Here is a 108,096-nt window from a genome sequence, read left to right as displayed (position 1 = left end):
ATTCTAGGATAAAAGTTATATAATCTGATACATGTACAGTAAAACAAACCACCTTATTTTAGTATTTAAAATCGCTATAATAATATTCTTTTAACTTTTCTACATGATGTTTGTTTTGCCAGGACAGTTTATAAAAATATTGTTTGATATCAATACATATTTACACTTCTTAAAACATAATCATCTTGGTAAATGTTTAACATTGATGGAAAATTAATAGCTAGTTTCCTCAAGTTAGTATCTCCAAAATAAGATCAGTATATGGAATTTTTAAAGAAGTATTCCTTGAAAATCTAGGCTGTTTAAAGCAAGAGCAATAATTAGAAAGTTTAAATCTTTGCTTAACTGTCAAATAGGGAGGGGGGCAGGAATAGCAGCATTGGCCACAATCCCCCCCTATTTTGTAAAATCACAGTAGGAAAGAATTCCTCCATGGCATTGCTAGAAACCATTTTACGGTCAAATTGCAAGTAGTTCATCTGAAATTTAAAATAGATTTAGTTTAGTCAATTAACCTAGAAAAAGGGCCTATTTCTTTATAAAGCAGGTGGGTTCCAATTTCTTCCTGCTGCTCAAATAAAATTGTAATTAGTTTCTCCTGATTCCTAAAGTAGAGATGCAAATTTCACAAGCATAAAAATTATTTTTATGGGTTTTGTTTTAAATTGTGTTCACTTTGGAACTGATTTTTTAGATCTAGCTGTTTTTACTGCACACTCTTGTAGTGGAAAGCATCCAGTTCAGAATGAAATTCAGTCAAATTTGGACTGCTCCGTGCCAAACTTAAGTTTATATGCTACAAAGATAGTTAACAAAATAATGGTTATTCCTAAATATTTTCAATAGTTTTATGACAGGTGAAAAAAACAGTACAGTAGATCAGAATATGCACAAAAAAATTCCATGTACCTTAGATTTGGATTTCTGGAGTATGCTAATTTATTCTTAATTAACATTCAAGGGGTTTCTAGCTCAGCAATACTTCACACACAAATCACTAATAAATTGATAACTTTCAGATGGAATCATTACTTCCTTCTTAACCTTTAGTACAATGTTACCATAAAATACATAGAATTAAATTTTCCCTAAATCTATAAGAAGATGTACAGGAATGAATATGTGGTGGTACAGAGAATGGAGGCAAAAATAACTCTTTAGAAGAATAGGGAAAGTGATAATTCCTACTTTGACCAAAAATAAGTTATAGCAATATACTTCCATTTAGACCATGTTATTATTAAAGGATTTTTCTAATGAAGTGACATCTGAGGGAAAAAACAGTCAACAGCAGAGTGTTGTTGACATTCAAAAGTCATTTTTTAAGTTTTTTTATTTTAATTTCTATTTGTAGCACATTAGGATTTTGGGGTTTTAGGTAGAAAACTACAGTACTATGGTAATATCAAGTTTTAAGGCTGAATTAATAAACAGAAGACAGATTCACAAAGTCATTCTGAAGACTTATTTGGTTTCTATAACACATACATAGATAGATCTTACTGTGCTACATATATTTTGATTACCAGGTATAATGAATACTCTAAACCAAGAGATTTTGTTTAATGACTAGTAACTTAAAAAGGAGACTATTTTTAACCTAAAACTGAAGTGAGAGAACTATTCACAGTCTTCTAAAAGGGTTATAAAATAATGTCCACTTTTAAAAAGTAAATTTGGCAATCCACTTTTGAGCATGGAATTCAGTTATGAGCTAGGGCTTCCAATAAAAATCTAGTCACAAATTAACAAATATAGGGCTGTCAACCAAGGCATGTTCTGTCCATTGAGAACATTTAAGGGGCCCTGATTAACTACTATGGAATTCAGGACTCATACAGCCCACAGAAAAGTATTAAAGTTTTTTTTTTAAATCCATGAGAACCATATCTTTTATTTATACTGTAGGATGAAAAGATGTCCGTTTTAGCCAATCCTACCATTCTGCTGTTTTGCATTTGAAACACAGCCCAAGTATTCTGAGTAAGTGAAGTGTACAAATTGTATAAGCTTTTATATAACCAATGGCATAACTGGGGTTGCAGTGGGCTGGAGAAACTTTTAATTGGATCTCTTTAATATCCTTTAACTCTGAGGGGCTTAATTCCAAAAGGTGATGGCCTCCACACAATCCTTTTCAATTAAATATGATCATGTTTATTATCAGAAAGTGTACCTTGCCAATGCATGACATTCATCTTTCTCAGTTTTGCATACAAATTCAACTTTTGACACCTGTTTCAATAATGTACACTTTTCCCAATTTAAAAAAGGAACTTCTGTCCTACTGTATACAAAATTTCTTTCCCAAATATTGTTAAATATTAAAATAAGGTGATTTTGATTCACAGTCAGGAATACTATTTAGGTCAACACCTTAATGCAAATCAGTTTTTAGTAATGACATTCTGAGAAGCAAAATTGTTGCTAACTTTGCAGCTATAGGAACACATCTTTCAATTTTTTTTTAAATGGAAACTTCACTGCCCATTTCTAAACTATTTTCCCATTAATTTGTCCAATGGTCTGCAAAGATTACTTTTAAGGAAGCAAAAGAAATCTAGAAAGAAAAACATACACCACTTGAATCCCACCTGCATCAGGTGGCCTTTTTGCTCCCTTGATCAGGACGTTCTCAAATGCACCCTAAATAAGGTTCAATTCCCCAACATCCTAGTTATGGGGTTCTGGCTTCTATCTTTAGGCTACTAGAGGACCAAATGCGAAATAGGAGACTCCACGTGAAACCAATCCGAGGAGCCTTTAGCACAGACTCGCAGCCTCACAAGCTCAGGGCGTTCGCTCTAACTCCACGGGAGTGGTGATTTCAAACCCGGCCAGGAGAGGGAGGGATCAGGAACGTAATGAGACGGGCTCGAGTGACAGCGTCCTCTCTCCAGCCCAACATTCCCGGGTGGCGCTCCCTCCTGGTGTCAGTGCAGCGCGGCACCGGCCAGGTATATTCACGCCTCACTCCCCCGGGTGTGGACACATCGCCCGCTTCAAGAACGGGGTCAGACTAACCCCTCACGCACCAGTCCCATCCCAAAGCACCCTCCCGGGGGAGGGAGGGCGCGGGAAGTGGGTGGGAGGCTTCCCCAGGTGTTTTGGCGGGTTTCTGGATATGTGCGCTTCGCGTCCTCCCCGCTTCCCCGCAGCCTGGGCAATGCCCACCGCACCGTCTCCTGGAGCAGCTGAGCCGCCCGCGACGCCGCTCACCTCCGTCCCCGTAGGTCTTCACGCCGTACCTGTCCTGCAGCCCGTTACTCCAGGTACCCTCGTAGCGAGCCGGGGTGCACAGGCTCTGCCGGACCCCGTAGCGCCCCTTGAAACCATGTGATCACTCCCCCCCCCCCCCCCCCCCGTACATCCACTTGCCCTTCGTTTCCACCCCCAGCCCGTGCCGCTTGCCCTGAGCCCAGTAGCCCTGGTAGGTGTTGCCACTAGGCCAGGTGTAGCCTCCGACCACCTCGAAGCCGTGGGACCAGGAGCCCGAGTACAAGCCCTGGCTCTTGGGCCCCGTGCAGATGCCATGCCCATGCGCCTTGCCCTCCTCCCAGCTGCCGCAGTTAGGTGCCGCCATCGTCGAAGTCGAACCTTCCGCCCGTCATTCGGGGGGGCAGCCCCGGCGCGCTCCCCGCGGGGGCACGGACACGGGCAGAGCTAGGCACCGCAGGGTGTAGCTCAGGGGTGGGGGCCCGGCGGGCGAGCTCACGACTGCGCTTCGGGCAGCTAGCGCAGCCGCTTGGCTCCAGTCCGATGCCGCCCCCGTCTTCCCCTCCTCTTTCGCTGCCGCCACCGCCGCCCTTCTCCTTCTTCTCCTCCGCCGCCGCCCAGGCCAGCGCCGCGCGCGAGAGGACAGCCCAGGCTCCCAAGCGGACCGTCAGCTGCTCCCGCCCGCCCACGTGACCCGGGCGCCGCCCCGCGCCCGCCCCCCCCCCCCGTCCCCTCCCCAGGCGCAGAGGCCCGGCCCCGCGGCGATCCCGCCCCACTGGCCCTGCCCCCAGCCCCAGGGAGCCGCCGCTTCCCTGGCGGGCGGGCGCGCGCGCGTGTTAGAGCAGTGGGATGCGGGTGGGAGGGCAATTGTACCCGGGGACGCGCGATAATCACGCCTGTAGATGAAGGCGCGGCTCCATGTGTGGGGGCAGCTCGCGGCACCGAAGCCTCCCGTGTTTGGGGTTTTTCAATTGTGCTTAAGCTCCTTGTAAGTGCGGCCAAGTGTGTGATGAGGGAAAACTCATTGTATGTGTTTGTCTGCATGGGGTTTGTAGTTGCATTTTTTCCAGCATTCCAACTTGTGTACTGTTGCATTTGTCATGCTCAGCTGTCATTGTGAATTAATGTCCTCCAAATATATGTATGCATGTGATATAAATCTGAGGAAGCCTAGATATAATTGTGCAGAATGTTTTTTTACACCTGCCCATTTCAAAGCACATGTGTTTGCGTTTCTTTAATGAAGATACTGAGGGAGAGCAGTGCAGTTTGAAAAAGCACAGGATAAATTGGTTAGTTTTTATTTGTAATAAAGAAGAAGAGGTTTTAAAGCTGTCTTTGGAGGGGCACAGGATGCTTTCTTTTCCATTAGAGCCTGCTTACCTTAATGCCTCATTTGTTGTTCTTCACAACCTTAGAAATCCTTGATCCTGGAGCTGTGTATCCAACAGGCAGAAGACTCAGTCTGTATGTATTGTATATGTGCCTGAAATGTACACTTGACACATCTCCACTGGTATGCTCCATTTAAGAAAGTAAATAGAAGTTTTCAAGGATGAAAGGTAAGTAAAACAGTGCTCTAAACTAACAAAGAAGCTGTGACCTACAAAACCAGGGACAGGTGTCAGCTGATCCACTTTCCAGCTACAACACTGCCTTGTTGAATTCACTTTAGATACCTCTTCTAAACTTTGTGTGTGTATGTGTTTGAGGTGTGAGTGTGTGTAGGGGGTAGGGCTGGAACTCCAGGGCCTCATGTATATGAGGCAATGCTTTACCAATGAGCTGTCCCTCTAGCCCCCAAACTTTTAAAATGGTTTCATTATTTTCTGAATAGAAATAAATAGATTTGCTTTTTTAATGTTAGATAATAACTGGGTATACTGTGAGAGCAGTGCCCAGCCAAGAATTAGGGATTTGGTACTAGACAAGTTGAAGCAGTCAGTATTGCCTCTTTTAAGGAGACACCGAACTCAACCTCACCCTTAAAATACTCAGATTCACAGCCAAGGGTCTTAGATTGGCCTCTCAGGAAAACTGCCTTGCAGGCAACTCTTGTTATTCCTTAGACTGAGAGGCTTTTGGCGGAGGACCAGAACACAGTGTGCCAAATACCTCTCACTAGGTATTTGATAAGCAGATAAAAAATGTAAGGACAGGTGTTGGGAAGGCAGCAGGGCAAAAGTAGACTTTCCTGCACAGAAAAGGAACTGAAATTGACCTTGATTGTGTCTCTCTTAGGACTGGAGCTGATCTTCCCTGCTTATCTGTCTGAAAGACTGAAAGAAAAATCTCAGTTTACACTGAGCCAAATCACCAAAGAGAATTAGAAACCCTCATCCATGGCGCTGCCTGCAGATTTGCCAGGAATAGTGCTTACCCTAGTGGCCTGAAATAATTAGGCATCTCGCTCAGCATCTTGTCCTGGACTGGGGATTGATTTAGGCCACTGGGAAAAAGAGGGCCCAGAGCTTTGCAGCTGAGCCATAATTTTATTTCCTGTTATGGCATACACCAGAATTGGGAGCTGGACACATTCCCATCTATTCTGAGGTTCTGTTTGATAGGAGAAACAGTGTGGTTGCTCAAGCTAATATATCTTTTTCCTCCCGTTTTTGAATGGGCTTTCTTCACAGTAGCTTTTGCCCTTTTGCTTTTTTGCCTGTTTAATTTTGGCTCCACTCATGTGTGTTAGTGGGTTCTCTTTAGCTCTCACAGAAATGAGAATTCTTCTGGCATACATGGCATAGAGTAGGTTTCTGGCTTCTGAATGGATAACTCATCCATTTGTGGTAGAAGGGCAAAGGATGGCATTGCACACGCATCTGGGTAGAGCATGGAGATTTCAGTAGGATAATGGACCTGGTCATTCATTGGTTTCTTCCCATGGAAGGAACCTTAATTAAAAATGAGAACCTTCCACTGCATGTGTGCTATTAAATTTCAATTCTAACCTGACTCTGCCATTGAGTTTCTTCATGAAAGAAAGTTTTGGTATCCTGAACAATTTTTGGCAAAGTAACCATATAAGCCATGCTTCCATTAACCTACTACCACCACAGGTGAAGTTTCTCCTGTCACACAGGTGTATTTGTTAACCCTAGTGTTCAGGTTCCATATCTTTGCTTGTAGAAGATTGGCAATGAGAACTAGCAAGAGGAAGCATTGAGAATGACTGCGTAGCAGTAGAATAACGCTGCAGTTCAGTACTCAGGGTTAGTAATGTCCTTATTTTCCCTCTCATGCTGAACCTTTTACCTGGAAAAGGGGGAGTTGAATTTAGCTTTAAGGAGGGATTAGTAAAAAGAGAATGTGAATGTTGGTGTGACAGGTGGGATGGGGGAGGTCATTAAAGCCCAGGGGCCAACAACCACTCTAAAAGTTTGTTTTCCTCCATGCTTAAAACCTAGCTGTTATGTTTTTACTCTAAAAACTTTTATAACAAATGGTGAGCCACTTAGAGTATAAATATGTGCAGTTAACAAAATGTTGAGAAAGGTGTTTTGCTTAGAATTTAATGATGTTTTATTTTTTAAATGAAGGTATATTGAAAAATTAGATTTTAATTTATGTATTAGAACTAATTATTGATAATTTTAATAAAAAATTACAAAGCAGCTAATCTGTAGGTGTTTATTACCTTAAGGAAATGAATTAAAGTATAAAACACAGTTGAAATCACTTGATGTATTCAAAATTAATACTACTAGCTTGATTTATAAAATCAAATAAAAATATGTTGATTATTTGTAATCATCTAAGCATTTATAAAAATTCAAGAAATTTTTAATGAATTTAAAATTTAATGTTTAATAAATACAATAATTAAGAAATATGGCCATAAACTTTGCAGGCAGAATGAGATCAGAAGAACAAACAGTATTCTAAAATTAGTGATCTTCAGATTTTTTTTGTGGTGTTGGGGTTTGAACCCAGGGCCTTATGCATATGAGGCAAGCACTACTACCAACTGAGCTATATCCCCAGGTCCAGCTTTAGGTCTTTAATCCCTTCTTAAAGGCAACTGTTTGTCAGATATTATACTAAGTTCTTCACATGTATTAATTCATGTAAGTCTCATATTGGGTGCAGTGGTTCACACCTATTATCCCAGCATTTTGGGAAGCTGAGGCAGGAGGATCAGAGGTTCAAAGCCATCTTCAGCAACTTTGGAAAACCCTGTCTCAAAAAATAAGCCAGGTGTCATGGCACATGCTTGTAATCCCAGCAGCTTGGGAGAATCTGGAGTTCAAAGCCTCACGCAGCAATGGAGAGGTGCTAAGCAACTCAGTGAGACCCCTCTCTCTAAATAAAATACAAACTAGGGCTGGGGGTGTGACTTGGTGGTTGAGTACCTCTCTGTTCAATTCCTGGTACCAAAATAAATAAATAAATAAATAAATAAATAAATAAATAAATAAATAAATAAATAAATAAATAAAAAGGGGCTGAAGATGATGTAGCTCAGTAGTAGAACACACTTGGGTTCAATCTCCACTCCAAAAAGTATCTCATAATAACTAAGAGAAAATAAGAAGACAAAAGGGTTAGGACATTTGTGTGCCTTGGATTATTCAAAGTGTAAATGATCAAACCTGAACCAGGAGCCTATGTACCCTGCAGGTGGTTCTTTGTTAGTCTTTTATTCTATTGGATGGAGGCTGAGAGCATGTTGCAAGCCTTAAGAGCAGGGAGGAGGAGCCTGGGTGGGAAGTGAGAAGGGGTGGCAAGGATGACTTTTATTTCTTAGGTTTTTCCAATAGCTGACTGGGCAAATGTCAATACTCCTGTCTAGAATTTTAAAAACAAAATGAAGATAGAAGAGGAATTACAGGGGTTGGAGAAGATGTATTTTTTTTAGTAGAGGATGATTCCAAAATATTCACCAGGGCTGGGGTTATAGCTCAGTGGTAGAGTGCTTGCCTAGCATATGTAAGCCCTGGGTTTGATTCCCCAGTACTGAAGAAAAAAAAAAGAAGAAGAAAGAAAACCCGGAAATATACACTTGAAGAGATGTTAGGTAGGCAACTGAATACTAGAGATCAAAAACTAAATAATAATAATAAGATACTAAATAAATAACTCTCATTTTTCCCTTCTCAGTAGCACCTCCTTTTGCCACTTGAACTATGCACTCATGCCATTGGTGCCCTACTCTGATCAGCATCTTCTTTAGGCCATTCTCCAATGTTCTTCTATGACTCATTCTTTGTCCACTTGCCTTGCCTTGTCCTGGACAGCTTCATCTTGACTTCAGAACCACTGCCTTTTGCAGCTTCATGACCTTCAGCTTTAAAGTTCACTTCCCAGACCCAGCCTGGATGTTACTTTGACCCAGACATAGGGCAGTTCTGAGAATTGGAAGGTTATAATTCCACCCTTTGACAGCCTTCTCTTCTCTTTCCCACTGAACAAACACCATCGACTCTTATCAAAGCCTCCACTGTTTTTATGTCCTTCCTCCTCTCCTGGCTCTTCCCTTCCTTACTCTGCTTGGAGGCTCTTATGAGTCACTTCTGCCACACCATCCCTGGCACTCAGTTTCCTTTTCATAGTGGCCTTCTGGTGCATCTGTCTGCCCAGTCCCTAACCTTTAATTTTTTCCTTTTTAGTTATACATGACAGTAAAGTAGGACTGAGGCTGTAGCTCAGTGACAGAGCTCTTGCCTCACATGATAGAAGAGTAATTTTGACATATTTGTAAAAACATGAAGTGTGTCTTATTCTAATTAAGATCCCAGTCTTGTGGATGTACGTGATGTGGAGATTCACTGTGGTGTATTCATATATGTACATACGTAAGTCATGTTAGATTCATTTTCCATCTCCTGCTCCTTGGAAGCCCTTCGGAGGTAAGTACATCATTTACCAGTTGCCACTGCAAACTGTGGTTGCAAGCATTGAGCACCTCCATCCTCCGTGGGAGATCTTTTCCTAGATGTTTAGTTTCCTAAACTTACAGATGTTTAACACTGTCCTGGAGACCCCCTCAGCCCCAGGCCTCTTACTGAGCATGAGACCTTATCTTTTCCTTACAGAGGAGGAAACATATAGGGAACACCCTTGCTTGCTTTCTTTTCAAAACTTAATGTCTATGTTGATCAACTTTTCATCACTGTGTGACAGATTACCTGAGAAAATCATCTTCTATGTTTGGGGCTCACAGTTTCACAGGTTTCAGTACATGATTGCTTGGCCCTATTGTTTTTCTTCCCTTCTAGCCAGCAAGTGTGCTTTTGTGTCCTCCATATTAAAATAGCTCTAATTTCTTGGTCCCACTTGGTCCTTGTGTCCTTTGTCTAGTCTTGAAGCTGCAGACCTTCTTTACATTCCAGTGTTTACTTCTCCCCCTCTGATTCTTCCACCACTTGATTTGCATTATGTTATCTCTAGTCTAGTGAAGCTTCTCTAGCCTTTGGGGACCTCCTATTTGACAGATGCGGTGATGTCTCATCCTTTCCCATCCTGCTGGTGGCAGCTATGAATTTCATACTTGAGAGCGCTTATCTCTCAGGCTTCTGTGAAATCTTTGTCTCTTGCTTCTCTCCCTCTTCCTCTCCCACCACTTCAGGTGTTTCATTCCTATTTTTCTTTTTTGTATCCCTTTCTAGCTTTCTTAATTCTAGGCTACATACAGTGTTACAGCCAGGATGGTTCATGATACCAGAATTTTATGTGATTGCTGGATACTTGTTGCCTGGCACAACAAGGCAATCCTGCTTTAGAGGCCAAGAGTCTAATTTAGAAATGGTCTAATTCCTATATAAAACACCAGCTGAGCCTTACTTAAATCTCAAGGGTAGTACTTTGGTTTCTTCCCATGACTAGTCCCCTGTGGCTCTCTGCCTATTCTCCCTAGTAGGGAAAGCTCCACGTAGACCTACATAGTATCCGTGTCTTATGATGAAATTTACAGAGGGTTTCAGGAAAGTTCCAATAATTAAAAAAGTATTGACAGATTAAAGGGATACTTAATAAAGATTAGTGAACTTGAGGATACAGTTTGGGCTGAAAATCTACTTTGAAGACCTAGTACCTGAAAAAAATCATAAAATGTATAAGTATGTGTGTATGTGTACACATGTGTGTATATATGATACATATTTTAGGTTTGGAGACACAGAAGTAAGGCATAGTCCTTGCTCTTTCTTTCTATCTCTACAGAGACAGGAGATTAAAAAGAAAAAAATAATAGAATTACAAGGGACTGCTATGGTTGAATGATTTTGGGGGAATCATGGGCATATTGCTTAGCCTTTAGATATAATGAAGGCGTATCCTTCCAGACATCACTATGCGATGATCTTGAGCTGAGACACCCGAGGGAGGGAAGGAATGAGGGGACCCCATATAAAAGTGTGAGAATAGAAGAGACCCTCTGGAAAAGGTGTGCCTGGTATCTGAGGGACAATACGATGAGTTCATCTCCCTCATGCTGCATTTAAAAATCACAGTGCTTTGTTCTGAAGATATGGCTGAAAGGCAAGTCGGTATTTGAAATAGCACAAATGGGGGATGGCAAGGGAATAGATAGCATATTTGGGAATGTCAGTATTAAGATATTAAAAGTTGTGAAAATTAATCTGATAACCTTTTCATAAGGCAGCTGAATAAAGAGGGAAGACACAATATTGTTGAAAGTATGGCTATGGAGTAAATCAGCTAAGTGACTCATAGTGAAGGAAAGGGAAAAAATTAACTATTAGGCAGTTAAAGAAATATAAATTATAATTGAGGAATGATGGGGTTCTTAGAGCTCTGGAACTGGAATTGAAACAATAGCCAACAGTAGTGAAGGCTTTCTTGTAACTACATGATGGGGGGGGGTGTTCTGTTTGTGCCGAGTGTTGCAGCCTCAGTCTGTATAGCACCTCAGCATGCACATCTCAAAGCCCTTGTGGGATTCTTTGGATACTGATTGCATTCCATGTTCAGCCTACATTCCTCTTCCTTTCCTTCATCATGCTGTAGCATTTTTGTCACCGCTTGCATTTCACTTATTACTTGCACATGGCAAGCACTTTTTAAAGCCTGCTGAGACATTAGAACCCTCCATGGGGAGGTCATGGAGGTACTAGATCTCCCTTCCAGAGAACCTGGAGTGAAGATGGAGCCTGACAAACAGCGTCCAGCTGCTGTGACTTCAGCTGTGCAGCAGTGCTCACATGAGGTCATGCTCTGCCCAGGACATACCCGCCCAAGTTTAAGAGGCAAATACTGCATCCTGTGTCTCGTAAGTGCCAAAAAAAGAAGGAAGCAGAGCACCTGGTAAAGTTCTTGGGTTCTGGAAGCAACATGTGGCACCCTTCAAAACGGCTCCAGCCTTTATTGCTGGGTGACAGAAGAAAAGCTACCAACTTTGAGAAGGCTTAGAGAAGGACAGGGTTTGCTTAGAGGTTCAAGCTGTGATGCAAGTATCCCTGCTTCTTAGGTCCTGTATGATCAAGCAGGTACTATGGTGTTGGAGGTTTGAGTGGTGAGAAAGACATGTGAAGATATGGCAAGCCCCAGTGGAAGAACTACAACATAGGTCTATGAGAACCTAAAGCAAGACAGTATTAACTGCAATAGAGAATTAAGTGTCTTTCTTTCTTGTTTTTTTTTTTTTTTTGTGGTGTTGAGGATTGAACCCAGGGCCTCACGCCTGTGAGGCAAGCACTCTACAAACAGTTATATCCCCAGCCCCGCGGGAAAAAAAATACTTCTTGGTAAGTTACTTGGCTTTGGAAGAAAAGAAATATTTGACAATGAGACCAAGTGCTATTTGTCCAATATTTCCCATTATAAACTGGATATGTTGAACCTGCCAAGACAAAGTTGAACAGATCTGAAGCAATCTAAGTTAGACATGGTACATCCAGGACCAGACTGGGCAGGACCAGAGGGCACAAGAATTCCAAGAACAGGTTGCCTAGTCCTCCGTGTCCTCCACCAGGGTTGCATTCCAGCTCTCTGGGCAGATTGGGATTCTATACAACCAGCTAAAGAAAGAGGAAAGACCATATATAGTTTCTGGATAGAAGCTTGGGGTATGAATTAGCTGGAAATGAGTTGGGATTGCATTACACCCACACTCAGGGAAAGCCTGTAGACAGGGAAAATCTTTCCAATGGGTACAGCTGTGAGCTGTGAACCATGACATATATTTTATGTGAAAGGAAAAATGGCCCAGTGTCTGAATATATGTATATTTCTGAGCAATGACCAACAGCCTGGTCATCATGTCAGGGACCTCTAAGGAAGAGAACTGGAAGAATGGAGACATAAAGGTCCAGGTAGAGGCATGTGGATGAAAGTATAGAAGTAGACAGAATGTGAAGGGTTCTGTTCTGAAGGCTAATGGCCTTCATGGAGGAGGCACTGAAAACCCAAGAAGACTACAGGGTTGTGCTACTTGATTTTAGTCAACTTCTTCATCAGCCATCCCACATCTGGAACCAGGGACACATAAATTTAGCAGCATCAGTGGCAAAGGTTCTGGTTAAACATGGGCAACAAGGACTCCCACCTATCAATGCCAGTTTAGTGGCTGCTGCCTCTGACTATCTAAACCGCCAGCAGCAGAGACTATTCTATGAGGATACTAGTTACCTACTTGGTGGCAGGTTGACTGTATTGGGCTCCTTCCAGCCTGGAGGAGCAAGTGGTTCATCCTTACTAGGGATAGACAACTACTCTGGGTATAGATTGGCTTTTCTGTCCAGAGCCTCAGCCTCTGCCACCACAATCCAGGAGCTAATGGAGTGCCAGATCCATAGACATGGAATATCATACAACAAATGTCTGACCAGGTGACTCACTTCATAGTGAAGAATGTGCTGGAGTGGGCTCTGATCATGAGACCCACCCTTTATCCTATCACATACCACATTACCCCATATGTGTATTATCTATGAAGAGCTAACCTCATGGAATGGTAGAATGATCTCCTTAGAGGTACAGCAAAGTTGCAGTTTTCTGGTATAATCTGCAAAGATGCAGTTGCGTCTTTTGGGGTGCAATATATGCACTAAATAAGACTGCTCTATGACATTATCTCTAATAGGAAGAATATGTACACTAGGGAACTAAGAGATGGAAGCATCAGTACCTAGTTGGTCTTATCTAGTGACTTACTCAGGCTTTTTTATCTTTTCTGTGCCCGAAAAGGCAACATCTTCAAGAGTCCCATCTCCACCTGGCCACCTAGACTTCTGATAACCCATAGTGCTCATACAGGGCCAGGGCCCCAGAAGAAGCCTCACCAAACCCTGCCTGCAGCCAAGCAGAGGCAACTGGGCTCTTCTGGGGTCCCTAGAGGAGAATCTAGAGTAAAAAGCAGGAATTCTTTTGAACCACAACCTATGTCTGCTGCCTGGCAGACTTCAGTGACTTATGCCCAGAGACCATCAGATGAAAAGAATAATCACCATACTGACAAGGATGATTTTTATATGATGGGGACAGAAGGGAGTATGTGCAGATCCCAACTAATGCACTAGAGTGCTTCTTGGCTCTCTGCTGGTTCCTTGTTACTATGGATACACATGTGAGAAGGGTGTGACGTACAAAGGGTTCATTCTTTCCTGAAATGAAGGTTTGGGTCACACCACCAGAGAAACCACCAGAACCTGCTGATGTCATACTTGGGGGTGAGAGGAATTTAGAATGGAGATGAGGGAGAAGATGAGAACCATTTGTAGCCTGAAAATCAACTACAGCAACAGGGGCTGCTATTGGCCTGTTAATTTCCCTTTTCAAAGCTTCTTTTCAGGAAGAGAGGCTCACGGGAGCTGCTTCCAAATATGTGGAGATGATCTTTGCAATGGTTTGGGGACCATGTGGTGGTCATGGATATGCACCATTTAGAGATCCTCCTCCAAGAGAATTTGCTGCAAGGAGTGAGGTTGATGAACAGTCTCAAGCTGCTGCAGGTTTGGATCCCCCACAGTATTCTTGGCAAGGCCACAGGCTACCCAAGCTGTTTTCAGCCAATAACTCGGCACAGTGGGATAACAGAAGTTGGGTCACTCCTTCTCAGCTCATGCCTCCTCTGATGGGTAATACTTTCTGATCTCCCTATTGAACTAGCTGAAACTTTCTTAGGGCTATTGCAGTCTGAGGCTCCTTGGCACAATTCTTCCTTCTCTCTTTCCCTTTCACCAGTTTCAGACCTGTATTATGACCCAGAGGCTTTCCCTATCTATCCATGTTTTCTATGGGTTCTGCCCTTCACATGTGTTCCCCCTGGTAAATCTCTTATCTTCCTAAATCTGTCCTGGTATTTGTTTCTTGGAGGTCTAAATTGATATGCCAATTAAAGATCTTAACTGATCTTTAAGAAACAGAAACACATAAGGGTCCTAGTCAGGAAGAGATGAAAAGTCTAATCCAGGACTTCATAGAATTTGAATTGAAATTTAGATTTCATGGTCTTTGAAGAAGAATGAGGAAATTTCCTATGTACCAATATGGAAAAATCCCCAAGATCTACTGGGTAGAAAAAAGCAAGGTACAAAACAAGGTATGTGTCATGCAATATTTTGCTGTATTGGTATGTGGTATTTAAACCTGTAAAGATACAAAGAAAAAGGGGATGGGAGTGGAAAACTTCACTAAAGAGTAATTTGCTTTGCTTTTATTTTGCACCTTGAAATTATACTGCTTATTGCTAATTAAATTGAAATCCGAAAAAATAAATTGAAATATAAATCTTTAGCTTCTGAGCATTTTATTATATTTCATGATTTAAAAATGATCCTGTATATGTGATTGATTAGCACTGTCAGTTAGCTGATGATGCAATAACAGGTGTGAAGCAATGCAGAGACAGACCCAGTGAATTTTAGGACCTTCCAAAACTTACTGTCCCAAATGAAAAAAGAATCCTTGCCTTCATGGGACTGAGATAATACGGGGCAGAGAAATAGGAAACAGGTAATGTTCCTTAATAAGCCAGTTCATCTGGGTGTGGGGTGCATACTTGTAACCCCAGTGACTCAGGAGGCTGAAGCAAAAGGATCAAAAACTGGAGGCTAGCCTCAGCAAGTTAGTAAGGTCCTAAGCAATTTAGTGAGACCTTGTCTCAATAAATAAATAAATAAATAAAAGGGCTGGTGATGTGGCTCAGTGGTTAAGCATCCCTGGGTTCAATGTAAGGGTTGATGGCAGGAAGCAAGGCCAGGTGTCTCTGGGTCATGCCAGCTTCTCTCCTCTCGAGCATTGCTCTCAGAGGGGAGCCCCTCTGCCCTTCCCTCACAAAAGCCCCTGTGCCCACATTAGGCCAGCCAATCCCTGCGTCTGGGTCCTGGAAGGAAAGATGGCCACTTTCAGAACTGGGGACACGTCTCTTCCCTGCCCATGGTGCTCTACCTGTTTGGAAGAGAGGTGTTGCCCTGGGAGGTGGCTCTGAGCAGGCCCTAATGTTGGTCCTGTGCTCTTTACCAACTTTCCTGGTCACAGAGCGACTAAGCTGCTAGGGGCCCTGATGCCAGAGAGACATGTGGGAAGACTGTGAATGAGGGGTCAGATGAGCCAACTCTAACCCCTGCCTGCCATTCACTCCCCAGCACACAAGGGGCAGGAGATGGATCACTATTGACATTGGTTGTCAGGAAAAGGGCGAATGCAATGATGGAGGAGAGACAACTTTGCAAATGGCAACTCTTCCAAACATTAGCATCTATTAGAGTCTGTCCTTGCATTTTCCCAGGTTCTTCCTTGAAGTGGGACTTGAGTAATTCTCTGTGGACTGAGTCCTTACTTTATGCAACACCCCTCTGGGTTCCTTGGCCCAGAGCACCTGGGTTCCCAATGCAGCTGGAGTGCAGACAGTCCAAAGCAGTGGGTGTTTCTCTGCAGACTTGACCCTTTCTTTGGATCTGCCATTTGCCTAGTTGTATGTCCTGGGCCACAAGTTTTTTGGCTTCCTGAAGCTCAAGAAATATACAGCAATTTCTGTCCTCCCTCAAGATTTAATTGGGACAATTATTCCCAAGGCCAGATTCAGGAAGGATCTGGCAAAACAGGAAGGGGATTTCCCCAAAAGAGCCAGGCCTGGAGCCACCTGCCAACCATCCATTCTGTCATGGCTCAGCATGGACCCCAGATATGGGTCGAAATTCCCGAAAGTGTCACTGGAGCATGTTCCAGATATCCCTGCTCACTCCAAGGAGAGGCGAGATGAGGGTCATTCTCAGCCCTCACAGGGAGCACGAAGAGCAAGGGAGGGCAACTTGGAGAGGAGGCCAGATCCATAGCTCAAGAGAGAAGAAGCCCCAGCCACTGAGAGACAGAAAAGTCAAGAAATGGGGGGTGGATGTGGGGAGAAAAAAATGGCATGAGGTGTAAAGACAAGCAGAGACTGGGGGAGTTGGGAGACTGAGCAAGGGATCAAGGCAAGAGAAGGATAATATACTGATACGTGTGAGACAGAGAGATGGAGAGATGGGAACTCTGTGAGTCATTTGTCCCATGGGGAGTGAGCATGAGTGTGAATGTTCCTATAAACCAAAGGCTGAGCTCGGCACAGCTGTGCTCACCTGTAACCCCAGTGACTTGGGAGGTGGAGGCAGGAGGATCAAGAATTCCAGTCCGGCTTCCAGCCTGTGTCAAAATGAGAAAATAAAAGGGCAGGGGATGTAGCTTAGTGGCAAAGTGTCCCTGGGTTCCATTTCTTAGAAAAGACAAAACAAAACAAAGAGACAACGGAGTTAGAAAGCCATGATGATGATTCCTTTTGCCTGCCTCTCAGTGCAGGCTGGGAGCACAAGTTCTGGGAAGCAGGCCTGGACTGCACAGGGCAGAGCCAGGTGGTGTGAGGAGTTAGATGTGGCATGTTGAACACTCCAAAATGTCAGACTCCCTGGTCAAGAGAAGCCCCTGGGACATGGGGCTGCATCGGACCAATGCAGTGAAAGATGGAGAGGGTGCTGGAAGGAAAACAGAGGTGGAAAGTGGAAGAGCGTGTAGTTTGGCACAGGGAGAGGCCTCTGCAGGGTCAATTGCAGAGGTCCCTACCCCTCTGCTTGCAGGATGTTTTGCAGGGAATGGGACAATGGAGATTGAACCCATGGGTGCTTTACAATCAGACTGCATCCTTAATTCTTTTTTTTTTTTTTGAGACAGGATGTCAGTAAGGGTTGCACTAAAATGCTGAGGCTGGCCTCAAACATGTGATCCTCCTGCCTTAGCCTCCCCAGTGCCTGATTACAAGATAGAGTCAGAGTGCCTGGTTCTGCTTGCAAGCTTTTTCAAGGTTGCTGGAAAGGGGTTGGGATCTGCTGCCAGTGAACCTGCAGCCCCTTTGGACAAGCTGAGGCTTCTTCTAGGCTTAGGGCTTAGCTTCTGTGGGGCACGGTTTCACCCCCTGATTGACTACTTGTCCTAGCCAAACTGACGTCAGTCACCAGGATCAGGGAAGATGTTTAGAGTTGGTGGTGATTGGCAGAGTGGGCCAGGTGGGAGAAGATGACAGCTAAATACAAGTCCTGTTGTCCTGCTGCCAAGGAGGCCTGGAGGATACCCCAGCAGCTGTCCCTGAGTGCTCCTGACCCAGGACAGAGGATCCAACACTCTTACTTTCCAGGTTCAGAAACGGAGGCCACAGAGAGATCCAGCCCCACTCTCATCCTTGTCTTCATTTGGCAGGAGAAGGTAGTTATGGTTGGCCTGGAGCCACACTCAGAGCATGCTTGTCCCCAGAGACTTTGTTTCTAGATGGGTGCCGGCTCCTTCACCTTGGTTCTCCATCTCCCTTGAGGATCCAAAAGAAAAGTTGGTTCTGCAGCCAAGACCAAGACATATGGTAGTGCAGTGCCCAGCACGGAGGTGCAAACACTGCGTCTCAGGGCCCGGGGTGACTTGTGCACAGTCACACAGCCAGTGAGAGCTACAGCTGGGACAGAACCTCTGCGTGTGTCACTCCGAATCTGCCAGTTTTCTTGGTTGGTTGCTTTCTTTTGTTTCTTCATTTTTTTTGAGGGACAAAGGAAATTTTAAAAGTAATGCACACTTTCTATAGGGATTACAAAACCACACACAAGAAAATAGAATCCAGATTCCTACTAACCAGGGAAAGCCATTGGTGACTTTATATTCTTTTTATTGGTCTGGGTACTCAAGAGTGCACTACCATTGAGCCACATCCCCAGACCTTTTCATGTTGAGACAGGACTGTGCCAAGTTGCCCATATTGACCTTGGATTGGTGTTCCTCCTGCCTCTGGAATAGCTGTCATAACAGGCATGTGGCAATGCACCCAGCTTAACTTTTTTTTTTTTTTGTACTGCGGATGGAACCCAGGGGCACTTGACCACTGAGCCACATCCCCAGCCCTATTTTGTATTTTATTTAGAGACAGGGTGTCACTGAGTTGCTTAGGGCCTGGCTATTGCTGAGGCTGGCTTTGAACTTGTGATCCTCCTGCCTCAGCCTCTAGAGCTGCTGGGATGACAGGCATGTGTCACTGCACCTGGCTAAAATCTTCCATCTTGCAGGACTGAAACTCTCTACCCATTGCACAGCAGCTCTGCATTCTCCCTCTCTGCCAGTCCCAGCAGCCATCCTGTTCTCTGATTCTATGAATCTGACTATTTCACGTTCCTCATGTGAGTGGGATCCTGCAGGATTTGTACTGTGTGTGTGGCTTGTGACACTATGTCCTCAAGGTTCACCCATGTTGGAGCATGTGACAGGATTTCCATCTATTTTAAAGTTGAATAAAATAATGTTGCATTGTGAATGTGTGTATGAGAGAGAGAGAGAGAGAGAGGGAGGGAGAGAGAGAGAGAGAGAGAGAGAGAGAGAGAGAGAGAGAGAGAGAGAGAGAGAGAGAGATTGATTCTGTTTCCACATCTAGGGTGTCAATATGTTTGGAGAAATCTCCAGAAGCAGGCTTGCTGGATCACCTGGTCATTGTATTTTTGTTTATGGAACCTCCATGCTGTTTCTGGGTGACTGCATCCTTGGATGTTCCCAGCCACAGCTCACCAGCCCTCCCTTTTCTCCCCGTCCTCCCCAGCACTGGCCATCTTTTGCTCATTTTGAAGGTGGCCCTTGGAACAGGGGCAGGGTGGAATCTGATGGTGGTTTTCAATTATATTTCTCTTCCCATAGACCTGCAGGCCATTCGTTTCTTTTCTTTTGGACACCCCCTTTCGTAACCTGGTGTTCCCATATGCCATCCACCACAAACATTTCTCCACATATTCTTTGCTCTGTGGCCGGGCGCAGTGGTGCATGCTGGTGATCCCTGCAGCACCTCGGGAGGCTGAGGCAGGAGGACTGCAAGTTTGAGACCAGCCTCAGCACCTTAGAGAGACTCTTTGTCTAAACAAAATATTTTAAAAAGGTGGAGCTGTATATGGCTTAGTGCTTAAGCACCCCTGGGTACCAAAACACAAAACAAAACAAAAAACTAATACTGGTTCTATACAACCCTTTCCAGGAAATAGAAGAGGAAAGAACATTTCCCAATTCATTTTTGAAACTAAAATCCTGATTCTAAGATCAGACATACACAGAACAAAAAAATTAAAAAATAAAGAACAAAAATGCTGCCAGACACAGTGGTGCACACCTGTAATCCCAGCGGCTCAGGAGCCTGAGGCAGGAGGATTGCAGGTTTGAAGCCAGCCTCAGCAACTCAGTGAGGCTATAAGCAACCTAGTGAGACCCTGTCTCTAAATAACATTTAAAAAGGGCTTGGGATGAGGCTCAGTGGCTGAGTGCTCCTGGGTTTGATTCTCAGTACAAAAAAAAAAAAAAAAAAAAAACCACATATTTTTTCTTTGCCCCTTCCTTCACCCTGAAGGCAGGGATGTGAACTTCACGGCCTAGAAGCCCTGCAATGCCTCTGTCAGTTTTGTCACATGGGCAGTGGTGTCAGGCTGCCAGGGTAGAGGTGGGAATCAATCCAAGGCAGTCTCTGGAGCACTCAAGCTGGGAGGATCAACCTTGGTGGCAGACAATCCGAGGTTCAAGTCCAGATTTTGCCACTTGCAGGCTGCCCGGCTTTGGGCCACTGAGTCTGCCTGTGACCCCTGGTTTCTCCATCTATAAGACAGAGACAGTGGTGCCCTCCGGTTCCTGGCCCCTGTGTGTGGCCTTGCTTTAGCTGGTGCATGCCACAACCTCGCCCACGGGGAGGCCCCGTGGAAGTCAGCTGTTCTCACTGTGGGAATGTCACGGCCTGGCCAGTGCCCACAGCTCTCTCGCCTCCTTTTCTTCACTCCTGCTGTTGTCATGAATGCGGTCTTTGAGGCCTGGTGTTCTCGAGATCTCCATGAACAGAGGCAGGAGGAGGACAGTTGCTGTGGACAAGGTGTTTCTGCCTGTCTCCCCAATCTGGGTGTTGAAACCTTCACTTCCAGTGTCATGAGGACAGTGTCACCCTCCAAAGAAGGCCCCCACACTAAGGAGCTGGCTTCCTCTCTGACATTGTCCATGCAAGGACACAATAAGAAGGCCATCTCCAGACCAGGAGGCAGGTTCTCAGCACACTGGGGCTGTCAGCTCCATGATCCTGGAGTCCCCAGCTTCCAGAACTGGAAGACATCAGTCCATTGATGGGAGAGAGCCATGGGCAGAAATGGAGGTGTGCGGCACACAGGGACCACCAGCTCCTCCTTCTCCTTGTGGGTCAGCCTTGCCTCCAGCAGCCCTTGACCCTGGGGTAGAGGCTCATCTAGGCTGTCATCCAGCTGGGACGTGGTGGGGCCTCTGGCCAGAGAAGGGCTAGGCTGAGCTACACTGCTCTAGAGAGCCATGCTGTGGGTCTGGGTCCCATCCATCAACACCCCGGGGAATGCAAGCATTGGGGTGTGGCACCTGTAGGGAGAGTTACAGGAAAGGAAGAGGCCGGGGCCCCTGAGGCTGGGATCGAGCAGAACTGAGTTGGCCTCGCCCCATTTTAGAACCAGTTGCTGAACTTAGCTTTATAATGATAGAGGCAACATCTCGTAAGGGATTACTGCCAGCTCTGCTCCCACATTATAGATGACAAAACTGAGCTCAGAGATGGCAAAACACTTCCCTAAGGTCACACAGCTAGTCAGTATCCACAAAGCTGCAGACAACCATCACAGTACTTCCAGGCAACAGGGTCATCCTCTTTGAGCTCACCTCTCTGAAGATTTTTCTGTTGTAACTGTGCCAAGGTCAGTCTTTGAAACTGGCCCTCCTCTGGCTTGCAATAAGAACTTAAACATGGAAGAGTGCTTGGAATATGTTGAATCTAATTCTTCCCATTGTACAGTTAGAGACACTGAGGCCAGGAGAGGAGAAAGGATACGTGTACATTGACCATCACTTCCATGTCACCAGGTAGGGTGCAAAGCTGAGTACTGGTCTAGCTTCTATGGAGATCACAGGTAGAACTAAAAGGTACATGGGATATAGGTCAGGTAAGAGGATGAACTTCCCTGCAAGTCTCTACGATCATACAACCTTAGCATGTCCCCGCAGAAAGGAACCAGAGGAAGATTCCAAGCCATAGGTTTGAAAACAAGTTGCAGTCACTGCATAACTTGAACCCTATGCAGGGAACCCCACTCCAGCATCATTATCAAATAGCCTGTCATGCACAGAAACTTAGAGCTATGGCTCTGAGTCCATGTCCCACAGGAAGCACTGATTAGCCCCTTTGGGTATCCTTCCTAAGTGCACTATGCCCTTTAGTTGATCCCCTTGGGTCTCCCCGCTGCTGACCTGCCAGCTCTCTGAGAAAAACTCTCCCGCTGTCTTTAGCGTCTCCCTCTAGTCCCTGCATCTCCGCATCCATTGCCAGAGTCTGCATGGACCATGGGTGGCTGGCCAGCGGGCAGGGGACAGGGAGGGCGCAGGCAGAGCCATGGCCAGGGTTTTGGCAGCTGTGGCCATCTGGAGACACAGATGGCTCCCCCTGCAGTCTGGTAATGTGCCCGGGGAACTGCCCTTTGTCTTTAGGCAATAAGGTACACTAAGGCGGGGCATGTCAGTCCACACAGCCGCCACCTCTGGGGCCAGCGGACTCCTGCAGTCCCTGCACGTGGTGCTGGGAATTGTGACATGAACAGTGTAAGCAGGAGGCTGTTCATTCCTCATCAAGTTCATTCAATGGCTTTCCCTCCACCCCCCCCCCAGGGCATCAAACCTAGGACCCCACCTAGGGGACCATTTTGCATCACTCCTTCTTGAGGCCCAAGAGTTCCTGGGCCCCTTTCTGTGGGTCACATTCCAAGCAGAGAAGGAGACTAAATTGGACAAACTGAGCACCTAGTATGTGCTGGGTTTTAGATCAGGTGCTTCTCTTCTATGTTTCTCTTTCATCCTCAAACCCATGAGGCAGGTGTGATGTGATGGTCCCCTTTTACAGATGAATGACCCAAAGCCTACAGGGGTTGGACAGTATTGTCTAAGGGCACTTGGAGCACACAGCTGTCCCCAAGCCTTCCCCCACCTCCACCGCCCCCACCAAGCGGGAAGACCCAGCCAGCTGCCAGGAGGAAAGGGGAGTAGGAGGAACAGGCTGGGAAGATGCAGAGAGCTGCCCCCAGCCCCGAAACGGCCAGCTTGGCCTCCTGCCCGGAGGGGGATGGCTCTGGAGGGACCTTGTTGGGAACAGAGAGAAATTCATTAGCAGATGTGCATGTCCCCAAGTGATTAACGATCGATACTCTGGGCTCCATCAGCCAGAGGTTTGTGTTTATTATTCGACTTGGCCCAAGGCCCCCCAGTCCCACCTCTCCACACTTCTTTCCCCTCCTTCTGAGATCCTCAGGCCCACTCCATCTGCCTCCTCCCAGGCCTCTCTTCAATCCACACAGCCTAGGCCAGTTCCCAGGACAGACACACTGGGGATGGAAGTGGTGGGGAAGGACAAGTGGCAGGGTGCCAGGATTACCTCCTGAACAGCAGGCTCATTTGCTAACCTGAGCTTTGTTCACTTCAGGGACAAAAGAGGACTTCATTTTCACTTTGGGAGAGGCCAGAAGGAAAGAGAGTGTGGTACTACAGCAGGAAAGATAAAGGATGGATAATAAGAGGAACTTCCAGTTGCCATCGAACTTTGATTCCTGGCCTGGGGTACACGTCCTTCTTGGCTGTGGGAAAAGGGCTGACATGGAAATGACACAGGCTGGGCCTGTAGCCAATGGGACCTTCCCCATAGAAGATGCCACTTAAAAGTGTCATTAAACCCTCAGGACTCTTAAAGTGAAGAACAAGGGAACTAGGAACACCCTTTAAAGTGATATGGAGAGTTCCCAAGAGATGGCCGTGTCTTTCTCGCTTCCCCTGCCTTGGAATGGAGACAGGTGGCTCCTGTGACGTCCCCCTCCCACCAGTTTCTTCTCTGTCTTCCAGCCCTACCCACCCTGGGGCCTTGAGCCAACAAGTCCACATTAATTCAGGGGCTTCTCTGGCTCAATCTGCCTTGGTTGGATTCTACCCGTTGAGTGGTTTTGGGGGAAGAAAAAATAAGCAGTAGGGACCATGGTCTTCCACCTCCAATCGGCGACTTCAACCTTGGGCTGGGAACATTCCTGGGTTCCATTCTCTCCAGACGAGTAGATTGGAAATTAGGTGCATTGCTACTCCCACCATCTTGGAAGCCAACAGAGAAATGTCACCCCAGCCTCTCCTCACCTAGCTCTGATGTTACTTCCCCATCCATGGGGCTTCAGGCTCTTCAGTCCAGGAGACTGCAGTGTGCACTTAGCTAGCTGCCTCAGTGGTGAGTCCCACATTCTGAAAGTCTTTTTTGATGTCTGATCTGAAGCCTTCTTGCTGCAACCAGCTCATTTTTTTCTCCTCATTCTGTCCACAGAAGTGTCAGAGGGAGAATTCTTGTTGAAGGTCACCTGTGAATGGAACTGAGAAGACTGGGAAGCATAGGCTGGACTAGGAAGCCTAAAGAAACTCAAGAGTCAGACTGGTGCTGTCGCTCAGTGGTAAAGCACTTGCCTAGCACGTGTGATGCAGTGAGTTCTGTCTTCAGGACCACATAACAATAAATAAAATAAAAGGATCGTGTCCATCTACAACTAAAAATAAAAGTTTAAAAAAATGAAGAACAGAGTCTGCTAGTGTGGGAGCCTCTCCTTAGGTTAGTGACTTTGAACAATGCTACACCTACGGTCTTCAGCATTGGCTCCCGGTTCAGCATGCTGTCCCTCAACAGTCTCTCCTGCTACCATTAGTCCTGCCTGTTAGTCAATTATTCAGCCAAGGGCTGTGTGCTCCTCCCAACCTCCTAACCCGTGGCACTACTGGGGGTAGGGTTGGCACTGTCAAGGAGGGGACCCATGCGGCCAGGCTGTACCCTTCAGGGGCTCCTAGCCTTGTGGTCCTTGCTGGCCTCACCTTTTCCTCCACCCAGGCTGGGGGTGGGGGCGAGAGGTGCTTCCAGTGCAGCAGAATTGGGTCATTAAAATCACTCCTCTACCCCTGACAGATGACCTCCAAGGTCCATTCCAGTCCTGTGATTCCAGGATCCCTGCTGGGGGGATCCAGTTAACCCTTGTGATGCTTGGCTGGCGACATGGGCTATAGAGTGGGAAGGGGTGGGGTGGACGAGGCCTGAGGAAGGCCACTCTCAGCACACACTAGCACACACTGTCCCCTTTGTCCCGTCCCTCCTCTTCTGCACCAGGCCCTGCCAGGGTGCTGTCCTGGGAATTCAAGTGCCAGTGGAAGGAAGGACAGCACTATCAGTTGTTGTGGGTCAAGGCCAGCTTTGGCCATGTGTGGGTTGGACCAGGCCTTTGGATAAGGCTCAGGCAGAGGGTGTCCCCAAAGCTTTGAAGAACAGAGATAGGAGGAGGTGGGGGCTTTGGAAGGAAAAGAGAAAGCAAGACCCCTGGCCAGTAAACAGGCCATCCAGGGGCCTGGCATCTTGGACCATGTGTCGCCACCCAAGAAGTGCGGGTGCCAGGTGGCTTTCTCCTGGTGGAACATTTGACCAGTTCTCCAAGGGCATGACATTGGGCAAGTTTTGGACTCTTCTCAGGATGCTGATGGAGCTATCCATGTGCCAATTGTCAGAGGTGAGGTGGGCCCCAGAGACGGCCATAAATAGGCATCTTATTGGCCACTTAGAACCTTCTGAGTGTCTCCTTTGGCTCCCATCATGCCTACATCAAGAACAAATGATGTGCCATCATTGAAAGGAGTTTTCTACATAAAAATCCAGATTTATAACTTTGAAAATAAACTCTAACAATCCAGTAATTCTGGGTTCACACTCACAAGGCCATAGACAGCTGGGGCTGAGTGGCAGCTGTCCCTGGAGCCAGGGCACATACTCTCAGCTTCTCCATGGCTTTCACCTGCCTGAGTTTGCTCTTCCTGGGGCGAATGGGGAAATCAAGGCCCACAGAGAAAGGAGGGCCCTCCCTGGAGATTCCCCAAGGGTGAGGGACAACATTCCCCCTTCACCTTCCTCCCCAGAGCTTGGCCAGAGGCTACAAGGTCCCTCTGCCACCACCATCCCCCTCTGCTCTGGAGGACCGGCAGCCTCTGTGGCCAGGCTTTGCTGGCTGCCTTCCTGCACAACCCCCTCAGCCGTCCGGGACCCAGCCCAGGCCCAGGCCACCTGTGGGTGGAAGCAGAGGCGCTGCTGTGCCTCCACAGCCCGACCTCCTCTCTCACAGCTTGGAACAAGAATGTCATGAAGTGCAGGGGGTGCTGCTGCCAGGCCTGGGGAGCCTGACCACAGAGCTGGGGCTTCCTTCTGCAAACAGCCCTGACTGGCCCAGCTGGGCTGGCCCTGTGTCTGTGAGCCCAAGGGGCACTGCGGCCACCCATCCTGGCCCCCCAGGCCTCTCTTGCTGCCTCTGATTTCCTTGGCCCCTTCTTTCCTGTGGCCACCCCAGTCCTGTTTCTCTGTCTCTCTTCCCTCTGCTGCTCCTCCTTCTCTCTCTCAGCCAGGCTTGCTTTCTGCCTCTTTCTGTCTTGGTTTGGCCGTCCTCTCTGGCATGGCCCTTGCTCTTCTCAGGGTCCTGCCTGCTTTCTGGGTCTGTCTACTGCAACGCCATCTTGCTGACCCACAGGGGTGCCTGCCCGGCGTCTGTCTCTTGGTCTCCATCTCTGAGCTGCACCGTTTCTCTCCAGCTCTGCTGTCCCTCTCCTGCACTGTGGGCCTCTGAGTCACCCGTCTCTCCCTCATTCCAGCTCTCTGGCCTCCCTCAGTCTGTGCTCCTGAGGTCCCACAAGGAGGGCTTCTGGGAGGTTGGCTGTGCTGGATCAACATGGCCCCAGCAGCAGGATAGGAGGGATTCTGTTGATGGAGCTTTCCTCTGGGGCTGAGGAGGGGTAGTGTGAGCCAGCACCCAGGGGCCCAAGGAGAGGGCAGTGTCCTTTCCATGCCTGTGTCCCTTGCCCTAGCCAGCTCAGGGCATGTCCCCAGCTGAAGAAAAGGAACTGCCTCCAAGGGGCTGCTCCCACCATTGCTTCCTCACCACTGATGCCCCCCAGAATAGACACAGTGCACAGACTCCACTAGCACCTTAGGTCCAGCACCAACAGGATGGAGTTCAGGGGTGTGTGGCTCCTGGCCTGGCCTGCCTTGGCCTCGATGGCAGGGGCTCTGGGGAAAGGAAACCACCCAGGGGCCCCTGAAGCAGACCATGGGCTACAAAGAACTCATGGCAGCTGACCCTCCTCTCCCAGATGACACCTGATCTTCACCACTCTTCTAGATTGAAAGGCTCTGCTCCTGAGGAGGAAAAGTGTGTGACTTCCCCTCTCACCTATCTCTGAGGCCTGATCCTACTGTGGGTCAGCAGGTGCCTAAGCCACACTGAAATTCTTCCTGATGAGGTTCAGGTGAACAGGGTGTGTGTGTGTGTGTGTGTGTGTGTGTGTGTGTGTGTGTGTGTGTGTGATGGGGGTGAGTCCATGTGCCTAGACAGTGTGGAAAAGCAATGGTCAGTGTGTGGGTGTGCAGCAGGGACACAGGGAACTCCTAGGAGAGACGATGGGTCCTGTGCACAGGGACTGAAGGGACAAGGCCTAGAATGGCAGGAACACCTGTGGATGCAGATGCAGAGAGAGGAAGAGGATGGAGAAGAAGATGCCCAGTGACATAAGGCCAGGAAGTTTCCTGAAGAAGAATCAGGGAGATTTGTGGGGGGAGTCTTCTACACAGCAAAACACTGTAGGAGTCATGTGGGTGGGAGGGAGTCTTCAGAGACACACAGTGGAGCCTACTATTTGCACGACCAGTGTGTCCCAGTTTGCCAGAGACTGTCCAGATTGGAGAACTGAAACCCCTCAGGTCCCAGTGACCTAGGATGACTGAGTTGCCCAAATCCCTGCCCACCCTGCCCACCAGGCAGTGCACCCTAATGACAGCTCCTTTCCACCTCCACACAGCCCTGGGCCACGGTTCACAGTAGGCAGGCCCCGTTTGACAGAAAAGACCATGTGAGGACCTGGCTCTAACGTCATGTGGAGAGTGGCCAGTGTGAAGTCAAGGTCTGCTGTCTGTCTGCCTTGGACTTTTTATCATAGTCTTGGAGACCTTCAGGGACAAACTTAGGAACCTCCCTCCTCCCCCCCCACACACATCCCAACCTCAGCAGTTTCCAAGTCCTTCCATGAGGCACTGTCATCTGGACCCACTGCCCACGTTCCCCTGGGCTGCGGCTGGGAAGGGGGTTGGGCTGGGACAAGGGGAGCCTGGGTCCCCTTCAGCCTGAGGCCTACAGGGCTTCACTGTGGACTCCACCTGTTGATTTTTTGGCTTCTCCCCCAGCTGCGGCAGGACCCATTTCTGGGGAAGGGGTAAGTGTAGGAGGCGGAAACTGGGGGGAGTGCTGAGGGGGGTGTCTCCAGGGTCTTGCTGGTTCCTGTGCTCCAGGTGGTGGGTTTGGGGAGGGCTGGACAACCTCTGAGAGCAAACTGAGGGCTGGCCCCTGAAATCCCATGCTGTTGGTCAGTGCCTCCGGTGTGCTGGGGTGTGAGGAAGGGGCTACAGAGCCAACAAACAGAGCCTGTGAGCACAGGAAGCCATCACGGAGCACCTGGCCTAGGCTGCTGAGGGGCCTGGAGTGGGGGCAGGCTGAGGCCAGCCTAGGAGGCCAGCTAGGGGTGGCCTGGGGCAAGGCCAGCAGAGCATGGGGACTAGGCTCTAAGCTGTTGAGAGTCTGGGGAGACCATAGCAGGTGTCCCCTGCTTGGGGACAAATCCCTTCTCCTTTGAAGCAACTCCAAGTAAGGGACAATCTTGGTGAACTTGGGATACTGGTTTCCTGTCAGGAGGCCTTGGTCCTAGGTCTACCATGGCATTCATGAGCTTTGGGGATTATCTGTTCTGCCCTCTGAGTCTTAGTGTGGCCAACTGTATAATGAGGTGATTGGAATAAACAATCCTGAACAATTCTTCCAGAGTTTATATTCCATAATACCATAACGTTGCTGAGAGCTAAGGATTGTTTTTTGGCTACGGAGGATTTCTTGAGTGTTAGTTGGATGTATTCTCTGGCTTGACTCGAAGCATCAATAGAGGGAATTATTTATCTATTTATTGACTTATGCATTTATTGGCAGAGGGGATTTAATCCAGGGATGCTCCACCACTGAGCTACATCCCCATTCCTTTTTATTTTTTCATTTTGAGATAGGGTCTCACTGTAGAGCCTTGATAAATTGATGAGACTGGCCTCAAACTTGCGATCCTCCTATCTCAGCCTCCTGAGATGCTGGGATTATAGGCATGGGACTGTACCTGCCTATAGGTATAGGACACAGGCTCTCTCCTTAAAGAATAATGTTATCTTAAAAAATACTATATATTAGGCCAGGCACAGTGGTGCATATCTGTAATCCCAGCTGCTCAGAAGACTGAGGCAGAAGGATCCCAAGTTCAAGACTGGCCTGGGCAAAGCAGTGAGACTGTGGTGGTACAGTGCTTGTCTAGCATGTATAAGGCCCTTGGTTCCATCCACAGAATGTAAAAAGAAGCCATTAGCTACACAGTAACTATTTACATGGGCTAGAAGTTTCACTGATGTGGTCTCATTGGGGAATTTTCTTCCAAATTCTATAAAATGAGTATGATTATTATTGCTATTCTAGAGACAAAGAAACTGTCACTAATGGGTGTTGAGTGACTTGCCTAGGTGTGCTGGTTGAGGAAGCGGAAACCACAATTGTACCTACCTCAACCAGACTCCAAAGGCAGCACTGTGAATCATGACTCCAAATGGCTTCCGATGAGGAAGCAGTAACTATCCACATTCGCTATGGTGGACTTTCCCACTCAATAGCTTTGTTCAGCTTTACAATAGGCCTGTGCACCTGCCAAGATGATCCCCACTTTCCAGATGCGGACACTGAGGAGCAGCGAGTGAAAAGCCCAGCTGCCCTCTCCCTATGTCTCCTGTGCATCGGGATACTGCTATATTCCCTCCACCCCACCATGCCCACGTGGCTCACACAGAAAGCCAGCAGCACTCCTAAGGTACCTGGGAAGTGCTTGTCTTGTCACCTACCCCCTAGGCTACAGGTGGCCCAGAGCATTTCATGCTTCACTCTGGACTGAGGGTCCACAGTCTTCCCTTTTCTTCCTACCCCAGGGGTTTATTGAGCACCTACTATATTCCAGGCATTGTGGTGGTGTTTCCGTGAGTTATTCCCTTAAGTTCCACAGTCACTCTGTGATGTCATTCAGACCTTAATTTTGTGGATGAGAGACCTGAGGCTCAGGAGCTTCTGTGGATCCCCTAAGTCTCCTGGCCTCCTTCTCTCCCAGGCCCTAGGGCAGGAGCTAAAGAGCCCTTGGGGGCCTGTTCTTATAGCTCTGTCCCCTTCAGAGGACTTATTCCAGGAAGTGACTGGCCACAGTCAGATCTTCCTTTCAGCTCCTGGAAGTGAGTCCGGGGTGAGCGGTCTCACAGTGACCTCTGTCCCTGTCTCTATCACCCACAGCTCCCGTTCCCCACTTTCCTGGAGCTGGGCTCAGGTCTCGGGTGGAGGGCTCTTTGGGACACTGATCTTCAAGTGCTCATGTGCCACCAGGGCCTAACCTCATAGGTACTGTTCTAAGCTCTTGACCCAAATTACCTGATTTCCTATTCTGTGTAACGCAGCAAAGCAGATGCTGTTATTATCATCATTCCCATTTTCCAGATGAGGAAGCTGAGAGGCAGCCAGGTTCTCTGGATTGCCAGAGGCCACACAGCCAGCAAGTGGTAGAAGCAGGATTCACACAGCGAGGGAGCCTGCTGCGCACAGGCCCTGGGCCTCGTCCAGTCACATTTGTACTCATAGTTAAAGGTCCTTAAGAGCCATCCTCAAGGAGTGTGCCCTTGACTGGAGGCAAGAGGAAGTGATTGAGGGGCTTACCTAGGAGGGACATAGTCTACTTTGCTTGTGACATCAATCCACCTGGCTACAGGGAGAAGGGGGCCTTGGAGGTACCAATGAGAAGCAGGAATGCTGGTGGGAAGACTGGGGCCGCTGCAGTCTCTGGGAGGAAGCCTGGTTCAAGGCAGTGATGATGTCGGTGGACATACAGGGCAGAGATGGAGACATTGTGGCCATGACAGCAAGGTCCCTGGTGTTCCTCACACTGCCCTAGAGGAAAGGAGCATCCACCCTCAAGAACAGGAACCCTCTGCTCAATTATGTGCCTAGAGGGACATGCTTTTCCAGTTGGCACTAGGCACCTTGTGGGCCAGCTTGGTGCTTTGACTGGACAGCCAACTGAGACAGAGGACAGTCGCCTAGGAGGGCCTAGGGAAGGGAGGGTCCCAATGTGGACCTCCTCTCCTCCTTCCTGCTCCCCACTGTTTCCTGGTGTCCCACCAAAGTGAGTCACCAGGGATGCAACAGTGTCCCCATGTGACAATAGGGGACATGCAACAGACCTAAAGGTGTGGGGAAAGAGAAGTCTAGAAGGTTGGACAAGATACTCTCCCCAGTGGCTATGGCTGGGTATTGGTAGAGTGGAGAAAGAGAAGTAGATTTTGGCCTTATGCCCTGAGGCATTCTGTGGGCATTCTTACAAAGAATGTGTCTCATTGAAAGAAAAATAGAAATGTTTTGAAAAGGAATAAACCTCTCTCTTTGGTGGGGAGTGTGGATTTCAGTTAAGATTTCAGACAGCAAATTGAGGGGCTGGGATAATGGATGAGTGACATTTCCACCCCCTCTCATGAAAAAGGCCAAGGCCATGTCCTCAGGCTGGCTATCCCCACAGCTCAGCTTCCTAACTGACCTGAGCCCTGGGAGGTGACCAAACTCAGCTTCCCTGGGCTCCTCAATTTACCTGATCCCATCAGCCTCCTGGAGCCAAGCAGAGTGTGCACAAAAGGGATCTCGAGGTGTAGGACTTTGCTGAGGCTCTGAGAATCAGTGACAAGATGAATGGTATGATAAGATAATTGAAGCTATCCCTTATGTATGTGATACTAGGGCAGAGGAAGAGGAAATTACATGGGACCAGGAAATTACATGGGACACCTTGACCTCCTTGAAGAAACAGGCCAGTTGCTCCCTGTGCCTGCCTCAGTTTCCCCATCTAAGGAGGCCGGAAGACATGGTCTCTTTAGGCAGTGCCAGCACTAACATTCCAGGAGTGTCTGATTAAAATTGTCCCCTGTGTATTAATCTTCTTGTCAAGTTTTAATTAATGGCTGATGGAGTCAGAGCAGGCACCAGCTGCCCCTCCCCTGCTGGGAGGCAGGGGACACCCACAGGATGCTTGACCTGATTATCACCCCTATGTGGCCTTTATCCCATACCCCCACCTCTCCACCTCAGACCTCTCCTCAAAGCTCAATGTTTTTTTCTACTATGCTATATCACCTAGGGTTTGAGGGATTGTGTGTGTGTGTGTGTGTGTGTGCGCGCACTTGGTTTGTGGAAAAGGGTATAACCTTCATCTCAACTCAAGCTACTAACTAGTTCTATGATCTTTTTTTATAACTTAACTTCCCTGAGCTTTAATTTCCTCTCCCATCAAATGGGAAGAGCATTTGGCCTCAAGTAAATAAAATAAAAGGCTTACATAATAAGCTCATTAACTATCCCACAGAAGAAGTCCTCCATGAGGGTGTTTCAATAGTTGGTTTATTCAGAACCCAGGAGGCCAGTTACCTCCATCATTCTGTTCTTGACTTCTGTGCTCAAGCCTGTCTCCTCATACTCATAAGGTGGCTAATCCGCTCCCAGGATCGCACTCTCATTCAATAAGACCCCAAGAGAGGAAGAAGTCATGGATTTGCTTTGGGTCACTTTTTCAGAACAAAGTGACCTTGCCCAGTATATTCCAGCAGCTTTCTGTTAATGCCTCTCACTGTACAGAATTGTCACATGCCAAACTGAAGCCAACCACGTGACAAAGAATTTACAATTATCATGGCTGACTGAGATCAGTACTACCCATTAGAATTTCCTGGTATGCTTTTAAAAACAATACCAGTGCTCAGACTGCTCTCCTGGACCAATTTAATCTCTGGAAATAAGGCCCAATTACTACTATTTTAAAAACCTTTGCAAGTGAGTCAAATATGCAGCCAGGGGAATGAACCACTGGCTGAGACTTACCAAGATCAAGCCCCCATAGTGCAGCCTCCCACATGCTGGCTGCTCAGAAGTGGATGAACAGATTGGGGTCTGAAAGGGAAGAGGAAGTGGTGATGAATGGTTAGCTAGTCCATATCCACACAGCTCATGCTCCCATGTTATCACCAGAAGTAGGGTTGAAATTTGTGGAAATAGGTATCCTCCAGAGGTATCTCTTCCCAGGACTGGCCCTGCCTTTGGAATGGAAGACTCTGGCTACCCTAAGCAGTTATTTCTAAATTTGGCCACATGTCATATTCTCCTGACGTGCTTGTTAAAGTCATAGTCCCTGGGCTAGGGTGTGGTTCAGTGGAAGAGCACTTGCCTGGCATGCATGAGGCTCAGGGTTCCATCCCCAGAACTCCCAATGAAACAAAAAATATTAGTTCTTTCTGGCCTACCTATCATAGAGCCCCAAAACACACACACACACACACACACACACACACACAAATTGTTCAAGTGGGTCTTAGGCAGCCGACACATAGTGATGTTTTGAATTCACTGCTTCACAAATGTCCCTCATGGCCTTGAAATGGCCCTGGAACTCCATCATCAGGTCTGCTTTCCTAAGTCAGCATTTCTATTACCAACTCCCTGCCCCCAATTAACTCACCATATTCTTGATTTTTAAGGAAAGATAGTTGGAAAGATGCTGTGCCTCTCTTGCCTTTAGTTCTTTTTCTTAAAACGAGGGTAATAATGGTTGCTTCATTTGTAATTGCAAAGGGCCCATGAAACAGCGGAAAGTAGTTTGTCACCAGAACATGCAAAGGGCAGGTGAGAAAATACCTGTGTACTGGGAGACTGGAGGTCCATACTCCAGTTTTGTCTCTATGGTCACCTGGGGTCAGACCTGTCTGTTCTCCCAACCCCTAATCCCCTATGAAAATTTTACTGACTCATGAAGGGCTTGGTCTGTGGGTGGAGTCTTCTCTTTTGTGGCATTCTTAGTAACAAGAAGCCCCTCTTCTGCAGAAATCTCTTGGCACTTTAGCAAGTCGCCTTGCTGTGATGGGTAGGACAGAAGTCATCCGGGTTTCACAAGCAAGGGCAGAGGGGAAAGGCTGGACTGGGAAGTTATTCTCAGGGGAGAAAGGCTGGGGAGGTGGTGGGGTCCAGGATGAGGGCTATTTCCAAAGACCCACGTCCCACACCTCGGGATTTCTGCTAAGAGTCTGCAGGACTCTTAGCTTCATCCACTGGCATTCCCAATGACCCTGCTCCAGAGGAAGAGTTTTTTCTCCTTGTCTCCATATGATCTATTGAACACCTACTATGTGCCAAGTTTTTGAGGGGTTCACTAGGTCTATGGATCCCAGCCATAGCCCCCAGGCACTGCAACCTCCCTCAAGTCCCTGGATCTCGCATTTTCCCACTTCTCTTTGCTCCACATCTGGCTCTGGGTCAAATGTGGATCTCTTTTCAGCCTGAGAGCATCCATCTGTAAAGCCAGAGCCGGAGCCAGAGGCGGTCCAACAAAGAGCTCATCCACCAGCTGAGTCCAGGCAGGGGCTGGGAAAGACCCCAGGATGTCAGACCACCCAGGATGCCGAATGAAGAGAGGAGCTTCTGGATCTTCTGGCCAGGAGGTTGGTTCTGGCCCAAACATCCAAGGAGTGGGAGGATCCAAGATGGAGCATGAGGACCCCTGAGTCTAGTTTTCAGAGGACCAATAATGCTTTGTGTGACCTCAAACATTCCCTGCGTCTCTCTGGGCCTCAGTTTCCTCATCTGTACCATGAATAAGTTGCATTCAAATGCCAGAGTCATGGAATCTCAGGGTCGAAAGTACCTTTCGAGGTCATCTAGCTGCAGCCTCCACCCAGGGGTCAGTGGAGCTCTGCTGGCACACCTCTACTGATGGGAGGCTCCTTCCTTCCACTGGCATTCTGAGATTAGTCATTCCAAGTGGTCTTCCTGTGGCTTCCACCAACAGGTTCAAACTAGTTCTGCCTCCTGTGGCTACACATGGCCTGTGCACTGTGACAGCCCTTCAGATGGTTCCATCCCAAGTTGACTCTATTCCAAGCCAAATGGTCCCTTCTGCCCAGACTGTTCTCACAGAGCCTGCTCTGTGCTCCCTCACTGGTTGAGGCCTGTCACTGGACAAAGTCTCCCAGGTATGGTCTTGGCAAGGACTCAGAGGGCCAGAACATCACCTTGCTCCTTCCAGACACAATAGGTCTTACAGCTTGTCACCTTTTAGTTTCTAGTTGTAGTTGGACGCAATACCTTTATTTTTATTTATTTACATTTATGTGGTGCTGAGATTGGACCCAGCGCCTCGCACGTGCTAGGCGAGTGCTCTACCGCTGAGCCACAACCCTAGCCCCAGCTTGTCACCTTTTGGGGGGGTCTCTTTGGGGTTCTCTTCTAGCTTAATAGTTCCACAGAGAATGGTTTTCTGATTTCTGTCTGTTATCCCAGTGCCTGGTTTAGGTATTTGTTCAGACCTGTATTTGGAACGTAAGTAACTCCTGGTTCAAACCCTGGCACAACAACAACAATAACAACAAAAAGACACCTATGAGAGATGGAGACCTGTGGGTGCATGTGTGAGCACACGTGTACGTGTGCATATGCTTGCCCCCAGAGGCAGCCTGAACTGCACGTGTGTACTGGGCCATGGAAGGCCCCAGACTACCCAGATACATCCAGGCAGGTCCAATACCTGCATTCCTGCTATATTTGTCACACAGTGAGGACCTGGAATAGGGGCCTGGTAACACTGGTGCTCATCAGTTCCCAAGTCCTGAAGAGGCTGGTATCTATATATGCAGCCTGGGGACCCAGAGTGTCCCTTGCAATTCTATGTGAGACTTTCCCATGTTGTTTATGTCTTGAAGAGGTGGCTGTGTCCCATCTGTTGGCAGGAGTGACATGGAGATGTGTCTGAAGCTGTAGGGAATGACTGTGCCCGTCAATCAGCAGGCGTGTTCCTGGCTGGGAAGAGGAGGTAGGATGGAGGTGGAGCCCTGTCCCTTGATAGGGGTATTCCCAGCTGTCTGTATTGTGGGTGCGGAAAGCTGCCCTGGCAGGCGACTGGGGGATCCTGTCCATGCCTGCTGTGATGTGGCTCATTGATGTGTGTCTGTGTATGTGTGTCCTTGTGCCACTTAGCTGTAATCAGCCCCAGTCACAAGGGAAGTCAGCCTTGCCAGAACTCAAGGTCATAAGTAGGACACTTCAATTATTCCTATGTCATCGGTCTGGGTCCCAGTGGAGAGGACAGACACAGGCTTCAGGGCTGGCTGTAGAGAGTGTGTGCCAGAGAAGAATAGGGCAGTTGGAGGGGAGAAGAGGGAGGGCCATCTTGAGCAGAGGGAGCCAACTGAGGCTGTCCAGGCACACAGTCACAGATGGGGCATTCTCAGAGCCAAGTGACACAGTTGCTGGAGTGGCAGGTGCAAGTGTGGGTCTAGGAGTCAGATAGTCCTAGTTCTGCTGCTTCCTGGCAACTTGGCGCTTTTCTCATCTGTGAAATGGGGTGCCTGGGCAAAAGTGTGGCCTGTGGTACATGTCAAGAAATCCAAAGCTCCTTCCTGCCTGTCCCTTCCTCTGTGGCTCTCTGAGAGTGGCAGAGGGTGGCTGGCCATTGCCTTTTGGGGACCGCTACCATGCTTGTCTGCATTCTAGTCCAGAGTTTTTATTCTCTTGGCTTGGTCCCCTTGACTGGGAAGCCTCATTGACATAGAATGAAGGAAGGGACCAGAGTCTCTGTGACCCCTTTGTCATTTGGCTCACACTTGGGGATCACTGTCATTCCCCACATGTAAGATATTTCTAGAAACCCAGCCAAGAAAGGCTCTTTCTTCTTCCATCCCTTCCCCAGAGGGGAGAATTAGTGTTGGAACCAATGAGGAAAATGAGGCTGTGTTCAGTGACTTCTCTCAGGTCACACAGCTGTGGGACAGACACAGGATTCGAATCCACCTGCCCACACCCATTGTCCCTGGCCACGACACACTGACTACTTAGGATTCCCAAAACACTCCCAGTGTTTTCCTGCTACTGTTTTTTCCTCACTCCAATTCTTTAGCCTGGAATGTTTGTTCACCCAGTGCTGCCCTGAACCCCCCACTTCCACCCCTTCTCACCTCCTGGGCCTGTGCAGATCCTCCTTATTCTTCACCTCTTCTGATTCCCGGAATCTGGGGGGCTTTCTTGGCTCCCAGAGAGCTTCGCTCCTCTCTTGTGGCACTAGACGCCATGCCCACAGAACAAGATGAATCTTGAAGATCACTGAGTCAAACTGTCTGTGCTCAGAAAAGAAACCCAGGAGAGCCAGGGAAAAGATGGGGCTCATGTACACACTTGCTCTTCTCCCCAACGCTCTGACCACTGTTTCAATCTCTTCCAAAGACTGTTGAAGGTCCTCAGGCCTCTAGGACCTCCTCCCTCCTCTGCCTCTCTTCCCCCACCTCCCCTTCTCTCACCTCCTCTGCTCTCCTTTCCTTTTCCTACCCCTTCCTTTCTTCTTTCTCTCCTCATTGGAAGTTCATCTATGACCAAGGCCTTAAGGAAAGTATTTCAAGGGTTGGGGGTACTAGGGATGAAACCCAGAGTTTCTGTACATCTGAGCTATATCTCCAGTTCTTTTTACTATTTATTTATTGATTTGTTTGTTTGTTTGTTTGTTTGTTTATTTATTTATTTATTTATTTATTTATTTATTTATTTATATTTGGGGATGGGGCCTCTCTAAATTGCTGAGGCTGGCCTCAAACTTGTGATCCTCCTGCCTAAGCCTCCTGAGTTGCTAATGAGATTTTGAAGCACACCAACATTTGTCCTCCAGCCAAGATAAATTAGAACAGAGCTTCTGGGCCTAGGGCCCAGGCAATGACATTTTTATAAGCTCTCCAGGTGATTCCAATGTGAAGCCAGGATTGAGAATCTCCTCTTTGGGGAAACTTTATAAGGATAGACCCTGAAGGTATGTTCAAGTCAGCTACCATAGCTTTTGCCTTAAATGTCTGTCCTCCTATCAAGCTTTGGGGCTTGCTGATCATTTTTAAAAGTCTGGCTGATGAGTGTATGGGGTACCTCCCAGCCCTGAGAGGTCAGCTGTGCCCCCCTCTTCCCTTCCTTCCTTCCACCTGCCCCTCTTTGAAGGAGGCCGGATGATGATGCAGAAGAGGCGAGGGGGCTGAGAGCACAGCTGGGATTCCAATCACCTCCAACCACAAAAATCCATGACAAGCCATCTCTTCCCCCCTCCCCCCAAGCTAGGCTGTACAGAAGCACCCCACTTCCTGAAAGCACCCCAGAGTCCCCAAGTTGATACAGGGAAAGGGGCTCTGCATGTGGATATTAAGAAGAAGAGGAGGGAACCCCCAGCTGTCCCTTGTTTGGGGGATGTGTGGGAAGCTCTCTGTGTCCCTTGAATCTGATCAGCCCCTAAGTTCACACAGCCTCTCTGGCCAAAGAAAGGAAGGCATATGGGGCCATTAGGGAAGGTGGGTTTCTTCACTGTGGGACAATGTCACCCTTCCATCTAAAACAGGACTTCCTGAGAGCAGATCCAGCTGAACCGGTTCCCTTCCTCTTGCCAGGATGGAACTGGGTATCTATCATGGAGTGCAGGCTGTCTCTTCCAGGAACACCCCTCCACCAGCCTCCTTTCCTTACCTTGGCTAGGCAAATCCAGATGGAAAACTAGAAAGTTCCATCTGATGCTGCTGGGTCAACAAGTGTGGAGAGCAAGGAAGGCCTGAGAAATGAGGATCACCCTTTGATGTGACTCTTGGCCCAGGAAGATCTTGCAAAGCCAAGGGCTGCCTGGATTGGAGACTGGAGAAACCCCAGTTTATCCAGGGTCTGCTCAGAGCCTGGAAGGAAATGCACAGGCCAGGCCTGATCTTAGCTTTAGGAAGATTCCTGGGGCCTCAATGGGCAAGCTGTGGCCAGAGGGATGAAGCAGGGGCAACAGAAGGTGACAGGCAGATTCACATCTTTATCCTGAAAGCCGCTGGGAGGTACGGACGTGTAGGTGCTCCTGGACTTACAAAGGCCAGGTCCCAATAAACGCACTGTAAGTGGAAAAGAATCCTAAGGCAAATATGCACTCACTGTGCCTCCAGAACATTGTGGCTTAGCAACACAGCACACTGTAGAGCATCAGTTGTTTCCTCTCATGATCGTGTGACTGAGAGAGGCTTCTGCTCACTGGCCCTGCCCAGCATCATGAAGGTTATTGCATTGCATACCACCATCCCAGAAAAGATCATAATTTGAAGTGCAGTTTCTACCAAATATGTATCAGGTTTGCACCATCATAAAGCCAAAATATGCATTAGTTGAATCATCATAAGTTGGGAACTATCTGAACCTGAAGGATAGTACGTAAGTGAGATGACAAATTGGAGATATATGTCTGGGTGTGGTGGTGCCCATCTGTAATCTCAGTGACATGGAAGGCTGATGTAGGTGGATTGCAAGTTTAAACCCAGCCTCAGCAACTTAGTGAGACCTGGTCTCTAAATATAAAAAATAAAAAGGGGTCAAGGATGTGGTTCAATCCCTGGTCCCATATTATCTATCTATCTATACCTATCTATCTATCTATCTATCTATCTATCTATCTATCTATCTATCTATCTATATCTATCTATCTATCTATCTATCGATCTATCTCTATCTCTCTCTCTCTCTCTCTCTCTCTCTCTCTCTCTCTCTCTCTATATATATATATATATATATATATATATACACACACACACACACACACACATTATTTTTGCCTTCATGGTTTTCTTGGTTGGAGGCTGGCTTGGAGTATGAAGGGTTGAAGACCCGAAGATGAAGGACTATCTTCAGACTAGCAGAAAGGTCTCAGTTCATAAGGTTGGTGAGACAGCCATGAAAGAACTAGAATTTTTTTTTGTAGCAGAGATTGTACCCAGGGGTTCTTAACCACTGAACCACATCCCCAAAACTTATTTTTTTTTATTTTTAAATTTTGAGACACAGTCTCACTAAGTTGATGAAGTTGCCCTTGAACTTTAGATCCTCCTGCCTCAGACTCCTGAGCCATTGCACCTGGCTTAATGAACCAGTTTGAATGTCAAGGTGAGGAAGACTTGGCAATCTTTTGGATATTTATGGCACAGTTTCACTTGCTCACTTAACATGTTCTAATGGCTCCCAGCATTCTTAGGATGCAGGCTAAATTCCTTCCAATAGCCAGTAAGGCCTAGGTGCTCAGGTGCCTAGTGATTTCTGCAGGCTTATCTCCTATCAGGTAAGACCCTATCCCCCAATTTATAGCTTTGCCTCTCCATATCCAGAGCATGATGTGATCAAGTTTCTCAATTGCTGAACGTTCTCTTTTACTTCTGGCCTTTGTACATACTCTCAGCTCTGTGAGAGGACTTCACTGATCCACATACAGGATTTGATTAATGGCTTCCTTCCTTCAATTCCTTAATTCCTTCCTTTCCTCTTTTCTTTTTGGTAATGGGAATTGAACTCAGGGATACCCTACCACTAAGCTACATCCCAAGTCCTTTGTATTTTGTATTTTAAGACAAGAGTCTCACTAAGTTGCTGAGGCTGGTCTCAAACTTGCAATCCTCCTGACTCAGCCTCCTGAGTCACTGAGATTACATACATGAACCATTGTATCTGGCCTGATACTCCTCTTCTGGGTTCCCTCAGCCCCTGGGATTACACCCATCTCAACTTCTTGTCAACTGATCAGTGATTTTTCTGCTTACTTATTAGATGAGACTATAAACTGAAGTGGGTGCAGGGATTGTGACTTGCTCACTGCTGTCCCCCATCTCCTCAGGCAGTACCTGGTACCACCTGTTCATATATGTTGAAGGGACAAAGTAAGGCGAGGGATATCAAATATGATGTCCAGCTGTTGGGTGGTGACATTATTCCTAGAGTCCAAGGATGAATTGTGTTTTAGGAGTGTGGCTGTGGGGAAGGGGAAAGAAGAGCTTTGCTTTAGAACCAGTTGAGCTGGAGGTGTCTGAGGGTCACCCTGGAGGACACGTGCAGGAGGCTGTCCACTCTGTGGGCCAGGAGCTCAAAAGGAGCAGTTTGGACTGGAATGGTCTGCCGAGAGGTGGGAGCTAAAACTGTGGGAATGAATTTGAAACTTGGTGTTTTTGATTCCTAAGTCAACATTCAGCCAAGAACCAGTGTATTTAGAAACACTGGTGGCCAAGGACGTGACAGGAAGAGATGGAGGGAGGCGGTGCGAGGTGGCGCCCTTCCTCTGTGGGGTTCAGGGAATCCCTCCTCTGGAACTGCCCCAGCTGTCACACATCTCTGTGGAGAGAGAGGCCCCGGCTGGGGAGGTGGCTTGGGAAGGAAGGCTGGACAGAGTAGAGGTCCTGCTGGCCTCTCTATGTAGTCCCCACCCCTCCAGGTGCTCCCAGTTCTCCCTGGGGCCTTCCCCTGGCTGGAGACATGGAACCTGGTTGGCGTTGTGTTCCCCCATCTCCACGGGCTCCTAACACCCCTTTCCCTCCTGCCTCTCCCCTGCCCTAGGCCAGCCTCAGTAACGCAATGCACCTTCTCTTTCCTCAGGCGGGCCAGGGACCATGCCAAGCACTGTGCTTCCTGGCCTGGGGTGACTCAGGCTTCCCTCCCCAGATCCCCCACCCTCAGCCCTGGAGTCATGCCATATGCTGAGCAACAGAGGAGCTGAGGGCCGTGCAGACCCACAAGCTGGAGCGCCGCGGAGGCAGGCCCAGGCCCCAACTCCTGATGCCAGTCAGGTGGCATCCAGTGAGGGGTCCAAGGAGCAGGGTCAGAGCTAGAGGTACTGCGGACAAACTGTCAAGACTGGGGACTGCTCGGAGGCCTGGCAGGCTAACATCAGCACAACATGACCATGCCTCACAAACCAAGGAGTCCATAAGTACGTATTATTTTGCAAGGTCAAGCTCATTTTGCAGCAGGCCAAGTCTTCTCCTGTCCAGACACCGAGTTCTCCACTGCAGATGAAGGAGACATTTGAGATCCATGGGCTAACATCAAGTCCTGGTGCCACCTCTCCCTTGCTGGACAACTTGGAGCAAGGAAGTCACTTTGCTTGTGGAAACCTCAGTTTGCTCATCTGTACAATGGGGACAAGAATAATCCCTTCCTCCAAGGGTTGTTGGGAAGATGAGATGAAGAAGCACATGGGGAGTGCTTTGGGAACAGTCAGGGGCTGTCATAGGAGGGTGTTATATTTATCTACATAGCTTGGATGGAGAAGAAACAGGTGGCTTTTTGCTTCTCTGTCATCTGAGGGCCCATTCCCCAGTTTCTTCCACTTGATACAGTGGGATTTTTTGAGGCCTTGGCCCATGGAGGGTCAGGAGTCAGAACGCTGGGTTCCTGTGTGGCTGGAGGATTTTCTGCAAGCAGCTGGACTCTTTGGAGCCCCAAAGAAGTGTACAAGGAGGGGCAGAGAAAGGGCAATCTTGCTTCTCCACTTCCCCTCCAAAATGCTCTCCCTCCTTGTGGCTGACATGATCAAAGCAGAGGTTCACACAAAGGAGAGTCCCAAAGGCCCAGCAAGGCCCTTCCCAGATGTGGCATGGGGAGGGGGTTGCAGAACAAATGTGGCCACGAGGAGGGCTGGTGCGTGTGTGATGGAGAACAGGGCTGGGTGGGAAGGTGCTGGAGTGAGTTCCTTGGTTGCTGAGGGTTTGCTCTTTTCTCTCAGTTGCTGGGAGGCCTTGGTCTTCACCCCTCCCCTGTGCTCCCTGCAGAGCTGTGCCCACGGCCCCCACTCAGGCCCAGTAGGAAAGAAGAGCAGGCCACCTACCTGGCTGGCCACAGAGTGCATTAGCAGGCCACCCCCTGAGCAGCTGGCAACACTCCGCCTCCCGAGTGCCCCCTTGCTCTCGGTGGGATGTGCACCCATGGGGCCCCTCGATTCCTGGGCCGACAATTGGAGAAGTCTTCTGCTGCCCCTGATGGCACAAGTGTCTGACGTGTCCCATGCCTGGGTTTTGCCACCCCTTGTGTGCATAAAATGCGGCCTGTGCTAGGGAGCAGGGGTGTCGTCCTCCTGGACCAGAACAGGGACTCCTGTGTGGCAGGAGGGCTGTGCCCTGGCCTGGGCTGGCTGGAGAAGAAGGGCTCAGCTCTGCAGCTCTAAGGCCTCCTGCAAGGTAAGATGGGAACAGAAACAGTCGCTTTGTTTTAGAGAAGAGGAAGAAAGATGCTGTCTCTCCTGGGTTCACTCCAGTATCCCAGGAGCTTGTCTGCCAACTCGACCAGTAAATGTGCCTTCCAAACCATGCCCAGTCCAGCCCACCCTATGCCCCACTTCCCATCCTTGGTGGAGATCTTGGGGGAGATGCCTCTGACCATTGTTTCCAGAGACGGCTCACTCAGGTCAGGCCTAGGACAGGCTGGGGTCCTCAGCCCCCACACCCTATAGGGAGGCACATGCTGTCCCAGAGAAACAGTTCTTCCAGCCTTTGTTCTTGGCTGGGCAGGAAGCCACAAGGACACCAGGGCTGGGTGAAAGGCAAGCATTGGGTAGACAGTTTCCTTTTGATTTCCCTTGGGAAGGGTTTTGAATGAGAGGAGACCGAGGTAAGGAGCAGCTACTTGGCTCAGGATCATGGCAGAGTTAGTATGGTACCATAACATAGAAGGGACCCTAGAGTTGATTTAGTTACCCTCTTGAATTTTAGGGAATGGGTTTGTCTTGATCAGGGTTGTGTCCTCAAAAATGAGATCCATGCCTGGCACAAAGTAAGCGTTCAATAAATATTTGTTGGGTGTATGACTCTCTCTGTGTTCCAATCTGATTTTCCACTCACATCACCAAAAGCTGACAATTCTCCTGGTGCTCTGGACTGGGAGTTCTGTTATATCCCTCCCTCTGCCCTTCCTTCCTTCCTTCTTCCCCTCCTTCCCTCCCTCTTTTCTTTTCTGTTTCTTGCTCTTTCTTTCAGCACTGGAGATTGAGCCCAGGGGTGCTCTTCCACTGAGCCACATCCCCAGCACTCTTTATTTTTTATTTTGAGACAGAGCCTCAAAAAAGGTGGCTGAGGCTGTTCTCCAACTTGCAATCCTGCTGCCAAAGCCTCCCCTGTCACAGGCCTATGTTACTATGTCCGACTAGCCACATTACTCTAGCCACATTGCTTTTTAGCTAAAGGATGGCAGGACTTGGTTTCTTTTTTTACAAAATGGAGATGGTTGTTTCCATCTCTAAGTTGTTGAGAGTCATTTTCCTGAGGTACATTTGGGAGTTGTCCTGGTGCATAGTTTAAATATTGTTCTTTCCCCTTTCTTCTCTCTGAGTCTTCTGTTCCAGCAGCCTTAGACATTCCTTATTATTTCCTGTAATCCTCACAACAAGCACTATCAGACGTGGTGTTGGCAAGATCCTCATTTTATAGATGTTGAAACTGAGGCCAGATGAGAGCCATTGTGGTCACACAGAATGGGCGAGTCAGGGTCTGAACAGCATTCTGTCTGGTTCCTCGTGTTTTTCTCTGATGTAATACTTGTCCCTTCCCACAGATGATAGCTTCTGTCTGACTCTAGCCTTGGGATGTCAGGCTCCTCTCTATATTTCTAAAGGCCTTGCTTTCTTCAGCTATCTCATGGGAACAATTATCCCACATGCCCCACCCTTGTTGACAACCAGATTGGATTGACCACTGGTTGCCATCCCTCTGAGTGACTCGTGGACCATGTGCCTTGGACTGCCATCCTCCAGGCATTCTTGGGAAGGTAGCTGAAACCCCCACCCTTTTGTGCTCTTTCCAGGAAATATATCTGAAAGCAAGGGAGTGAGAGGGACATTATTAGAGGGATAACGTTGGGTCAACTGTTGTTTATTAAAACAGCAGTAAATCATTTTAAAAAACTATCAGTAACAAATGACTTTTGACACTGTACAACGGATGAGGACACCCCAGTGCACTGCGGCTCCTGAGGGAGAACTGCTGGTGTTTCTGATTGCTCTTTTGGGAATGTGTAAAGTCCCATGCAAATGGGAGCAATGACTAGCATTGTTCTTATAATTAGGATTGTTATAATTGTTCTTAATCTGGGAGGGAGGGTGTCCTGTAAAGATCAACACCAGAGGCTCAGAAGCCAAACCACTTGGGTTAAAATGCTGGCTCAGCCACTTCCTGGCTTTATAACAGCAAGCCAGTTACTTGTTAGCTTGAGAACTCAGTTTATCCACCTGATAAATGGGAATAATAGCAGTATATACTTACCAGGGTTGTGTGAGAATCAAATGAGATAAGTTAAAAGTGCTTAGCACAGTGGCTAGTTCAATGGTCCACAAACTACAACTGCTGGGCAAGTCTGATTTGCTGCCTGTGTTTATAAATAAAGTTTTATTGGAAACTGCCATTATTAATTAGCTTACCCATGATCCATGGCTGGTTTGTGCTACAAAAAGAGAGATGAGCGGTTGCAACATTAACTCCAAGCCTGCGAAGCATAAGATGTTCATTTTCTGGTCCCAGGCAGAAAGAAAGTCTGCCAACCCTTGTGCTAGTTCATAGGTGAATTACCCAGTAAATATTAGCTGCTGTTACTACACTTTATTTAATTCTTCCAACAGCTCATTCATTGTGAACATGAAGATCCAACTCCAGAGAGGGGAAGTGACTTGTCCAAGGCCACACAGCTAGGATGGTTCAGGACTGGGAGTTGAACTTTCAGCTCCAGGAACTTTCTAGAATGTGATACTGACTGCTGCAGTCTGGCTGGGCATAATAACTGAGCTGCCACAAAGCCTTATAGATTCAAACAGTAACTCTTTATTCCCCAACTCTCACCGGCACTGCACACACCACACAGGAACACACTCCCTACACTTGGCTCTGTCTAATCTCCGTGAACCCCTGGGGGGGGGACAGGGACTCACAGGAACTCCAAAGTAGTGGGCGCCTGACACAGCAAGAGCCACCCTATCGCCCACAGTAAAGGTCAAATATACAATTCAATCAACCTAGCATCATAGCAATTATATACAGCTTAACTCAAATCATCATCTCAATGGTTCGATGGTGTCACCTTTCAACCATTCCCTCTGGCAAATGCCAGGAGTCATTCTGACTGGGCTGTGGCTCTCAACAACTGACCAGGGATTCTCCCATGCTTGGAGTCCTTCGGCTTTGAGTTCTTCCCAAATTAGTACTTAGGAGAAACTGGCTTAGCTCCCTAGGCAAGGATGGCCCACTCCAAGCCCAGGAATACCTCCTCCCTCTCTCTGACCAAGGCTCTCCCCAGCCAGCAGGCACAGAACAGCTTTTTGCCCCATTTAGGCCTATCAACAGCCTGGTCTGTCTTCCTCTCCTTGGGCCCATGGCCTTGCTAGGCTGGACTGCATTGGACAACTCCCTGGTGACTGACGTTTCTGTTCCCCCCTCAGGACTCTGTGGTCTGCTTATTGGCCTTGCCCTTGTCCTTGTAATGGACTGGTCTGAAGCCATTTCCATTTCCTTGGTGTGTTCTCCTGTCCCATAGCAACTATGACATGATTATGTTGTTCTCCCTTATCCTTAATCCTCTCAAACTACCTAGTTATCTTTAATTTCCTGTCCATTTCCCATACCGGGAAGTTAAGTGGAGCTGAGTCAGGCCCGCAGTGATGGAGTAGCGTGGGAAAGCTCAGAGATTCTCACCCTGGGTCCCTGGAGCCCAGAGAGGTAGCTTGGGCCCTGGAGCCTGTTGAGGCTGGCAGGATATACCACCCCCAGGCTGGACCCTCTCTGCTCCAAACCAGAAATCATGAGCAGACAGCAGCGCTGGGTTTCTGGGGCCTTCCTCCCACTTGGGCAGTCTAGGTTCTTTTGAACTAGTAGGATCAATAACCTCCAAAGTTTCCACCTCCCCCAGCCACCTATATCAAATAATGCACTCTCAGATACCTGTCCCAGTGTTCCTAAGTCTCATGGACCCAGCAGTGATAGCCCAGGACAAATTCTACCTAGACTGTGCTCTCTCTCTCTGTGTGTGTGTGTGTGTGTGTGTGTGTGTGTGTGTGTATGTACGCATGCATATATGTGCAGTCTTGCACAAGTCCCCATGACCACAGACTTCCTTTGGCATAGAGTCTGGCATATGCTAGACACTCAGGATGTGGCATTTCCTGCCTCTCTTTGGTGACCATTGTGCCTAAGGTTCAGCAGAACTAGTCAGATAAGCACACAGTAGACATTTATTAAATGACTAGATTGACGAAGTGTGTTCTTCCTAAAAGTGTCCTCTGTGCACTTCTACATGTGCACGTGTGTGCGTGTGTGTGAAATGGCTGCACCTTGGGCATGGAGTGTGTGTAGAGTATGTGTTATATGTGGGCAACAGTGTGCATGACATGCTGCTCTGTTTGTCCCCAGGGGGTTGGGTGCAGGCAGGAAAGCACAGTCATTCAGAATCTGGGGTGCATACTCAGAAGTCAGAGTGACCCAGACGTGAGTCCCCGCTCTGCACTTTCTCATGGTATCACCTTGGTCCATCAATCTATGGAAGTCCTAGCTTCGCTTCCTGTCAAAAAGGGAAACACATTTCAAATAGCAAACTCACAGGGATGTAGGGAGCTTAAATGCTCCAGTGTAGATCAAACTCCTACTATGTGAACGACACATTAACCTAGGTATAATTATACCATTAATAGACAAATGTGTATTTTGGATAAATATCAGCATTAAATAGAATTTTAAAAAATAAGGGTTTGAAATGGAGTTCAAACAAAAGTCTTAAGTTTTTCTCTCAGTAGACGTTATTTATTTTAAAAATGAATATTGGTGCTTATGCCAGAAGTTTAAGTTGGCCTACACCCTCTAAATTTGTGTCTTTCAATTCTCAGCAATTTTTTTTTTTGCATATTTTCAGTAACATAATCTGAACAAACAATGGCATTTCCCGATTGGTTAGTTAAATTTCTTACTTTCCCCAATTTTACCTCCTGCTCTTTCCCTCTTTTCTATTCTGGCTGAGGCTTCAGAATGCCCTAGTTTTACATTTTCTTAGCCTCTTTAATGTAGAAGACAGAGCATGTAAAATAAGAGGCATGCTTCTATGATCACAGGTGATGAGTGTTTCCTGCAAGAAAATACATGGGAATAGTGAGGAAGTGAAGGGAACCTTTGCAGTAGCCACTGCTCATTCTCCCCATTTCTGGCCTGATATGTGTAACAAGGAGCTGCAGCAGTGACACACCATTGCTCCACCTAAAGGAGCAGTCCAGAGTGGCAGCCTATTGTCCTCTCAGAAGTGGGCATTTTTACATTGCTTTTGCCAGAAGCACCCACCATGCTTGGTCCAATCAGTTTGACTACAACAGCGTGAATGTATAGTGGGAGCATCCTTTAGAATGCCACCAGTTTTTTAGCACAGATGCAATACTTGCACATATAGTCTACCCAGGTGCAAACCTGGGCTATGCTGAGACTACAGAAAGATCCCAGCATCTTAGTGACCTGCATGTGTTAGGTAACAAAGTAAATGTAGATTTGTAGACAATCATAACTGGCTTCAAAACATATTTCCATGATCTTGTTCAGATGACTTTATGGCCATCTCAAAGATTAAAACTCAGATTTGCAACCTGGAGTCAATTCTTACCTAAATTTTTTTATGATGAAAAATTGCCTGTTTCTACTGAAAAGAATTTTAATTTTCTAAGCATAGAAATTTCAAGTAAAAATCGCATACTTCATGACAGAAAATATTTCTAAAGTAAATGTTATAAATAGGTTTTGAGTACTTGTTATGAGCAAAATGCTGACAGGATTACAGTGAGTCCAAAGTTCACTAACTTTGAAGACTTTTATTAAGCCAGCATCGCCCGGGCTAGTTCCTCCTGATACAGTCATACATGGTGAATAAATGGAGATTTTCCTTAAAAGAGCTTGTTAGCATGCCTGAGGAGAAATACACATAGACAGATAATTTTAAAAATCACGTGAAAGGGCATATTACAAAGCCTTGGGTAGTTAGGGTAGACTTTCTGGAGACAGTTCTATTGGAACTGTGGTCAAATTTATGTAGGAATTGGCCAAAGAAAACATGTTATTGGTGATTTAAACTTTAAAATATATTCCAGGTGGAGGATATCACATGTGCAATCAAGAAAGAATGGATTGCAAGTGTTTATCACAGAGTGACCAATTCCATAAGACACTAATCCCATAGAGGAGGGCTCTGCCCTCATGACTTCATCACTCCCAAAGGTCCCACCTGCAAATGCCTTCACTTTGGGATTAGAGTTTCAACATAAGAATTTGGGTTGAAACAAGCATTTAAATTTTTTCAGTATGATTTATATACCAACAATGATTAACAGTCACAGCTTCAGCCTACTGTCTTTCCAGGTTTAAGCCCAGTAGAGAAGAGGGTGTCTTCTACGGTTATGGAATAGCAATTTGCATTGGCTCTGGCTCTGAGTAAGTCATTTGCCTCTGTTAAATAATAACTGCTGTCAGGGGCATCTGGATACTGATTGGTCAAACTAGGAAATACCTTCCACCTTGGAACAGAGGTTGGAGTGGAGGCTGTTATGCACTTATAAATTGGCTTTAAAAATTAGAAAGAAAAAAAAGGCTTTTTAAAAGCCTTAGTATTTATGGCATTTATTAGTTTCTTTAGTATAAATACTTCCATCATGGCTAATTTGAAGATGCCTGACTTGCATGATTTCTGAATGTTTAACAGTCAGCTCCTGTAGGCAAGTTGCAGCAGCTCCAGCACACCATCTTTGGGCTGAAGAAAGAGCTGCCAGAATCACAAGGATTGCAAGTGAGGGAGAGCATGGTGCTTTAAAAGAAAATCAAAATGGTGCCATAAAGAGGAGTGGTGCCAGGTATCCAAAGCCAACAAGTAAATATGTACTATTCTATTTAAGAATTTGTACACATTCTTAGGTAGTTTATTTGGATAACAGATTTAAGGACCATATAATATTCCATTCAATGAAAGTTTACCTTTCTTTTACTGTTGAATGTTTAAGTTGGCAGAATTCTAAATAATACTTCATTGGACATGTCAATGCCCAAAGCCATTTTGTACCCTTAGCACAAGTTTGTTGAGATAGTTTGCTTATGTGCAATTACTATGTTCAAGGAATAGACCTTTTAATGCTTTTAATAAATATTCTCCAATAGATGTACAAAATAGTTTTACCATTTTATATCACTCCCATCATTGTAGGAAAGTAATTATTTCATTATGTTGTCATTCAGTATAATTAAAAAATCATTGATAGGACAAAATTGAATATCATTTTGTTTAGCATTTGTTCAAATTTCTAAAAATGCAGACATTTCAATGATGTTCTTACAATAGGCATACTTCTTATATTGAATTTTCCTCTCATTTCCCAGTTGTGTGTTTATATGTGATCTTACCATACTATTGTCATAGAAATTTATCTTCTTTTACTTAATTAACACATCAAATAGATAATATTGGAAATTCTAGTCCAAAGCACAGCTTGATAAATGTTGATGGGGTATTTTATATAAAACTCTGATTCTATATGATTGAAGATAACATTGGCTTATCTAATAGATAAATCCTCATATACAGTGAATCAGCACAATAGAAATTTATCTCTTGCTCATGTTAGTGTTTCATAATGACTTTTCTCAGTTAAACATCTTCCTCGAAATCATTTAAGGACAAAACCTCATTCTGTCCCATGATTTTCCTTTTTTCTTGGGCAATCCACACAGCTGTCTCCATTCAGTGGGAGGGGGGATAAAAAAGGGTTGAAATTTGGGAGAATTTTATGGCATCCTGGAAGTGCAGCAGTCCTTACACACACATTCCACTGACTCAAACTCAATCAGCTGGCAACATTAATTGCAAGGGAGTAAAAAAAAAAGGATCTATCCAGTATTTGCCCAAACTTCTATACCTGAAATGGAAAAATGTTTTCAAACAGTCTGATTTTGTTCCATACTACATAAGTGTACCTGGGAATAAATCACTAACATTGCTGGGATTATGTACAAGATTTAAATATGGAATGTGAAACTTAAAGTTTTGATAAGAGATATATAGATTTTTAAATAGAGCAAAGTGGTGGGGAAAATTTTTGAATACTCATTGAATGGCTTTTAGTTTAGACAATGTAAAAAAATGGAGTTTGTTGGACAAAGTGACCTTGACAAATAACTTTTGGTTAGGTAGCATTCAATGTATAAGAAAATTAGTATAATCAGCTCAACTAGTAAACTGGCTTATTATAATGTCATTTTAATTCAATATTTTAGTGAAAAAGTTGTTTATGGATTGAAGAAAATCTTTGCAAATAACATATCTGATGAAGGTTAATATATAAAGGAAAAATCCTTACAACCTGATAGCAGAAAAAACAATGGGTGAAGGTCCTGAACATACATTTCTCCAAAGGAGACAGAAAAAATGTCCAACGAGTATATGGAAAGGTGCAGATCATCACTAACCATCAGGAAATGTAGACCCACTATGAAATATCACCAAAAAGTCCTTAGGATGGCTTTTCTGAAGATTAGGGAAGTATTGGTAAGGATATAAAGAAAGGGAAATGTTAGTGGGAATTTATATTAGTTCAGGCATTTTGGAAAATGGTTTGGAAGTTTCTAGAGAAATTAAATACAGGATGATCATATGACCCAGATATCACTCTTCTGGGTACACCCAAAGGAAATTAAATCACTACTTCTTGAAGATATTTGCACTGCCATGTTTATTGCAACATTATCAATAATAATAGCCAAGATATGGAAACAATCTAAATGTTCCATCAAAGGATGAATAGATAAAAAGAACCGTGGATGTGTGTATATACTCAGTTGTATATACATGTAAAAATACACAATGGAATATTTAGTAAGCTTTAAAAAAGGGAGATCCTGTCATTCACTACAACATGTCTAGCCTGGTGGAAATTATGTTAAGTGAAATAGCCAGACATAGAAAGAAAAATATTGCATGATTTCAGTTGCATATGGTATCTTCTTTTATTAAGAAATTAAAATACAGAAATAGGGACAGAGTGAGGAGAAGGGAAATGGGAGACATAGATCAAAGATACAAACTAACAGATATATAGGACTGACATTTCCAAAGGTCTAATGTATATAATGAGGACTAAGTTAGTCATTGTTTTTGGAATTTTTACCAAATGAGTAGATTTAAATTGTTCTTGCCATACACAATAGGTAACCATGTGAGATGATGGATATGTTAATTCACTTCACTATAATAACTAATTAATTAGCTATATTTTATCTTAAAACATCATGTTGTATACCTTTAATGTATGCAATAAAATTTATTTTAAAAAAACAAACAAGAATATTTTAGCTCTCTTTTTTTCTCCTTACACAGGTGATTAAAGTGTACAGTGAAGATGAAACCAGCAGGGCTTTAGAGGTACCCAGTGACATAACAGCTCAAGATGTTAGCCAGCTGTTGATCCTGAAGAATCATTTCATTGATGACCACAGTTGGACCCTTTTTGAACACCTGCTTCATATAAGTCTAGGTAAGGATATAGAATCATAATGTTGCATCATTTTTTGTGTCCTGTAGGTCATGTGACAAAGATTTTCTTCAGATATATAAAAATAAACAAAAGGAATATGATCAGATCTTTTCTTTACTTTTTATTTTTCATTGATGGTGATTAGTCAAGAATATAGCACCAAATGGAAACAAGAATAGAAATATTATAAATTTAGCATTGTTCCTTGTTTAAATAATGACATCAGAATTTTAGAACTAAAACATAGAGTTTAAATTGTATTCTTCTTCTTCTTCTTCTTCTTCTTCTTCTTCTTCTTCTTCTTCTTCTTCTTCTTCTTCTTCTTCTTCTTCTTCTTCTTTTTTGGAAGTGGGATTGCACTATGTTGCTCAGGCTGATCTTGATTTCCTGAGCTCAAGGGATTCTCCTGCCTCAACTTCAAGAGTATAGGTTCACAGAGCCATACCAGCTCTGAGTTCAAATTGAATGAAAGATAAATTTCATAATAATCTTTGGAAACACAATTAAACTTTTTTTTGAGAAGTTGACAAAGGAGAATGTTATTTGGACTATTTTATATGTTGATGGCAGTATGGGCAATTATAAGTATCCATAGTAGTTCTCTCTGTCCACCCCATCATCCCCCCTTTCTTTTTTGTTTTACTCTTTTTGTGGTGCTGGGGATCAAACTTAGGGCCTTGCATGCTGTCTACCAATGAGCTACACCCTCAATTCCCAATGGTCATTCTCTTTTTGGGGGAAGTGGAGGGTACTGGGGATAGAACTCAGGAGCACTTAACCACTGATCCGCATACCCGAGCCCTATTTTGTATTTTTTTAGAGACAACATCTCACTGAGTCACTTAGTGCTTTGCTTTTGATGAGGCTGACTTTTAACTCATGATCCTCCCTCAGCCTCCCCAGCCAGTTGGATTATAGGCGTGCACCACTGTGCCCAGCTTGTCATTCTCTTAATAGTGTTGTGCACCGTAGATTTTACTTGAAAATTGTAAAGAAATCCTTTATATTTTGAAGATATAAAGATTAACCTTTTCAATTTTTTAAAAAAAATATTTGTTCTTTTAAATTGTACATGACAGTAGAGTCTATTTTGCCATATTTATACCAACATGGAGTATGTCTTATTCTGCTTCAGTTGCTAGTCTTGTGAATGTACACAATGTTGAGTTTCACTCTGTTCTATTCATATATGTACATAGGAAAGTTTCGTCAGATTTAAACCACTTGTCTTTCCTATTTCTATCCTCTCTCCCTTTCCTTCATTCCCCTTTGTCTAATCCAATGAACTTCTGTTTTTTAATTGGAAATGAGGTTTTGTATTATGAACTCTGGAGAGTTTTTAAAACTTCTTTTAATAAGTTATAAAGAATTCATTACTCAAGGGATACAGGGTTCGACAATAGTTTTATTCCCTGTTTATTTTTAATGGCATTTATTTTATTTTATTTTATTTTTATTTTTGGTTGTTCAAAACATTACATAGTTCTTGATATATCATATTTCACACTTTGATTCAAGTGGGTTATGAACTCCCATTTTTACCCCATATACAGATTGCAGAATCACATCAGTTACTCTTCCATTGATTTATATATTGACATACTCATGTCTGTTGTATTCTGCTGCCTTTCCTATCCTCTACTATCCCCCCTCCCCTCCCCTCCCCTCCCCTTCCCTCTTCTCTCTCTCTACCCCCTGTACTGTAATTCATTCCTCCCCCTTGTGTTATTTTTTCCTTTCCCCTCACTTCCTCTTATATATCATTTTGTATAACCCTGAGGGTCTCCTTCCATTTCCATGCAATTTCCCTTCTCTCTCCCTTTCCCTCCCACCTCTCATCCTTGTTTAATGTTGGTCTTCTTCTCATGCTCTTCTTCCCTAGTCTGTTCTTAGATACTCTCCTTATATCAAAGAAGACATTTGGCATTTGTTTTTTAGGGATTGGCTAGCTTCACTTAGCATAATCTGCTCTAATGCCATCCATTTCTTTCCAAATTCTATGATTTTGTCATATTTTAATGTAGAGTAATACTCCATTGTGTATAAATGCCACATTTTTTTATCCATTCATCTATTGAAGAGCATCTAGGTTGGTTCCACAGTCTTGCTATTGTGAATTGTGCTGCTATGAACATCGCTGTAGCAGTGTCCCTGTAGCATGCTCTTTTTAGGTCTTTAGGGAATAGTCTGAGAAGGGCAATAGCTGGGTCAAATGGTGGTTCCATTCCCAGCTTTCCAAGAAATCTCCATACTGCTTTCCAAATTGGATGCACCAATTTGCAGTCCCACCAACAATGATCAAGTGTACCCTTTTCTCCACATCCTCGCCACCACTTGTTGTTTTTTGACTTCATAATGGCTGCCAATCTTACTGGAGTGAGATGGTATCTTAGGGTGGTTTTGATTTGCATTTCTCTGACTGTTAGTAATGGTGAACATTTTTTTCATGTACTTGTTGATTGATCGTATATCCTCTTCTGAGAAGTGTCTGTTCAGGTCCTTGGCCATTTGTTGATTGGGTTATTTGTTATCTTATTGTCTAATTTTTTGAGTTCTTTGTATACTCTGGATATTAGGGCTCTATCTGAAGTGTGAGGAGTAGAGTTGTTCCCAGGATATAGGCTCCCTAATTACCTCTCTTATTGTTTCTTTTGCTGAGAAAAAACTTTTTAGTTTGAGTAAGTCCCATTTGTTGATTCTAGTTATTAATTCTTGTGCTATGGGTGTCCTGTTGAGGAATTTGGAGCCTGACCCCACAGTATGTAGATCGTAGCCAACTTTTTCTTCTATCAAACGCCGTGTCTCTGATTTGATATCAAGCTCCTTGATGCATTTTGAGTTAACTTTTGTGCATGGCGAGAGAAAGGGATTCAGTTTTATTTTGTTGCATATGGATTTCAAGTTTTCCCAACACCATTTGTTGAAGATGCTATCCTTCCTCCATTGCATGCTTTTAGCCCTTTTATCAAATATAAGATAGTTGTAGTTTTGTGGATTGGTTTCTGTGTCCTCTATCCTGTACCATTGGTCCACCCGCCTGTTTTGGTACCAGTACCATGCTGTTTTGTTACTATTGCTCTATAGTATGATCATCTTGATAGAATCGGAAAAAGCATTCAACAAAGTACAGCATCCCTTTATGTTCAAAACTCTAGAAAAACTAGGGATAACAGGAACATACCTCAACATTCTAAAAGCAATCTATGCTAAGCCTCAGGCTAGCATTATTCTGAATGGAGAAAAATTGAAGGCATTCTCTCTAAAATCTGGAACAAGACAGGGATGCCCTCTCTCACCACTTCTGTTCAACATAGTTCTCGAAACACTGGCCAGAGCAATTAGACAGACGAAAGAAATTAAAGGCATAAAAATAGGAAAAGAAGAACTTAAATTATCACTATTTGCAGATGACATGATTCTATACCTATATTTGATTCTATACCTAGATTTCTATACCCCAAAAGGGTCTACAAAGAAAATATTAGAGCTAATAAATGAATTCAGTAAAGTGGCAGGATATAAAATCAACACACATAAATCAAAGGCATTCCTGTATATCAGCGACAAATTCTCTGAAATGGCATTGATTTTAAAAAATGTTTATAGATAAGTAGATGAGAATTAAATGAGTTTGTTATGCCAATTCAATTCAACTCTTTGAACTCTATATTAGTTTCCTGTGGTTGCTGTAACAAATTATCACAAACTTTGTTGCTTAAAATAACAGAAAATTTCCTTTTAGACCTCTAGAGATCTGAAATCAGTAATAGTGGGTTGAAATCAAGGTGTCAGCAGCTATGTACTCTGGGGAAGATACATTCCTTGCCTCTTACAGATTCTGGAGGCTGTCAGCATTCCTTGGCTCATGGCTGCCTTACACTAATCTCTGTCTGTGTGCCTCCTCCTCTTCTGTCTGCACCAAATATAATCCCTCTTTCTTATAAGGTCCCTCCTAGATAGTCCATGAAAATCTCATTTTGAAGATCTTTAATTTGATCACATCTGCAGTCTTTTTATTATTCTTCTTCTTCATAGAAGATGACATTCACAGGAATTCAGATGGAGTTATTTTGGGGGTCTATTATTCAGCCTAGTGCAAATTCCTTCTAATTATACATTAAAAACTTTTAGTAATACATCATCAAAGTCATTTTAAATAACTTATCATTCACAGCTCAATTAATGCCTTCAATTTTTTTTGAAGAATTGTGAAAGAATTTTATAACTAGTCATTAGAGTCATTCGCTTTCTCATCTGACTGCCAGTATACAAAATTGTCCCTTTGTTTGATAGGTTCCAGAGTTTACACCCCATAGAAGTATTTCCAAAGAAAGGTTCTAGTCAGATGTGAGATTTGCCATTCTCTGATAAAACAGAATTTTAAAAAATGATATTGGCAGAAGTGTGCTCTTAGGAGGATTCATATTGAAGAGACCCTTGTGAAGTGGATGTACCTCATGATGCCTGCATTCCCGTAACCCTTAAAAAGTGTTGATAGACTTCGGGTTTTATGACGTCTGTCCTGGGACATGTCAGAAACCCCAGGAGAGGAAAGAGTGAAACCTGTGAAAAAGAAGTTAAAATAGTTCCACAGTCTCCATTGGGATTTGGAACCTGAGCACCTCTGCAGTTGACAGCTGATGAGTTGCAGCAGGGCCAGCTGATAGTGACAGCTGAGTGAGGATGGTTACGTACCTGCCAGGGAGCCTGCGTTCTGAAGCAGTCTGCAGTGGCCAGCTCGGCTCCCTGTATCCTAGGACAGAGAAAGCTCACTGTGTATTTTCCTCATTGTCCTTTCTGACTAATTTAACTTCTCTTTGTGATAATCAATCTCACAAAATATGGTGCTCTCAAAAGATATCTGCCATATCCCAAATTATTTAATTTACGTATACTGACAAGAATATAGCTTTTATTTAGCATCACATATAGCCATAGTATCTCATCCTCCTTTCTTTGGAGGGGAACTTTAAAATTATTCTTTTTGTTATAATCACTACAATTTATCCCTAGCAAATAGCTTTGGAGTTCAATAACATAGATCTGCTATGCAAATCGAGTAGCAGTTTTCACTGAGAACACTGAAAATTATTTATACTAAAGAATGAAATATACAAGTCTTTTATTGGAAAAACTTAAAATGGAACATTGCAAAATTAATTTGAGCGACATACCTAATTTAAACATATAATAATATCAATGTATTTTTCCATTACTATGTTTTCTAGAAGTTGCTGAAATAAAATCAAAGATTTGAGCATAATATCTCCTGGTTTCATTAACAATGCTTTAGACCAAACAATGAGAAGGAATTTTAGTTCTGGCATTTTCTTCTTTTTTTTTTCATTCATATTATATATTTAAGCAAAACAGTTGCAAACATAAATTCTACCCAAATGCTAACATATATAATATTACACAGCCTCCAGTTCTTTGTCTAACAGTGTAATAGGAAAATAAACATTATGGAGGTGCTGCGGTTTTCCTGAACACCAAATATAAACAAATATGACTTTGAAATGTTTTTGTTTCTGTTATTGTTTGTGCTTTTGACAAACCTATAAATACTCTTACAATATATATTTAATCAAGTAATGGAATTAAGAAACATTTTTTGCATTTGCATATTAAAATGAATAAAAAGAAGTAGAATGAGGTTATTTTTTCTTCCTTAAATATGATATGCAGTGACAGATATCCTTTGTCAATAGAATGTCTCCTGATACCTCCCTATAAGTCTTTAATGGGTGACCTTGATATAAAAAACCAAAGGACGAACTCTTTGCCAAAAGTTTTTTGACTAGCTAGTTAGCTCTGCATGTTATTCAGGAGACATCCTTGACCTCTTTTGGACCAGAGTGATAAGTTTTCCATTGATAAAATTTATGATGCTGGAGACCAAACTCAAGGCCTTGTGCAAAACAGAGAAGTACTCTACCTCTGGCTACATCCTCAACCCTAAAAAATATTTTCAAATACAAAAATAAATCAGTTCACTATAAATAACTGAGAAATAAACAATAATTAAACATAATTATCCATAATTTTACAACACTGAAATAACTTCTGTTAGCATTAAAAATGTCTTTAAATAGTTTTCCTATTTTAACAAACTCTCTTTTTGTTCTCACTTTCGTAGACTGCTTTCTTTTTTGTGTATGTGTGCATAAAAAAAACCTTGAGTGTTCTCCCCCCGCCCCATTTTACTTTATAGATTCCACATAATGTAGGAACATAGGAACTTCCCCAGCTTCCCTTGGCTGTCCTCCATAAACAGGTTAGCAAATATTTACAGACAGGTTTATACTGACTTTTGTATAATTTTGTAGATCCTGGAGAAAGTATGTCATAGGGAAAGAAAGATAAGAATATTAATATTTGCTATCTCTTAGGTGTCAGTAAACTCCAGGGAAGGAAGATTGGGTAAAGAACATCAAGTGGAGGTGGGTGGGAGAGACGTGCTTTAAATAGAGGCATGAGAAGACCTCCCTGAGAAGGTGGTGCTAGAGTGCAGACCTGAAGCACACATCAAGCAGGCCAGAGGGAGATTGTTGTGGATCTAGGATACGGGAAAGGGAAAGGGCCCAAAGTGGCAATGTGCTTGTATGCAGAAAGCAGCCCAGAGACCACTGTGCCTTGAGTAGTGTCACTAAAGTGGAATGCTATGGCCACCAGAGGACCAGATCCTATAGGATCTCATAGGCATGGAGTGGCCTGGATTTTATCCTGAGAGAGAAAGCAATTAGGGGTGTGTGAGCCCAGAGAGCAATATGATCTGATTTAATTTAATATATACTTCTAAGCTGGAAATGTAGCTTAGTGACAGAACACTTGCCGAGCATGTGTGAGATTCTGGGCTGGATCCACAAAAGAGGCCAGAATTAAAGTTTTGACCCTTGGTGGATAAGCAACTTATCTTTGCTTTTACAGCAAACTGCTTATGGCTAATGGAAATTATCCCTGCCTCTCTTTATTATTTGTGCTAGTTGTGCATGACCCATTCTGCTCCATTTACATGTATTCTGCATATTTATGAAATTTAGTGATTTTGAGAGATCTTGAGACCTTATAAGGAAGAACATTTAGATTTTCAGAATAGAAGAGAGTTGAGAGTTTTTCTCTCACTCCAGTTGGTCAAAGCTCATGTTCCTAGGATTATGTGGTGGGTTTGTTTCTGTATCATTCTACATCTCTGTCACTCAGGCATACTGTAATTTAAATCTTGAATTCCAAGAACATTTTCATATAGCCTTTCTTTCCAAGGTGGTACTGAAGTTCCTAAGATCAAACTAAGCCAATCTGGTTCACTTAAAAAAAGGCTAATAACTTATTTTATCTGAACAACACAAGAAATCATGTTGGAAAGCACCTGCTCTTGAATTTGTATAACTTAGTAGAAATATTATGTTTGGAACTTTGAATGTAATAGCGACTTGTCATATCTTCTGGTCATAATTATTAATATATGCTTCTGAGAATTTTTTTTTTTTTGGTGCTAGTGCTCAGAACCCAGAGCCTCATGTATGCTAAACTCACACTGTGCCATTGAGTATCCCCCATTCTGATCTTTAGAATTTTAATAGGCAGAATAAATCATTGAAAGCAACTAAATACCCTGATTTTATTCTCTGAATTGCCTAATTTGAGTGTATGTTATACTGTGACTCTAGATGTACACAGTATTTTATAGACATTGAATTTGTTGGCTTCTCACTATTTGTTTATGACAAATATTCCACATCCACAGTTCTCTCCAGTCAAAAATAGCCATCAAATTTTTAATGTCACTGTATCAGCAAATATTTTCTCTTCTTTTATATTGTAATATACCAGATTTTGTAACTGGTGTGCTTTGCTCAATAACCACTGGACGTCACTATAGCTCCTCAGATGGAGTACTCTTTTTTTTTTTATAATCACTGTAAGAGGAACTTGGTGGGGGAGTCGACTTCAGCTTCAAGTCCTATGAAACTTAATGGGATCCATGTTTGTCTTGCTCCCATTTTGATTCCTAATTGAAGCCATGGTACGAAGCAGTGGCAATTAGTACATACCTCCAGCACATACCTGTAGACTCTTTGGGAAAAGGAATTAATTGCATTTTAGTATTATTGCTAGAACAGCTGAGATTTCCATTGTGGATATCATTGTGGAGTGGCTTTAATAAGCAAAATGAATGACTGGAGGCTTTTAATGAAACTGTTTTTATGTGTGCAGCCATGTCCACATGATCTGTTTAAGACAAAAGCAATGTACAGTGCAGGGAGGGGACAGTTCACTGCTGCCTGCTTTCAAGTTGATTCTTCACATTTTTTTTCTTCTTAACAAAATAGGCAGTGTTTTCTTGTTTTCTGGGGCTGATAGGTTACTGTGCTTTCTGTGTTGTGTATAACTTACCAACTCTCAGATTTGTGGTCACTGTTATCACCAGCAAAAAAAAGTCCTGAAGCCTTTGGGACATGTGGCATATGGCTCCTGTATAGTGAACTATGTGCCCTGATCTTTCAGCTTTTAAAAGACCATGGTGTCCTGGTAGCACATGTAAGGCTGGAAATGAAAAAAATTCTTAAGCAACAAGAATTTGAAGTGCTCTGCCTGCATGCACCTCCTGATTCAGCCAATTTTCCTTCTACGTGTTCTCATAGCTTCTGCTGCTTGAGTTCAGATCCCACCAGTTCTCTCAGGATTCTGTTCCTGGTTCTCATGCTTCTAGTAGTATCAAGGTTATCTCTCTGAATGCAGATCTGATTCTCATGCCATATGGAACCAAGTTCCTCTGTGGGCCTTATAGTACCTTGTGACCTGCCTGCCCCTTGTAACTGCAGCCCATGTCACATCTAGCCTCACTGTTTGTAGTTCAAGAACTGCCTACAAATTTCTGATGCATTGCAGTCTCTTCTCAGTGTCCTTGCTCTTGCTGTTGTGATTCCCAGGAATCCCTTTTCTGCCCAAGTTTATCTGAATTACTGCTATGCATTTTCCATGGCTTAGTTATTTTAGCTAGCCCTTTCTTTAAAATACCTATGAAAACAAAGTAAAAATGAAACCTTCAGCTGTTCGGGGTGAGTGACAGCTAACAGCTAGTCTGAGGAGGTTCAAAAGAAAAAAGCAGTTGGGAGCCTCTTACACTCAACCTATCATAGTCACCTTTTCCATCTGAGAGCAAGTAGGGAGACACATCTACCTCATTCACAGATGTGTCTCCCCCTAGATGCACACTACAGATGCTCTGAAGCTATTTCTTGAGATGATCATCACATTTGCTGGAACCACTTTTTCTCATACATCACTTGGGAAATTGCAAATCCTGAAAAGCAGAAAGAGGTATAGGAGGCATTAGGAGTATTGGCAATATTTTGTGTCCTGGGAGGTGCTGCTCCCACAAGTACATGCTGTCTGCAGGAGTGGGAAACAAGTACTTTGGATAGGAATTAGACATTAGGCTATTCAAAGCAAATTATTTACAATATCAATTAACCAGGAAAGTGAAGCTTAATGGTATATATAACAGAAGAATGTTATAAATTATTGTATATTCATGAGCTACAATATTTTTTATCATATAGCTTTTGGTTATTTTTTTGAAGTTATTATTTAAACACTGATGTGGGAAAATATACAATTTGTAATGATGATTAAATAAAAATATCATATAAAGTGTATAATGTTTTCTAAATTTTATGAAAAATGTACACACATACCCTCTTGTAGAACCAGAGAAAAAGACAAGAGGCGGTTATTCCTGATTGATATATTTAAACATGAATTGTGACTACCACTTTTCTTTTCTCTAATAAAAATGTATCCTTTTAGTAATAAAAAAATAAGAAAAATAAGAAACAGAGACAATTTTAAAATAAAGAAATTTAAAAAGACTTAGCTATGTTATCTTCCTGAAGCCCCAAATTGGGCCAAATTCTATACCATTTCCTACAATGATCTTAATAATAATCATATTATTAAAATTAGATAGTAATTCCATGGGAACAAGGACTCTGCATTACATACATCTTTGAAATTCATGGTCAAAACAAATAAGTTTGTTTTGAACTAAGTTGTATTAAACTGTAAAATATTTATATCAAATAATTTAAAGAGTCAGGTGCAGTGGCACACACCTGTAATCCCAGAGGCTCAGGAGACTAAGAAAGAGAATCACAAATTCAAAGCCAGTCTCAGCAAAGCAACTCAGTGAGACCATGTCCCTAAATAAAATAGAAGATAGGACTGGGGATGTGACTCCGTGGTTGAGTGCCCCTGAGTTAAATCCCTGGTATCAATAATAATAATAGTAATTATTGTTATTATTTAAAGAATAGATTGCAAAAATACAGAAATGGAAGAGGCTTAGAAAGGAGGCCAAAGAAACCACATAGCATGCCCTGCTGGAAATTTACTCTGAATCCTTTAAGGATGCACTGGATAGCTTGGAATATATGGAAGCTCTTTATAGAGCTTCTGATATTTACCCAGTCATCTTCAGATAACATATATGCAATCATTTTGTGGAGAATAAGGCTTTCTATGAATATAAGTGGTGACTTTGGGGTCTGAGTTAACACAAAGTGCATTTCAATTCACTGGAGAACCAACTACAGGGCTTTTATAGTCATCAAGCCAAAGTGTCACAATTTTCCTATTATCACCCTTGGGGAGATGAATCTGGCAGTGGCAATTTTCTGGGAGATCCAGGTGGTATTAAGTAGTATTCTTAGGTTAAAGAACCTTTTAGAAATTGAGCCCTGTTTTATTCTTTGCTTCTTCAGTTTTTGTTTTGCTTCATCAGAGGCTGTTCATTTTTATCTGAAATTAAGATTGACAAAAACGTTTGTAGTTTCTACCCAGTGCAGAGAAGTACAAGGACCATTTGTCTCCTGGAGTTTCCAAAAGTTACAAAAGAATTGTTTTCTGGGAAAATTAGAGGCAAAAGACACTTTTTTTCTTCTCTTATCAAGTGATGAGAAGACTAGAAACTCAGGTTTCTATTTGAGCCCCATGCTGTACTTTCAGTAGATTCAGCAAACCAATCCAGGCAGAAGGTCACAAGTGAGCACTTTCCATTCTTGGAGGATGGAAGTTTTTTTAAAAGACTTTAAAGTTAAATCAACAGTTTCAGAAAAACTTTTCTTTATTCTTCTTTATCTTCTTTTCTTTTTTAGAAATAAATCTCCTGAAAATTAAACAGAATTACACATAATTATTATTATTTGGTACAGTTTTTTTTTCAATTGCCATTAGACCTCACTGATATATTTGAAACAAAACTAAAATTTAAAAACAGTATGAAGCTTTTGTTTTTGTTTTAAAGAAGCTGTTTGAAGCTTTTATTTCCTTTTCTGCCACTATAGTTGATATTTTCATGTATTTTAAGAAGACTTTCTTCCTATTTTTCTGTCTACATATATGTAATATTTGATAATTATAATTCACTTTACAATGTCTGGAAAATAATTTCAGAAAAATGTTTAAAAATAGAATTAATTAATTATTGATCAGGTAGTTGGGGGTAGGAAATATGAGGTTAGGATTTAAATGATTAAAAATGTGGCTTTAAAGTTTTAATAATGTTTTCATATGGTATTTTAAGTGAACTTCATGAAGTTTTCAAAAAATAAAGTATTTAAAACAATTATGTTGAATTTGTGTGAAACTTACCTTTTCTCAAATGCTAATAACTCCATGTTTGAGTTCATCTTGGTTTTGAACTTTGCAGTAAAGAGCCTCTGGTTGTAGGATTAATTTGTTTCTTTTTGGTATTTAGAAAAATACATTGTAAGTTTCTTAGTAGGATTACTTGATAGGTTAAAATTTGTTTGCATTTATGATAATACTAAAGGATGGTCAAGAGAAAGCTTATTGATTAGAAGCTGGCTGGTCCAGCACTTTCCTTAGTTCTTGGTAATGATATTTTATAGCCAGGCTTAGGCAAGATAAAGCTGGTGACTAGCGACTTTTCACTTTCCCTTTAAGTGTTTTCCTTTTCTGGTAAAGCAATCCACCTCATCATCTTGTACATTCCTATTGAACTTTCTGCCTATAAAGGCCTGTATTTAGATAACTGTCTTTGTTAAATAACAGATACTATTTTTAATGTAGAATGTGATTTACTGATAATCAATTATGCCACCTGGGTTTATTGGGTTATTATACTCTTAATACTTAATGTCATGAGATTGCTTGGGGGACAATATGTGACAATGCATCCAAATTGAGATAATAATGTATACATTTAAAAAGAATATTTAATGTAATGTGACTTTAAAAGCCAGGTTCTGTAGCAGGAAAATTTTATTTTCATTACCAGGCTGATATATGAGGCAAAAGTCCTAATTGCGTTCAACCCTCTGTTGAACAATTCCTCTATCTGTTATCTGAATTTTCAGTAGGATGGTACCAGAAATTTTCTTTGAAGGAATGGAAAGTACATCTTTTACTTTTTTACATGTATTCTAGTTTATGACATTTTTGAAGACTTTTTTTCTTCTTAATATTATGAGAATATTTTCTTGATGCTAGTAATGGCATTAAACATTCAATGAAGTTTTATTAAAGATTTTATTCCTTATTTTTCCTTTCTAGACTAGAATTCTGACCTTTATTTCCATGTGGTCAACAGCAACAACAAAAAAAACCCTGGTTATTAGATTTCACTTTTTGGTGTCCATGGGCATTTTACTATTATTATTATTATTATTATTATTATTATTATTATTATTAGTAGTAGTAGTAGTAGTAGTAGTATTTCAGTTACACATCTGTTATAGCTGTTCACACATCTGTTATAGCTTGATTTTTGAATCCTTTTTGTATTTACTTTTTTATCTTTTTTTAAACTAGAGGATTATAGTTCTACATGGTAGTTGGAGACATTTTGACAAGTTGCATGGTGCATGAAATTTGACTTCAATCCCTGCTCCCTTTCCTTACACTCCTCTCTTCACTCCCCTTTTGCTCTTTCCTCTATTACACTGACCTTCATTTTGCACATTTATTTATTTATTTATATTTGATTGGTGTTTTTAAAAAGGTGAAATTCCCTGTGGTATAGTCATATGTGGATATAATATGAATTTATTAAATTCATTTCATCCTTCTCCCCTTTCTCATTCCTCCTCCCTCCCTCTCAATGTTATTCTTGTACTCCACTGATCCTCCCTATTTTTTCCCTTATTTTGCTACAGCTTCAACATATGAGAGAAAACATTCAACACTGATTTTCTGAGTTTGGCATTTTTCACTTAGCATGATTTTTTTTTCATTTCTGTCCATTTACTGGGAAACCTCATGATTTTATTTTTCTTTATAGCTGAGTAAAACCCCATTGTATATATTTACCATATTTTCTTGATCCATTTGTCTATCAATGGACACCGAGGTGAATCTAGAATTTGGCTATTGTGAATAAATACAGACGTATGCTGCTTTTAGGTTTTGGTTTTTTTTTTTTTTGATAATTCTCAAGGAGGGGAATATTTGGGTCATGTAGCAGTTCCACTCCTAATATTTTGAGGTTACTGTATACTGCTTTCCAGAGTGATTATACTAATATGCATCACAATTTACAATGTATGAGTGTACATTCTCCACATTCTTGCCAGCATTTATTATTGTTTCTGTTCGTGAAAATTGTCATGCTGACTGGAGGGAGATGAAAGTGTAGTTGTATTTACCTTTTAATGCAGTCCAAATTGAAAGGATTTATAATTACTTTCATGGAAGATGAAGATTGATGTAATTTGAAATGTTGCCCATTATTTTTACCTTACAATTTAAATATGTTTGTTTATTTTTAATTAATTAGCAAATATTTTTTGAATTTGTTTTAAAATAAAAAAATTGAGGTAATGGAAACATGAAAACTGCAGCTGATACAGAAAGAATGCCTGTGATATAAATAGACACAGTGTAGGTGGCAGAGAATGTCTCTTGGTTGGGAAACTCTAGGCGGGTAGCAGTAATTCTGTGCAGGGGAGAGAGCATCATGTGGGATCAGATATGTTGCTACTTTTCAACCTTGAGGAAAATTGGCTATTCTAAACCTCAGTTATTATCAGTAAAATGGAAATACAGCTTGCTCATTAGATTATTGTATTAATTTCCTAAGAGTGCTATAACTAATTACCACAAACTTGGTGACATAAACAATAGGGATGTTTAGTTTCACAAATCTGGAGGGTTATTTCCTGCTGGGAATTCTAAGGGGAATCTGTTCCTTGCTCCATCCAGACTCTGGTGGCTGTTTGCATTCTTTGGCTTGTGGTCACATCTCTTGAATGTCTGCTTCTGTGATCCCATTGCATTTTCTTTTTTGTCTGTATTTATTCTCCTCTGCCCGTGCCTTAAAAGGATACTTCTGGTTCAATTTAGGGCCCACTTGATTGATCTAGAATATTCTCCCTAATTCAAAGCCCTGAATAACATCTGCAAAAGCTTTGCCATGTAGGGTAACAATTATAGGTTCCATGAATTAGGATGTGATATCTTTAGGGCCACTATTCATCTACTTAAAGGTGTTATAAGAATCAAATATAGCAGTAAAACAGCTCTCAGAGTGAGACATGCCAAAATGCAACTTTTATTTCACAAAATGGAACTAATTTTGCACTCTGATTCTTCTGCCCTTGCAGACAATTTAGTTTTCTATTGTTTGCTTACTCTCTAGACTTGTTGGGATAAATAATAAATATCAGTGAGTTGTATACAGGTCTAAAATGTTCTGAGTTGAACATTGAGACCCACCTTCACATTTCTGACATTGTGGTGGGGCATGTAAGTCCCGAAGGAGGTACTTGTCTGATTGTTATTCAATTCTTTTTTGTTCTGGAAACTCTTGCTCCTTCCAAGATTACTGCCTGAAGCATAAAGACCCTTATATTCATGGCCTTTTCTTCGTTCTCTGTGTTCCTCCTCTCTGGGGCATTTGAGATGTCCATACTTTTTGATTAGACTTAACATTGACTCAGCAATTGCTTCTCGCTGTGCTAGATGCAGGGCTTCTTGAGGAGAGTTGTTTTGTTTTGTTCTGTGCTGGTGTACATTGAACCCACCAGGCTTCACATGTGCTAGGTAAACCCTCTACCACTGAGCTACATCCCCAGCCCTTTGAGAATATATTCTTTAGACTATGGTTTGAGCCACATCACATGTTTAAATCTATTGGACTTTTAACAACAAAAAATAATTCTAGTGCTGGAAAGGGGCAGGATATAGAGTCACTTGAGACCAGCACCATACAGGTCCTGTCTCTCTCTATTTTTTTCTTTCACTCCATCCCCCGTCAATTCCTTTATCCTAGTTTCTTTCCCAGGAAGCAGAGGGTGCATCTCTGTAAGAGAAAACAGAGGACTGGAATTGCTCTGATTCTCCCTAAGCAGTTGCATTTGCCAAATATCAATAAAGTCTACTTTGAAGCTCAAAAACCAATAAAATTTCTTTTTGTCATTTTTTCCTTTCTTTAAAGTGTATGTTGAAGACAGAACATAGCTATTACCTTGGTGGGAGAGAAATGGATGCAAAGAAACAGGTTTGCAAAGCAAACAAGCCAGCATGTTGATTCCTTCCTGAACATTCTCTCAGTGTAGTTGCAAGGATCATAGATAGAGTTTCCAGCACTTACAGAACTTACTAGTGCATACCTGTTTCATAAACTTTAAAATCCCAGCAGGGTTTGCATAAGAAATAGAGTCAAGTGGGGATTGGAAGATTGTTAAGGATGCAACTTCCCATTTGATATCTCCTTAATACAGCCCTTCAGAGTGCTTATACCCAGAACCTGGTGTCTTCTTTAAGTACACATTTTTCACTCCTATTTTATTTTCCAGCAAATTCTGTTGGCTCCATCTTCAAAATCCAGAGTCTGCCTATTTTTTGTTGTTGTTATTTGTTTGTTTTTTACAAAATTGACTGTTGTTATGTTCATCTAAGCCACACCCTCACTCTGGGTTCATTGAAGTAGCCTATGAAATAGACTTTATTTTTCAACCCTTACAACTTTTAAAGTCACTTCTTCACTCAGTAGCAAGTATAATCCAGTTAAAACATGTCAGCTCAGGTTTTCCCTGAGTTCAGCATGATTTTCACATAATTCAGAGGAAAAGCTGAGTCCTTACTAAGGTCTGCAGGGCCCTATACAGCCTCCCATCTCATCTCTATTATTTCTCTGGCCTCTCTTCCTGGTAATGTCTCATGTGCTTACTCAGCATTAACCTCCTTGTCAAGCTCCAGAAATACCAGCCTTGGTTTCATCTCAGTGGCTTTGTTCTTCTTCCTCTAAGTATCCCCTGGGCTCATGCTCTCTTCTCCTTGGGTCTTGTTTAAAGACCCCCTTCTCAATAAGCCCTTCTGTTGTGAGTTATTGGGAATGGATTCCTTTCACCATTTTCTAGTTAGCACTAGTACTTTCTTTCTTCCATGCTCCATTTTTTTTGGTAGGGTTTATTGCCACCTTTTAAGATTTACCTTTTATTTATCATCAGTATCTTCCCCAAAGCCTCATGAAGGCAGTTATTTCTTACTGATTTATCCACTAAAAAACTCTCAGCTCTAAGAGGAGTTCCAGATAAATTGCAGGCCTTTAGTAAATCTTTGTTCATTGAATGGATGAATAACTTACAGTTTCCAAACTACGTTGGTTTATCTTGTAACAAGTAGAAGTAGACAAATTTTTTAAGCAGGATTCACATTCAAACAACTATCTGGAGAGACAGGAAGTTGCTGTGATAACAGTGTTCAGGATGGATTGGAAGAAATTTGGAGATAAGAGGCTTTACAAGAAAAAAAATGATGGTCCAACAATAGTAGTGATGGAAAAGCTTGTGTGTGTGTGTGTGTGTGTGTGTGTGTTTGTGTGTGTAGGAGTTGTTGGTTATGAGTGACACTTGGAGTAAGAACACCTGATAGCTTGCAATATCAGGAGTAAAGGATTATTGGAGAGGAGGTTGAGAAAAATGAAAGTGTGACTTAATTCTACATTTCTTTGAGAGAATGTGGTAAAAATAGCACTTATCATAGTGGAGAAAAATCTAAAATATAAAAAGAAAGATGAATTTATTTTGCTTTAAGGTGTTTTTAAAAATTATGGAATGTGCATCACATAAAATTTACCATTTTAACTATTTTTAAATGTGCAGTTCAGCACCATTAAATTCATTTGTGTTGTCATGCAATAATCACCACTATTATCTTTAGAACATTTTATCTTCCCATAATGAAACTCTATACCAAGTCAACAATAACTCCTTGGCCCCCTCACCCCCAGTTCCTGGCAACTTCCATTCTACTTTCTGTCCCTGTGACTTTGGCTGTTCTAGGCGTCTTGTATAAATGGTAGCATTACAGTATTTGACCATTTCTGATTGTAGTTTTTCACTTATCATAGTAACTTTGAGGTTTATTCATGGTGTAGCATATGTCAGAACTTCACCCCTTTTTTTTAAAGTGACTATTCCATTGTGTTTATGCATTCATCCCTTGATGAACATTGGGTTGCTTTAGCCTTTTGGCTCTTATAGATTGTGTTTCTGTGAACATTGTTGTATGAATATCTTTAAATCTCTGCTTTTACTTCTTTGGGGTACTCACCCAGGACTGGAATTGCTGTATCCTATGGTAATTCCATGTTTACTATTTTGTAGAACCACTATACTGACTTTCATTTCAGGTGAATTGTGCTTGAGTTGGTGGAGAGTGTCAGAAGGTAGGACTGGACCTTAGCTGAAGGTACTTCTAGGCAGAGATTCCAGTTGAAGGAGCCTCCCGGATGTGATGAAAAAGGGAGAGGTTGTGAATTAGTTTGAGGAAGGATAAAGAAAGGTATTGAGTGAAGGACTAAGTCAAGTCATAGGAAAGAGAAGCAGTGAAGGGAGCCAGTCAATGAGACAGAAAAGGAGCAATCAGTGTTAAGAACAGAACCAAGAATGTTGATATACACTTAACTCAAACTCATCCATATTCATTGAATACTCTGTCAAGAATTTCTTTTCAGATGAATAAGCTTCTATTTAAGGATGGCATTACTTTCAAGGGTTCAGGTCCAGTAGGTCACAGATCACTACTGAGTGTTGAATTTCTGAGGCATAGATAATTTTCAAAAAGGTCCTAGAAATACTAAAAAAGCAGAGAATCTCTTATTCTTTTGTTGGCTGTTCTCCGTTTCCTCTTTTGCATTAATAATTTTACAGTTACATTTTCCCCCCAATGTTTTATGGAATTATGACACACATAAAGAAAAGTGAGCAAGCCAACGTGGATAACTCTGTGACTTCTCAGAGAGTGCCATGTAGCTAGGTAATCAACACCCAGATCAAGAAATACAGCACTGACCTTACCCCAGTGGTTCCCTGCATGCCTCATTTATCCTGTATTGGCATTGTTCACATTTCTGGCACCATAGAATAATTTTTCCTGTTTTGAATCTATGTAAGTGGAATCATGCAGCATATACTATTTGGGCCTGACTTCTTTCACTTAATGTTTCTGAAATTAATCCACGTTTCTGGGAATGCTTTTATACAACTTATTTATTTTCACGTCATATTCATATGCAAATAACTAGACTTTCAGGTAACTTCCAGTTTGAGGCTATTATAAATAATAATATATGAACACCATTACAATTTCTTATTGAAATAGGCATTTGGTATTATGTTTTACCTATTTAAGTTGCCATTGCTTCAATCATTCAAGTGTCTTTTCTACCCAGTGCTTTCTTCCCTTACCTAATTATCTTTATTGTTAATACAAGATATGTTTTCCTTAATATTAGTTTTGAAAGTACAAAGTACCATAAGGAATTGAGGTTCTTTAAAAAATCTGTATTTACTTTCATTAACATTTTATTTTTAAAGCATCTATTTTAATTTTTTTCTCATCTATCCAGATTATGCCTCTTAAATGTGTGTTGAATCTGTCAAAATTCTTCATCCCTTAATGAGGTGAATTGCTCAACCCTGAAACAAATATTTTAATTTTGGCACCATGATGAGTTGGAGGAAGAATAGCTCTTGTATCTTAATGCAGTTTGTTTATTAATTTATATCATAATTTGCATAGCAATAAAAGGAAATTGAGAATTAGCAAAATGTACATTGTGATATGAAATTTTTCTTTTCAGATGACTGCTTTGGTATAAAAATTGAATTACTAATTCAAAATTGATGAGGAATTTTTATCAATCTGGATATTTAGGAATTGAGTTGAAATTTTCTATGCATATGAGACATGTATACAAAATCTATTCTAAATGTTTGTATAGTTATTTGTGTGTGTGTCTGTTTATCTGTTAACATATTCACTGAAGCATTCTTCACAGAAAGAACACTAGAAGACCATGAGTGGGTGACTGAAGTTCTGTCTAACTGGGGAATGGAAGAAGAAAATAAGCTGTACTTTAGGAAAAAATTATGAATTCTTTAAAAAGCCAATGGAAAGTGAAATCTCCATTAACAGTCAGTGAAAATCAAATGAATCAGTTAAATTTTACATGAAGAATATGGTCACTATCAATAAAATACAGTTCCATTTAGTGATTCTGGCCCTTTAAAATTATACTCACATTTCTTATTCTAAAAATGATTAGTCACCATGATACAAGAATTTCAGACACATATAAAACATTTCTTTAGCCTTACTTGCAGAATCTCAATTGAGATGCATTTAGTCATTTAACTTAAAAAATATAGGTAAACCTACTTTGGAGGCATTATTGCTTTTTTCTTGCCTTAGAGGAAAACTAGACAAAGCAACTGTACATTTGACTTTGAGATAAATTATTATATGTCCTCAAATGTATTCCAAAATGTAGTTTTAAGTTCTTTTCACAATATTTAGGAAACTTAAGTAAGAAATTTTCTAAAACAAAAATAGATTGGTAATTATTGGGAATGTATAGCTTAGCCAGAAATTTAAGTTTGACATAAATCTTGATGCTTCAAATTATTTTGTTTTTAGTGAAATAATTTTTGACCTAAATAGAAATGAGATAAAGAGTAGCATATTATATAGCAAATACTACTTTCATTGTAATTCTCTTTAAAAGAAAATAAATGTATGTCACATTCTAATGAAGACTAGGGATCTAGAGAAGTCAGAATAGCCTCTGGGCTCATTAGTTTAAATTGTTTTTGTCTCTGCAGTAGTAGCATATTTTTACACGAAGTTTTGGATAATTGGATTGAAATGATCCTTTATGAAAAATATGTGATACACACCATAATAGAATATTTTCAAACCCTGAAAGATCTCTTACATTCTCTTTTATTTTAACCTATTAATAGAAACATAATGGGATGATCTTTGACAAAGAAAATAAGAGTTCTAACAAAAATTAAATCGATTTGAAGGAAAAGTGTTTTCTTGTTGCAAATCTTTATTAAAAGCTAGAATTTAAAAGTTGTATTTAAAGAAATATGGTTTGGTGCTAATTTCTGTTTTATTATTATTATTATTATTATTATTATTATTATTATTATTATTTGTAATTTCAATAAGATGAGACATTCACTTTGTATAGTTGGAGCCAATGGTTCAACTGGGTGATCTGACAATATCTGGATACAGTTTTGGTTGTAGGACTGGGGGTGGGGTGGGGGTCAGCAGGAGCAGTGCCAAAGTGGGCAAAGTTTGAATTCTGCTGAACATCCTCTAAGGCTCAGGACAGCCCCACAACACAGGATTATTAGATAAAATGTTAATAGAACTGCTGTTGAAATCCCCTGTCCTAGAGGAAATATAGTAGAATATATTTTTTCAAACTTGTCTGTTCATAAAATTTACCTAAAGGAGTCCCAGTACTTATTAAAAACACAGACTCCAAGACCTGGCCAGACCTATGGAATCAGAAACTCCAGGAATGACGTCTGAGAATTTCTATTTTAAACAACTGCTGTGGGTGAATTTTATGATTAAACAAGTTTGGAAAAACAGTAGGTGGAAAGAATTGGACTTTTAGTTCCCACACTGAGTCCTGGTTTCCCTATGTTCTTGACTGTGAACCTGGGTACAGCTTTTGCCCTTGACTTTTGTGAGCCTTGATTTTGTAAAATGGGTCAGTAGTCTTTTCGTACCTGGTAGAGTAGTTGGAGGGTTTGGGGAAAAGATGTGGGAACAAGCTCATTGTCAACTTGAGGGCAGTGTCCTATGACTCCAGGTCGGAGCATCTCTCTGCATCATTGTCATCTGGGCCCAACTCTACCTGGGAAGATGCCTGAGGGTACAGTCCAAGGACCAGCATTTTCAGAAGCACTTAATGTGGATTTTAGATACATTGGCTTAAGGATCTTCTGCTTTAGATTCTATACTGGTCATAATTCAAACTTTTCTAGCATAGGTTTAGCGATAATTTATCCTTTATTTTTTGCCAGTATTTTTTTTCCAGAGCATATGGTGTCTTTTGCAACTGAAACCAATGGTGAAATATCACCAACACAAATTTTACAAGTAAATATATATTTTCATTAAAATATGTAAGAAATCACATAATAATGGGAAAATTTTAGGTCCTTATTAGGCATGCTCATATTTTGACATGTTGAATGTTTAATTTTTTTGAGGGGGGTGCAAAAAGCTAACCAACCAACCAAACAAAGAAACAAACAAAGAACCAACCAAACAAAAAGCGGGGTAAAGAATGCCCTAAATCAATACATCCTCCTAAAAATATTTTTCTTCCCACTTCTGGCCAGTTGTCAAATGATTTTAAACATTTTAAAATGTACGCTATGAAAGGAAACTTTAGAGTTTTGCTTTTTGATGTGTGTATAGGTTATGTTATTCTTTTGAAAAATCAAAATTCTCAGTAAATTGAAGACATTTTATCAATAGATACATAGTATTAGCATTCATAATAAACACCTTCAATTCTATTTGTGATAAAATACTTAGAAATTAAATGAATGGAGGGATATTCAGATATATTTGTTTCATATACCAACATCTGTAATAGCTGTGACAGAAATACTGGCATAGAATTGTAAGATATTCTTAGCTGAATCATGAATGTTGATTATCTAATTAAAAATCTCCTTACTTTTGTGTCTGTTAGATTAATTTCTTCCAAACTAGCAGTTATTTGGTGGGGGGGGCATTTTCCTAATATATTGTCATTAAAATAAATGAACAGTTTATTTTAATTTTGATAGATTGGTAGATTTGGTATCAGAAGCTCTGCAGTTGTTTTTCACAGGTTAATGTTGAGCTATGTCTTCATAAGGATTGAAGTTAAGCTCTAGGCATTCCTGAACTCACTCAGTATTCTCTGGTATTTCATAAAGATAACTTTTAGTATTTCCAATACAATATGATTTTAATCTATTAGTCAGGCATATCTACCATAGATTTGTTTCCTGTGGGCTTTTCAATATGAGCATGCTTTATTTTCATACTTCAGAATATTTTAGAAATATGATTAATCCCCAGATGTTTTTCTGAAGGCTGCTTCTATGCCACTGGGTTACACAGAGCCCCCCTGCATCTGAATGTTGGGGTAAATGACAACCTCAGGACTCCCAACTCTCAGCTCCCTGTAGGCTTCACCATTGTATTGTGATTCGGTGGTGGGGTGGAGGTTTTCTTCTATCTCCTTTCCCAAATTCTCCTCTAACATAGTTATATTGCTTTGATGCTAAATTATAAAAACAAGAAAAATTGTAGGCTTTGGAATTAGATAGTCCTGCATATGCCCCTGACCTCTTCTCTCCACTGAGGCAATGTCTTCCCTTTTTAAAAGGTTTCTTCTTTGTCTAGTGTGACCTCCATGACTCTCTTTTTAAAATTTAAATGGCAATATGTAAATCAATGGAAGGGTAACTGATGTGATACAGCAATCTGTATACGGGGTAAAATTGGGAGTTCATAACCCAATTGAATCAAACTGTGAAATATGATATATTAAGAACTATGTAATGTTTTGAATGACCAACAATAAAAAAAATTAATTGGTTTGGTTTAATAACTTGGAAAGCACTCAAACTAAAAAAACTACTTGCCTGTTTTACATGTCAATTAATTAATATCTGTAGCTGATTAAATTAAAAAAACATTTAGTAAATTACTTTAAAAATGTAAATATGTACTATTGGTCTTTCCCTGAATAGACTTTAAAAATAAAGTACATTTTTGTAGTTAATAATTTCTCTTACTTTCAGTTCTTCCATTTGTTTATTCATAGGGATTTCTATTTTCTTCTTTTAATGAGACACTAATGCACTTCCAGTGTCTTATTAAGGACACTGAGCATGGCCACACACACAGAGTGACTCCCTTCCATTCTCCTTTCCGTGACCAATGTGTGCCCCCATCTCAGTTAATTACTGCTGTATAACCCAGTCTTCCAAACCTTAATGGTTTAAAGGACCCACCTGCATTTTGCCAACCATTTTGAGGGGCAGGGATTTAAGAAGAGTTTGCTTCATCTCTTTGACTCAGTGGTTAGAGAAGATTCAAGGTCCCCTTCTAAGCTGTCCCTTTTACCACACATTCTGTGACACTCAACTCCTGTCCTCTCTTTCTCCTTCTGTGAGGCGTTTCATCTTCCAGAGTTTTTCCAGTTTCACTGGGCTTCTCACCCATGGGGATTTCCAGATAATCACATTTCCTGTGTGGAATCTGACTTGCAGAAGTCAAGTTGGTTTGAAAACCATCAGGCTAGGATATATCTAGAACTGGCAAAGGGTTACTTCTACAATTTTATTTTGGTCCAAGCAGTGATAGGCTTACACTGATTCAGGGTGGAAGGAGAAACAAAATCCGACTTTTCATGGTTTAAAGCCAAGATGCAATTGCAGAAGGACACATGGGATGGGAAATATGGTTGCAGTCCTCTTTGGAAAAAAACCAGCCTGCCATACTGCCCCATGACAGAACTATGGAAGATAAGAGGTTGTGTATTCTCATCATCAAAGTGAAGTTGGCTCAAATTCTTGTCTTTAATAATAGAATCAGGATTGTAATCTTCTATGGTATAACACAAGGAAATCAATAGGTAAACCTGTCAACTCACACACACACACACACAAAAAAAAAAAAAAACATGGGAAAGGATGAGAAGTATAGGACTTCACTCTATAGATGATATCCAGCTTTACAAATAGACAATCAACTAGTTTATAATTTTGATGTTTGATATTGATATTGTTCAGTTTTTCATACTTACATTTGATTGCTAAAAGGCTACAAAATCATTGTTTCCATAATATTAGGGGAGAGTCTAATTTTTTCTTCCGGATATTTCTAAGTTCAAGCACATATACTGAACTCCATGGCTTCTTTCATGCAGAAGAACAGGGAAAGAAATCCTGGAAAAAATTTACATCCTTCTATGAAGATATGGTTTATATTTTTCTACTAAAGGAACATCAAAGGTAAATTAAGTATCTGTAACATGTTATGTAAGATTATTAGTTGTAAATTAAAACAGACTTTTTACTTTGTTATATTTATGATTTTATTACCTGATATCAGGAGGTGGTGACATTTTTGTATTCTAAAGATTTATCATGATATGTTTAAAAATTTTTCAGTTTTATTTTAAACTAGTTTCTATACATCTTTGAGGATATCTGGATGCTCTTATTTCTGTATCACGTATGTTGTTAATTTTTCCCCACCCTGAATTTACTCCTTTCTCTCTATCCAAGACTGAAGGTTTTGAGGTCCAACATAGATTATACCTTTAATTTTCTCCCTGCACCTCCACCTTTTTTTCTTTCTTTTTGGAACTAAAGATTGGATGTTCAATGTTCAGTACCACTGAGCTATATCCACAGTCAGTTTCATATTTTGTTGTGGGGGATAGGGTCTTGCTAAGTTCTTAGGGTCTTGCTAAGTTGTTGAAGGTGGTCTTGAATTTGGAATTTTCCTGCCTCAGCCTCCCAAATTGCTGGGATTCCAGGAGTGTGACATTGTGCCCAGCTACAACTTTTCCACATATCCCAGTCATAAGACTGGGCTTGCTCACTTCTGACCTTCTCTTCATCAACATCAACAAAACAGTTAGTACACCCATCTGAGTCCTTTATTACTATTTAGTTATTTTGTGTGTGCTATTGTCTTTCCTTATGGAGATGATAAATTCCTAGAAGAATTTATGATGTTATGATCAGGGAATAATGGATGTGTTGGTTTGTTGGTATGTTAAACCTATACACACCATTACATAGGTATACATGTGGAGATAGTCACACCCATACATATGGTCTCTTAGACATGTGTATATTCCATAGCTTTTAGCACTGTCTATTCTATGTTTCTATGTATAGTCTATGACCACTAATAGTCTGTGGTTTATAAGTGTTGATATTTTGTGCAATCCATTGAGATTTTTCAAGTAATATTCCTTTGAAGATTTTCATAAGAGGGTATTTTAATTTTGTATTCATGAATTTGTTATTGTCAGTGACAACACTGTTCCTTCTTTATGAATGAACTTTCATTTCTCTGAAATAATTATACTTATAATTATTTGTGTTTGGCAATTTCCCCTGTTGTATTTCTAGGTATGTTGAAATAAGTCTGTTAAATCTTGCCTGATTGCCTGCATATACATGCAATCTGCAAACTCATATTCTTCTTTTGTGCTGGAGATGTTCATTTATTGTTTATTTGACAATTTTTCCCCATTCTCATCATTTGACCTTTTAAATTCTTAGTCTTGACCAGTTGTAACTCCAGGTATACCTTTGGCTTGTGGCTAACTCTAACCTCTGCCTTTGTCTTTACTTGGACTTCTCTTTAATTTTTTGTATCTCATAAGGATACTAGTTATGTTTAAAGCCCACCTGAATCATCTAGAATGATCTTATCTCGAGATCCTTATCTTAACCCCATCTCGAAAGACTATTTATTTTTTATTTTTTTTCCCCAAATAAGGTCCCATTCAAAGTTTCCAGGGTTAGGATATGGACATTTCTTTTGGGGCAGGAGAGCCACCATTCAACCCACCACAGAAAGCCATTGAAATAGCATTAACAAGGGAGAGAAATGGTCAAATGAGTATCTTAAGAAAATTAAGATAGGCACAGAGAGGAGTTTAAGATATCAAGAAGAGAAAGTGATAGAGGGAGAGAGAAAAACAGGGGTCAGAAATAGGGGAGGCAATGAGGAAATACTGGAGGAAAGAGGGAGAGAGAAATTGACCAGAGGTATGGATCATTAGAAGATTATTTCAGTAATCCAGAGTGGAGGTGGTGGAATCTGACCTGGAATGGACAGCATTGGGGAGAAGAGAGGAATGGCTACCATATTAAATGGCACATGGCCAGGCTGATATAAAAGAAGAGGAAGCAGTTAATAATCTTCTTAGAGAAATATTCCTGGAGAAAGAAATAAAGAAAGAAAGAAAATCAATTAAAAAATCATTAGAAGTCACTCTCTAGGAAACAGTAATCTTAGTTCAAGAAGGATGAAGCCATTATTCTCTGATTATCTTTTCTTGGGCATTTTAAACTAGTTTACAATTTTTTACATTAAAATGTTAGGATGAATAACTGTCTACTTTTATTATTAAGGTTTTAAGCTCTATCTTAACCATTTCAATGAGGCTGCTCTTTTCCTAAATGTTTCTATTATATACAGTAACATAATAGGTATATTTTAAACAAATGTTTGCTGGGATTATCATTTTACTTTAAACTTATGAGAAAAAAAAAATGGCTTCTAGAGCTGGACCTGTAGCTCAGGGGAAGAGCACTTGCTTAACATGCATGAGGCACTGGGTTCAATCTACAGTATTGCAAAAGAGGAAGAAGGGAAGACTGAGAGAAATGGCTTCTCAATCCAGTCAATCATGTTTATGTCATTCTTACCCCAGTGATTCTTGCCTGGAAGATGTGATAATGTCTCTTTAATTCCTATATTCTTACTTCTTCAAGAGGTCTCTCATTAAAACCCACATCCCCTTTTATTTTCACTTTACTCTTCATTTTCTTTCCCTCCCACTCATTAAATATATAACAGAACAGGCCGTGTTCCTTCTACAAGATTCAGGGTCTGACATTTCTATTTATAAGTGCACAATATTCTTTTAATTAGCTCATGTTTCAGTCGATATATGGAAATGTCGTTATGTTCTCTGCCAAAGGAAAAATGTGAGGATGTTAGATCTCTTCAGTGATTGTGATACAAAATGTGTAGATTATCTAAAATCAAATATAACATTTTTACCTGGCATGGAGGCTGTGTCCTGTCCTTCTCGAGGAGGAGGTTTGATTGATTTCACTTTGTAAAGATGTAACAACTGTTTGGAAGTTAATAACCTCTACTGTAAATTATGGAGATGTGTCTGTTTTAGATTTGCAGAGAAATCTCTACCTATCTTTCCATCTCTTCCCTTATACCCTCACATACATGTTTAGATTCTGCTAACCATGCCAACCCAGGCTTGTAGTGTTATGCCTTAAACAGAAGAACAAAAATTGGTCAAGACAAAAGACTCATCATGCTTCTTACTGCCTTCCAGTATTTCTCAAGTTTTGTTTTCCTTTCATTTGAATGATTGAGTTATATTGACTTCTACAGCATCACTGGACAGGGATTGTTTTATCCCATGTTCATATAAATCAGACATTTTATTATCAAATCAGTGTCTATCAAGGAATACACTTTTTAAAAAACATTACAGTAAGAGTACATTTTCCTTCTTTCCCCATTTTTCCATTAGCCCAATGCTAGATCTTTGTTATTTTCTTTTCTGTCTTTTCATCAATGGTCTTAAGATCTATGGTCATTCATTAGATTTAAGTGCTTAGGAACAGAGACATACAGATAAATTCTTGCTCTACTAGTTGTCATAGTTGAGAACACCTATTGATAAATGACAATGAAATTTCTTTGTCTTTGGATAAGGTTGCTAATATTGCTGAATATTTTCTCTCATTCTGTGTGTGTGTGTGCGCACACCCACACACACACTGCTACTAAAATTTAGTGCATATGGGATCAGTGGGATGTTATTAAAATGCAGATATTGATTCACTGGGTCTGGGGTGGGTCCTGATATTTTGCATTTTCAAAAAGATCCTAGAGGATAAAGATTTTCCTGGTCTGAGACCATACTGCTAATGGCAAAGTTTTAGAGAACAGATGTATTTTGTCCAATTTTGATTATACATTGAACCTCAGAATTAAGTACTTCTCCAAGTTATTAACCTATCACAGAATAATATGACCCAGTGATTTCCCATGACCAGTTCTAAATCTCAGAGATTTCCCAGAGAAGAAATACCTGTTCATGTTTCCACTTTGCTTTGAAAATCAGACACAGTCCACTGCCAGATAATTTCCCTGAGCTCAGCCATACGAACTTCCTTCTTGTAAAGCAAGATAGTCACACAACCCTTCTGGTTGTTTTCTGCTGTGTATTACATAGTACACAACTATGAGGCGTGGTTGTAGTCTAATAAAGCAGGACACATAGTCCCCTTCACCTTTTTCCTAACTGCTGCAGAAGCTCAAATCAACCTTCTTACCTTTATGGAGATACCATAATTTGAAACCTGGATTAGGAAAATGTGTTCAAAAGTCATTGTTTCCTACCTTCTCTCTCTGAATCCTGAAAATGATGAATAAAGAGAATAGAGAGTTTAAAATAGAATGTGTGTGTGTGTATGCCTGCACATATGCATGTGTTACATTATAAAGAAATTGTCACTTGTCAATTTTAATAAAACTGTATCAAGTTCCTGATTATTTAAGGGTGTAGTGATATACGTTTTTTAAAAATTTCTTTTATTTTTGTCATATTATATTGAAATTGTATTTAGGTAATGTTTGCCCAAGGAATACATTATGTAACATTATGAACATACAAAAAGAAATGTTGCAAAACATGTATTCATTTCAACACTCCTGTGTATTTTTTAAAAAACCACGGCATTTGCAGTTTTTCAACGAATTTGGCACTAGTGATATTTATGTATCACTGGCGGGCAAAAAAAAAAAAAAAAAACAACCCAAAAAACAGAGCACCAACTAACTATCGATTCCGCTTTAAGGTACAGGCTTAATATTTTGATAGATCAATAAAGCAAGCCTCAACCTTTTAGGTAAGCTTGAGTTTCTTTTAATTTCTTGTAAAAAAGAGACAGCTTTCTCTTATATTTAGGAGAATTTTAGTGGCTTGTATTTCAACCAGTGTTACCTTTAAAATATGCATTAAAGATAAACAATATGCTGTGGCCCTTCTAGCCTAACAAAGCAGGAGGGCCCCGAGACCTGAAAATGCTCTGTGTAGAAGAAGAGCAGAGTAGGACATGCTGGGTGACAGGAATTAGATCGCTTAAGGTAATCTCACTGGAAGCATGGATTTCTATTAAATGCTGTGAGTACCATAAAAGTTTGAAAATATCTGTAGTTCAAAATGCAAAGAAGAGTGAATCCTAATATGAATCTTTGTGGCTACATGAGAAAAAAGAAAAATAGCCACCACCAAATGCATGTATTTTTTAATATAAAAAATAAACATTTATGGAGTAAAGTGGAATGGGCTAATACTTTATCTTTTGTTTATGAAGTAATAGTCAATTTCTAGAAATTCTCTGATTTTTATTTTTGCAAGAGTATTATATCCATAGCCAGTATAACTGAATGGATGTCTCTCATATACAACTTAGTCTACGTTTATACAACATTGCTTACAATTCAGTGGGAAGTGTGTTTAAAACGTGTCTACCTGGATATGTTTCATGCAATTATTTTATGTTCCATTTAAGTGTTTTATAAATTACATTCTAGCTTAAGAATTACAACTTACTTCTAGTAGAACATCAAAAAAAATGTATAATTTTCCTATGAGCATATTTTTAAATCATCCACTTGGGTGTTAAATGAAAATTACAACTTCCATAAGCATAATTTGTTGATGAGCATTTGGAAATAAGTAAGAACCTTCTAAAGGCAGATACATGTAAAAAAGAGATATAGAACTGATTTCTTTCAGAATGTATTGAAAGCACATGTTTATTTAATTTATTTTGAAACTTACATGCCAGTAAATTTACACAACTTTACAGTTATAAAAGTAATCACTCATTTCCTTATAAAGACACTACTTTGATAATCACAATTGGGGTAAAAATCATGAAAAAAATGTTTTTTTAAAGTAAAATACAAAGTATGTCTGTGCACTTTATTTACTATCATTTACTGCCAAAGTTGACAAAATATACAAATTAATATTTTTCTTAATCCTTTGTTTAAATTAGAAGTTTCAGCATTTACCCAGATATTCTTTATAATTTATGCCTGATTACTAATATAATTTATTAACTTATAGATTTCATATTCTATGCATATATGCTATTATTCACTTATTACCACATAAAGATTTAGATTATTAACAGTATGTGTCCTAAAACTAGCTTTTTGATATATTTAGAAGTTAACATCAGAGAAATGGAGTCTTGTAGAATCCCTGAGTTCTGCCCTTTCGTTAGGCTGAAGAGTGTACACTTCACTTCATAATTGAGTTCTCAGCTTACATATTTTCTAGGTCCACTTTGGACCTAGAAGTTTTTCTGCTGCCATTTCCATATTTGCCACTTGGTAGCTCTTCAAAACATCACTAGCATCCTGGGTAAGAGAGAGATCAGGGTAAAGAAAGATAGAACAATCATAATCAGATAAGTGATCAGACTAGCTTTGAAGAAAATTTTCATTTTTCATTTAAAAAAATTTTTAAGTTGAGGTAAAATTCTAATATTAAAAATTAATCAAACTATTTTTAATGTGAACATTTCTTTGACATTTAGTGCATTCAAAGTGTGCAACCATCACTTCCACCTAATTCCAAAACATTTTCATCACCACAAAATGTACCCATTAAGCAGTATCTCAGAGAATCTCATGTGCCATAGATTTTACAAGGATACACTTTGTGATATTACAAAAAATTAAAAAAATGATGCCAATATGACAATTGACTTTCACATCACTTTTGCCATTTGTTTTACTTTTATTTAAATAGTTATTATAGACTTATTTAGACTTAGCTAGAAATTTGCCATATTTCACTTTTGCATGCACAGACTTTCTTATATAAGTGTACATATGTCTAAATATGTAGACATTGATATATGTGTATGTGTATATATATATATATATATATATATATATATGAAATGATAAATGAAATAAATTAGTCAAGATATCTGTAAAACTTCTTCCTGTTCCAAGTCTGGCTTTCCTGAATCATTTTCATCTCAGAGTCATGGATACCTGTTACTTTCCACATAATGTCTGGCTTTGCACCATCTTTGAAGAGACAAATGTTGTATTCTGAAATGCAAGTGCAAGAACCAATGAAATATGCCAAAAATTTTCTTTAATTCTTCCATCTTGGAGATGCTTAGTTTCTGGAAGATTGTTCCCTTCTTGCTTTCTCCCCTCATCTGATTATTCTCTAAGACTCTTTCAAGTCAGATTTCCAGTTCAAAGATGGTTCATTGTGTTAGATTTTTATAGCTGGTATAGTAAATTACCCCCAATTTAGAGACTAAAAATAACACAAACTTATTATCCTATATTCCTTTTTTCTTTTTCTTTTTGACAGTATTGGGGAATGAACTTGGCAATCTACCACTAAGCTATACCCCCACATTTTTATGTTTTATTTTGGTCAAGCATTTTGCTAAGTTGCTCAGGCTGCCCTCAAACTTGTGATCCTCCTTTTTCAGCCTCTCTACTTAATGGGATTGTAGGCATGTGACACTCCTCCCAGTTATTCTGTACTTCAAGTCCAGAAAGAGTCTTACTGTGTCACAGTCAAGGCTTGGCATGGCTGCTTGCCCTTTGGAGTCTTCAGGGGAGAAACCACTTCCCTTGTCCTTTCCAGCCTCGTGAGGCCACAAATATACCTTGGCTGGTGGCTATTCCTCCACTTTCAAAGACAGTAGTATCACTACAAGTCCTTCTCTTGCTACCACCTCTCTATCTCTGTCCCTTCTGCCTTTCCCTTTCACTTATAAGCTCCTGGTGATTGCATTGGGTGCATGTGGAGAAGCCAGGATAATCCTCATCCCACAGTCAGCTGGCTAGCAACCTCAGTTTCCATTTTCCATGTAGCCTAACATATTCACAGGTTCCAGGGATTAGGATGTGGACATCTTTCTGGGATGGTTATTCTACCTATCATATCAGTGTTCCCTGTTCATTTCAATGACAAAACTTTTCCAGATGATGCCAGAAATGGAGAAGGACATCCAGGAGTACCTTTAACCTGTAGCCAAGGAGAAACCAGACATGAAAGTGACACAGTCTGTCTTACATTTGAATATTAACAGATCTGGCCTCTCTTTGGAGAAATTCTAGTTACATATAGAATTGTAGAACATCAAAGACTTAGAAAAGTGGATTGCTCACATAAAATGTCCCAGTTACATATTCTCTCTTTCTCTTCCTTCAGTTAGAACTCTGACGGCTTCTCTGTTTTGGTATTTCATTCTTTTATCTGGCCCTCCATAGGACAGAGAAATGTTAAATTTGGCCCATGACTACCCTTGACAAGAGTTAAATGCCTACTAAAGGTCTTCAATGGCACCTAGGTACCTACCTAACACTGCAGATGTCAGGAACAATACATCTAGGTAGATAACCATCTTATTAGTGGGCAGCAGGTTTTTCAATGAAGAAAGTGGTCAATCCTCATGTTCCTTGTGAAAGTGTTGGTTTGAGGTTATTATCTATACTTCATAATGAACTTGACTAGGAATTAAGCCATTCTGTCTTCTTTTTAAAGTTATTGTAGGGTTAGAGTTAATTTAAAGTGAATTTCATTAGGTCCCATTAATGTCATTCAAACCTTGAATTAAATAATTTTTAAAAGTTGGGAAATAATTGGATAAAGAAGTCAGCACAGAGAATTTTAAATGAGTGTGGGTTTGTATTCATGTTAGAAGCAAAATCTTGAAATAATAATTCTCTTAATCGCCTCTCCCAATTTTTTTTGTTTGCTTAATTACCAAATATATCCACTTTGTTAGAATTGGTTTCAAGGAACTAGTAGAGGAAATAGCACTATTGAACTAGTTATATAAAATTTATCCTATGGGTAAGATTTGATTTCATGGTGTCATTCAATATTTTCTATGCAGTACTCTTTGTGTGTGTGTGTGTGTGTGTGTGTGTGTGCACGCATGCTCATGCATGTCTGTGAGTGTGTGTGTCTGTGCACCTGTGTGGGTACATGAAGGAAGCCCATTTAAGGTGGACACTCAAGTAATTGGCAGAGTAGGTGTTGCTCAGAAGTTGTGTAGACAGATATGTGGGTCACAGACCCATACCTGGTGCCAGAGGGGATGCAGGTCAATAGGGGCTGGCCTAGGTGGGCCAAAGGGAGGTGCCAGAAGGGTGGCATGGGCAGGCAAACCCACTGGGAAACCTTGAGCTAGATGGTGATGCTTAGGCTAGAGCTTGACCCAGGAAGCAGTGTTGTGGCCTGATTGGGGTTTTGAAGAACCTAAGGGCTGGCACCTTTGGGGGGGGGTGCTTTTAGACCTGCCACTGAATTGCCATCTTACTTATCATTTGGACTCTGGCAGCCCCTGGAGGCAGGCATGGAGATGGTCATTCTCCTCCAGGTGATAAGGATAGTTCATCAGGGCCAACATGGAATCAACAGCAGCACATTCTTCTTCAAAGTCATCCTCCACACCTTCCATGTATGCTTCCACTGTCAGGCCCATTTGAGACCCAGCACCTGCTGGCTCAGGTGCTGCTGGGGCCACGAGGTGACAGAACACAATGACCACCCTGCCAAAAGCCAACATCATGCAGGTGGAAGCAGTAGACGGAACAGGGCTGCTGAGACCTAACATGAAGTTCATTATATCTTCATGAAATGGAAAGAATTATGGAGTGTAGCCAAAATGTAAATAAATATGTATAAATATAAATAATTTAAAATCATAAAAATTTAAAAGCTGTCAATATAATTGCTCCCCCCCCCTCAACAAAATAACTTAAATCTAAAGAAGTAGTTTCCAGATTCAGATGAGGATTTCTTCAGGACAAGTTTGCTCATGACAGTTAACAGTCTTAATTTTTCTCAAACTAATAATCCCATTAGAATCCAGACCTCCTACTTTCCCATTATGGCCAGCTGGCTCAGTCTGTCAGATGCTGCCTCCTTCAAGTGAAGACCCCACATTTCTAATCTGCTACATTGTATTTTGAAACTCTGAAATCAGCTGGACTCCTCAGTGTTTTGGTTTTCTGAATGTGAAGCCCAAAAGTATTATGAGAATAATTATTCTTGGTTATAAGAATATGTAACCAAGAATGATATAGAGCCAAGAATTTTCCAGATAGGGCCAAATTTATAGTTTTACCAAAGAGACAAATTAATTCATCAATCATCAGAATGACAGTGAATTTTACAGTGTTGCTTAGGACATATGTGAGGTTTTTTAAATCTTTGGAATGTACAGCATGACACCTTTCCCAGATGAGCTTTCTTTTCACGAGACAAGGTACCAGTCCAAATGATTTTGCTGTAAACTATGTAAATATATAAGTAGAAACGTAAGTCTCAGTATAAAGTAATACCAGTATAAAGTAATACTAGTGAGCAAGACCTTAATTTGGGAGCCTCAGTAAAACAAACAAAGTAAAAAACATATCTTTTTAAATGCATTGTTGAAGGACATTAAAAGATTTTCTGTCAAAATTTTGGTTGCTTTACTTGTCTGTTTGAAGGAAAATCACAAAATTATTTTTTATACTGATAACATATGATTAATGAAAGAATATTTTAATTGAATTACCAGTGTAGTAAAGTAAAAGTTGTAACATTGTGTTTTTGTTTATTTATTTTGCAGTATGGCATGCAGCTGTACCAGAATTATGTGCCTCCATATCAAGGCAGAAGTGGCTGCAGTTCTCAGAGTATATTACCCATAGTAAGGATCGATTTTTGGAACCTACATTTTATTTTATATTTATACTATGTTATTTTGCTATTACATTACAATTATATACTAAAATATATTTACCATTTCCTTTTGTTAAGTAAAGTTATACTTTGTATGTATGATGTTATATTGAATTTTTTATACTTGGATAGCATATGTGTACGGTCTATGATAAAAATCATAGGACATATATGAAATATTCAATTATAATACATAATTTTATATGTTAGTAAAATATTTTAAATATTTGAAGGAATGTATATTCTATGTCATTACATCATTTGAGGATTAGATTCTTAATAAGATAATTTGTAGAAGATTTTCCTTGGCATTGTGTTTTTTAATTAATTTTCTTTGATTGTGGGTTTGCTTATTTATTTTAATACTGATTCTGAGATTGTTGTAGCCTATTATAGAGACGCCAATGATTTCAAATTTTAAAAACTGTAATATACCCATGTGTATGTTTTTACTTTCTGGCTTTCTAGCAGTAATTTTTTTTTAAGTTCCAGGTCCTTAAAAAGCAGACTGCTTTCCAGGAAATGCAAAAACTACAAGTCAAAATATAGGTCATGTATTACATTAACAATGCAGTGCTTCTCAGAGTTTTACCAAATGTAACTTGGATATTTATTTGCAGACACCCACAGGTACATCTTTTACCTTCTTTAGCACTTAATTTTAATTTCCTGTGCATTAACACAGAAATTTATTTCTGAACTTAAAGTTTATGTTCTGCAATTCTTCCTGCACTCCTTAATATTGAGTATATTAGAAATTCAGATGTATGTGCCTGTGTTACAGATCAGTTAATGCACATTTCTGAAAACTGTGTTTCCACTTAGGCTAAATATGTGTTCTTCCTGACTGTGACCAAGGGAGGTACATTTACCAACATGTAATGTGCCAGATGAAATGCTCAGTTCCAGGAATGTGGCATGAAATAATGTTGATTACGAAGCCCAATAGATGATATAGAAAAATAGCCCCTATTTTGTAGTTATGTTGCTTTAAATTATGGAAGAATAACTTTTCATCTTTGTATCATATTACTTTTAAGCCCTAAAATAAGAAACTAAAGAATGTAATGAATTTTTATAGTAGAAATCACTTTAAGGTGAATATTTTCTACAGTTTGTCAGCTTACTCTTATCTTTCAATCCATCTATATATAAAAAACTAATGAATTTTATTATCTTAATCCTTTCCTAAATCCCTCCAAATTTTCTTTTAGAATCTAGAGTTATTAGCATGGATGTGTTAATAGCAGCCAAGCGTTTGGAAGCAATTATTATTTAGTGTCCTTTTAATCATAGAAAAAAATTGTTATAAATAAAGTCCTTTCTATTTTCATTACTTTTGTTAGCATACAAGTGTGATATTATTCTTACTTTTTCCCACTGAAAGTCATTCTGCTGTTGATCATGGCATATCTGAGTTTGCTTAGCCGGTCTTTGCTTATTCAACCCCATCTGTAAATGGAACTGCTCCTTGAGTGAATCTAACTGGAATCAGGTGTGATAGGGGAAAGAGGTCCCAATGCCTCATGGTAAGGGCTTGTTCTACACAGGAGTTGTGATAATAGAAAGTATCACCTGAGAACTGTATCTATGCTATTCTTAATGTCTGTGAAGGAGACCTAGATGTTTGGGGAGGTATTTGTGTTTACTTTTGTGTGTATGGAGAGACCCACTTTTCTAGATGATTACAGTGGGATCAGTGACCTGAATGGTGCTGGTGCCCCTCATCTGTCTCTGCTGCTTTCTACTCAGGAACTATTTTCAGTGAGTTACATAGAAAAGTTAGAATAATTTAGTTACCTTTCTCAAGTAACAGTATTCTCTTTTAAACTTGTCCATATTTTGAGAAGAGAAACAAAACAACAGTTCTCATACCAAAGGAAGCACCTAGCCATAATACCATGTGACAGCCACTCATATTAATTTTTGAAATGAGAATCATCAGCAGATATTTTAGGAAGCCAGATAGATTTGGTTCATTTAAGGGTAAAGGAGGAATTCATTTAAAGGACTGTCTGTTAATATGTTCCTGGCTAGAGTGAGGAGATCCAGAGAAAATGTCTGCTCAGTTCTTTTTAGTCTTTATTTTTGACCCTGGGATAGACATGCTATGCTGCAGTTTCTTTCCTATACCTCCCACTATGTGGCACTAGAAAAAACCCTAGAAGGGACATATTGGTTGCTATTTTTACCATAAGGTGTGTGATCTTGGTTGGATCTCTGGTGTCCTGCAGTGTAAAAGAAGAGGGTAGTTGCATATCTCCTGACTCTTACATCTGGGGTGTCCTTTGGCTCTGTATGAAGCAGATGAGAGAACGATACCTGGAGAAATTTTTTGCCCTTTTTTTCAGTCATTCTGAGCTGCAGGTTTATCAAGATCCTTCAAATAGAGTGACAGAGAAAGCATGGCTAGTTGCCATGTAGTTATATTGCCTAAAAACCATTTTACATGTAAACCTCACTAAAAGTGGATACAAGCAGTCTCAGAGTCTGGCCTGGGTAATCCAGGGTACACCCAGGCTTCCCTTCTTAGAGAGAAAGGCTATGCAATTAAAATAATGGCTCATTTTGCTAGGGCCTACCCTGTTCATCCCCTAAGAAGAGCTAGAAAAATGAACAAATATTTGAGAAATACAGCCAGTTCTGAATGTTACCAGCATTGCTTTCCTATGTGAAAGAAATTGAGCTGAAAATGACCTTTGGGATTAGTCAGATTTTGCTTTACTTCCACTTCTTTGTCCACCAAAGGTAAACTATTAATTTTTCATCCACCACCTGCCATTCAGTAGACAACATTTACTACACTCCTATTTCCTCTTAGTGTAGTTATTGTAGCAAATGGAAAATTTCTTTAATTGTCGTGTATTCTCTGTTTGTCAAATAATTATGGAACATGGGATCTTATTGAACATCTGGTCCCCTGTAGGGAGAGAACAAAAGCTTGTTTATTTGTTTTTTCCTCACAGTATTTTTATGTTATCAGGAACTTCTCTTTATAGAACCCATCTTGGCATGTGAAGTTAAAGATGTTATAAAGATAAATCTATCATTAGGATCCAGTTAGATACTTTGATTTGGGCAGGTGGACACTTTCCATTAATGTTGGGAAAGCAAAAGTATATCTAACTGGTCCACAGCCCAGCACGGAAGATCACGGGGTGAGAAGGGCAAACTAAGGCGTGACAGCAAATAGAGATTACTGAGACAGCATCTGTCTGGAAAGAGCAGCTGTCAGTTATAAAGGCTCCTGTAACAAATGGAAGATTGCATGCCAGATCTCTAGAAATATAGATGGACCATGATAAGATTGTCGGCCATTATCACATGGTTTGAAGAGAAATTAACAGATGCTAATAAAATGAGATGTGTGAGGCAGTGATAACGAAACCTATTTTTTTTTCTTGAGGATAAGATTTTGTTTGAAGCCCACATTTGACTATAGTATCTTTTCCAAAGGTAGAGAGAGAGTGTGTGTGTGTGAAAGCCACAAGTCTCCAGATGCAGGTTGGCTCATAATTTACCAGTGTAATTTCACTTTGGGTTTTGTTCTTTTAGTAATTATTGAAGAATAAGTGATACACACTTTCATTTAGTTTTTTTTAAAATTTTGCTTAGTTTTAAGTTATCTTCCTAGAGTATGAGACATGTGAGACTCTTAACTAGAGCGTTTGGCAATTTTCTCTTTTTTTAGTACTCATGACTTATTGTGGGATAGCATGCCTGTTTCTTGAAAGATGATTGCAAAATAGGATGCCACTTGGCCACCCATCTCTTCAAAAATGAAAAAGTGTTTATATATTACATCATAAATTTTTTTAAAAAATTTAGTTTTTGACAGTCCTTTGTTTGTATGCGGTGCTGAGAATCAAACCCAGTGCCTCATACAAGCCAGGCAAGTGCACTACTGCTGAGCCATAACCCCAGCCCCATCATAAAAATTTTAATATAAAATCTAATATTATGTATTATTATTCTGCTAAATTTCATTTTCCAAATAAAATGAAGCTTGACATGATAAGCTTTCAAAACACATATTTCAATTTGCTCCTTTATACAACATGAGTACTATTTCTAAGAAGATGTGTATCAATCTAAGTAATAGCTTTTACATATTTTGAATCATAAAATCGTGGCTTCAAAGTTGGTGGATTTGACATAAAGTTTAATGCAGAGATGAGTTCAGAAGTGGTAGTTCTTTATAGCCAGTAGGAAGGGTTATTTCTTTCTCAGTTAGAGATTTGCCATATTAGGAGATAATGTGAAAAAGAGGTTTGTTATAGGGGAAAGACACACTTTCAAAGATTTTCATCACATTACTCAGCACTTAATTCAGTTATCCTAACAAATAGCCATTGAACTTATTTAGCAAAGTTCTCCATAGCATCATTTTATATTGAATATGTACTTTTAACTTTTTAATTTCCTGATAGCCACTTTGGGAATCCCAGTCTCAAATTGAAGCATATTGCCAGCAAAACAGTAAACAATTACTTTTGAAGATTTTCATGACTTGCACGTGTTTTCTGGTTTTTTTAGTTTTTCAAATTTTTTTTTCAGAGAAGTATATCAGAGAACTCCCTGGTAGCAATGGACTTCTCAGGTCAGAAAAGCAGAGTTATAGAAAATCCCACCAAAGCTCTTTCAGTTGCAGTTGAAGAAAGACTCGCTTGGAGGGTACTCATAATTTCACTTTCTTGAAAGGATTTTTAATTTGAATTTGTTTCACCCTCAAAACTGAGATTTGTTTTCCCATTCCTTGCTCAGAAAAAAGGATGTTTCCACCTGGGCAGTCACAGTAGCCCCACTGCCTCCTCACAGACCTCTGCCACAATAATGGGTATGTCTTCTCCTAGCCATGGTCACTGACCTGATGGGCAGCTTGACATGACTTTAGTGACATGTGTTCACTAAGTGATGAGGGACATATATGTAGTGAAATTGCAGTCACTGCAAGCAAACTTTTGTATTCATTCGTTTTATTTCTTTAGCCATCCATTGGTCCCAGCCATGGTTTCACCACAAGATTTCCAGAGATGAAGCTCAGCGATTGATTATTTAGCAAGGACTTATGAATGGGTAAGTTTGATACTTTTAGTGTTGAGTAGAATTTGGGTTTTGATTTTGGATTTGGTTTGGATTTTGCCAGTAAATAATAATCATTTATTCAGTGGACACCAAGTGTTTTTAATTTTGCTTATCATAACACAGAAGTGACTTTGTTCTGTAAGAGTGACTATCACTGAATTCTAGCAATATCTGTATAATACCCAGTACACAGAGTGTGCTTAGTATTTGTGTATAAATTAACAGAGAAGAGAATAGTATTCTTTGTTCTTGACTAGGAGCACTAATGTTATACATTCTGTGCCAATTCTAGCATTTTAGATATTAATTCATGAGAGGAAAAAACTAACCTTGTTTTTGGGTATCAATGCTTCAATTTGAACAAGTAATTAATATGATTCTAAAATGATTAACATTATGACATTATCCTATACATTGTAATTCTTTTTAGGTATAATGCAGGGTATATTAAGTAGAAATTTTTTTCTGATGTTTTCAAAGTTTGCTTTTATTTCTGTTTACATCTCTATTGCTTTTTCTCTAAATATTTACAGCTTAAAAATATGAATCTATTAAAAGAGTACTTTTTGATGATTTTTGTGTTATCTTTTAATAGAATACCATGGAGTAAACAAGAGAAGCATAAAATATTTTATGAGAGATTTATAATCTGAAGGATTTTCTTCTCACATTACTCAGTTTCAGGTACTTTAATACTGCTAAGTTCCTTCCCAAATGCAGTACAATGAGAACATTTTATTGAGGATTGGATGAGAAATGAAACCATTGTCAGTTTAAACAACTGGAGAAAGAATCTTTTATCTTCAAAGGTTGACTTAAGATGATGACAAGGGTTTGAGGAGATTTAATACTGACATTTGGGTAAAAATGCATCTTCACATGGAAGATTATTAATAACAAGTCAACATTTCATCAGAGTCTAAATAAGAAAGGATTTTAATATACTTCTCTGCTTGGAACATGGTCAATTTTTGGATATAAATTTGAACAGTGATCACAGTTACAATCCAGTGATGTCAGGAAAAGAAAAAAACAAGAAATAATGATTTAAATGTTTTAAAGATTATAATTCCCTTTATTTATGAATTTGTAACCTGGAGAAAATAGTTGTACAGAGTAATCATGCCTGTTTCTATTATTTTGGTATTCCTTTGGAAAGTTGTGAAGGTGTCAGGTAGTCCACCAGGTGGTAGTGGTGATCTGCTTGAGAGAAGGAAGACTTACTGCTCAATTTTTCCATGAAATGCCCTTTGTCCTGTCTCCCAATGATGTAATGTCAGAGTCTCACAAATAAAATGGATAATTTCATCAGACATCTGTGATGCCTCAGATTTGGCTGCCTCTTTGCCCAGGCACAGTGAGATTAGTTTTGAAGTCACCAATGGGGACCACTTACACAGTGTTTTTGCCAGTAATTAATACAAAACTGGCTTTTCACTGAATTGACAGTAAATAAGAATCCATACCCAGCAGCCTTTTTCTCTGAAACCATTAGACCACGTCTTCTTTTTGTAACCTGGCATTAATAGAGGCTTTCCCACTGCATTCTTCAAGGTTAAAGTGCACGGTTGGGTATATTTTTTTAACTTGAAACATTTTTACTTAAACATTTAATAAACAATTTTAAAGATGGATTTTAAGGATATAGCATTTCTTATTTTCTGTCGTGTAACAGTAGAAGCCAGAATCAAAAGAAGAAAGCAGACCAAGTGTAGAAAAGAGGGTAAAAATGATTTTACTGTAAGTCATTATGTCTTACACACACACACACACACACACACACACACTCACACTCATCCGTTATTCGTTTTCATCCCTTATTCTTTCTGGTAGTTACATGGTAATACCCAATTTCCCAGTGGAAAAAGGACAACATGAATTGTTGATGCCAACGAAATGTTTTGCTGGGTATTGTAAGCAAACAATGTCACAAATAGACTGTGTATTTATCATATTAAAATTACATTAGCACTGATGACAGTTCTGTAGTATGAGATTATGCTGTAACATATCATTCACCACGTTGAATAATCATACCCACTGAATACACAATTAAGGAGATCCAAGCTACAGCTTTTATGAGTACACATCCTGGGTTTGTTACATACTATGTTTCTATGAAATCTGTGAGTAAATGTAGAAACATATTGAAATTCTTCCTCTCTATTTTTACAGTTTTCTTGGTAAGGGGTAGTCAGAGTAACCCCAAAACTTTCATCCTGTCAATGAGTCATGGACAAAAAATAAAACATTTTCAAATTATACCACTAAGTAATTTGTGATTTCACATTCGTATATTGTATATGATCTTAATGCATGAGCTTTTGGAAACTTTGTTTTTCTATTGTTCCTTTTATTAAATATAATGTTAGGTGCTTGTGCTTTGACCAGAGTTAAGTTTGGCAGAAATGGTTTTATGAGCCTGAATTAATATAAGAAATACAGGAATTGTAAAAATTAAATTTATCTTTTTTCCACGAAATAAGATTTAGCAATATTGTATAGACCCCATGACATCTATTGTTAAAAGACCACTAAAGATTCTTTTTTCTGAGTTCTAACCATTCTTTTAAAAAACATTATTTTAAAACATTTTCTCTTCTCTTATCTCAAAGACATTTTTGCTATTATTGTTAGTAGTTCATTTGTTTTAAATTATTTGTATAGAAACACAGGAACTGTGAAATTGGTGGACTTTAAATAATCCTGGGAAAATGTTTAAAATATCTGTGACTCTGATTTTGGCTGGCACAACTTGCTTTGTGTTTTTGTTTTTGTTTTTGTTTTTATTTTTTATTTTTTGCTTCTGCTGTTGTGTGTCAGCATGTGCACATTTGTACTTATGTGACATGCACATTGAAATCAGGCAGAGTAAAACAGATTCAATCTACTTTCAGGAAGGTCTTATTTAAATTACTAATGCTTCCCTTTGAATTGCTTCTTTTTTAAATCATCCAGAGGCCATATAGAGTACCAACCCTGCTTCTTTGATTATTTGATCAGTGTCCCCAGCAAGTATGAGCTTTTAATGCTAGAAGACTTCTCCACAAAACAAAAAAAGTCAACTGACATTTCATTAGCATAATATTTTATTGCTTCAGAATGAATTTGCTGAAAAAATTATATGACTAGTCATTTTTAATATACTGAGGCATTAAGTAGACAATGTTTAGAAGTAGAAATTAATTTCTGTACATGGAAGCATTAAAATTTCCTGTCTACTTTTACACTGAATAGTACAGATTTCTCTCTGTTCATTGACTCAAAATTGTTAAACTATCCTAACTAAACAGAACTCTGGGAGAATTAGATGCAGAGAAAATGGAGGCATGTTTCTTATCCAAGGATCATTTGATACTTCTTTTAAATGTAAGTGAAATTAAAGAAGTGGGCATGCCATGCTATTCTCTGCACTTTCCTTAGTTTTATAAACTTGTCATTTTTGGCGTGAAGACATAGATTGCAGTGGAACAACCAATATCCTTCTGGATTCTTTACCCTCTTTACCAGCTTGTTGCTTTTCCTATTGCAGGTGGAAGATGATGGTGAAATGTTTCACACACTAGATGATGGCCACACTAGATTTATGGATCTAATCCAGCTAGTGGAGTTCTACCAAGTCAAGAAGGGTGTTCTTCCTTGAAAGTTGAAACATTATTGTTCTAGGATTGCTCTATAGCTGAACGAGGAGTTACGTGTTAAACTGTTGAAGAAAAAAGACTCAAGGGGGAAAAATATTAAAAAGAGAGAATAAATAAGGGTAAAAAACACTGTGGTAAAAGGAATATTTCACCTGCAAGTTATAAAAAATATTTCGTGCATTGCAAATAAGCAAAAACTTGGATTGGCATTACAATCATCATTTAAAATTTGTAAGTTGAAATTAAATCTTAGGAAAACATTATTTGGAGTGTTCTTTTGTGGTTTCATATATTACTGTATTTTCTTCAAATATGAATACTTCAAACATTTATCTGCTCCTTTTTAAAATATGACAGCCCTAGAATTCTCAAACACCAAATATGAAGAAGAAATCAGGTTTCAGTTTTTGCAAACTGAATTCCAGTTATACTACTTTTTTAATATTAAGAAGCATGACAAAATCTTTAGTTATTAATTAAAAGAAACTATACATTACTTGTTAATAAAACTAAAAACAATTTTCAATTGTATGTTCTCTGGTTTTATTATAGCCAAAGGATCAAATCATACTTTGTGGTAGCAGCTTAAAATTGTTTTGAAGTAAATTGTTTTTTTGTCTATAAAACTTTCATTAAAGTCATTGAATTACTAATTGTACCATAAAATCTATACTAGTATTGAACATATTAGTGGCACATTGTTAATTGCACTTTTTTCATTTCTTAATAATTGGCTGAGATTATCTATTTTTAAGAAAATTATCAAATTATTAAAAATTTTGATAATTTGCACATACTTTATGATATATAAACTATGATAACATAACATTGTCACCTTGATATTTCATGTTTAACTCATGCTTTTTCAGAACATTTGTTAGATCCTTTCAATAATAAGTCAGTAAACCAATTAAAATAGATAAAAAGAAAGATTCAAGATCTATGAGGATCCTAATAGGTAAACCTTTGTTCTTCTCTTTGTGCCCCTTTTAGTTTTTTTAGCATGGTAACATCAATATAGAAGCCAAAGATTTTGAAAACTTGAGACAGTAACCTGCCTGTTACAACTCCAAGACAATCTGGGATGTTTTTACTTTTTAGTTTTGTTTTTTTGGCTGGGTTTTGACGTTTTTGTTTTTGTTGTTGTTGTTCTATGTTTCTTGTTCCCAGTTTGGTGGGAAGAATAATCATTGTTCTTTAAAAAAAGAGGGGAAACAAAATATCAAGTAAACCTCAATGTTATACAAAATATTGCCCATCCTCTCTAACTGAGCCATGTAACAAGCTTGTGGGAAAGATAGTTTTTTAAATCAATATTTCAAAACTGCATAATTTACTTTTAGATTTAAAACTATACATTTTGTTAACAAAGCATAGAACATATTCATGAAATGTGAATAAAATCAATATCACTGAAAAATAATTACTTATTGAATTTTTAATATTCACTTTACTTCTCAGTGCAAATCTAACTCCTAAAACAATAAAACTTAGAACATTAGTCTACTATTATAAATTACTGGTCAAGGGGCTGGGGTTGTGGCTCAGTGGTAAAGCGCTTGCCTAGCATGTGTAAGGCACTGGATTTGACTCTCATCATCACATATAAAAAATAAATGAAAAAAAGGTCCACCAATAAGTAATAAAAAATTAAAAATAAATAAATAAATTACTGGTCAGGTGTCCACAAACCCTGAAAGACACAGGACTTGCTGGTAGAATAGTGGGAGGTAATCACACTTGCCCCTTTCAAACTTTCATCATGGGCCTGGGTATTTCTGATTTATTTCCAATTTATAGAAACACACTGTGTTATGAATTGGAATGCACTTTCTTGTGATATCTCCATTTCAAACAAATATCATAAAATGTAATATTTTAAATATTAAATTCTTATAATTTGATCAATTTGTGCTTATATTTGTTATTTGTGTTTCTAACTTCATTGCTAATCTAAAGTTACTATTGGGGAACTCAGATTTTATATGAAATTGCTTACTTTAATTTTAAATCAAAAGTCAAAATTACTGAGGAAAGAGTCAAGGAGTGTTTTAGTCAGCTTTTTTACTGCTGCAGCCAAAAGATCTGACAAGAACAATCAGAGGAGGAAAAGTTTATCTGGGGGCTCACAGTTTCAGAGGTCTCAGTCCATAGACAGCTGACTCCATTCTTTGGTGTCTGAGATGAGGCACAACACCATGGCAGAAGTGTGTGGTGGAGGAAAGCCATGGCCACCAGGAAGCGGAGAGAGAACAGAGCAAACTCTCCTCACCAGGGATAAAATATAAACCCCAAAGGCACATCCCCAGGTACCCACCTCCTCCAACCACACCTTACCTGACTATGGATAATCCCTGTCAGTGGATTGTTGCAGTAGATTAGTTGAAGACTCTCATAACCCAATCATTTCACTCTAAATTTCTTGCACTGTTTCACACATGAGCCTTTGGGAGACACCTAATATCTAAACCATAACACAGAGGGAAAGTATTGTTTTCTTAATTTCTTTTAAAAAGGGGTACTTGCCTCTGTGTCGCTGTGTGTGTGTATGTGTGTGTAAATTTATTATGACGTTAAATCTGAGAATGTCAGACAAATTCACAGGCACTCCAGTGTTAAAATGCATTCCCCAGAACATGTAAATTACCTTTGGAATCCATTCCATTGTGATTTAGCCATGTTATATTATTTTGCCCCAATCTGGATGGAAGTGATGACAGATTAGCTCGGTTGTCTTCTATTTCTGTTCATATGTGAGTGTTGGCATGCCTCACTCTCTCAGAAAGAAGGGAGTGCCGCAGACATCCAATCCTTGATGTTCTTTTTTATTTTCATATATTGAAGGAATAGGTAATTGTTTTGAAACATTTGGAAGAACTAATAAAACAAGACTAAAATAATTAGGGTGCTTTAATTTGGAATAATTACTTGTTTCACCTGTATTAGGAAAGTCCTGATTTATATGAGTAGACTTTTATTTCACTCTGTTTCAGGGTGTTCAGCATCAATTAATTCATGTGGTCTCTGTCTTTTGAATACCAACAAGGATAACTCTACTCTTGGTGGTTGTATTCTGGTCGGCAGATCACACTGTTCCCTGGATCCTAATTACCCTGAGGGGGAATGATTGTCATTGGCAAACGTTACAGCTTGGCATTCCAAGCTGGATTTACTGATTTAAAGCTGTTTCATTGCCAGGAGTTCTCATGCTTTGTGGTGCCTTGGTTCCATTTGGTGGTCTAGTAAAGCCTATGGACCCCTTCGATTGAATATTTTTAAATATGTAAAGTAGATAGAATTTCAAAGCACATGAACTATATAGAGACATAACTATCAATGTGGTGGAGACCCTGCTGTGCTGTGCCTTGCTATGTCTACTTCTGGTTGTATTGACTCTTGTCCATATATGTCTTACAATTTTCTGTCCTATATTAATTTGGGAATAGGTGGGTGATTCACAGTGTTACTCATAATACTAATGGGGCACAGAGTAGTTTTTGAAATGTAGGGTTATTGTAACATTCACTGAACATTCCCTCAGCCAAACCTCCATGTTTACCTCTTGTAGAGTATGTCACGTTGTGCCAGTCTTGGATCTCACACTTAGATCTCCTGGGACCTTTAGGAATGCTCATAATTGGGGTACTGCTTAGAATGTCACTAACTGCATATTCCTCGGGTCACAAATTAGAGGGATTTTTTAATACATTATTAAAAAGGATTTTAGTGATGGACTAAAGAAAGTCCAACCTTTTGGAGGAGCACAATCACAATAATGACCTAAAAGCTCATAGCAGAAATCCCCCAAATGAATTTCTCACTGTCATGAATATTTGTTTCTCAGTTGGAGTATCAAGTGTTTAGTTTTTTCCCATGCCAATATCCTTTGTAAGTATAAATAATTTACCTCCTTCTAATTCAGAGCCACACAATACACAAGGTACCAGGAACCAGGTTGAGATGATAGCTCTGCTGTCACACTTTATAGATTTGAATTCTAGCCCATTCTGAGTAGCTTCATAGTTTAGTTGAGGAGTGTTTTGGGTTTTTTTTCCCCTAGAGGGGACTACCCCCACCACTAAGCATTACTATTTTCATCATCACCACTACTTTTGAAGTTGTCTTGGAAATTAAATGAAATCATTCAAATAAAACACTCAGCACATTGTCTAGAATTCTAATGTATATTATTATTGCATTAGTCATTGTATGTTTAGGTCCTCCACCTTGCAATATTTTTCTTTCCATGCAGTGCAGTTTTTATGCTACCTCTCATCTACCCTTCCTACAGGAGCAATACACTGTACTTTCCATGTTGTGCCTCTTTCCTTGTTTTAGTCATTTTGATGAGTCTTCTTTGATGAAAGTACCCATGAGTACTACAACACGGTCCTGCCATCCATTTGTGGGACTGAACAGACAATCAAAGTGTGCCTACCTATACTAGATTGCTACACTTAAAGAACTCTATAAACTATCAGAGAGGTGAGTTGCAATGTGGCATCAACCATGGTGTTATTTGTTTATTTATTTATTTCTGTTGTTTGCTTGCATTTTAAAATTGTTTTCTATTACCTGATTATTTTTCACTTGAATAACAATATTACTGAAAACTTTCAGTAGCAATAAATTACCTCCATATTTAGTAATCTCTAAAAATAACAAAGCATTTCATTAGTTAGAATGATCTCTACATTTTTCTGAACTTTGTATTAGAAAAGCAACAAATGAATAGCTTTCTTCACATGCCTCCTATGCTACTATTATATTGAAAATAATGAAGTAAATAAAAAGAATTAACATTCAAAAAGTGCTTTGGTTGCATTCTAGAAAAAGAATTTAGACAAAATTGTGGCTTTTAATGTTTATTGATATTAACACTGTCTCATTCTGTCCTCTTTTGTTCCTTGTTACACAAAAAAGGGCTACATTGAGAACCTACATAGAACCTAACCAACTAAAAGTATGCTTTACAAAAGAATAAAATTTAAAAATGTGAATAATATATGATTTTTAAAATATTTTCATGGCACTTTCTTCTTACTTCCTTTAAAATGCAGGTGTTGTGGTATACATGTTTCTATATTATTTTTTGAAAGCACAGATATTTTAAAGATTTTATTCTCCTCTGAAACATTTCTAAATGCTTATGTGTTACAATATTCAAAGCCTACTAACCTGATTCAAATAAAAAGAAATCTGTTTGGTACAGCAGATATATGCTCACAAAGTCACTATTTGAGAATCAGAAACACATTTTAGTTTTCAGAAAAGTAGAAAAAGCATTTTAAGGAGCTAAAGTATTCTGCCTCTTGCTCTCTCTTTCTCAGAACCCCCTGAAATCAACACTGCAGCTGAGGGGATTTCATGTCAGAAAGCTGTCCTAAATACACACTGACAAAAGGACCTTGTGAAGGGATGCAGAGCTGTCTGCTCTCTCACACATGCCACCACATGCTCGCTTAGGTTCTGCATTGTTTAAGAATACTGTGCAAGAGGCCCTTAATCTTATTCTTGAAATACCATGTAGTTAAGATGAATGCAGATTCATGCACATACAGGTATTTCCTGATAGTTTTATGTGTATTAGAAAATATAGAATCACTGTTGGCATCTTTGTTTGTTAAATAAACATTCTGGTGAGTATTGTGATTGATTCAGGCCCCCAAAAACGAATGGGGGTGCTTTAACTGGGTAGGGTTGGTTTGCCAGGTGCTATCTTAATTTCCTTACATGGTAAAATGAAGTGCTGACAAGAATCAATTGATATAAAGAAATAGAATTTCTACATATTTTTATTGGATATGACACAATATAATCAAATAATGCACATAATTAAGTGCTGTAGCTCAAAGCATCTTTGAAGTAAAGATTCTGCTGATCTTTTTATTTTATGTGACTGCTTACAGATTAGTCCTCTATTTGCTCCTAAAGAATATATTTAAACACTCAATCAATGAATAATCTACAGCAGTTTGTTGTAGAATAGATAATGGGGAATGGTGCATTGTACCAGGATAGTTAGATATACCCATAGGGAGTTTCAGTGGTCAAAATGCTTTCATTGCCAGAAGGTAGTCTGAAAATGGTCTAGAAATTCAATACAGCATTGACCCTACATTGTGTACATGATCCACAGTCAGTTTCTCAAGCATACTTGAAGTTTTAAAAAAGAGCAATTAAAAAAAGCCAGGAATTATTTTAAAATCTATTTTTAAATAAGATTTTTTTGTTGTGTGAAATACATAATTTTTAATGTATTAGTTCAAATGATTGAACAGCAAAATCTAATCATGTTTGTTGGAGGTTAAATGAATTTAAAATTACTGTATTTAAAAAATAATTTCTAATATTTAAAGTTGCATAATATTTCTATTTGTGTATGCATAGTTAAGTGCTCATCTACTTCACTCTCCTAAAATCTGGTTAATGAACAACAAGTAACCACCCATAAACACACAATTTGTGATGTCTCTCTTATTTCTATTACATTGTTTTTATTCTTTATTGTATTATTGGATTAAGAGCAAGTTAAGTGGCAAGATTTCTAAGTAAACAGATTAAAGCCATTTACCAAATGTTACACAAGTATGTTTGATTTTTACTGCATTATGAGAATTGCCAGTATATTTTCATCTAAACACATATCAACATTATACTTTTTAATTATTAGGTGGTTTTATTTGTTTAGTTATTCCAGATTGCTTGAAGATGACAATTTTGTAGCCTAAAATTGGAATGAGATTAGAAATTAGATTTCCTACCAACAGGAAAAAAACACAAAATGAAATATTCTTAATGTGGCAATATAAAAATTTCTTGTCATCCTCATTCACAGAGTTTTTTAATCACAATTTTAATGCATTAAAATATGTGCATTTAAATGGCACCTTATTAGATAAATTTTAGCACCTAATTTGCATGTTTTAGGTTTCTAATTTTCAAAATTTTAAGGGTAGAATCATTGATATTTTAAGGACTACAAGTATACTAAAAATACTATAGTAAATATTATACATACATATGTATAAAGATACTTTCAATGTTTCATAGGTAGATGTATATATGAGACAAATTCATTGAATGTTAAAAGCTGATTCTAAAATTTAAGTTTGTATTTATGCTAATTTGGTCAAATTATATGGATGAATATATATATAACAAACACGATATACTATGATGTTGACAATAAAATGCTCTGATAAGCCTTGCACAGCATCTGGTTGATATTTTGATGAAATTTGTTTTTTATATTTAAACAATACTTGATGATAATGTGAATGTTAATTTTCTTTCCATATTGGTTGATATGCTTACTTTTTAAAGATAAAGGCTACTACTTTTGGGAAGTTGTATTAAATCTCATGATTTATTATTTAATAATTTATTAAGACCCTCACAAAATCTGCATAAAAATGCTGTCTATCTAACTATAAGTGTAGAAATAGTGGTTTTACACAGTTAATTAATCCACACTGAATTAATTTTAAAGATTCATTGGTTTTCTATTGGACTTTCTTCAATGTTAAGATAAAGACTCTACTTTTCTATAAAACAACTTAGTTGATTCAATCTGCTTATGAAAGATGTGAATGTTTGCAGTGAAAATGTTAATGCTTGCATATTGTGAACATGTCTGTGTGGAACATATGCAAAGTGCCTGGAAGTGGGATCATTAGATGGGTAACAAATGCTAACTCTTTCTTTCTATTCCACATACTATATTCATTGTAAAGATTCTAAGATTTTGTGCCTTTCTATGAGAGAAGACTACATTTTCTAATTTAGGCAAACCAGCTGGGGAATTACAGTGTACCTTGAAAATAACACAGGCTATAGAAAGAAAATTTGCATAAGAACTGAGCTCAAGAGTATTTAAGGACTAAGAGTACTAGAAAAATTTCACTTCTAGACTGGCTCACAATCATAACCTGATAGTAATGGTCTTGAAGCTGGGTTTTTAGTTTGAAACTTCATAGGTTTCAAGAGGACATAGTTGTGACTTTGTCTTGCTCATAGTTGTTTTTCTAGCTCCAAGTACATAACAGTTGCCTTGTAAATATTGGCTACATAAATGGACAAAGAGATATAATTTTATTTTATTTCCATCTTCTAATTTATTTGAAACTTGATTTAATGATCTTGTGATTAAAAACATAGAACTTTCTATTTCAAATATAAATATTTGAATAAATTTTCTGAGTACTGTTTTTTTTTTTCTGTGATTGAAGCTAAATATTCTAAATATCCAGACTCCTCATGTCAAGGAATCCCTAATCTTCATTTCTTATTCTCTATATATCCTTGCTGAGTGGTATTACACCTAGCACAATATTCCTTCCTCAACTGTAGAATCTGTGGGAGCTCAATGATGTAAATTTAGAATCTTCATTTTTAAAAAAATAACTTTGTATATTTCTAAGCAAAAACTTTTATCATGATGTTTGGGAGGAACCTGTGAAAGGACTTTTCATATGCCTAGAAATTAGTGCATGCAAATATTTACTAAAAAGAATGGAAAATAAAATACCCTTTCTTTGTTTTTGTTCCCCTTTTATGAAACCTAAAAGCATTTTGTTTTCCAGAGCTCTATAAAAGTTCAACACATAAAAGGTTAGGAGCCTGACTTTTTTCTGTTGTGTATATCTTTGAAAAATTGATTTTTGAAGAGTCATACATCATGTAGCCAGACATATGGGAATAGTTAAAGATTAAGGTAAATAGACAAATTGAACTGCTTTAAATCATTTTCCTGGTTTCAGTTTTATGAAAGAGCTTATGAACAAAAGCTGACATTAAGCAATCACAATGGGCTCTTCTATATGTTTTAGACAGTGGTAAAGACTTTAGTGTCAGAAAGTGTTGCATCACCAATAGCTACATCAATTTGATTGGTGTCCAGATTTCAAAAATGTTACCTTGTCAAACCATAACCTTTTCCAAGTCTTTCATTTGTCATTGTTTTGTAGATTATATCATTTATTTTACATTACCTGTATCAGAAAGCATGGATTATGCATTATAAGATTTTTTTATTACATACTGGTAGTTTTTATTTTTTTAATTAAATTAATACAATAGGCATTTGTGTTCAAGGAGACTAATCAAATATTTTGGAAGGAAGTTTGATTTCATGTAACAAACATTACTGTCACTTTACCTAAGGAGAACTTTGGTTCATTTTTTGCCTTGTAAAAAGATATCAGAACCATTAGGAGAACATTTTTAATAAATTGAGTAAATATACTGAACATTTCAGGGTATTTAATACACTAATATCCTGTGGAGAAAAGCTAGCTGTTGAACTTTAAGGTAGTTCCTAGGAATTTGCACAGTGGCATGGTGACTAGCCCCTACTCTTATGAAAACTGCTATGGGATCTTTAATGTCCACACAGGAGAGGAAGGATTTGTGATTTTGTGGTCTCATTTGAAAGACCCCTACATAGTAAACTGCATAGAACTCAATTTAATTTTTTTTAAAGAGAGAGAGAGAGAGAGAGAGAGAGAGAGAGAGAGAGAGAGAGAGAATTTTTAATATTTATTTTTTGGTTTTTGGTGGACACAACATCTTTATTGGTATGTGGTGCTGAGGATCGAACCCAGGCTGCACGCATGCCAGGCGAGCACGCTACCGCTTGAGCCACATCCCCAGCCCCGAACTCAATTTATCTACCTCAGAAAGGAGAGAAGTCTTTGTAGCGCCCGTAACCTATAAATCTAAGAAATTCTGTGAATATATGCCTTCATGTTTATGCAGCACCAATCTCCTTAAAAATAATAAAAATAACAACGTCTATGATCATCAAGTTGATGTCGATAAAAATCCATTAACTTTTCATCATTATCACAGCTGTCATATCAAAGTAAAAATGTTCGTGGGGCGAGCTCACCTGCCCTGGTCACTGTGCAGAGGTAGATGACAATCTTTTACATACCTCTTTGTTTGTTTGCCTTTTTTAGAGTATGTGCTTGATTTTGGTACCACAGATGGTAAAAGTGTCATTTATGAAGACTATAAATATTTGCACACAGATAGGTGAGCCCAACTTATAAGACATCCAGCTAACAGCCTTTTCTGCAGTCTGAGTAAAGTGAATGATGGAAATTAAAAAGCAAAAAAGAAACTTCTAGGAAATGTTGACCAAGTATTTTCTTGATCATGATCTTATTCTACATGAGCTAGCACTTGCATTTTTGCCTCTCCTGGAGACTGATCCTTTATAAATGCATAATGTTTTCTTATCATTTGAAATACTCTAATTGTTACTAGAAATATGTATTAGAAATAATCTAGTGAAATTTGCTGAAACTCCTCAGGATATAAATGTATGAACTATTTCTCCTTAAGAAATTGGGGTATAAAGGAGAAAAACACCATCAAGTATATTTTGATGAATTTCTAGCATTTTTGTGGATTGGAAATCTCTGTGGAATTGGATACTTCCAGCAATTTTATCCTCAGTCTTTCCTTATTTTCTCTCCAAGCACAAAACTATTTTGGTTTGACACTTTTGATTCAGTTAAAAGCTGAGATTTCTATTTTTTTTTTTAGATCAGGTTAGTTAAATCGCTTTTTTATCTGAATACAGTATGCTCGTGCATCAAAATATTATTATAAATTCATGCTCTCTTATTCCTTCATTTTTTATACAATTAGCCCATCAATTCAAAAATACATATACATCCTTTAATATTGAATATACATCTTCCTTGCATCTGTTCTTTTGGACAATGAAATCCTATTTTAAAATGCCTCCATACCCAGTGTTTTGCACATCTCCTTTAATTTTTCTCTAGGGGGACCATTTTAGTCTGATATACTCAAGACTGTAATGGGATTTATTTGTGAAATGGAGGTAGTTAAAACAAGAAAAACTTATTTAATAATTTGATTTAATAATTTTTTACTCATCTTTATAAATTTTCTTATTATAACATATAAGATTTATTAAAAGTTGTGATTCAAAGATAAAGTTCTTTTCCCCTGTTACTGGAAACAATGTAAATTCAATATTTCATTGTACATTTTGGCATCAAGTGTGAAATAACCTTTATCTTTAAGGTGTTGTCAATAGTTAAACTTTGCTCAGTTATTCAAGAAATTTAGACAATTAAAATATATCCCAAAATATCCATAAAATTTGACAATGTAAAACTAAAGCAATACCCTAATAGTGTTAATGCACTATTAGAACTAAAATAAAAAAACCTTGAATCATTTTAAATTTCTCCAGTATGCTTGATCACAGAATTATATTAAAACATTTTAAAGTTTAAGAGCACCTTTTAGGTCACTTGTGATGATAGATAAGCTTTTTAAAGTTTCTTAATATTGGCCATAAAGCAAGTGTCAATGAGCTTGAACTGCATGCAAATGACTTTTTCCCACTTTCTACAGGATACTTCTAATCTATGGGCACTAGAGGGTGCTCTTGGAACTGATACTAACTAGGAGAAAACTAAACTTGTTCTTTTAAATCAATACTATCAAGATCCAAATGTGTTTAGAATCAAATACTATATTATTATTCGTTTTTGACATTGGGCTCCATGATTGTCTTTTGTATAACTTCCAAAATAAATCACAAAAACAGTAATTCAAGCTGAGAGCTCCACACTGAACTATTATTTGTTATTGAAATCAAGATTCTCCTCCTCCTCTACCCTTTTCAGTACTTTCCCTCTCTTTCTTCTGGAGATACAGATTGGTGATACATTGTTGTGAATGGTAAGGAAAAGGAGCTTGTCAGGCAATTAACGTTTTCAATGCAATTTAAAGGCAAACAGCCACAAAATGTTGTTTCTTAAAACAAATGTGTCTAGAGACTGTGGTCCACCTTTTCCCTAGTGTTTGTGAGACACTGTGAGGCATGCTTGTATGCTTGCACATGAGTATACACCATGCTTACGTTGAAAAATATTGTTTTAAATGAAAATTTAAGAATCCTCTCCCTTCCCCTGACCTCCTGTGGTTATTTATAAAGGCGTCAGTGGTAGTTGCCTTTCTTAGACCTTCCCTGCAGGCATGATCAGATTCAAGCAGGTAGCTATTTTCCTTTAATTTTCCACAGCAAGCCAGTAATGCTTATGATTATTGTGAAGTCAGGAAAAGTTTAGTTTCATCAAGTGACATGTAGTGATACAATTATTTACTTAAGCACTTCTCATAAAATGTCCCACCGTAGAACCTAGTTTGTCAGATGCAGCAAAATATTAGCATCTCATATGAAACAAG

General features: G+C 40.2%; 2 pseudogenes; one reads left to right on the top strand and one right to left on the bottom strand.

Annotated features, from left to right (window-relative positions):
* Positions 1 to 2,492: 2,492 nt before the first annotated feature.
* Positions 2,493 to 3,844, bottom strand: LOC101960471 (junctophilin-1 pseudogene; annotated as a pseudogene).
* A 7,437-nt stretch (positions 3,845 to 11,281) lies between these two features.
* Positions 11,282 to 92,213, top strand: LOC144374740 (growth factor receptor-bound protein 14-like; annotated as a pseudogene).
* The last annotated feature ends 15,883 nt before the right edge of the window (positions 92,214 to 108,096 follow it).

Source organism: Ictidomys tridecemlineatus, unplaced genomic scaffold (genome assembly GCF_052094955.1).
Source record: "Ictidomys tridecemlineatus isolate mIctTri1 unplaced genomic scaffold, mIctTri1.hap1 Scaffold_85, whole genome shotgun sequence".
Taxonomy (NCBI): domain Eukaryota; kingdom Metazoa; phylum Chordata; class Mammalia; order Rodentia; family Sciuridae; genus Ictidomys; species Ictidomys tridecemlineatus.
This window is presented reverse-complemented; position numbering and strand designations above follow the sequence as displayed.